The sequence below is a fragment of the Chenopodium album genome, chromosome 15, assembly GCF_948465745.1.
Source record: "Chenopodium album chromosome 15, dcCheAlbu1.1, whole genome shotgun sequence".
In the NCBI taxonomy this organism is placed as follows: domain Eukaryota; kingdom Viridiplantae; phylum Streptophyta; class Magnoliopsida; order Caryophyllales; family Amaranthaceae; genus Chenopodium; species Chenopodium album.
Genome location: NC_137848.1, coordinates 50089761 through 50211656, shown reverse-complemented (window position 1 = coordinate 50211656; position 121896 = coordinate 50089761). Strand labels below are relative to the sequence as shown.

General features: G+C 35.4%; 4 protein-coding genes and 2 long non-coding RNA genes across 6 annotated transcripts; 1 reads left to right on the top strand and 5 right to left on the bottom strand.

Moving 5' to 3' along the window:
• Positions 1-2146: 2146 nt before the first annotated feature.
• Positions 2147-3447, bottom strand: LOC145581366 (uncharacterized). Its single transcript, XM_081638385.1, has 2 exons — positions 3408-3447; positions 2147-2523 (listed from the first exon to the last, which is right to left on the bottom strand). The coding sequence occupies exons 1-2, from the start codon at positions 3445-3447 to the stop codon at positions 2147-2149; spliced, it is 417 nt and encodes a 138-aa protein (XP_081494511.1).
• Positions 3448-7377: 3930 nt separating this feature from the next.
• Positions 7378-19846, bottom strand: LOC145583284 (DNA gyrase subunit B, chloroplastic/mitochondrial-like). The gene is made up of 21 exons (XM_081640498.1): positions 19561-19846; positions 19089-19233; positions 18285-18365; positions 18033-18146; positions 16180-16236; positions 15065-15166; positions 14331-14481; positions 14115-14191; positions 13735-13845; positions 13576-13646; positions 13319-13460; positions 13050-13148; positions 12809-12937; positions 12590-12704; positions 11021-11088; positions 9412-9525; positions 9217-9333; positions 9069-9122; positions 8851-8956; positions 8212-8342; positions 7378-7931 (listed from the first exon to the last, which is right to left on the bottom strand). The coding sequence occupies exons 1-21, from the start codon at positions 19710-19712 to the stop codon at positions 7863-7865; spliced, it is 2205 nt and encodes a 734-aa protein (XP_081496624.1). The 5' UTR covers positions 19713-19846; the 3' UTR covers positions 7378-7862.
• A 142-nt stretch (positions 19847-19988) lies between these two features.
• LOC145582483 (uncharacterized) lies at positions 19989-21205 on the top strand. Its single transcript, XR_014099887.1, has 2 exons — positions 19989-20464; positions 20835-21205. It is a non-coding gene; the product is annotated as an uncharacterized LOC145582483 (long non-coding RNA).
• A 3082-nt stretch (positions 21206-24287) lies between these two features.
• Positions 24288-31519, bottom strand: LOC145583283 (microtubule-associated protein 70-1-like). Its single transcript, XM_081640497.1, has 11 exons — positions 31004-31519; positions 29238-29323; positions 27562-27627; positions 27284-27454; positions 26919-27089; positions 26672-26827; positions 26405-26551; positions 25702-25773; positions 25102-25623; positions 24825-25012; positions 24288-24728 (listed from the first exon to the last, which is right to left on the bottom strand). Exons 1-11 carry the CDS (start codon positions 31179-31181, stop codon positions 24710-24712), a joined length of 1776 nt encoding a protein of 591 aa, XP_081496623.1. The 5' UTR covers positions 31182-31519; the 3' UTR covers positions 24288-24709.
• Positions 31520-48283: 16764 nt separating this feature from the next.
• LOC145582482 (uncharacterized) lies at positions 48284-53698 on the bottom strand. Its single transcript, XR_014099886.1, has 2 exons — positions 53559-53698; positions 48284-48665 (listed from the first exon to the last, which is right to left on the bottom strand). It is a non-coding gene; the product is annotated as an uncharacterized LOC145582482 (long non-coding RNA).
• Positions 53699-56163: 2465 nt separating this feature from the next.
• On the bottom strand, positions 56164-64160 carry LOC145583282 (transcription factor TGA2.3-like). The gene is made up of 11 exons (XM_081640496.1): positions 63398-64160; positions 60893-60993; positions 59983-60056; positions 59749-59892; positions 59475-59552; positions 59317-59376; positions 59030-59107; positions 58877-58928; positions 58454-58725; positions 57550-57798; positions 56164-56695 (listed from the first exon to the last, which is right to left on the bottom strand). Exons 1-11 carry the CDS (start codon positions 63493-63495, stop codon positions 56549-56551), a joined length of 1353 nt encoding a protein of 450 aa, XP_081496622.1. The 5' UTR covers positions 63496-64160; the 3' UTR covers positions 56164-56548.
• Positions 64161-121896: the final 57736 nt, after the last annotated feature.

The following is a 121896-nucleotide window of genomic DNA, read 5'->3' as shown; positions in this document are numbered from 1 at the left end:
TCCAGTCTTGATTCTCATCCTCCTTCATTTCTTCTTCTCTTTCAGTTGAAGCAGTGTAGAAGATATGATATGGGAAGATATTCTCATAACATTTCACATCTCTTGACACAAAAGCATGCCCATCTATCAAGCTAATCAATTTTTACCCTTTTTGTGGCATTGGATATCCCATGAATATACATGGTTTGCATCAAGTTTATCATGGCTTAAACTTGGGTTTCTTGCCATAGTAAGACTGCCAAAAGTTCTCAGTTCTTCATATGCAGGTCTCTTATTATTAAGGACCTCATATGGACTTTTATCCTTCAAAACAACATATGGCAATCTGTTAGTGATGTGCACAACAGTATGAATACAATCACCCCAGTACTTTACTAGAAGCCCTGCCTGAAACCTTAGAGCTCTTCTCATTTCCAGAATATTTTTGTGCTTTCTTTCTGCTCTGCCATTCTGCTGAGGCCTCCATACACATGAAGTCTGATGCACAATCCCAAGCTTCTCATACAGGGGTATGCATTTCTGGTCTTCAAATTTAGGAGCATTGTCTGACCTAAGTATTTTCACCTTTTTGTCATACTGAGTCTCCACCATTTTTACAAAGTTTTCAAGAACTTTGTATGCATCAGATTTCTGAACCATGAGATTCACCCAAGTCATCCTTGAGTAATCATCAACAATGGTGAGAAAGTATTTATACTTTCCTTTTGTGCACACTCTATGTGGTCCCCAAGTATCAATGTGTATCAGTTCAAATGCTTCTTTCGCCCTTGACTCACTTACACCATAAGGAAGTTTAGTGAATTTTGCTAAGGGACATGTCAAGCATACTTCTCCACTCGCTTCATTCACACCCTTCAACTCATGAATTTTCTCAATTCTTTTCATTGGAGCATGTCCTAATTTGTGATGCCAAAGTGTCCTGTTACTTAACTTTGGAACATTTGTCACCACAGTTGGGACACTTCTATAGTTATTCACAGTCATAGCCAACTTCCCTACGCTCAAATCTTTTTTGTAAATTTGAGTTTTTAGTTGACTGACAAATACGTCAAGTGGTCTATTTTCCAGATAGTACAGACCAAATTTCATTCTTCCTATCCCTTTAACAATATTTGACTCCAAGTCTTGTATGATACAGTACTTAGGATAGAAAAGGACTTTACTGTGAGAATCACACATCAACTTGTTCACAAAAATCAAATTATGTTTGAAACTAGGAACATACAATACATGCTTCAATGTAAGTTTATTTCCTAGGTTCACACTCCCAAAATGAGATATAGTAGCAGTTTGTCCAGTTGGAAGATTGATTTAAGGGCTATTTTTACTTTTTACAACATCATGCATAGTATTCAAATAGCTAGTCATATGATCAGATGCACCTGAATCAATAATCCACTCATTTCCAATGGATTCAGCAAAGTGACATGACACCATACCTACATAGCTGTTCTCTGCTTCATCATCAGCATCACCATATGTCTATCTAAGGAGCATTCTGAGCAATGCCTCAATCTGTTGGGTTGTGAACTGATTCGATGAGCTTGTGATTGATCCACCAGACTCACTCTGATTACTGGTTACATTTGCTACAGATCTATTGCTCATATTTCTATTTTTTTCTCCCCATTTGCTGTTTCCTGGAGCAAACTTTCCTTTCCCTTTCTGAGGTACAGAACAGAGGGTTTGTAGATATTTAGGGTGCCAGCTTGGGTAACCAACAAGTGACCAGCATTGTTCACCCATGTGATTTGGTTTTCCACAAGCTGTGCATGCTGCTCCCGAAGATGTTGCAAAACCTCTTCCAAAACCACCTCCTCCTGGAAGTGCTCCCCCTGAGGTGATCTAGATCCTTTGCTAAACATCACTAAGGACTCTGATTCCTCTTTGATGTTGTTAAATAAAGACCTCTGAGATTCTTCTTGCTTCAAATGACAGCATGTTGTCTCTACAGAGGGCAAGGTAGTCATCATGAGAAGCTGACTCCTTTGAGGTCCATATTCTTCATCAAGACCATTCAAGAAATGAAACAGCTTATGTTCTTTTATCTGCCTGCTCAGAGAGGTCAAGAAAGCATTCACTTCAGAGGTGATGTTAGTGATTACAGGGAGTGCATGAAGTGACTCAAGCTCTTCCCATATTGCTTTCATTCTTTTATAATACTCACTGATCCTTTCCCATGTTGTTTGGTCTCATACAAATCTTTATTAATTTCGTATTTCCTACACCCATTTGTGAGAGAGAATCTCCTCTCCAATTTTATCCAGATTTGGTAAGAACTGTTGACAAATATAATAGATTGCTTGATCGAGTCTGAAACTGATCCAAGTATCCATGAAATGACCATACTATTACAAGTATCCCATGCTTCTGATTTACCTTCATCATCAAGATCTTTCTTTAGAGTTCCAGTTACAAACCCATACTTTCTCTTTGCAGAAAGAGCAATCTCCATGGATCTTTTCCATGACCTGAAGTTGGAAGATCCATGAAGTTTCTCAATCCCAACAAATGCCTGACCATCTGAAGGGTGAAGATAAGTGGACTAACAGGATCAATAGTTGTGGTTGGCATGATGAACAAGAAAAATGTTTATGAAAAATTCAAACTTTATAAGAAGAAATGCAAGAAAAACAAAGTATTTATAAGTTTTGGCGGAAAACAGAACTATTTTAGGCAAGATCTGAGCCTACGGCTCTGATACCATGAAGACAAAGTTACACTGAAATAGAGAGAGAGCAATAAAACATTGATTTCTAGGTTTGCTCATTCTGCCGTTTTCATTCTGAGCCAAAAACAGCCCACAACATTACATATATATTTGAGGTTCTACCCACTTACAGAGTGACACCACACTACTAGGAACTTTCCTAGGAAAATTACAAAATAACGGCTGTAAATACAACCAAAAACAAACAAAGAAAAGGACAGCAGCAGATGTTCTTCGTTAGCAGAATTGAGCAACATTCTTGATCATATGTGATCATCATCCTTTAACATTGGGCTCAGGCGGCACAGGGTAAGGGCCGGCCATGGTTGGCAAGCAAATGATGGGATTGAAAAAGTGTTGTTGTCGGTATACTTAGTAACGAAATTTCTGGTTATGCTCTTAATCACATTGACATTGGAGGGTATTGTGCAGTAAACTTACCTCTAATCAAGTATCATAGATTCATAGAAGCGAGGAACTACTTTTCAAATAGATGGAATTCAGTGCTTTCACCACAGTATTCCAGACAAATGAAATACGTTTGTTCTTCCAATCTTAACCTTTTCTTAGAAGTAATTAGGCAGGAAGTATGAATATTAATCACAGTCAAATGAACACAAATATATGCTATTTTCGACTGACATAATTCCCAACAAATTTCAATCATGTTACATTCGTCTCATACAGGGAAACAAACCATCCTGCAACTCACAAATTCTACTCCAATCACAAAACATTATCACATTTCGCCCGCCTTGCAAAAGTCTACAAGGCTTTATCCAACTTGTTAAGGTAAATACCTATATTAGCCAAAGACCATATACTTTTAATCACCTACATATCATGTCGTTCTCTAAACTGTAATTTGTTAAAACAGGAATTTTCAGAGAAGGGACTCTCTGCGTGCCGACATCTATTTCGACACTACCCGGAAGACAATACATGCAGATATAGGTGTCAATTCGGATAACCAGATGGAGTTTGGGTCGAGTCTATTCGGGTCGGATTTGTTCGGGTCGGGTATATTCGGCTCAAACTTACCCTTTTTACCCGCCACGGTTCGGATCAAATTCGGCTCAAGATCTATCAAGTCCAGATCGGGTTTGAGTCAGGTCAACTTCAGATCGGTTCATATTCGGTTCAGAAAAATTCGGATCTGGTTCAAAACAGGTTTGACCTGGTTTATTTCAGGTTGATGACTTTAAACCGCATGGTTCTAATTTGGTTGAATTTGGTTCTGTTTTGATTTAATATTAAGGTTGATTCAGTATTCGATCAATTGTGATTCAGATACTTTTCATGTTTGGCCTAATTTTGGTTTGGTTGACCAAATGTAATATTCAAATAAGTACATTTTTTAAACTAGAGTAATTATTGAGTTTTTTTTTTCTTGTTATTATGTCAATATCAAGTCATTTACAGGTATTTTTCTATATCATGTCATTAATATATGTTTAAGTAAAAAAATAAAGGTAAATAATAGGTTGTGTTTAAAATTATGATTGGTTTGAAATCACGTCAAGTCAAAATCAGGTCGGATTAAAATCGGGTTGGGTTAATATCAGTTCGAATAAAAATTAGTTTGGATTGAATCGGATATTTGTCGGGTCAATTTCGGTTCTAATTGAGTTCAAGTCGGGTCAAATCGGTTCGGTTTGACTTCAAGTCGGGTCAAATCGATTTCGGGTCGAGTTCGAGTTGGGTCAAATTGGTGCCAGGTTAAGTTTAAAGTCGAGTCAAATTCGAATTCGGGTTAATTTCAGTTCGGTTACAGATCGGGTTTGGGTCTTAAATTACTAGGATCAAATCGAATCGGTTACAGTTCGAAACATATGGGTTTTTTTTTTGGGTCGGTTCGGTTTTGACACCTTTACGTGCAGACACTAACATACCAACAATTCCTAGTTAGATCAGAGATTCTGGTGGCACTTGTACTAGACATAGGCCTAACACTTGTATTAGAATAGACAAAAAAGAAGCAAAGGTGTATTTTCTATTAGAAAATAAAGAAAGTTGTTCTTGGAATCATATTTGGACAGGAAAGGTGTATAACTGCTTAGGTACTAAATTTTAAGAGAAACTAACATATACGAGCACCCATGCACGCACACAAAAACTAAACAGAATTTAAATCTTTTTGACAGTTTTGAGCTACAAAGTCTATAAGATTCAAAATGAAGAAAAACTAAGGAACCAAACCAAATCAAATTGTCAAACAAATTTTCTATCTTAATGATTTCAAATTCTTGGCACATTCGTCCAGGTAGCTTCTCATGGCCTCGCTAATATATGAAGTTGTGTCCAAAATGAAATTGAAATAATAACAACATATGACATCTCAACTTAATTAAATATGTTATGCAAAATTACTTACATCATCAATGGGAGTAGTCTCAAGTTCATGCAATACGACATCGCAGGCCTCCAAATCATTTGATAAATAGCAAAATACAAAACAAAATTACATGAATTCATTTTTTTTTTTAAAAAAAATGGTCTTACAAATCTGAAATTGAATTTAGGATCAGTCTTCAAATGTTCTTGTTTCAAAGCCTTCATGAAAATGCTCGTAGCCTTCCTTATCTCATATATCCATGTCAAAATCCTTGTCTCTCCTTGATCTTACTGATTTCCTACTTCCTCTCTCATGCCAGACATTGTTTGCCACAGAATTCCTAAATCAAAATACATGTATTGAAAGAAATCATAGCATGTATATTGAAAGAAAAATCAATATTGAGAGTCTCAAATTCATTCCACCCGGCATAGTAGGCCTCCAAATTCTTTGATAAATAGCAAAATACGAAACAAAATTACACTGAATTTATTTAAAAAAAAGAATTTGATGCTGAAAGCTGAAAAAATTGTGTAGCAAAAAAAAAAAAAAAAAAAAAAAGAGATCTTACAAATCCGAAACTGAAATTAGGATCATTTATTAAATGTGTTTCATGATAAATGCATTTTTTTTTAGCAATCTATCAATAAACATAATTATTAATATGTGCAATGTAATATTCACATATTTATACGTAATTTTTTAATTTATAAATAACTTTACGTAATTTGTTAAATGCATTATATAGAATATTATAATACTGTATTAATCATATGAACATACAATAGTAATGAATGATTTGTAAAACAAAACATATTCATAATGCAGTTTTTGTTAATAAATTATACTTGTTTTGTAAGTCATTAGTAAAATATATTAATATATTTTTTAATAATTTAAATTAATAAATTTATAAAAGATACTAGATTTGTCATTACCTACATAGATTAGTCGGGAGAACGCTCTAATAGTGAAAGAAAAATAAAGATGTATTTTTTCTAAATTGATTAATAAAGAAAGAAAAGTGTACAGCTAATTCTATGAGTGTATAATTCTGAAAAATTAATGGATTGAATCGAATGTAAATCGCTTAAGTGATCTTGAATTTAGTCCCTCAACCAATACTCATTTAAAGGTAGATCTCAGTTTTCTATGTACGCCATTAAAGAACATAAGCGTAAACTACCCAAGGATGGTTCGACGCACTAGAAATTGATGACAAGTTTAGGATTGGAATGAAATGAAAGGTTTGTATTTATTTTAAATTCTGAATTTCAAATTTCAAAATGAAATCAAAAACAAGTAAACTTCCCAAAACTAATTCAAGCCCACAAATTCCAATAATAATACGAGTAATATTTTCTTAACGATCAGTATTAATCATTGTCAAATGAACATATATTAGATTGACATAATTCTGGAAGTTGTACAGGATCCAACTTGTTAAGGTAACTACCTAAAATTAAACTAATCATACCATATCATATACCTAAAAAAAACACGAAACAGTCCCGGTGTACCGACATTTAATTATTGACTATCCGGAGGATGAATACACGTAGACACTAACATACCAACAGGTCCTAGTTGAAAATTTATGCACACTAATCATCGAAACGACTATACCTTGAGAGTTTTTGGAGTATACTTAAAAAAGGTAGGTTCGAAAATCAATTGGTGGATTAAAGTGTTTGAAGTAGCTTCATTGAGTATAGTTTTGTGTTTTCTATACTATGCTACGCGCCTACGCTACCAATAGATAAAACTTCCTCTGTTTTCTTTTAGTTGACACTTTTCTATTATCACGTTTACCAATGCATGTTTTTAACGATGAATATCTCTAATTATGAACATTATAAAATTATAAAAAGTGTATATTAATAAAATATACATTGAAGCGATTCAAACAAGATCGCACGTGAATATGTTTTATTGTATATATAAACCACAAAAGCGAGTCACAGCGTGTTGTGTGAATAGAGTAAAAGTCAAACGGTGTCAAATAAAAAAAAAGGAGGAAGTATAATTTGTGCCTCTTTTGAAAAATAAAATAAATAAAATAAAATAAAAAGATAATATAAACTTGGATTTTCTCTTAATATAATAGATTTTATAAAAAAAAATATACGTAAATCAATAAATGAGGTAAAAGACAATTTATAAATCAATATAGAATTTAGCAGTGACTACCATGATTAAAAGCTGAACAAGATATTAAGGTGATGATTACCTCAGTCCAGAAATTGTCCCATAACATTTTGTTTCTTCATTGTTGATCAAACTTAAATATTTGGTGATTAATTCTCATTAACCTATCTACAAAATACAGATATAGAAATATCAATGATTTAAATGTATTTAAAAATTCTATCAAAAATTAAACTCATAATTTGGTACACACAGATCTGCGCTGGAATTAAAAGAGCTCCATTAAATATCTAGATTACAAATTGTATAAATGTGATTGCTACAAAACTATACATATGAAATGAATGTGACAAATCTAATGGAACACTAGCCAAAACCATTCATTTCTACGCTAATTGGGAGGGACTATAATCATATGCTTGAACAAAATATGACACCTACAAAAATTAGCAAAATCCTGAGACATGAATAACTTCTAGCACTTGAAACCTGCCTGAAAAGACAAGAAATGTGGAAAATGCTTCCACTATTCTGCAGAAGAGCATTAGTTTCGGGATTGATCTTTGAATACTCATAAGCTAGAAGAGGACATCCTATGCGACACCTTCAGGCTATATGGCAATGTCTCGGGTAAAAAGCTGTAATCAGTGCATATCCACAGCATATTTCTTATATATCTAACTGCTCAAGGTCGATAATGTTAGCCGCATTTCGTATAAGCTCCTTGCGTCCATCAACCTGGAAAATTGCAGCAAAAGCGTCATGCTAACTCATTTATTTTGACATACAAGAAAGAGCAAAAAACAGAGAAATCTTAGTCCAGTTCAAGCATCCCAGATTTACTACATCCAAGACATTCATATCAACTTGCCATTGTGAATTATTGAATGCTACTTTATAACATAGGAAGAAATTATATCCATATTAAATCCCATAGCGGAAAGAAATAACACTGGCTCGAAATCCCCCACAGGTAATGGAAAATAATGAAAAGAACAAGCACACTGAAAGGACTAACCCGGGCTCCCATGAGTGAGGCAAAAACAAGATTTGCTTGAGCCGCATCTTCTACCGTCAACTGTTTCAGCAATCGACTTTCTGGATCCATTGTTGTTTCCCAAAGTTGAGCAGGCATCATCTCACCCAACCCTACGATATACTTAAATCAGACAATAGAGCAAAAAAAAAAAAAACACTGTTCTATTAAGAACATACTACATCGAATAAGATCTGCAAACAAATCACATGTATGATCACATAGATGAAGGAGAAGCCCTGTTCCTTCTAACATACGAATTAGGACTCAGGGTTACCAGCAGGAACATGTTTGATAGTGCTTTAGTCATTAAGTCACCATTAGTAATAACTGTAACCAATCTTTTCATATAGCAAAGGGCCAAAAATTTTTGTTTCTTCAAGATATGTTCAGAACCCAAATAATTTACATGCTAAAGATGCAAATACAGAATTACTTGTCGGAGCTCGTATTTACATATTTATGATGCCATTTAACTAGGGAAAGCAATTAAAGAATTTCGGAAAGAGCAATCCTAAAACCAAGATGAATAAATCACTGGTTCAGTAAAGAAGACATGAAAACCCATATGCATTTGAATAAATGATAGCATATCATGAATGAAAGCGATTCTTATTAAACCTTTAAATCTCTGAATGTTGTATGATGCATTTGAAGGAAAGGTACTCTGGAGTTTTTTAAGTTCAGCTTCACTGTAACAATAATAAAATTGTTTCCCTCTTTCAACCTGAAGGCAAAGGTACAAAATAAATAATAGGAACCCATGAGCAAGGAGGTGTGTATGAGCTTAAAGTCCTCAACTCCTCCAGATTGACCACAGGCCAGAAGAATAACGATACCTTGTATAGGGGAGGAACTCCCACATAAATGCAACCTGCATCAAATAAAGCTTTCTGCAAGAAAGAAGCCTCGTACACATTAGACTTACTGGTATACAAAGCTTTAGATGCATAACTTACAGTTTTTCCACCAAAGTCCAGCACGTACCTGATATCTATAGAAAAATGTTAGCAATAAAGTTCTAATATGAGCACCATCAACATCAGCATCAGTTAAAATAATAATCTTGTGATAGCGAAGATCTTCCATCTTGAAATCTTCACCCTGGTAAAAGATAACTAGTCAATAAAGATAAGTTAAAAATCATAACAGATTTTATATTAAAATAAGATCCACTGGTACCTTCACTCCAAGTCCCAAAGCAAGAATTAGGTTTTGAATCTCTTCATTCTTGTACATAGCTGCATCATCCCTCCTCTCAACATTTAAAATTTTACCTCGCAAGGGCAGGATAGCCTGCAAGGAAATATTTTCAGGGAAAGCATTATGTAATAGATTAAACTTTTCAACCAAAGATCATGTGCATACACAAAACTGTAGCCTCTTTCACCTCAAGACAACAAGGTAAGTCCTATCTTACACTTTTAATGCTAAATCTGTGAACAAAGCCCTCAATAGCATAAATCTTGATCGTACTGGAGCACCAGTGATGTTCAAAGACAACAAGTAATACATGCAAGTTAAATAGTGATTTACATCTAAGCTCACCAAGTAAGTGATGAAGTCAAGAGGATGGAAACACAGATTTATTTATTTTGCCACATTGCCAAAGGGGAAATAAAAGGCGGTAGATGAAGGAGCTTCAAGAAATATCATAGCAAGCATATTACTGATAGCGTCAGTCAAAAGGAAAGTTGAAGAATTTAATAAAAAAATTCACTTCTGTGTTATGCATAAAGGATGTATTACAGCATCACTTTCTTCTCCCTCTACCCTTTAAAGGTTGCCCCATCCATCTCTTTTCACTTGATTAAAAGTTGTATAAATGGTTAGGTGGTTTTGTTGTTTAGGATGTGAGGTAAGAAATTGAGGATTTGTTGGAACCATGTCAGTCAAAAAGAAATTGAGGCACTTTTTAGGGACAGACCAAAATTAAAAAGGGGCAATTCTTTAGATACAGAGAGAGTATTCTACAAATTTTCTCAAATTTGTCAATCATCCTAGAATAAATGGAAGATACTAACCTAAATCTGATATCCATCACAGAAAAACTAAAATATACTCCCTCTGTTTTTTATTTAATGAAACACTTCCAATAATCAGCCTTTTTTAAAATGCAACACTTCCTTAAACAGAAACATTCTACACTATTTTATTACATCTCTCTCCTCACATGGTCCCCACTTCTACCCCACTCACACTTTCTTAATATTTGTCTTCAATCACGTCACTTACTTTTACATAAACTACATACCCATTATCACGTTTATTTTTATCATTTTTAATTCCCCAACAAACCCCACTTACACATATATAATAACTTCAACTCAACCGCATGAAAATCCGCATGGTCAAAGTGTTGCATTTAAGAAAAAACAGAGGTCGTAACAATTTATTTCAGTACATTGAAAAAAATATATATCAAAAAGGAAAATATAAGCTCCCTTGGATGAAACATGTTTTCAAGACAGCACATAAAAAACACCAACAATTCCTTAACTATGGTTTGTGACATCCTTTATCTATTAACTGTCTACCTTCCTCCCCTTACAAGGAAAAAGCTGTTTTATGGAAAGAAAGTTGAACTCCTATCATTGATATTCTAACTCCAGATCAAACAATGATATTCTTTTCTCACAAATCAACAGAAAAACTAGCCTGAGAAATAAGGTGGAAAAAAAAAAAAAAAAAAAAAGCACATTTTACATAAACGATTCAATGCAATGGCACACGAACCACCTTTAGCACACAGATTTAACAGTTGCCTCAAGTACAAGGTGTAATAACTCACTTGAAAGCGTCTATCTCGGCCTTGTTTTGCACTTCCACCAGCTGAATCTCCTTCAACAATAAATATTTCTGCAGGCATAATTCAATACCAAGATAATTTAGTAAAGCAATGGACAGAAAATTAAAACAATATGGACCTCCAAGAGTCCACATTGTTTTTGAGGTTTGATTTCTTTAAAAATCTTCCAATTCTTTAACACATAACACAATGATACTAGCAGATCTAGCACCAGGGATAGCTATGAAATCCCTCAACTTTTTGGGAACAAATAGATTTAGAAGTAGCAAAGAATTCATCCTATGTGTTATTCCTATTTACCTTTTTGCATGAGAGAGTGGGGGGGGGGGGGGGGGGGTAGGGGGAATTTCACCCAGATACTTTAAGGTTGATCGTTGGCATTGCTTTCCAATACAACTATAGATATTGCATGTATTTCAGGAATACCCACCACTTACCGAAATATCTACCTTCTGTTCATCAGGAATAAACATATCACTAAGATTTTAAGAACACAAATCTCATAAAAATTTGAACATTTGGGGAGGGGACCTAGTATTATAAACCTACACATCAAGATTCTAGACTTTCTAGTGCAACTTTCTCATATAATTTTCTTCAGCAAATGTTCTATTCTAAGCATTCAACTGGCAGTTTGACTTCCTTCGCTAAAAAGCTATCCCAGAATCTAGTCTTACTACCAAACATAAAGATTCTTAGGATATGTCATCCAACAATAGATAAGTAGTCTCACTCTAAAATCACATTGTTACTTACAATAAGAGACAGATAGTAAACGGTAAAAGAAAGCAACGAAGATATACTTGTTAAATATTAATCAACAGGAAAAAGGATATTTATTGGCACACAAAAGCCAAATTAAAAATAGCATAAATTTCCCACTAAAGATGGATACTGACCCTAGGACAAATCAACATTCACCAAAAAAGAACGCCCAGGTGGTGATTGTAAAAAGATCAATATTTAATAGATCAAACATCAAAGAGATAAGATGGAAAGGACCCATTGATCATGCTTAAAGTTGAGCACTTGAGTTTTACATTTAGGCAATTTAGCATATAAAGTTAATCTCTTTGATGATTCCGCCACATAGAATGTTCATTGCAATATGCATGTGCATATGCAATAGATAGTGGAACTGCGGAAACCACTGATGAATTGGTGCTAGCCCCATAAAACATGATGTAATTTGACTAGTCTCATCTAGTTTTTTGAGTTTACAGTAAATATCAACTAGTAATAGGTTTTGAGAGCTTGTATCTGATTTTGAATTTTTAATGCCCAATTTCAAGCCTTTAGGTTCAAATTTCAATGCAGGTCAGTCAGAACTCAAAAGGCCTGATCTAGTTTCTTATTGCAAAATAGAAGAATAAAGTTCAGAAAAAAAATATATATATATTGCCGAATTGGAAATGTAGAGGATAATTACTTGCAGCAAAGAACGCATTTGAAGATCAGACGACAATAATTAAATGAGAAAAGTCACTATCCATTTCCTTAGTCTTGCAACTCAGCTCTTCAAACCTAAATGAGAAAAGTCACTATAATTACCTGCTTCCTCAGGGTTTGTGGCAGAGCAATCAGCAAGTTTTCCAGGAAGCGAAGATGACTTCAGGACACTCTTTTGCCTCACTAGCTCCCTTGCCCTTTTGGCAGCCAGAGCAGCCTGAAACAAAAATTAATAGGAGATCCTTGCAGTTTAGTAATAAGGTCAGCTACACAATGTCTACTGAACATAAATTCATAAATCAAGATTTATCACAAACTTACCTTGAGAGCATTCAAAGCCTTTGAAACAATCGAATCTAAAACATCAGGATGCAACTCTAAATACTCCACGAGATAATCTTGCACACATTGATCCACCACCTTCCGAACTTCTGGATTTCCTAACCTTGTCTATCAACCATGGACATCATAGCATCAGTCTTCAACTTTCAAGAATGTAATTGCAAACATCTTTAGGTTATTGAGCCACAAAAGAGGAGAAAAGGAGTAATAAAAAAAAAACCTTTGTCTGTCCTTCAAACTCTGGATTTGGCACTTTGACAGAAATTACACAAGTTAATCCTTCCCTTACATGTTCGCCACTTAAAGTAAGATCTTTGTCCTGAAAGTAAAATTAAGCTCTTATATTATACAAACAAAAACAATACAAAGAAGAGATGATATGGGAATTCATCATAGTTTGTAAGTGCTTCCTGTTTCGTAAAACAATTATCATAGAATACTAGTACATTGGATCCAAGGAAAGATCAAAAGTGAAGAAAATCAATGCACCTTGTTAGCTTTTGATTTCTTTGCCAAACTGTTCAGAGTTCTTGTCAATGAAATCTTGAAGCCATCAATGTGAGTACCGCCATCAACAGTGCGTATGCTATTGGCATATCCCAAGATTGTATCTGAATATGCATCCGAACACCTACAAAAATTTAGCAGTTTAATCCAACCGGGTAGAAGGATTTCGTCTCATATACAGCTTACCACTGTAAAGCTGCATCAATAGTTACTAACGTAATGCAGATATAAAAGCCTACCACTGTAAAGCTGCATCAATAGTTACACCATCTATTTCTCTATGAAACCCAACGACATCATGAATTGGTCTCTGGATGCACATTCCAGCATTAGCAAGCAAAATAATGTGAAAATGTGGAGCAAAATTCAGAAATGGAATGTCATCGTGGAAAACATACCTTATCAACGTTTAGCCATTTCACATATTCAACCAACCCACCAGCATAGTAATATTCATTATACCGACTCTTCTCTGGATCTTCACTCTCCTTGCTAAAAGCAATGGTAAGCTGCAAACAGGAAGTAAAAGCAGAAAGGAGATGCTTTCAGTCAATAGCCCCAACTAGAGAATAGAAATTATACATATCCTCTCCTGCAATTCCAATAAATTAAAAAGCAAAAGAAGAAAAACAAAGGCGCAATGATCAATTACCAATATAATTCATACAACCAATTAGCAAAAGAATTAGCCTCATAATCTATCAACACCAAGCACCACTGCATATAAAAACATCTTACTCAAAATTTAGAGTATCCAGATACATTGTCAATACTTTACCTTGGGATTTAAAAACGCAAGCTCCCTAATACGCCCAGCTATTGTGTCATAGTCGAACTCAATTTCAGTGGTAAATACTGCAATGAAATTGTCATTATAAAAGTAGAATTAGCAGCCAAATCCAAAAGGAAAATTGTAATACAAAGAAACAGCATTTGCCAAGTAACAAAGTCAATACAGAGAAAACATAGCAAAGATACACTGGTCGTCAGTTACCTTCTTTATCAGGCCAAAACCTGACAGATGTTCCTTGGCGATCCTCAGAATCTGGTGGAAGCACATGACATGACAGATTTGTCACAGGCTTTCCACGGGCATATTTCTGCTTGTACTCCATTCCATCTCGCCAAACTGTGATTTCCAGAGCCTACATAATACTAGTAGAGCATCAGAGACCGAAACACCTTTGCATGGTAGTTGCATCTTTCCATTTAACCGAAACACCTTTGCATGGTAGTTGCATCTTTCAATTTGATAGTATTAAGAGAGATTCTTTTCTTATTTTTTAACCTCCATCCAGAAGAAACATAAGACAAGAATATGAATATAAATGTGATGCAAAAGCATATGCAGTGGCAACTGAATGAAAACCCAGGGTCTTAAGCCAATGTCAATAAGCATACTGCAATATCCGATGACAAAGCGCAAAAAAGGCTATAGGCCTAGAGCAATTTTATTGCTCCTAGATCATGGGATGCCTAAGGCCGAATTACCCAATATATTTGTGTACCCAGAAAATGTCTGTTGTGTGTTTGAAAGTAGAATTTTTGATGTGTCAAAGGTCAACCATTAAAGTCTTCTCCAAGGAGGAGCAATATTGCAACTAGCATAATTGAAATAACTTCGAAATTTTTTCTCAATCTTGCGACAGACTACACATTAAGACAAAACATAAGAATCACACACAAAAAAAGAAGTAAATACTTCTGAATCATAAACGAAGTACCTACCGCTGATAATGCATTGACAACTGATAGACCTACACCATGCAATCCTCCTGATACACTGTACCCACTACTCGAACCACCAAATTTCCCACCTGCATGTAAGACCTGCATAAATTAGCAGCCATCATTCAATACTGTTAGAATTTACTATAGGAAGCACATGTTATGCAGCGAAAAGTTCAATAAACAGAATACATTTTCACCATGAGCAATGAATTCTAACAGACAATTACAGCTTCCCATGTTCTATACTCATATGGCCACCACTGCCAACCAGATAAATTCTTTAATATTAATAAGAATAATAACCATATCTTCTTTTCAATTAAACGCAGCAGCTCACTTTCTGCAATTACTATCTGTTAAAGCAAAGCATAATAACTGTATATGTATAGATTACTACTCTTGCTACTCAATTACAAATCCCATTTGCAACACTCATCCTAAATTTTTGACAGCCATATGTTCTTCAACCCATCACCTACTCGCCGGTTCACCCAATCACACTAAATCAACAAGGGGCAGAATACCACTGTAACTTTGCACATAAACCAACCATTCACAAAGCAACCACAAGTGCAATAAACAGAGGAGCACAAAGACGATAGATTAAACCAAGCTTCATTAGTAGACTCAAGATGTGATACCTCTGCATGAACTAGGCAAGCATCAGTGTTTCTTAATCAGGAATGCCAAATTGATCATTAAGCTTCCTACTCACCTTTCAGTACCACAAAAGCCGTGAAAGCTATTAAACACAGCTAAAGAAAAAAAATGGGGAATATGCAATACAGACATAACAAGCCAAAATAATTCAAATCATATGAAGGGTTAAAGACATCTTATTTAGTGAAGCCCCTACGGCAAAAAACCTAATACACAAAGCTGAACAATGCTACAAAGTGGCTGTCACACAAACAACGTGTATGTAATAACACAAACTCACAAGTTCTGATACCATAAGTCAATTTATCAGAACCTAATTAGGGATTTTCAAAAGCAGACCAAGAGGGTAGGGAGGGGGGGGGGGGATATATTGCAATTGTAACGTAAAAATTGGAATGAAAGAAATTTAATCCCATTGCAACTTCTATCCTGATTTTCTTCTAAGGTTTTACCGTTAAGACAGTTTCCAAAGAAGATTTCTTCGTTACTGGATGAACATCAGTTGGGATCTGCAACATACAGACGAGAAAAAATAATTAGGATAGAAACAACAATATGAAAAGAAAAAAAAAAAAAAAAAAAGTCAAAATCTGCAATAAAGTGATATGTTACTCCTTATATGACTAAATATATTAAGGAAGATGTCTACAATATGCAGTTTACACATGAATTATCGTGGACACTAGCTTGATGCCTCTAGGTAAATAATTATAAATATCACAACACTTAAAATATATTTATCAATGAGAGTGAGGGATAGCTCAAGTGGTTAGAGCTCCCCTCCCGGTTCCAAGTGATCTTGGGATCGAATCTCATCACCCGCTTTTGTGGCTCTCTAAACACCAAAAAAAATATATTTATCAATCACCGGCAAGCTTAATGATTTAGCCAGTAATAAATATTAATGATTGTAGTATCATTTACCAGAGCTACTATAATGCTGAAGCAGAACCTAGATAAGTAGTTAGTGATAACATGCAATACATTCACACAGAAAAACACAGAGTGGGAGTGGGAGGTAAAAAGGTATGAAGGGACTGAAGTACTCAGGCCACCTTTAAGATATGCATTATCTATAAATAGATATGACGAAATTATAGGTCATGAATCTCATGATAAAAATCAGTTCAGTTCCACAAAGAAACAGCTAAAGGTAGAAGCAGGATTCAAGAAAAACCCCATCATAGACAAATACGCTAATCATCGTCTAAAGTAATACTTCCTCTGTTTTACTTTACTAGAACCAGAGCCTTTGGCACAATATTTGAGGAGGGGGGGGGGGGGAGTGTAATTGGTGCACATGGTCTACTTTATTATCCTTTGAAAGAACATGAAATGTTAACCCCCATGCACTTTATAAGGGTAGTTTAGTGAATCTGACAACCAAAATCATACCTAATATAGAATGGGTCATGTAATATGGCATTTCCATTTTAGGAATGTTAGTCAAGTAAACGAAGGAAGTATTTCGTAATTATTTGGTCATGATGCTTGTGGATAAAATATAGCCCCAAAATTACACCAACTACCTTTTTTTGTATGTTTCATAGGAAGTATATTTGTACATGTATCTGCAGTCATTTTTGCTTAGCCACATACTCATCTACTCAAGCACACAAAGATATAAAAATCATTGTTGGAAATGTAAATGTAAGCATCAATGCACCTCATAAGAGAGTATGAATTGCAAACATGTCTTAAGTTGGAATGGAAGACTTATCCTAATATCCTATTACTATTGTTTGGTTCAAACTTATCTATGTATATTGTTATATCTTCTTCAAATTTTTTTTTAAGTCCACCTCATATATAAGTCAGCATTTTCTATGTTGGGGCCCACACTCACTCATTTTTTCTCTCAACCTTTTCATTATCCTTAGTCTCCCTGCAAAAATAAAAGATACTAGGTATTAACTTAAATAGGGATTAGAAAGAATAGAATTATTTCAGTGTATTTATTTTATTCACTTTTTTTCACAGGAAATTTTATCCACCAAAGAGGGTGGAAAAAGAAAAAAGAAAAGGAGGACTATATGAACGAAGTTCGGCATCTAAGGCAAATGAAAAGTGGGCAGAAACCAAACTTATCACCAATCGATGATAATGAAAAATCAGGGGAAGCCAAGCAGTCAACTGCTGTCTCAAGGCACTGTTTGATGTTTATTCAGCAATGCCTTTGGGTAAAGTGGTTGGGATGGTCTATCACAATTAACAGAAAACTTTGTGTGAAATATAGCACTAAGTTACCCTCAAACATAATCAAACTATCAAAGAAGTGCAAATATTGGAATTTGATGTTCCATACCCCACGCCCGTTGTCAGTAATGCTCACAGAGTTGTCAGCATACAAGATAACATCAATCTTTGAGGCATATCCTGCTTGTGCCTCGTCAACAGCATTATCAAGGATTTCATAAACCTGAAAGATCCCATATTAGAGTCAATTTAAATTCACAAGTTCATAATCCTCTAATTTCTAACCATAATATTATAATAAGACAGCATTTGGACCTCAAAGGCTCAAATAGCTAAAAAAAAAATTCAGAAAGGTAGGTACCAAGTGATGCAAACCCCGAGAACCTGTACTTCCGATATACATCCCTGGTCTTTTTCTAACAGGATCCAAGCCCTGTAAGACCTGTGCCAAGCAATTATCACAACATATAAGCCATGCATATATCATACCGTATAAATTAAACCTCAAGCTGCGAACACAATTGCGCAGTAAATCAGAGAAAGATGACACACATTCATCTAATCTATAATGAAGTCACATCAATCATTAAGAAAAACAAGACCAGATGAAAGAACAACATCTTCACCAAGGATCTACTCTAGTCCTCTCTTAAGTCAATGATTAGAAAGATGCTAAAGCTGCCCACGCATTGCATATTAACAACCGACACTCATAAGGGTTGCTCAAAAAAGGTCAGGGAAACACAGAGATATTCCACATGATGAACATATACAATAAAATTATCCTCCTTTCTTGGTGTGTTTGGCTAAGTTGGCCCCTAAAGCAAGGTAAATTGTCAATGCATCATATAAAACACCCTTAGTAATGATTTTAAGTAGAAAAACGGCACTCTACAAGTCTACAATACCTCAAACGCTACCACATGATGATAAACATCTCATAATTTACTCCAATTGGAAAGTCCAATTACAGGTAAAAAAATATATGCAATTAGCACATATCACAATCAATACCATATTAACTCCTTGATTATCAACATCAAGTAGATGGATAGCACAACACAGAACAACACAATGGAGAAGCAAAAACTCATTGGCATACAATATCATGATGAAGCTAAGATTAGTAATACTGGCCGCGAACACGATGAAGCTAGTAGTATACCTGAATTTGGTCAGACCCATATGATTTAGAAGCCATATTTTCCCGAGAAGACTCAGTGGCAGTACTAGAAGATATATATGCTCTGGGAAATGCCACATTTCTGACCACTGCACCATTAGAAACCCTCTTCAATCTGAAATTAACCCTATACCCACAAATTCCCAACAAAATTAACAACACAAAAAATCATCAAATCAATTAAACAAAGCATAAAGCCTCAAAATATAGACAGTAATAATCAACTAAACAAAGCAAAATACAGCATAATTTATATAAACCCAGAAAAGACTAATTCTAAACAACACCAAAACATTGCTCATAGAAAAAATTGAGAAAACCCAACAAAATGCCCAGAATTTTTTGTAGCAAAGATGAAATTTTCAAAAAAGGGTCGACAAGAAAAGCCCAATTATACAATACCCAGATAAAAAAAAAGTTAAAGTAAGAAGTAGAAAATGAGGGAGAAAGAGACCTGAGAGTATGGGGAAAAGAGGAGGTGAGAGAAGGAGGAGGACATGAGTGAAGATAAGAGGAAGAAGAAAGGAAACGTGAAGAAGAAGAAGAAGCAGTAGCCATGAGAAGGCGAAGAGAGAAATGGCGAGGTCTGACAACAAGAAGCGCCATTCAGTTCAAATTCATTCAGAATCCTCTGTTGTTTGGGGGGTTGCCTATTACACTCACTGGTGTTTTCTGCGGCGTAAAAGAAGGATAATAGAGTAAGGGAGAAGGTGAAGGTTAAAAAAGGAAGGTATAAATGGTTTTGGGGCACTACCGCACTAGGAGAGTAGGAGCCCAGGAGGGCTAGGCAAGAGTTGATCTTTGATCGAGCAGTAGTTAGGGGTGTTCAAAAAAACCCGACCCGATTGTCCCGACCCGATTTCCCGATGACCCGAATAAAAACCCGATGGGAAATTTGGGGAAAAAAATTATATTTTCGGGTCGGGTACCCGACCCGGGAAACCTACCTGTTTTCGGGTCATGTCATGGGCCGTATTTTTTTATTTTCGGGTACCCGATTACCCGAAAATAAATTAATATGAAAAAAAAAACACCCACATAACTCAAAATATTGCCCATTATGTAAATAAGCCCACTGCCCACTTGCCCAGTGCCCACCCACTGACCCAAATTACTCACTCACTCACTCACCCAAATTAGGGCTCACTCTCTCTCTTCCTCTCATTCACTCACCGCCGTCCTCTCTCTCTTCCTCTCTCTCTCTCTCTTCCTCTCTGGGATCTCTCTCTCTTCCTCTCTTCCTGCCATTCACAGTTTCACACTACTACACGAATTCAAGACTTCAAGCCTTCACGGATTTGCCTTCATTCAAGCCTTTGACGAGTTAAATCCTCAATTTTGACGAGTTCTAATCTCAGGTACTTTCTATTCTCACGCGATTTTTTAGGGTATTTTAATTTCGTTGTAAGTTGTGGTATATTGTTCAATGTTCATGGAATTTGTGGTATATTGGTTGTATACTTGTATGTTTATGGAATTCGTGGGTATATTGGATTATTGGTTGTGTATCTGAATTTTTTTAGGGGTATTTTCGTTGTAATTTCGTTGTAATTTTCGTATTATTTTCGTTGTAATTTTCGTTGTAATTTTCGTGGTATTTTGTGGTATATTCTGCATTTATAATTGAAGAAATGAATTATGTTGAAATATGTCTTGAATTTGTAATTTTGTATGTCTGAATTTTCGTTGTTTCGTTGTATTTCATCAGTTTACCCTTTAATTATATAGTTGATTAGTTGCTGTCTTGCTGAATTGCTGAGAATGCTGACTTGCTGCCTTGCTGAGTTGCTGGTGATACTTGCTGAGACGATTGAAATTTCGGATCTCACAAGTGAATGAAGCACGACCTCCCATCTTATTTAATTTGCATTGTGACTTTGTTATATTATTGTACTTTGTAATTTGTATGTTTTTAATTATGTAACTAATGACTTCCCCTAATTTTTAGCTTTTACTAGTACTTTAATATGTTAGAACATGTACTTTAAGTCTTTAATATGTTAAAATAGGTACTTTAATAGTTTAATATGTACTTTAATTTTTAGTAGGTATATTTTTATTAAATTACAGCATGTATAAATTTACAGATTTACAGATTTACAGCAGGTCAGCAGGTATAAAACATAAAATTAAGTAAATTACAGATTTACAGCAGGTATAAAACATAAAATTAAGTAAAAAATTATTTAAAAAAAAAAATAAAAACAGATTCGGGTACCCTATGTCCCGACCCGAATTATTCGGGTACCCGAAACCCGGGTACCCGAGATATTCGGGTCGGGACATGGGACAACTTAACAACTACCCGAAAATCCGGGTACCCGTATTTTCGGGTACCCGAAAACCCGGGTACCCGGATTTGAACACCCCTAGCAGTAGTACATTGTGTCGGGGTTAATAAAGTAAATTTATTTTCAAATCTAGTATTGATAATAAAGCGATACGTGATAATGCTTTATTTAATTAAAAAAGTTGATAAACATTATAAGCTAAATGCTCAAAATTGCTTGCATTTTGAGATAAAGTGACCATAATGCCCTTAATAACTTTGGCTCCCCCTCTTACCACCTTCCCCCCCCCCCCCCCAACAACTTGCCACCACCATAACTTGTACCACTTATATCCTCCACTTCCCACCCACTAGCAGCAGCGTAGAGAAAGAGGTGTCCCTTATTGGCGGCGGCATCAACAACCCTACCATCTGCTCATCAATAGATGATTAGGGACAGAGGAAGGGTAATGGCTAACCAATGTTATAAACCAATAGGGTCACACAATTAAGTCTGTTGTGTAAAGAGAGCTGCAATGAACAGTGATGCAGACGAGATTTGATCTCATGTCTTGGACACCACCTCCTAAAATATCAACCAAAACTTAGTTGGTATCTCATCCCATAATATAGTGCAAACATTTCTTTTTAATAAGTGTCCCAAAAATATTGTGTTTATTTTAATATTTTATATATTTTTATCATGATACATGTAACCTTTTTTTTTTACTTTTCTCATATAATAAATACTCCTACATTTCCCCAAGTTTCATTCATAATTTACTTTTTTAGGCTTTCCTTATAAAATTCTCCCATTTCTAAATTTCATTAGATGTCACTCATTATTTTTTTTTTAACTTTCTCATATAAAATACTTTTACTTAGAATTCTACTGTCCTAAATTCCTGATTAAAAAAATGAGCACTATAACATAAGATGGAGGAGTATGATTTTCAAGGTAATATGTTTTGAGAGTTAAGTATAAATTTAGGGACTAACCTTTTCATTTTTTCACCTTTTGGGACCTCTCACTTTTTTTTTCCACCTTTTAAGACCTCTAGTTAAGTTTCCAGCCATTTAACCCAACTTAAACTCACCTGAGCAAAAGTCAATCCCCTATTTCAATTTTTATCCAACTAAAGTTAGTCCCCTCATTGGAATTTGTACGAAATAAGTGCGTGCCTTCATTAATTTAAGCATGCATATCCAAAACATGAGTATATTATCCAAATATTAAACAGAAAATTAATTCCCAAAAATAAAAGCTGTAGCATTAACTAGCCGTTTAAATTCAAAAAAATTAAAATCCATAACAGCAGCAGCTAGCCTTCAGCCCTTCAAATCTCTTCTCCAATCTAAATTAATGTACACAACTACGAACACATCCAACATCTAAATTCAACACAAATTTGCATAATTGAAGCAATCAGGAAAAAAAAATTCAAAATCCTAAACCCTATTTCAACCCAAATAAAAAAACATACATTTTCGCCAAAAAAAAAATGCACAATAGTAGTTTACTTCACTATCCTTGCGAAATGCTTCGAGAATTACCAGATTTGGGAGCCACCAAAGACGAAGAATATTCAGAAGAAGAGGGAATTTGCAGAGCTTTAGCAGGGGAGTAAATGAGAAAAATGGCGCCTAAAATGAGTAAATACCCACAAGATTCCAAACGCTACGTTTGGGTTTTTTTTTTTTTTATTCAGTTTTTAATTTGGACCACTCATTTACAAACCTTGCAGTAGAAGTTTTGTCTTCCCCGTGCACACGTGTCTGTCATTTACACGCCCCCGTCCAATCATTCTCAAAAGCATTAAATAGGGGACTAACTTATTTGAGGGGATTTTATTTCGTTTGTCACTTTTTAAGGGACTCACTTATTTAACCCAAGGGACTCACTTTTTGGCCGGATTCTACCCATGAGGTCCCAAACGGTGAAAAAAGTAGAAGGTCCCAAAAGGTGAAAAAATGAAAAGGTTAGTCCCCAATCTTATACTTAACTCTATGTTTTGAACTTTTGAAACCATAATTAAACTCTATAATGGTTGGATGCAACACATTGTATCATTACCACGAAGTTATTACAGAGTAAACGATACCAATGTTCTTTTTTTAATTTTATACAAGTATAATATTATCAAATTCTGCTAACAGTGTAGCTTGTATGAGCAGGTTGCTTATGCTACTACAAGTAAAATCCCCACTCCAATAGTCATGGTAAGCTCTAGCAAAAATTTATGGAGAATGTACAAGAAATTCCTTATGTATGCCATATGTAATTGAAATATACAAAAACTAGTTTAATAGGCAACGAGAGTTTTGAGTCTATAATAATAGGCAACGAGAGTCTGAGTCTATAATAATAGGCAATGAGAGTTTAACAGTGTGTTTGGATAGATTAGGGGGAAGGAAAAGAAGGGGAGGGAGGAGATGGGGAGGGGAGGAAAGAATGAAGAGTTTTCCTTCCAAATCTTTCCATTGTTGGAGAGATCAATTTCTTGCTATTCTATCCCTCTATTTCTTTCCCCTCCAATTCTCTTCCTTCCTCATTTGCTATCCAAATGAGAGATTTTTAATCCCTCAATTTCTCTTCCCTTCCTTTCCCTCTATTTTCTTCAATCCAAACAAAATGTAAGTCAAAAATATGTTATTTGACTACCAATTGTCTATCGAAATTAAGAATGTCAGTGGGGCAAAGATGGATCCCCGTAACTAACCCTACACTTCCCCAGCCCCCAAAGGGTGCAGCTTACAAACTTGAGCACTAGTCAGGGTTTTTGCGCGGTAGGCAAATTCTTATTACATTGCAACTCAAGTTTCTGGTTAGCCTTGTTTAACTCTATAATGGAACTGAAGTTAGTTTCATTTCCGAATACAATCAATTATGACAAACATAGAAATTGGAGGCGTTTCAGAAAAGATCTATAATCCATAACTAGTTATGAAAGTCAAAGTAGCTTTCACCCGTACTTCAAGAGTAGCAACTGGGGCATGCAACCATGCCCTTTTACAGAATATCAGCAATCCTTCAAAATCAAATATAATTGAAAGATGACCACAAAAACCTAATACACACCACTACTTTCACATAGATTCACACTCATGTTGTTAATACAAAAATATACACGATTGATGTAATTCTTCGTGGACCAATCTAGAAGTCAGCTCTTTACAAATGAATAGCAGACTGGGGAAGCCTCTTGAATAGGAAGCGGGAATGTCAGAAGAAAGCGAGTTGTGGAGGGAGAAATCTGTAAAATAAAGCCCTATCATCCTAGAGTTCAAGGACTGAATCCTTACGAGTGTAATTTTACCTTGCAAGGATCATTTCCTACATATGCCGAATGTTCCTGAATGATAGAAAAGACAACCTGGTTATAAACCAAACTCCCATATAAAGAAAAGAATCAAATTAAAATAACCTTCAGTATGCCCCAATACTTTACCTTGCAGAATGTGGCTGAGAACCATTGACAACCCCTCTAGCCATACTCATTCTCCGGTTCCTTTGATCATTTTCCTTGTTAGTACGCATGGAAGCAACTTCCTTTTCCATCGCTGCTACTTCTCTTCTCATTTTCTTCGCTTCAACTTCCATCGCCTTGTTCAGAGTCTCAACCTTCTTTGATAACATCTGTGGAATTCATACTACTACGGTAAGAATGTAACCATCAATGGAATAAAACAAAGATAGCGAGTTTCGGAGTTGCAGCAATTTTTAACCTCAATAGCGTCATCCTTGTCCTTGAGGCTCTGAGCTTTCTCATTACAAGATTTCCTGAGAGTAACAACTTCCTTTTGTAACATATCATACAATGCCCCAGAGACATAGTCATCACAATCTGTTTTTGTTTTTTCAACTAGATTCTTGTGATCATCTTCTTTTTGGGAGCCATTGTGAGTCTTGTCAATACCATTAGAAGTTGTGCTTGGCATTATTGGACATGGCTTAGCTGCTTCTAGAGATTTATCACTGCCATCAAATGATTGTGATGGATTCTTGGCATTCTTTAGCAATGCAATTACACTATTAGATCGTAGAGTCCCGGATGGTGAATTTGTTGTTCTTTTTGATAAATATCCATTAGAAGCCACCCTTGAAAAATTCTCTACTCCTCCGAGAGATTGGCGTCGTGTTCGGCCACTGCTTATGCTTCTTCTTTCTGGGGTGACACGAGAAGAGTTGGCACTTGCAGATCCTCTCAATCTTTCTTCTAAAACCTTAAATCTTAATTGGTATTTCTCCTAATGGAAAGTAATACAAGTATTAGACAACCATAGAGAATGCTCTAGTACACCAAAAGGAGAAAATTAAAGTCTCACTTTTAATTGTGCTTCTGCTTTTGCTGTACGCTCGGCAACAGCAAGCTTATCCTTAAGTTGTTGCATTTCTCCCTGCAATGATACAGATATAGCATTGAAATCATTTGAATAATATATATGTTTTTGATAAACTTTAGGGAAAAATATGTCAATTGACTTGTATTACTTTGCGAAAGCTGTACAGTATATATAAATCTGAGAATACAAGCTCTACCAGACCCTAAATATACACAAATTAAGAAGCCGACTTAACTAATATTAGGAAACAAACACTTGTTTCCTAAACACAAAACACATACAACCTGCCTAAAATATATCCACAATAGTTTTCAACAATAACATTCATTAAAAAGAACACAGACCAATCGAAGATAAAAAAGAGTAATCTAGACCCACTAAATAAAAGAATTGAGAAACCAAGGTGCATGTCATCTACTACAGGCACTATTGTAGGTTCCTGTTTCTTAGATGGCTTTCACAGTATCACCCACTCGAGGTCATCCTTATAAGTCAAAGTTTAAGAGAAGCAAACAGCCATATAGTAAACATTTCCAGAACACTAAACAGTCAGATGAGTGACTAAGGTGAAAGCTTGATACATAGTTTAGGCCGTTGTCATCCTTATCTTAATTAAGGTCATCAAGATAGTCAACTGAAAAACAGATAACATTAATAAAAATAAATAAATAAATAAATTACATGCCTGATAATATTTTCTCTCTTCAAGCCATTGCTTTACAGGCATTACTTTGTCATTGCCATCTTTCCATTCATTTGCCACAACAGTAGCAACCCTATTAGCATTTACTTTTGCACGAGCAAGCTCCCTGTCTAGGGTTTTTTTCTCCTCCTATAGAGGGAAAAAAAAAAAAAAAGAGTTCAGTATCAGCATAAAGCACAAGCCATACCGATCAAGTTGTTTTTTTTCTTGAAAGTTGAAACAACATCCGTTACAAGAACATAAAATTACATTCATCTCCTGCACTTTACGTTGGTAATCACGCACAGCATTGGCAGCTGCTCCACCAGCCAACACTGCTTCCTCAAGCTCCCTAACTGTTTGTGTTAATTTTTCAACTTCTGCTACCTTTTGACGATGCATTTTGTCCAGAATTTTGTTCTCCTCCTAATAGAATCCATAATATTTAATAAGCAGCTGAAAAGTGCATATTTGAGTACTCTGACTAGAAAAAATTAGAAACAGCAAATCAGTATACCTGACAGATTTCAATCTGCTTCATCAACTCCTGGTTTTTGTTCTGCAAATCATCAACCATGGACGCTTTTGCCATAGCCATCTGAACAGTTTTCTCTGCCTCCAACAATGCAGCTTCCTTGGATTTTGTAAGACGGTCCAATGCCCTGTTGTCATCCTGCAATTTTGCAATCTAGAAAAGAAATAGACCAGTGAATCAGAACATGTCTCCAACTCCACAAGATCTGGTTTTTTATCCAAATAAGGGAATGGGCAAAGATGAGATATGCAACATTCATGCAAACTACCTTAACAAATTGACTTTCGAGTAGAAAAATAACAATGGGTTAATGCAGCACTAAATGAAGAAAAGAGGACAAGATGTACCTCCTGCTTTGACAGCTTTAGCTCCGCCTCTAGCGGAGCAATAATGGCCTCTATTGGTGGCATGTCATCATCCTTTTGAGCAGCATGTACGCGTCTAAGTGTGGCTTCTGCAGCAAATTGTGCAGCAAGAGCTGCTTTCTTCTCTTCATTTATCTTTTTAATTTCAAGATTCTGCAATATTAAGTTGACACTTCACTATAGCATCCATAAGCCATCTTCTATGCTTAAAATTTTGAAGATAGAGTTTCATTTGGACTAAAAGTATCAATGCTTGGTACCTTGCTTTCCAGATTAGCCTCAGTAGTTTTTAATTTCCCATCCACCTTTTGAAGCTCTTCACTAAGCTGGAATAGAGCCAAACAACGTGTGATCAGCATCAGCAAACAGCCTTGTTCATTTGTACAAAACTGAACATGTATCTCAATGAACTACGTGCAAAGTATACCCTTAAGAGGTGAAAGAAGGCGGTGTTCAGCACAAAATTAGCCAAAAGCAAAAAAAAAAATTGTCCTCTGACTTCTCTCATATACCAATAAACGCAAATGGTATGGTAGACCGTCAATGGAGGACTCCATGCCAAAAATGATGGAACTTGCAAACATGATGTTATTTAGTACAAGAGCATAAATATTTGAGACAAGAAAAGACATTAAAAGTCTTTGCAGAAAAAGCATTGTTTTACGGCCCAACCTAGATTCTATTTCATAATTTTAATTTATTAGTGTATCTTTAAAAGATTTGTCCATAGAACTTATTCAAGTCACATGAAGTTCTTCAGAAAAGAAAAAAAAAAAATCTAGGAAACTATTAAATTCACTGTGTACTGTCCTCGATTTCATTTATCAAACAAAAACACTGAGTATGGTTCACTTACTATTTCTAATCCTTTCATGGCCATTGGTTTTTGATTAAATTGATCCATGAAAGAACGACACTTTGTCTATTATTAAGCATTAAGCAAGAAGAAGCCATCATATTTGCCTGTCAATAATATTAGCAATTTAGCACAGCTGAGATAGATGTGCAATCTGCAGTGAAAGTATTGAGTAGCAATATGGAAGCCACAAAGAATATTCACTTGTAGGTTCCCAGGGCCTAAGCATAAAACGGGAGGCCGAGGTGTAAACCTAAGCAAAGGTACATGTGTTCCATGGGAAACTATGATCATTCACCTAAACAATATTATAAATTCTTGACAAAAGACAAAATTAGCTACAGACATTTAAACTTTTATAACAATGCACTTCAATTACTCTGACTCCCATCCCTGAATTTTCCTCAAATTTTCTCTTGATTGAATCAATTACTCCCATGTGTTTATATGATTTAATTTAGTTCGCAAGAACTAACAAAATAATACTTTATTGGGAAGAGTTCATAATAGTTTCATTACAACAGATCAACAATATAATTATAAAAAAAAAAGGTAAAAAAATATCTTATTTGTACCCTTGCTTGATATTGGTTAGCCATTGAGTCAAAGTTTCATCAGCATCCAAAATTTAGAAATGCAATTAATCCATATTTAACTAATCCATACTTTAGTTAGTAGTTGCATTTGAGGCAATCCTTCGTGATAGCCCCCTTTAGATTTTATTTAATGACTCTTCAAATCTAAGTGAATTTAAAAAAAAAATTAAAATCTTCGCCAAGTGGATGCAGTTACATGGGGTTACAGCTAGTTAGATATTAAAGCTTAAAACCAGCAACAATTTAATAAAACACACGTATACATGACTAATGTTTTTCCATCACCTACAATGCACCAATTACACCTCGCTGAGATCACCATGCCTAACGCTCTCAAATCACAGCACACAGAGTGCCTTTTAATACACTGGCCTCAAAACTCCAAATCCTATTGCATTTCAAGTATTGGGTAGATGGGAAGAGTGGGAAATATGCAATACTTGATAGAGCAAGAATAAGGGGAGGCAGAATAATGTCAAAATACCTCTTCGACTGCCTTTTCTTTAAGGCGTTCTGAATGTTTTAATCCCTTGATTTCTGCATGAGCTTCTCCTAATTCTCTATCCTTCTCTGCAGCATGAACAAAAAAAGTATACATGAATTAGATGCAATGATACATTTACAAGGTGTCCATCTGATCATGCACCAGCTTATTTAAGTAAAAAAAGCTACTCCATATCCTACATTTGAAGGACAATCAACTACAGTTAGAATTATCAGTTCCAATGTAGGTGTAACTACTGAAATTTGCTTTCCTATTCACAAGACATCACAGCAATACTAGGAGGCCTATCACTATGCTAATTTACCCTAATATGCAAGGACAAATCCAAATACTATTTTCAACAGCTTAGGTTAAACCACTATCTAAACCAGGTGGGTTGACAGCCATTGAACCTAATACAAAACTTTGTCTGTCTCGGAGTAAATATGCAGACAAGCTAAAACACCTAAACTGCCTACGTTGCTCCACACAGTCATCATGACAGACAGCCACATAAAGCTAACCAGAAAGAGGGTCTGTATAATGATGTTCTACTCCGTATTCGCACAATATAGAAAAAATAAGTCCTCCCATACAGTAACATTATTCTCTTCACTTTCATAATCATATTCTAACATAGCGAACAAAAATCAATTCACTCTCATCAAAAGTTAATACTTTTTTTTCTGTAAATATCAACCATTTTTTTTACTAAACATCTTAACCTTTTGTTCATATCCATAATTAACCATTGATTTCGTCATCAATCACAAAAAAGCAAATATAAACAGATGTTGCAGCCATCTAATAGATCACATTTGACAAATTGTTCTTGTTTTAGAAAAGAGTATGCATTACAATTCAAAGTTTCCAAATTTTATCCATAACATTATTAAGTTATAGGGAAAACATAATTCCTGAGGTAGCGTAATAATCTAACTTACCTCTTCAGTCAATAGATGCTGTGTTACTTTTTGATGCTATAAAATAGAAATATACATTTTTGCAATTCAATGACAATAACCCAATAAAATTAATCATTTCCATCTAAGGAAATTAATCTTAAATTTGTCATAAAATACAACATAATCTACCTAAAATCCAAAATTAATAATCCATATTCACTCTTAATTTAATTATAGCAAGGAGACAAACAATTTCATACTTCGTATTTATTCAATTAAAAAATTAGAACACTAAAAGTCATTCAACTACCTAAAATACAAAATTCGATTAATAAAGCAAAAAAAACAACCTTTTACTTAATTAAGAATTGATCAAAAAAAGTGACAGAACTCAGCAGTCACAACTCAAAACGGAACATCCTCTACCTAAATTTACAAACCCATTTTAAATTATTTTTTTTTTTTTAAAGACAAATCGCGTAAATCAATCAAAAGAAAAAAAAATATATCATTCCTTATATTTTCAGCAACAATTTGAAAATGCCAATCAATATAGATTTTTTAAAAACAAAATCAAAAATTGCCTCTCAAAATATCCATCAAAAAATTAAACCACATAACAATCAAAAACACCCTTAAATCACTCTGCAAATTTCCATGTTAACACAATAGCAAATCAACTATATTCATAATCTTTAAACTATATGTTTGTAATCTTTGAACTAAATATTTGTAATCTTTGAATTATATGTTCATTCGGGACCACAATATATTCGATACGAATACCAAAAAAAATTCAAATTTTCAAAAATGCCAACAATAAAATAATTAATTCATCCAACAATAAAAAATAAAAAAAACCTCGAACTTCATTCTCAAGGCGAGTGAGCTCAACGCGAACAGGATCAGAACCGTGCAACAAATTAACATCTTCAACACCCGAATTTACTCTCGAATGTCCGCCGCTCTTTTTCCGGTACTTAAACGACGCCGACGTCGTTAACTTCGCCGGCGCCGCCGTCGCTTCACCGTTCGCCATTGATTTTTCCGGCGAGATCTGCTCAGATTTCGATTCTCACTCCCAAATTCAACAAACCAAAATAAAAAAAATAAACCCTAAAATAAAAATCAAATCTTTCTTCACAATTACTACTTAGTACTTTGTACTAGTAATAATAATAACAAGTAGCTCAAAAAAAATATTGATTGAATGAATTTCAAAAAAAAGAGGAGAGAGAAATTAAGTGTGAAGAGAGAGAAAATGAAGGGGAGGGAAGAGTGAATATGGGGAATGATTTTTTAAAAAATTAATTTATGATTTTATGGAATGTGCTTTTTGCCTTTTTGGCTGGAATTTAATTTATTTTTTTGAATTTTTTTTTTAATTTGGTGGATTTTGATTTTGAAAGGTATATAAAGGATTTAGGCGGGGATTTAATAAGGAGGATTAAATTAAGGGGGTTAATTATTGATTAATTAATTAAATAGAATAATTAATTGATTGGTTAATAATTTGAAGGGTATTTGTATAAAGTTGGTCCACGTTTGAAAGAATGAATAGCAGGATCTGAATTATGTGATTGTGAACACGTGATGGATGTTCTGTTCTCATTCCCCTGCTTTCTTCCTTCCCTTGTATTCCAGGTGTTTGCCAGGGTCCTTTGGATCAGATTCACTGTTCATTATTAACAACTTCGTCGCTAAGGGTATGTTCGGCAAAATTAGTTTTGACTTATTTAGTAAGGGTCTGTTCTCATTGACTGAACCGAACTTATTAGAGCTGAACTAAACTGAACTGAATACTTTATGAGAGAAGAAAATTAGGAGCTGAACTGAACTTATTAGAGCTAAATTAAACTGAACTGAAAATAATCTGATGAGAACAAGGCCTAAGACTTTTACCTTCGATCCTAGAATACTTGGGGGAAGGGAGTTTCTAACTTTTTAAAAAATGTTCGACAAAACAATTATGGTAATTTTGTTATATTTTAAATTGACTTGTTTCAATTTTATGAATGTATTAACATGACAATTATATAGTGGATTAGCTGAACATTTAAGGGTCTAATCTGATTTACTGAATTGAGCTGAACTAAATTGTTTATGAGAGAAGGAAATTAGAAACTGAACTGAAATTAAGTTGAAGAGAACATGTCCTTATAGTTAATACCCCAAAATGTATAAGATATAGTGTCATTTCTGCATACGCGTGATATGAAACCGGTTTTTCTAATGATGTATTCATTTCTTTGTATGTGAGGGAGTAGTAAAGGGGAAAATTATCTGAATCAAAAGTGTAAGGGAGGTAAAGACTTGTGCACCACATCTAAAAATGCAATTTTTCTTCGGCAATTTAAGTACACCCTTTTATGAACTTGTATTGTGGAATTATGTGACGAATGAAAGAAATCAGCCAGTGTTTTATGATCACTAATTTTGTAGTACATCATTTACATGCAATGCTTGAGCTTGGACTTGAGCTATACTCAAACTACATAGCTAAATTCAAAGGCTGGATCTAGATAATGAGTTTGAGTTGTACTTGGTTAAATATACAATAAATCAATCATAATAGTATCAGATAGATCAACCATAATTCTAATGATGTTAAGTTTTAAGGATAACGGGATATATTCCCAAGTTTACAAATGTACAAGGCAACTACAACTAAAACTAAATTTCAAATGTAAAATACTTGACCAATAATGAGCTTGTCTAAATGGAGTGTTGAGATGCATTAGCAAATGCATCTTCAGGGGTAAGCTAGTAAATTCTCATGATTGAGTGGAAATCCACATCACCTTCCGTTATGCTTTTTGTCAGCCCGTTTTTATAGTATATCGTATTTTGTAAATGTATTTGGTATAGTACTCCTTATTTTGTATTTGCTTGAGGGTATGTTTTCTCTCTCTTCCATTTACCCCTCCTTCGATCTGTCTTCTCACTCTCTCTCCCCGCTGAAATTCGGACCCTTATTTTCTCCTCCTAACCAATTTTGAATTTGAATTTCGAACCCTTCTTCTCTGTATTCCTTATCCCTCCATCTCCATCATTCGTGATTTGCGTTGGGGTTTTGTTGAAGAATTCTTTCCGGGATTGCTGCGGGGCGAACTGAAGGGTTTTACGCATCAGTCGTGGAACAATTTGACCCAAGTAAGCGACTTAGTTATAAATTCATTAGTTTTTCCCAAATTTGTAATGGTTGTTGTTTTTATTTTAGTAATTTGTCTAAGTTAATGTCATTGTATTCGTTTAACCTAAAAGATTGGGTTTTTAAAATGGGTATTTTCTGGGTTTTAGGGGGGATGTGGTGTTGTTCATATTTGAAATCATTCACAGGGTTGAAGAATTACATAAATCCCAATTACAATTGTCCTCGAAAATTTGTTTTTTTTAGGGTTGAAGAATTACATAAAATCCCAATTACAATTCACAGCATGAATTGTTCCACGAATTTGTAATTTTCTTGTGCGCGTGATTTATTTTTATGGGTATTTCTTGCTATTTAATTGGTTTCATGGTGTTGGTTGTATATGTTTGATTAGATTGTATGTTTTGAGATTAAAGTATGTTGTAATTATGTTTTAGTTGTAATTAGGTGAATAAACAAACAAAATTGATTGACAACCATGTGTGTTGTTGGGTGGGATAGTGCTATAAATCTGTTGTTGTGAGTTTGATTGGTTTCATGTCGAAATTGTAACCTTAAATCTCAACATGTTAGAGATCTTCAACAATGTTGCTGTGAGATTTATCTGTGTCATAAAGTGCATGCTTGCGTTACTCAAGCATTGTGTGTGGAGCCATTCATGTACACATAGCCATTAATATTTATGAACATAAAGTGCATGCTCGCGTTCAGAGATTGTTGTAGAGATTGTTGTGTCGCCTGTCAGCTGGAGTACTGGAGTATTACTGTTGTACATATCTTGTGGGCTGTCTAGTTGGGTGCTAATGTCATTGGAGTTTGTGGGTTATCTAGTCTGGTGATTCTTTTGATTTATACTGATGTGCATAATCATCTTACTATGGTGGTTATTAGGTTTTGGCATTTTAGCCTTTGTATTTGATGGGGGATTTTGCAGCCAGTGTCATCATGTTGTTTAGTATCCTGTGTGGTTTATAAGTACTTGTCCTCTTGGTCTGCTGGATATTAGTTATTTATATGCTATTGTGGTATATTGGTGCTTTTGTGACCTGAATTCAAGGGGCTACCTTGTTCATAATCAAATTATAATTTTGCGTTTTATTGGTTATTCCTTTGATGAATTTGTGCAAATAGATGTTTTGTGGCAAATGATGAGAGTGAGTCTGTAGATAAGCAGCTATATGTGTTATTGATAGAAGATGACACCTTTTTCCTGTATTACTCTTGAGAGTGAATTAAGTGCCACTGTGAAATGATTTATTTTCCTGTTCTATATGCTGGGACTAGAACCCCTCCAAAGACTTGTTCTGTCTCTGATGACCTACTTTTATCAAATGAGTGGTATCACTATTGACACCTTTAATGAATTACAAACTTTACATCTTAGTTATACCTTTTTGTAACTGTGATAGTACTTGTAGAATGCTGATGCCTTTTGTATAATTATGACAGTCCAATTGGGTATTATTATGACATTCCTTTACTAGGCCCTTTTTTAGGTTTGTTTATGCATTTTCTGATTTGTATTGATTATTTAGGGTGTGTTGAAGCATTTATCCATGATATGTCTCTATTGGTTGTTGTGTATAAGCTAAGTGCAGCTGTTGTGATTTTTTTTGCAGTAGTAGGTTTGTATTATTCCCTGCAAAAATTATGAGATCGAAGACAATTGTGCGATCGAAGAACTGGAAACATGTGATGGTGAGTGTTCTATGTATGTATTAATATATTAGTTGAATGTGATTGGTGAAAGACTGAAATTTTCTCTGTCATTTCTGGCATTTAGGATCCATCAACTTCTAAGGCCCCTGGTAAGGCCCTTGTGAAAGGGGGGTCTGAAGTGAAGGGGATGCACAAAACTCACATGAGGGCAAAGCTACCGAAGAAGTCTAAAAATGTTGTTGTTGAAGATACTGAAGAAGACAATGGGTCTGATGAGCAGACTGATGAAGACATTGAAGAGGACTCCTGCTCACCCTCTGAGTTCATGAAGATGATGATGCAGTTCATGAAGAGTAAGAGTAGTCGGAAGAGGAAAAGGGCAAAGGTATAGTGAATATGTAATTTACCAAGACAGAGGATATTTGTACCAAATTAATATTCTAAGAATTAGATATAACATTGGTTTTTGATTTGTATGTGTCTAGGGTGAAATAACCGAAGGCCAAAAAATATAACCACTGTAGATAGTTTCAACAAGTTAAGTAGTAAAAATGTTCTACTTGTACAAGGTTTAATATACCAGTTGGACTAGTTTGGTGTTCAATCGGAGCATAATGCCTTTTACTATATAAACACTGTATGTAGTACAACAAATTGGGTAGTACAACAAAATAAGTATGAAACATGTTCTACTTGTATATACAGTTGGACTTCTTTGATGTTCAGTGGGAGCGTTATGCCTTTTATTAGGGGTGTCCATTATTCGGATAAAAACCGAAATCCAATCCAATCCAAACCGAATTATTAATTCGGATCGGATCCAAACTTTAAATCGGATCGGATCGGATTGAAATTTTTTGAAAATTCGGATTTTCGGATCGGATCGGATTGACCTTGTTCGGATCCAAAAAACCGAATTAACCGAAATATAAAACCACACTTTTACAAATAAGGATACATTATATTAATCATGTAAATTTTTTTTGATAATTACATTAATATAAACTATGAAAAATTATGTTTTTAATATTTGTATTAATCATGAGGAACTATGTATTTAAAACTAGGCTTTTCATAATTGAATTTTTATTTTTATAATCACTTAAGTCCCTAAAAAATTTGCAATGTATTTTAATTCGGATTTTCGGATCGGATCCAAATAACCGAATTTTATTTCGGATTGGATCGGATTGGATTCATAAGAAATTCGGATTGGATTGGATTGAAAAATCAAAAACCGAATTTTATTTCGGATCGGATTGGATTTGGCCTAAATCCAAACCGAAAACCGAATAGACACCCCTACCTTTTATTATTGCTAGATGATTGTGATAAATGTAAATTAATTATAAAAAGAACCACTGGATACAAAATCCGCACAACTGAGAACTGAAAATGATCCATTTCCACGGAGTTGTGATTAATTTTAAATCTAAGTCGAAGACCTTTTTTTGTATGAGTTGTACTATTCCAAATTCAGATGGAACCATTTTATATCGTAGAGGTACCTGTTCATATTTCTGTGCAGGTCCTTAAAATTTTGAACTTGTTATTGTTCGTACATTTGCTAGTTGCTATATGGTAGTTGGTAAGGAATACAATTTCCAACCGTGTGGTAATATGTTTCTATTTAACGCCTATTTGATCCGACCCTTTTCAATATATTTAAACAAACAAAATATAAATCGGGAGACATTTAAGCAACAAGATAAAAGTTTAAACATTACTTGACTGGGATTGAACAAAACATAACACCTATTAAAAATATGGCGAGGGTACAAAATTTAGTTACAAAAGTACTAAATATAAACCCACTATGTCAAATCAACTACAAATCTTCAGCTGCAGAACCTACTGAGATAGGAAAACCTATGACTGACATATGAGTACTACGATGGGACAATACATAAAAAATAAAAAGAGAGTAAGATGAAAAGACAAAATGGAAGATAAACCGCATACAACCGCATTAAGAGTTAACAATTGTACGAATTGAAACGGATGGATCCACCAAAGTATCATAGGGTACGACTAAAACATTGTAGGGTACCACTTTAATTAAGTTTTGTTCAACTCCCATTCAAGCATAGTTTAGTTCTACTGATGTGTTGCAAGGTACCAATTACAATGACAAGGATATCACTACATGAAATGTACCACTACTGAAGACAGTAGATGGCAATCCCTTCAGTAAGGGTACCATTCATATACTCTAGGGTACCACCGGACCTATTCATTTAACCAAAGCCATTGAACGAAAGCTTTTTGCATTACTCGTGAATATAGCATGGAATGTGAGAATGCTTTGATGATTGTTAAAATATAGCAATAACAATTTACAATACCATCTCCAATGGTGGCAAAGAACTATGTTTTGAAATACAATAATGTGTTGTTTTTTGTCAATTGAGAATCAATGTTGAGTTTGTAAAGATTGTGAACTTAACCATTTTAATTTGGAGTTGGTAGGTTTAGATAACAACATATTGGTAAATTGTATTGAATTTGAGCTCAAATATTTGATCACAAGCGAAAACCGAATGGAACCTCTACGTATATTTAATATCAATTGGAATAGTAGTAGTGAGTTTATTCTTCTTGTGATAAGACAGGGAAAATATTTTGAAACATGTAAATGTGTAATTGTCAAATATTCATTGGTCTTAAGCATGGTATATAACCTCTTTAGTATATTATTTTATTTTTGTGTTGAAGGAAATTAATTATAACCTCAATGTCATGCTTACAATCTCAATGTAATGCTTACAATTACAGTCAACTAACAGCAGTGATATCTTACTTTTTGTCAGTAAGAACAGTCCTAAGTAAAATACTGGGTGGATTGTTCCACCAACCTATAAAAGGGTACCACTAAACTATCCTAGGGTCCCACTAACGACACTAGGGTACCACTGTACATAAGTTTTTTTTTTTATCATATAACTAATATATTGATTACTTCGACTGACATGTTGAAAGATACCATGGATAATGAGTAAAATAACATTAGACGGAATGTACCACTTCAGTATGGCAATCCCTTCATAGGGTACCATTCTTATACCCTAGGGTACCACTAGATTATTTATGCATTTAACTAAAGCCCTTTACCAAAGTCCAAACCCTTTTTGTATTATTCATGTTTGTAGCATGGAATGTATTAATTCGAATATAATAATGTTTTGTTAGTTATAGCAATTAACGCAACTTTTTTGTATGCAACAGTCAATCCAAAATTAAATTTTGTACCGGCACAAAAACCAAAATTCAATCCAATAAGCCAAAACCGACTTGTTTAAACCAAAATTCATATTAATCACATCTTTATTTAAACCAATGTTACAAATAAGTATTTCGATATCGAATATTATTTGACGACAAAAAACAAGTACAGATTAGATTGGGGTTCAATTACATCATTAGCGAAAACCCTTTGTATTGTTAATCTTCATTTGGGTACGTGGTGTGTTTATCTTATTCTGGATCAGCGGTGTGTTTAACTTATTTTGGATTAGTCTTTGATACTCTAGGGAAAATATAGGTTTGAAAGATGTTATCCATCAAATAAACTTTGGTCTTTAAATTAAAGTAACAACTTATTCGTATCAATTATTTACAAAAAAGGGGTGTACACACAACTGACGTACAACTAGAACTACAATAACAACCACTGGTAAAGTACAACAACCACTGGTTATATAAAAAGTACCTTTGACTCAACCCGCCTTCCGATCATTAAACACTTGTCGAAGTATATGCGGGTTGTCCGTCAAGAACTTCTTCCTAAACTTGGTGATGTTCTTGGACTTCCCCGGTGTAGGTGCGTGACCTTTATGCTCTAGCTCGGCTTTATCAATTAACCAATCACCACCCTCGTTCACCTTTGCATATAATTTCACCGGGCATTGAACTTTTTTACTCTTCCTTTTTACACAAAGTTCCTCACCTATTTGTGAATCCAAGACAAAGGCGGGACCGGTTTTCTTGCTCTTCCTACCGGGCATACCAAAACACTCACATGTCCATGTGACACTCTTCTTCTCCTTCGCATTAACACCTTTTCCTACAAAGGTTCCACTAGATCGAACAACCCCAAAACCTTCTTGCTTCCCGTAATTCCGAAAGTATTCATCTATTTTTTTTCCAACTATCAAAGACCATTCCAACTTTAGGAGGGGGGAGAGAAACCTCTACATTTGCAAACTCCTCGATCTCAAAACTAATAGCCACCGTACTCTTCCCTTTCGTAGGAGTCTTGTAGGACTCTTCTCCAACATTTACCTATTCCACCAAATCAATAATCTATACATTAACACCAAGTATAGTATAATTCTACTTTTAACAGAAAAACTGTTCAATAAATAAATAATCCCTGCTGCAAAAATTGGTATGCTACATACTTAAAACAATAACACACTTTAAACAAGCATTGCATCCAGTATAAATCAAATATATGGAACAATTACAGGTTCTACTTATTAATTTCTTTTTTCAGAGTAATAAATAATTCAATTCTATCTTGTGTTAATATATTAAAATATTATTGTCATTGTTTTGTATTCAATGCAAGCCTTTCCTTTCAACATGAATGTTAAATAACAGAAGAAAGCCCCTAAAGATCCAACTTTTTGGTAATTAGAGAATGGAGTTTGTTCTACTAATATAAGTATCTGCCAACACTTGACAACACTCGTATGTCCTAGTTGGGTTGAGAAAGCTACAATTAATTCAGCTACAATTAATTCTATATATACACAATTGTCATTTATTCGTGCTTCAAAATAGCTCCTCACTCACTCCCCTGTTCAAAATAGCTCCTCACTCTCCCCTGTTCAAAATAGCTCCTCACTCACTCCCCTGTTACTCTTATTTTTTGATTAAAGCCTATAAAGAAAGTCCCTTAATTTATTCCTCTTATTTTAATTATGTTGTTATAATTTAGGTTTTCATAAATTTTCAGTAAACCCTAAGCTAAGCTACGAATTAATGTGTTAACAATTACCTCCTTTAGCAATGCGTCTAAAGCAAACTCCAATTCATCTTCCTCGCCTCTATCGTTCTCCACTTGGTCTTCAATGGTAGCGTTGTTGTCGACATCGTCACCAAAAATGCAGCCGCTACCACCACCGAAGAGCTCATCACAGTCCTCCGTACGGTCTGTTAAGATCGGATCCTCCATCACCAGCATCTTCCTTGCCATTTTCAATCATGAAGTCTTGCCCGCCCTCTCTGAACTTACCTCCTCAAGAAACAAAAAATGGAGTAAAAATGGTAAACCATGAAAATTGGGTTGACTGTCAAAAGTAAAAAAGAAAATGAAGACATTGGAGTCAAACAACTAATTCAAGGGTCAAAAATAACAAAAAGTAAAAAGAAATTTAGTATTACAATGTTGTATTATACCATATACCCGTATACAACCTTTTCCTTTTTTTTTTTTTTAAGGCTACATCACTTTACACTGACAATTGGGTCCTACTCCGTTTTCCCCATACCCACGTTCTGTTGAAGATGCATTTGCTAATGCATCTCAAGACTTCATTTCTACTTCCACGACCAATAATATGATTTCGATCTTACAGGGCATAAACAAACCAATCAAGACGATCCACACTTTTTTTTTTTTTTAATTTTATTTTTTATTATCGTTAGAATCCAAAATATCCACAGAACATGCCCCTTATTACAATGTTAACTTTGTTAGTATTGTCAAGTTGTTTGGTTACACAAATACAGCTCCCATGATATGTAAAGTTCAAGGAATAAATCCCATTTTCATGTCAGAAGGAAAATTGAAAGACACACACATTAAAAGCTTTGTGGTAAGGTGGAAGGTACAAGCTAAGATATCATGTGGATATAAGGTGGTTAGTGCTACAAAACGTCCCACTAATTTAAGTACAAATTTGACAACTTTAATTGAGATTTGCACTTTCCTTGAACCAAGAATAATCAATGCTCAGAATTTATCTTTAAGTTGTTATTAATGCATGGTTTATCCACTCTGTTTATCACATTACTTTGTCTTCCAAGTGCAATCACCCTCTTAAGAAATCTTTATAAATAAAAATCTATAAATAAAATAAAAAATGATTTTTTTTTTTTTTTTTTTTTTTGAAAAAAAATGGAGTACTGTAATAATGTGGGCCATAATTTGATGGTGGAGGTCTACCTAAGGCCTTAGCATACGTTGTGGGCCACTTTTTTGGTGTCCATGATTCAACGGCTACTACCAATTCTGTTAAGGTATCTCAACCGTCATTAATCTCACCTTAATTACTCGACCATATCCAAATTTGTAAGATACCCGAAATTAGATGATCTGAAACTGACTCAAACTCAAATTATAATCGAAAAGAGGATGACTTGAATCGAATTGAGTCTACAACAATTATCAATAGACCTGAAATTTACTCAACTCGATTCAGCTCATACTCAACCTGAAAGTATCCACGGCCAATATGTCATATTTTGTCACACTCATCTAACCAAATCTTAAATATAAAAGAAAAAAAGAAATTTATGTGAGAAAAAAACAGAGAGAAAGACTATACTTTAACTTTTGGGTTTGTTGATAGATTAGATCACTTCTTAGGGCCGCAAAAACAGCAAAGATAGCAACCCCAATTCTTGCCCACTTTTGGCATTTGCATATGTGACCATGTAATTAATATGAGCATATATATTGTGATATTGATGTGGGATTTCCTCTTGTTTGTCACAAAATATCTTATACAATGTTGTCTTAAACAAAAAAATGATTGAAACTAAATAAAATTGTATGGAAAATTTGTAAATTACAGCTATTTAAAGTTCGTATTTTACAAATTACAGCTATTTAAAAAAAATTGCAAATTGCAGCCCAAAAGTTCGTATAAATTGTAAATTGCAACCCGATTCAACTATTTCATCGATTTACATGTCGAAAAATCTTCAATTAAAGTTTTAGGGGCCATTTTAGCCCTTAAGGATTCGAATTGAGCTCGGAATTAGCAAAAAAAAAACGCAAGTGCCTCGTTTTGTGTAACAAAAATGTATCGATTTGTGGAAAATTGTAAAAACGAGGCACTTGCGTTATTTTTCCACAAATCGATACATTTTTTTACACAAAACGAGGCACTTGCGTTATTTTTTTGCTAATTCCGAGCTCAATTCGGGCCCTTAAGAGCTAAAATGGCCCCTAACACCTCAATCAAAGATTTTTCGACTTGTAAACCGATGAAAAAGTTGAATCGGGCTGCAATTTATAATTTATACGAACTTTTAGGCTATAATTTACAATTTCTTTTAAATGGCTTCAATTTACAAAATACAAACTTTAAATGGCTGTAATTTGCAAATTTTTCAAATTGTGATACATTTCGAACGCATAACAAGTTATGATATGCACCTAAGTGACGAGCATAAAATTGTGACGTTATGATTTTTACTTTAGTAATAAATAACTAAATACACAATTCTAAACGTCATTAAAATGATAAAAAGTTGACACAAATTCAATAGCAACTCTAATCATATAAAATTGACACAAATTCAACAGTATTTTGTTAAGTAACACGATATAAAATCAAATAATCGTAATTTTAACCGTGATCAGTGTCACAGCTTGATTGGAAAGACAAGATAAATGAAATTAAAAAAAATAAAATTAGTTGAGGCTATTTACATAGTTATCGTCTTTTAGGGTGGTAGTGTGGTACGGAGTAAGGCTTTGTTTAGTTCACCTTATTTTTACTTATTTCAGAAAAAATAAGTTCAGATCAGATCAGATCATTGTTTTATGTGCAGTTTTTTGTCGCAAAATATCTTTAATTTCGTAATAAAAAAATTATGAAAATTACATATTAATGAAATACACATTATTGCGAATCTAACAACACCCCACTTGATATATTTTTTCCGTATACATTATCGTATATTGAAGGTCAAAGTTTAGTCAAATTTAACATTCAGATCAGATTAGATCGGATCAGATCAGATAAGTTCAGATAAGCAAAAATAAGGTAAGCCAAAAAGGCCTAAGTTGTTAGGAAAATAAAACCTTACATCACGCATAATTCACTTTGGTAAATTGCGGAAATTGAAAAGCAACTTTTACGAAATTGGTTTATTATTATCATGAACCAAAATGTCAATCTTCAAACACGTTACCTAACGAATGAAATTATGACTTCGTATTAGCATATTTCTCGATAAGACAAAACATCAAATTCGTTAATCACCCTCACTAATCACTTGGCTTATCATCAATCAATCAAAGAGCTAATCTAATCTTATAATTCATTTTTTATTTTTTATTATGAAATAAGCTACTCTTGTAATTCGAACACTCGAAAAAGTAATCATTTAATTTTAAAATTTGGTATGTACTTGTATTTAAAAATACTCATCATACTCCCTTTATTTTTAAATACAAATGACTGGTCTTTAAAAAAAAAAGATCTTGTTAACGAACGCCCTGGGGCGTTGGATAAACATTTAAAATATTACTTAAAATAGTATTAATTTGGGAAAACATGACAAAATCACGCGTCGATTAGTGTAATTAATGTTACTTTTAGCTAGCTTATCTAACGCCCCCGGGACGTTCATTAGCTTTTGCCTAAAAATAATAGTATGAATTATATAACACTTAAAACACAAACAGTTTTTATCGAAAATGGAAGTCAAAGTCATATAGTTTAAATAAAACAACCAGTCAAACAGATTATTAATACGAATCAGAGAAAGAACAGGATTGTAATACGAAACAGATCAACTACTTTTAATATGCAAACACTAACTATACTATAATACTCCAAAGTAGAGGGGAAAAAACTACTTAATTCAATGAGAAAGTAGAATGGTTAAATATAGACTACTTGTGTAAAACAATCACAATAAAAAACACAAATAAACAAGAATCTTCAAGTAACAAGTAACAAATAACAATGACCTAAATCAAGGAGACAAATAAAACAATACAACAAATCATAATTTGTGATGAGAAAGTAAGAAAACTAAAAAGTTGTAAAAAGATAATGAAAATATGTTTGATTAATTAAAAAAAGAAAAGAAAGAAGAAAAGGCAGAGAGAAACGATAACAATAACATGGGACAAGTGCACATGTGAGTGTGAGAGGGAAGGCAAAGGTTAAGCACATGGGGTTGCGTACTGAGAGAGACAAAGCGTGCGCACACTCTTCTTGGCTCCGTTTGGCCCCATTTTTTTTTTCTTCATACAGTATTCTACATAACCAAGCATAATTAGACCCGGAGCAAAGCAGATTTTAGCGCAACAAAATAGATATCAACGGATTTCAACAGAACAGAGTAGAATAAATTTAGCAGATTTTAAATTAGGTTCAGGTCGGATTAAATCAGGTTTCGGGTTAAATTAGGATTAGGTTATGTCGGGTCAATCTAGCCTCAGATCAAGTTTAGGTTCAGGTCGGGTCAATTTCAGTATAGATTATTCCGAGTCGTTATCCTTTTCGGGTATAGGTCGGGTTCGATTCTAGTCAAATTCAGATTGGGTTCAATTTCAGGTTTGGGTTGTGTTGAGTCGGGTTTGGGCGGGTTAATAGATGGTACATTCAGGTTCGGGTTAGGGTTGGGTTAGATAATTACTTGGTCGGATAATCTTAAAGTTAGATCATTCTTGGTTTTGGTTCAAGTTCAATGCGAATAAATATCGATGTGGTGAAGCTGAACCTATATAATTACGTCTTTTATAATTTGATCAAACATTATCAAGATTTTATTGAGGCTATATGCAAAGTAATAGAGAACAAAAGGTATATAAGCTGAACAAATTGCACTAATATTTTGTTAAGGATTGAGGGTTTACAGAACTGTACCAACTGAACGAAAGGTGTATAAAATTTTATTAAACCTTTCATGACTCGGGTCAATAACAGATTGTGTTGGGTTAAAATCATTTTCAAGTTCTAATCGGGTTGGGTACTAATTCGGGTTCGGATTGTTGTCGGGTCAGATTAAATCGGTTGACGGTTACTATCAGATCAAGTGTAGGTTCGGGTTTGGGTTATAAAGTATTGGATCAAATCGGTTGTCGGTTAACATCAGGTCAATTCAGGTCGGGTTACATGTCACTAGTTTCACCCCATTGTTCGGGTACAGATCAGGTTCAGATCATTGTCGGTTTAGGTCGGATTCTCAAATCGGATCAATTTTTAACAGCTCTAGTTGTTATAGTGACAAAAAATAAGGATTACGATGATTATTAAATAAGGTTGTTATTGTGACAAAAAATAAGGATTACTCATTTACTCATATAAATAAATAAAGTTTTTACGGAGTAATAAATTAATGTTACTTGTAAAATGAATTGGGTTAGAGTGTTGTTACTTCTTATAATTATAAACCATATAATAGGGATTTTGGGGTCCAAAACAAACACATACGGAGCACTTTATTCAACTACTCCTATTATTTGGAAATGACAAAAGTCTCTTTTAGTCCCTCCCAAAAATATTGTTTCCTATGACGAAAAGTTCATCATTTAATATATAATACTCCCACCGTTTCCTTTTAATAGTTTTTTATTGATATTTTTTACGGGAATTAATAAACACAAATAAGAATAGTAAAAGTACATTGAAAAAGTAAATTGGATATGCAAAAAAATTAGAGAGAGAAAGTAATAAAAGTACGTGGGAAAACAAAATTTACATAGAAAAGTTAAATTTACACAAATATTGTTGCAAATTGTAGAAAATTTTAGTAAAAATTTAATATTTATAGTTATTGGAAAAAATAAATGGAGTGAATATTTTGGGATTAAAATTTACCCATAAGGGATTAAGGGACTATTATTTGGGGACGGAGGGAGTATATGATCTGAACTACCCTTTTTGTTCTAAAAACTCTAAACTACTCAAATTATGTAATCTCCCTCGTATAATTCACAAAAACCAAGAAAATGATTGGAAGTAGTGGATTATTATACTCCAAAAGATTAAATTAATGAATAAATAAAGTACGTAATACAAGATTTAGAATGTTATATTGTAGTGTACAACAATGAAATTTTATAAGTGGGGAAACACTGGAGTAGAAAAAGTGACAAATAATGTAGGCTACTCATTTCGTGTTTTAATAAGTATTACACTTATTAAATTCGGTTGTATTTTTATAAGTGTTACACTTTTTTTTAGGCAAAACACTACATTTAAATATTATATCTCTCTCCTCTCATGACCCCCACCTAATCTCACTACTACTTTTTTATTATATCTTTTCTCTCACATTTATAACTTTTCAATAAATTATTAACCTCACTATCTCACTTTTATAATTTTTTAATACTCCAACCACCCCACATACCTCTTATTTTATTCAAGTCTAAAATTATGTGCCGGTCAAACTATAACACTTATTAAAACACGGAGGGAGTATTAATTATAGGGTAATGATATATATAGCCCTAGCCCGTTTATCATTTTCCTTAATTATAACAATCTTTGTGAAATGGCTTAATAAAAAGAAATGTGTGATTTTCTTTGGAAACGAGGTAGTATTAATAAAAGAAAGAATGATGGTAAGAGATGTCCAGTTCTTAATTGCAGCAGCAATATAGAAGCATAGATGCCAATTCCATCATAAGCATAAAGTATGTTTCTCAAAATATAAGAAGTAATCCATGTTATCTGTTTTTCTACATTAAACGAATTAAAAATAAATAAAAAAGCGAATAATTAAAATTCAGGCTTACAGCTCGACATGTCACGGGACATTCAGCCCCCCTAAGATATACGAGTAGTACAAAGTACTTCCTAATTTGCATATAGGTTAAATCGATCATTAGAAGAAGAAGTGTTAGACCAAATAAAACTTAAATAAAATTAGTAATGGTATTTAGGTTTAGGAACAGAGAGAGTACAACTTTTAACAAAAACTGAAACGATGCACATAACGATTGATTCCAAACAGGAGTTGTTTTCCTCGCGCTAGACATAGCTAAGCTCAAAGCTTCCACGAAGCTCACATTGACTTAAAATCTCTACAATCACAATTAGGGATGTACAAAAACTGGCCCGGACCTGAAAACCGGCCTGAACCGGACCTGTTGGGACCGGACCTGATCCGGACCTGTAGATTCAGGTCCAGTCCCGGTCCTTGAAATTCAATGATTCCGGGTTTCAGGTCCGGTCCGGGTAAAACCCGGAAATTTCAGGTCCGGACCTGAAACCGATAAAACTACTTTTTTTATTTAATAAGTCTAAATAGGTCCATAAACAAGTCCAAACAGGTCCATAACAGGTCCAAACAGGTCTAAACAGGTCCAAACAGGTCCATAATAGGTCCAAACAGGTCCATAACAAGTCAGAACTTTCATATTATTTAAAAAAAAAATCAAAAAAAATAATAATCAGGTCTATTCAGGTCCAAACCCGGACCGGACCTGATTTTTCAGGTCTGGACCGGAACCAGACCTGTTTATTCAGGTCCGGTCTTCGGTCCTTAAAAATCAAGGATTCAGGTCCCGGTCCATTCAGGTCCGGGTCAGGTCCGGTCCGGTTTTGGACCGGTGTACAGCCCTAATCACAATCATTGTGAATCTAGCTCAATTATCAGCTCACAAATGCTCATGTCCCCAACCCAGACGATTATTGTTCGTATGTTCAAAACTCACATGCTCAATTATTGATACTACGTTATACTTCCTCTGTTTTTTTATACTTACAACACACCTTTTATCACGTTTATTGATGAGGTGATTAAACTAGGTAAACGAATGAATTAAGCTATGAAATTTATACCGTAGAAACTTATCCCTTTCTTCTTATAGGTGTTAAAATTTGGTAAATTAATTTATCCGTTTACCTAGTCTAATATCTTCCTTAACATGCGTGTCAAAGGGGTGTATTGCAACTAAATAAAAACGGAGGAATTATATATTTTGTGCATACTACAAATCCATTTTCCCGTCAGCTATTTCCTTAACTCACTCGAAAACAAAAGCCCTGAAGTTTTCTTTGTTTTCAATCAAATTCAGGATAAAAGTAATAAAAGTTCCAAAAACAACCAAATTGTCTCTCACCTCTTTCAGTTTGGAACTTTCCAGTTCTTATGCAAAGAATTTACATTTGCCTACATAAAAACAATCTGCACTTTTTTTTATACTGACCGAGCTTCTACTCAAAGTTTTTTCATACATGTCAGTATCAATACATTAGCTTCCACTTCAATTATCACATGTCATCCAATAATTGGAACACTTTATAGCAGATAAATTTATTTCTAAGACACAAGAATATAATCTGAAGTATTACTCAAAAAAAGTGAATTGATTAATTAAAAAAAGTGGATTGCTTCAAGCATGAGGATCAAGAAAAATTAATCTATACAATCATCAAAAGTATTTACAAGAGTAATAAGAAAGCCAAAGTCAGTTGAAACTTGAAAGACAGACCGTCAGAAATTAAGGACTCAAGTTTAGGAATCTGGGATTATACTCACCAGAAAGGCAACAAGCAATAATTTTTTTGAACGTAAGCTGTTATGAAGAACAGAAAACTTTGTTTCATGCTCCTTTGTTTGCGCGGATGTATCTCATTTGTACCTTAAAATGCAGCAGATCCCCCCGACACATGGTGCTCTGGAGACAATTCTTCTGCAATAAGAAGTAGCTTAACGTTGAAGCTGAAATTAAGCTGACATAGAGCCTCTTTCCATGGAAGCTTCACGTTCCATACGACGCCTTTCTCTCTGCAATCAATCCAAAATCAACAACCAAAGTACAAGGAAAAGACAAGCTGATACCATATTCAGTGTTAAGCGATACTCCGTATATTCAAGGTTAACAATAACTTATATTGAATTTCTTTGTGACCCTAGAAAAGGGCATAAATGATCATTTCTACAGTCCTCAAACTTATAGGCACATCCCCTAAAATGGTCTATAAAAATGCTAGTGCAAAATCTACTACATTGCAAGGAGCACCAGCTTTTTTGCTCAAGTGAGAAACTTGTCTTGCTATGGTAAAAAACTAAAAATTGATTGCAATGAAATATAATGGAAAATGGAAAGCACCATCTGACCTTGATAATCAACACTAAATTACAGCTACTTGTCTAAAACAGATTCTCTAGTCATTCTCAAAATTTCAATTACAGAGCTTTTCTGTTATGGGTGCCAAAAATAGACAAAACACAGAAAGATTAAGAGAATCATCTTTCTTAAGAGTTTTCTCCCCTCTTCGCCACTGTACAAAGGGCAATTTATTTTAGAAAGGATTTATCACCCTGGAAGCCATGAAAGACAACTAATTACTATCTTATGTAGCGATTGGGTCACATCCTACCTTTATTTGGTTTACAAAGAAAATAAGAGATATTCAACATCGACAATTCAACAATGACATTATTGTAATGGCTATAAAGATAATACTTCACTGATTGTGAGATGTTAAATGTACGAAGTGATGCAATTCAGAGTCAAGGTCTAAGAGATGGACTAGATCTGCATCTGTACACAAAGAAAGCTAAAGAATAAAATATTTTGAAAGGACAAAGAGATGGATTCACCTCAAAAAATGCTAAAAAAAAAGCTTCAAAATAAGACTAATTCTCTCTCACACAAAGCACAAACACTAATCCAAGTTTACAAGAATTAAAGCCAAGTAAATTTTTTCAAATAGCTGAAAGTCATGAATCAAAGTTAGTCTAAATTTGAACTCACAAAGAGAATTGTAGAGATTAAATTGAACTCACAAAGAATATTAATCCAAAATCTTAAACTCAAAACAAACAACCAATTATACATTGAATTGGCCTCAATATATAAAAGGCTAAACTTGGAATAGTTCAAATTAATTAGGAAAGGACAAGTAAAAATTAAATTATTTTTAATCAATATTGTCCAAAAATTATATGCCTAGATAAGGAAAATATTCTAGAAAGTAACCCAGACATTTCAGCTTAGATAGGATTTTATCTTTAGGAAACTTCCTGAATTATACGCAACTTTGATAGGGTACACTATGCATGTCAAATCCTCAAAAGGAGGCTGGAACTTCAAGGAAGTTAGGCAAAGTTGTATCTCCATGAGTGCTAGCAGCCTGATCAAACTTACTGCAGTGAACTAGGATCTTGAGAAGGATAATCAATGAAACAACTCCTTAATCACAGAACAGGTCAATGTATAGTTATCCGAAACTGCAGATGTATTCCAAAAGCTAATTCGCATTTTATGTTCCCATAGGACTCCGGATTTTTAGGTTGTTCCAGTAGGTGTTGACATATTGGGTTAAGTCAGGAAAAGCGTGATTGTGTTGCTAGCTAGTATGCATCACATGTTTGATCTTGCATTCTATAGCTGTTACTTTGTTTCAAACACAAACAGCCCATATCTTTGATTTATATGCGATATATCCTATGCCTAGGGCCATATATGTGTTGTACCATTCCTTTTGTTATGCAGTTCCCTTTCTAACTTGTTCACAAATTGGCATTATCTCCTTAAACCTAATTATCCATCTAAAACCAATGACGTGAATATATGAAACTCAATATATTACCTTGAGTTGAAATATGGGAGTAAAGAGAAGCTAGTTATGTTACGGCTAATTATTATGTTATTATTATGTGCAAGTTCAAGACTTACACAGGTAGAGAGCGTTGATTTCTTTCAGTTTCTTTTGAGGTAAGTCATGATGATCTCCCTCCACACACCTTACATTTCACAAGTCCTTTTGAACCCCTTATAATGTTCTCTTATTTTGTAATATTACTGTTCATTTTATATGTCTTGCATTATATTACCTGTCGCTCTTAGGATTTAGGGGATTCAATATCCCTACACAAAGAGAGAAGCTTTATAAAGATTACTATAACAATAGAGGAATTAATGAAGATAAATAGGAAAACTTTTGCATGCTGCAATTGCACAAGTAATTTAAAAAGCTCAAGGCACACTAAGGTAATCAGGGGTCCGAAGCCTAGGGGTGTACAATACACGAGTAAGGTGCATTTCCCAATATTAAAGATGATCAGTGTAAAGAGAAGAGATAAGAGCAGCCAGTTTACTTCATCGAAAGTGCCTTGTCCCATGTCCAGGCCTAGATAAACACTTGGGCAGCAACGCCTAGTAGACAAGGTGGCCTCAAGCACACTTTTATAAACACTATTTTGCACCAAGCTTATGATGCGAGTTTGATATAAAAATAAAAATAAAAATAATTATAAAAGGAAACAAACTTTACTAAGGAACTTGTCTTCCTTTGTAAGGTCTGTCAAGTGCCCAAAACGTCCTGATACTCAACACTTCACTTGAAGTTTTAGACTACCATAGTTTCTCTAGATTTCATTGATTTATTACTTTTCTGCCCAGCAGCCCCAAAGCAAAGAAATGACAAAGGAAGAAAACGAAAAGCAAAGGTGATAAGGTTATGAGATTTTCTTTCTAATTTCACCAAGATGCTTCAACTCTACTTCCTACTCTCTTTGCGCGGTGTATGGTGTGTAAGAATGGGAATTGGGGACGATGGGAAATGTATTGGAAATTTCATGTTGAGAATTGATACAGATATTAACAATACCTTGTTTGGTATGTTGACAGGAATATGTCTGGTACCACACATAAGTAATATGACAACGGGCCGTGCGACGCTCTTGCCAGTCTGGCAGTAGTGGCGCTAATCTAGTGAAGAAAGCGCCTGTGAGAACATAGCAGCACTGGGTGTCTGATTAACGAAGGGAACTCTTGTCTATTAGCGACAAGAGCGTGGGTGTTATTGTGACGGCCAAGTGGGTTAAGGAAGGGAACAACTGCACAAGCAGGACAGAATCACTGAGTTTTTGGGGTGTCAACGAATTTAGGTGCTAAAATATATGCAAGACAGCAATATCAATAAAGGTCTAACAACAACACAAATATTAAATCAAGGCAGATTTGGGTTTGGGTAGGCAGTTTGAATCTCTTATTAATCTCTGATCCTTAGAGAGTTTTACATTGGAATCACATTGTTGATTCCCATTGAATTGAAAGCAATATAGTAATTTCTTCCATGGTCTAGAAAACTTAAAGAAAGGCCTAGAAAGCATTAAAGGAAAACACAAGGCAAGGAAGGCCAGATATGTACATAGAGCCACCATTACAGTAACAAAAAGGTGTTTCATAAACAAAGTTTCCCATAACAATAGAGCAATCAATATGATAAAAGAAGAAATTTACACATACTGTTGTGAGTTCTGCAAAACGAGACCATTAAAATAATTTAATAAAGCAGTTGATACTGTTGATAGGATTGTTATCAATCAATCAATCAATCAATCAAAGCCTTAATCCCAAAAGTGGGGTCGGCTAACATGAACCAAATTTGATTATTCCGTGTAGTCATCAACATAAATCTTTCTCCTCCATCCCTTACGATCCAAAACTTCATCCTCACGTAAATCCATGCACTTCATATCCTTCCTCACTCCTTCCAACCAAGTCATCTTTGGTCTCCCTCTTCCTCGTTTAATCCCTCCATGGTCCCACTCTTCCACTCTTCGCACCGGTGCACCCTCGGGTCTCCGTCTTACATGTCCAAACCAACGCAGACGATTTTCCCTTAATTTATCTACAATGCCCGCCACACCTACTTTCTTGCGAATAACCTCATTTCTGATTCTATCTCTTAAAGTGTTTCCACACATCCACCTTAACATGCGCATTTCCGTAACCTCCATCTTTTTAATATGCTCTTTCTTAGAAGCCCAACATTCTGTACCATAGAGCAACACTGGTCTTATGGCAGTCCTGTAGAATTTTCCCTTCAACTTTAAGGGAATGCTGCGGTCGCATAGCACTCCCGTGGCCGCTCTCCATTTAAGCCACCCTGACTTAATCCTGTGGGTCACGTCTTGATCAATGTCACCATTCTTCTGGATGATCGACCCTAGGTACTTAAAACATTCACTCATGGTCAAATCCTTTTCATCCAAACTCACCACTTCATTGCTTGTCCCCCTCTGAGTGCCAAAACGACATACCAAATATTCAGTCTTACTCCGACTTATCTTAAACCCTCTAGATTCCAACCTTTGCCTCCATTGCTCCAACTTGACATTAACCCCATCCTTAGTCTCATCCACCAAAACGATATCATCTGCGAACAGCATACACCATGGAACCTCATCTTGAATTGGTCTAGTTAATTCGTCTAGAACCGTTGCAAAAAGAAAAGGGCTTAATGCAGACCCTTGATGCAATCCGATTGTAATAGGGAAATCTTTTGTCAACCCTCCGCATGTCCTCACATTTGTTGACACATCCCGATACATATCCTTAACTAGGTCTACATACCTTCGTGGGATACCTTTCTTCAACATTGCCCACCAAAGTATCTCTCTTGGCACCTTGTCATATGCCTTCTCTAAATCAATAAAGACCATATGAAGATCTTTCTTCTTTACCCTATAAAACTCCATCATTTGTCTTATCAAATGGATTGCCTCCATAGTAGATCTCCCAGGCATAAAACCAAATTGGTTATCTGAAATGCTTGTGCATGCCCTCAACCTTTGTTGATAGGATTGTTATACGAAGCAAAAAGTTTCCCATGCTACACTTATCCAACAAAAGAGGTAAAGACAACTTATGATGCAAGATCATACCCTTCTTTCCCAATAAGGATGAAAGCACACATAATCATAGACAGGTGAGATTGATGACACCAAAACCACATTCAGGCCAGTAAACAAAAGAAGTGCTGCCATAGGCCGTGTCCTATGAGGCATTGGTCAAGATTAAGCTTTTATGCTGCAAGAATAGATATAATCACCATCAGGAGTTTATAAAATGAAAGCTGTAACAATTGCTAATAATGAGATGGCACCCAAAAGCACTTGAGAAAAAATATATACCATATATTTTAAAACAATATACAAGTGTTGTGCCACTGTGGTAAGTTATATTGGCTACTAGAACCCAAAGAGTGTTACAGTCTACAAAAAAGTGAGCATACATGACAAACAAAGCCTCGAGGTCATATAAAGATAAGTTATAAGTTATATGCACCATTAAACCTAGAAGGACTAAAACAAATTTGAAATACTCGGCATTAATACTGTAACGAACAGAAAATCCAGAGATATGACTCACAATGATATCTAGAACCACTGAACCAGAACATAACCAAAAATTTGGTATCATAATAGACAACAAATCCCTTTAATTCTTATATTTTAAAATTAGTTTCATTGATGACGAATTACATAATTATTGTTCTACTTACTTTATAATGTTAACCAAAGAAATGCACAAACAAATCCAGAAGACTAAAAATATCCTATACCCAATAAAAATAACCAAACATACTTTCCTCAAAAAAAAAAAAAAAACGACTACATTCCATCCAAGGTAGGATAGACAAGATGACTTCAATGCATCATCAGCCTTATAATAACCTAAACTACATGTTACTAACAATATGTTGCCAGGGTGAGATAGACAGTTAAGGCATTGCTAAAATTGCGAGGACGGTTTTAGGGTTAAAAGAAAGTTTAAAGCAGCATACACCATGAGCGTAATTGGTATAGGGTTTTTAAGAATTGAAATGGAATCAGTTAGCTGTTATGCATCACCTATTGTTTGGTATGGGAGGTAGGACATCACACTCTATTTACTAATAGTAACCATTACCACCCATATATCACCCTTCCCAATCCTACGGTAACATAACCGTTATTCTCAATCCCCAATAAAATACAAGGTAAACCTTTTCCTTACTAGAACCAAACCACTAATAATGGTATCAGACTAACTTTTAACATTATCCTTTCTCTTTCTTATTTGCTCCCATTCCATATCCTTTCTTAAATTCAGACCAACACAAACTCAATCATTCTAATTGTAATTATGTTCTTCGTGTGTAATAAAAACGCAACGATCAAGATGTTGCACATTTGGCTTTGGTTTCCTGCACTAAGGTTCATCACTCATCAATTTGCAATTGAATTTGAAATCATTACATACTCTGAGCACATAAATACACACCTTGCTAACCAAGCTCGCGGAAAAGGGTCCAATTACATAGTTCCGTCCTAACTCCTAACATTAAAGGTTATAAACTGAACAGTGCAATACATTAGCAACCAAAAATAACTCAATCTCAAATTAGGCTTGAAAAATCACAAAAGTTTCTTCTTGCTTAAGAATATCAATGTAAATGTAAATTGCACATAAAAAAATTCTAGCAATAACTAACATTTCATAAATTCAGTAACTATAACCAATAGATAAAGAAGAACCCTAAATTGAATATAACGGTAGAGAAAAACTAAACCCTAGATTGTGAAATTGATATTCATTGATTGAAAAGATGAAACAAAATGTTACCTGAGAAGCTGCTTCAATGGAGGAGAGAGAAAGCTGAGAAGCTGCTTCAATGGAGAGGGTGGCGCAGAGTAAAATTGGAAATCTCCGTTTGGAAAAGAAAAATTTATGTGGGAGGAAAATTAATGACATGTGTCAGATATAAAGAACACTTCCTCGGAGTTCCTCCTTCCGTACACGACTATACGTTCCTTATCAATGTTAAAAAAAAAAAAAAAAAAAAGTGTAATTCTCAATGGTCATCTTAAGTGTCGTTTTTTTGGAATGAAATTTTCTAAACTGAATCGAATTGAACAGAACTAAAATGATAACTGAATCATTTCTTGTCAGGCCTTCCGTCATATGCGATTGTAGTACCGTTCTCGGACACATTGCGTGGCTGACTTTCTATGCAAGTCCCTCTAGCTAAGGGCACTCACACTAGAGTCACTGGTAGCGTATGATCATCTCCTTTCCTCAAGAAACATAGAGGATCCATTTATAAAGTTTGAAGTGATATTTTTAGACTTAGACGGTGATGATGGTTAAGCAAAGCAATGCTAATGTCATGGCTGGTGTGCCCTTTCGACCCTCAACATGTTGCTTTTATTAAAAACACATTACTTAAGGGTAGACTTTCCGTCATGGCTGCATTTGGTAAAGATGGTAAGATTTAACATTGAATGCACAAGACGTGCTCGAGTCATACGAGCCTGATGATTTTTCTTCCTATGGCAGCCAACAGTCCCTACGCAATCAAATTATCATGACAATTGAGTTTAATAGCATCACTGAGATAAAAATGAGTGATTTAGTGTGAGTGAATACTTATTATTGATGCTTTTAATATAAACACAATAACATTGTTTAGATAGCTGCTTACTTGCTTAGTACAAGTAGTAACCATAACACCAAGAAGACTTGCCCTTTTCTTTATTGAGAAGTTAATTTCTTACTTAAGGGTTTTATAGTAATAGAAGGAAAAAAAATGACATCCTAAATACTACTAATACTAAGAGAAATTCTACACTGTAATGTGGTTACTTTCAATGGCACCACTGTCTATATACTACAAAAGAAACTTCCCTAAATACTATAACATCAACCTAACAATACCTTAAATTACATCAGCCAGAACAACAGTAATCATACAACACAGAAAGAAAACATGAAAATATGTTTTCATTGTCAGGGGCCAGGATCAAATTACGCTGCTGCCTCAAAAACTGCCAAGGGAACAAGGTAAGTCAGAAGACCCAATTACTTCAATTGATGCGATACATAAAGCTGCTCAATCACGCGGTCTAGCAAGCCACAACGAACTGAGCGCCCTAAGCCTTGAGAAATAGTCATGTATAGATAGAAGGGCACGTGCAGATTGTCGAGTTGTTAATATGTGGTGCATCTGTTGCAGCGTTTGTTGACGGAGATTATCAGCCTGCATGAAGCATCATTGTCCATGAACAGATCAAGACATTACGAGACTATAATTGAGACAGATCAGCAAGTGTTATATACTTCAAAGAAGTGTCGTGATATGAAAAAACAAATTTTTACAATTAAATGCAGCTAAGCCAGCAAGTGAGAAAGCCCAGAATGTAAATTTAGCAAGCACCTCATTCAGTCCAAAATGTCTTAACCTTCAAACAGGAGGACATGAATTGAATTTGAGCACTTAAAATTAAATGAAAACAGTGGAAACTCCTATCCATAAGTTAACCCCCCAAAAATCACACCTCAAAAAAATCTGGCATTTTCAAGACAACCCATACACTAAGTTACTCGGACTCGGGTACCCATGTCCGACACGGGTATGTGTCCAAGTGTCCGACTCGGCTATTTTGTGAAAAAATTCTGTGTCCAAGTGTCCGACTCGGCTATTTTGTGAAAAAATTCTATGATTTTGAACTAAAATGAAGTGTCCGAGTGTCATACCCATGTCCGAGGGTCGAGGGGTCCGACATGGGTTCTTGAGGTAAAACGAAGAGTCTCAGTAACATAGCCCATACATGATTATATTATCTCCTCAAGGATCTTTTCCATTTATAAAAAAAAAAAAAATAAAAAAATAAAAAAAATCCCAATAACATCTATATAGTACCAAACTGCCCGTAGTTACAAACTAGATCTGTCTGAAAACATGATACTGTCAATTCTCTACTGTCAATTCTCCAGTAAACAAACTGCAAGCGGGACATGCTATTATAAATCCCGAAGTATCAGAAACTTGTGAGTTAATATTCCACATACATCAACTAAGAAACATCTCAAACAAATTTGTCAAGAAAATACCTGGCGCAGGAATCCTTCAAGAGTTCCTAATTTCCCCATGGCCATGGCCATCTGACCCATATAGTTTGCCACATTGCCAGATGAACCAGAAGAGCCTGGTGTACCATTGGCTAATGTCTCAGATAGAGACTGCTGCAGCGCCTCCATTCCTTGTGACAAGGCTTCTTCGGCTTGTTGAGATGACTGCTGCAAGTTGTAGATGCCCACTAGCTGCTGCTCTGTCAAGGGCTCCAATTGATTCACCAGAAGCTGCATTTGAATGCAAATAAAGTTGGATATGCAGAAGGTACAACAACAAACCAACAATCATATATTGAAGCAAAAAATGCAATAGGAAACACCAGTTATTTACATATTTGGACTGTTAATTTGACTGCCAATGGTTTCTTGCATAACCAGAAAACTTTATATGGCCCAAAAATATTAACAAAACAAATCCAAAAAAGCAGGGCAACACAGAATTATATCAAAATTAGCCTGAACTAGACCCAATATCGGCTACTAGGTCTTCAAAAGGTAGATCTAACATGTAAAAAGGCCTGAAGGCTGTAGCCAACTAGGTGTTTCAGATTTTCATCACAGCTTTAAGGTAACCCAAACACAAGAAATCTCTTGAAAAATACTTGTGTTTTCGATTTTCCAGGTCCACACCACAGCAATTCCTAGACAAAAGCACGGGACAATGCTGTAAGCTGTAAATTATGATTACCACATCATGAAGGGTCCTCAGAAGGTCACCAGAGGCCAGCTAGAGACTTAGTAGGTAGATAAAAGATCACAAATAGCCAAAGGTGGGCTTTTATTTGGTCAATGCTTTAAGGCTCAATGTAGAGTTTGAGTATGTTTTCATGTTTCTGCTCAAATTTAAAAATGCAACAGATACAAAGGAAAGGATGGGCCTCACCTTCAAGAGTTCTGATGGGCGAAAGCCACCAATCCACATAAAGCAACGCTCTGCAGGAGTTTTCCACATTCCAGACAAGATGTGAAAGACATCAGCCTTTGCAGCAACACCTTTAAGCCTGAAAATATCATTGAAGTGTGTAGCTACATTGTCAACAACTGTATGCAGTTCAGTATCACTAGCATGTGAATTGACTGCAGTCCTCAGTTCATTTATCATTTTGTTTTGTTCTTCCAGCCATCGAGAGTACTCCGCATCGAAAGCCAAGGCACCTACAAGGTCACCAAACAAGAAATTATAACCAGTGACTAAAAGATCAACGTTTACTTGACGAGTAATATTAATCTTGGATTCTTGGTAAAAGTAAACAAGGAAGAGTAAACATGCACCACAAATAGACAACAGAGAAACAAAGGAAAATACCATTTCCACCTATTGTATGTGATTGATCACTAGCACTTGAAATGAAAATTCCCTACAATGCAAAAGATGAAGACCAGCAAGCATTAATTTTTTCATTAGTAATAGCATCTAACGAATAGATCAGAATAACAGCAGCAGCAGCAGGAAGAACACCTGCTGGCGGGCTCGTTGGAGCTCTTGCTCAAGCTGGGTCAACTTCAATCGGCTATTTTCCAGCTGTTGTACGTACGCCTGAAAAAATTGGAAGATCATTATCACCGCAAAACAAACACTACTGGATCATCCATATATATGTATCACAAATAAAGTATAGAAAGAAAAGTCTGTTAATCAAACACAAGTTCTAGAATTTTTATATAGTATGTAATCAATATGAATAAAATTGCACTGCCCAAAGGATCACCATAAGATACATTGCATAATAAATGACGATGACTAACCTTTTTCCGCAAGCGGCTTTTTCTAGCTGCTTCACGATTTTGAGCTAGCCGTCGCAGTGACTGAAAAATTACAGAGAGTAAGTGTTTGACTAGCAGGTTGTAAAATATTCCAAGCCACACAGCAAGAGTGCAACAGGAACTAAGTAATGCTGAATTACCTTTTGATCGAGAGCTTTTTCTTTGGATCTCTCACTGGAGTCAGAAGCTGTCTTATTGTTTGTTTGACCTGGTTCAAACTGCAAACATGTTTAGATTATTAATCTATTGAAAGCATCAGAGAAACAGCACAGTCCAAGAGAGAGAGAGAGAGAGGGGGGGGGGGGGGGGGGAGAGAGACTATTAATGAGAGACCAAAACTACACAATCTGCACCCTTCCTAAAAGAAGTGCACACATTAGCTGATCACAGAAAATAATTCTTTGAAAAAACTACCTGTAGATTCTTATCCTCAGTATCATCTGATGAAGAATCAGATCTAGGACTAGCATCAGCCATATTGGACTCTGCCCAATTTTCACGATGACCCCCGCTTACGGAAGCCAAGTTAGGTTGTGATTCTCTTTCCAACGACAATAGCTGAGATGTATTTTTAAGCACATGTCAGACTTTATAATGGGCAGGAAATATTCACAAGCTTAACATTCATAGTCAATGATGTAGAATTACCTTATTGAAAGATCCAAATGGTGGATCAGGGCCTACAGCCAGACTAGAAGACTTCAACGAACTGAATAGAGGATCTAAAACACAAGATCAATAACAAGTCAAGCTAAACTTTCTCCAGCATGTTCAAGTGAACCGCAGAAAATTACAAGACCAAGCCTGAACCCACTAGGTAAGAATAGGAATTTGCTTCTAAACACAAAAGATAAAAATTAAAAAGAAAGGACACAGAGAGCAGCACAATACATTTATTTGAGTTTTTAATTTAAGTAAATTCTCGTCAACATCCTGTTTTTTAATGTGTTAAACACCCATAGTCTCATACACAAGATCTAAATCAGCTCTAAAAGATAACCCTCCAATACAGGCATGAAAACCAAACTTTTCAACCTATTAAGATTGTGCTTCTCTATGCATTCAGTATATCTAAATGAAAACAGTAATTCTGCTATTTCTTCATAGGATTAAAGCTTATCCTACATTCCTAAAATATATCTTGAAAATTCTTAGTATGCTACTAAAAAGTGCAGCTTCATAATACAAGAATTGAGAATCAGTTTGTGAGTAGTCAGGCTTTCCAAATATAATTGTACGTCTCAAGAATTATTATAATTCCCAAACAGCCAGTCTTTTTTGCTGCAAAAGAACCTAGGAAATCAGCAATATATGATGACATTATAGCTGTTAATGATCCCAGTCCTCTCGAGAAATAATTGGGACTAAGCTCCTCAACAATATTTTTAAAGACGGCCCCAAACCTTCAAAACTTTATGTCTCACATTTTGTAGAGTGTATAGTTCTCATTGGCATCCCATAAAGCTTACTACAGTCAAAGACCTATGAAACAATGAACAATACTTAAAGTAGAAGAATTATAACACGTTAATAACAGTTATAATCTAGTAAGACTCACTCCTGAGATCGACAGCATCTTCAATACGAAAATCAAGTGATTGCTCAAAAGCACCAAGTTCAGAAATCCGAGATGAACTTGTGTTGTTATCCTCTGTTACACTGAGAAAATCAAATATCAGCATTAGAAGGCCTCATACAAAGGTATGAAAAAATTCAGGAAGAACAAAAATAATGAATTTTGGCATCAACCACAAAATTCACCAATTATTGAAAACACAAGAAGATGACTGCTTGCATGTATCAAACAATATCTATCATGATTTATAAGAAAGTTTTGATGTCCTCAAAGCAGGGAGGGGCATGGACAAGTAGCCCAAATGAGCTTTTCGGATGAAGTTTATGTGGATAGGACAAAATAGGGGTTCTTAGGATGAAGTTTATGTGGATTAGACATTTGCCTCAAACATATAAATAGGATGTATTGATAGTGCAACTTCAGAAAAATATCGGGATATAAAGATTCTGGTCATAAAGCAAATTTGCTATTATTCGCTTGCGAGTGATCTAATCCAAACCAGGATTCATCAATCCACAATATGATCCACATTCCGGATCATCACTTATACAAATTGGTATTAGGAGTGACTTTAGACAATTTAAGCCTGCGGACCATGTTCACAATGTCATATAAAGTGATATTGGGATAACATTTCCACATATGATCATCGTACATGCGACTCAAACAAAATAATTAATATCAGCAATCCAAAGAATTCAATAGTACATATATTTAATTAGTATATTTAAGAACTTATTGGGTCTAATAAACTCACATTTGAAGCGTATTGCAAACTCACATTTGAAGCTTAATGTACCTATAGCAATATCTTACATATCTGCTTTTCCAAAAGGCAATCGCCTAATTCTACCAAACACTTAACAAGGAATCAGCAAGTCAAACAAGCCAATACAACCAGATGTTCAAGTCAGCTCTCACATTCAGCTCCAGCTCTAACAACTCTTTTCCAAACCAGGTTTATAATATTTAGGAGTTAAGATAAGCTATATTTTCTGTCGTATGTTTGTATAGTTTCCAAGTAACAGAAACTTCCACATTCCGAGCAATAATATTGATATGTTGTCTATTGTCTACAGAACAGTATCTGACAATGTATAACATGCCCCCAACAATGGGGCATTCCCTCTCATAAAACTGAGCTCAGCTATAAAAAGTTGAATTAGGGAATGCCTCTGATGTTTCTTAAAAGTGGCAAGGGCTCATACTCCTGTCGGAGTGTAATCTATCTTACATGGGTACTTGTTGTAAACTAGAGACATGAGTATTCCCCCCCCCCCCCCCCCACCATCCATGTAACTCCCAAAAAACATATCATCAAATTTCAGAAACTTACTAAGTTGTAATCATGTTAAGAGGCGTAAACAAAAAGTGTCCTGCCCTAAACAAAGAAGTACTAGAACAGCATCTTCGCTACTCATTATGCTTAGGAGGGAAGCCAGAGGAAAATCTAGGATGCATACCCAGCTATGGTCCCGAAATTGATATAGCAAAATGTGGATATGCTCAAAAAATTTGAGCCATGTTTATTCATAGTCTTATACATGGCTGGAAGTGAACCCTTTTTTCTTGTGGCCAATATGGCCATAAAAGGAATTTAAGCTAATGATTCCACCATCTCTAGGAAAATATTCACTTCTATATTGCACAACATCCACTCATAAATCATAATAACATGATACTTCAGATAGTGATAGGCCAAGCTATTTCCCCCAAGAACTAGTAGCCGTGTTCTTGCTCATTTGAGAGCTCAGAGAAACAGAAACTTAAGTAGTGGCAGAGAATGCTTCTTGGCTCTTATTCAAATAAAGTTCCCAGGGTTACGACGTACAGCAAAATCTGGATCGATAAGAATCTCTACTCAAGAAACAGCCACATATTTCTTAATCAGTACTCACTACTCAGCTATCTACAGATTTTTTTACAAAAAAAGACTCAGCTGAGCATCAAGTCATTACAATCATACTTAATCCAAACCCATATAGTACCACCATTCTTCAAAAGCAGCAGATTCCCTACCCACCACCCTCTATGATAATTGCTAAGAATATTCTTCAACGAACTTTCCTCCTTAAAACATGTAACTCAACACTATACTGAGATTAATTGTTTCTATGGGAAAAAACACAAACTCAACACATAAAATTATAATCTAAATGTTGTTACTCCAACTCTATATTTTACAGAAGCAACCACGCCCCACGCGACAATCCAACATGTGTATGGACACTTCAACGCTTTAATAGCCGAGTTGGAGACTTGAACACATACCCTTTCTAACACGAGTTCTCGACTTTGAGTAACATAAGAGCCTAACACGTTGAATACATTACAATAGTACACAATTATAACTTTTCAACAACAAACAGAACAATTTACACAGGTCTGGCGGTCTGCTACATAGTACATACTACAAGTATTGCTATGGAGAATTAAGAAAAGCTGGAAAAGTGACAAAATTGGTAAAGGAAAAAGGAGAAAGCTTACATGGAATTAGAGATAGGGATAGTAGGAATAAAGCTAGGCATCCCTGATGTTAAGCTTGCACCATTTTTTGCTCCAAAATTCACTTTTCTGCTACCCATATAACTTTCATAATCACCTCAATTTCTCCCAACCAAGAGCTGGAAAATTATAAATCCTTGAAAATCCCAACTCAATTTTAATTCACTTTAAATCAAAAGAAACACCCTTTTTGACTCCGAAAACCAAAAAAAATCTTTCAATAACCAAATATTGACAACAACTCAAAACCTTCAAAACCCAGATAGAAAACCCAAATATATTACAACAAACTAAAAGCTTCACAAAAAAATATTCCAGAAAACCCAGAAAAATTGTAGAAGATGAAATTTTTTAATGATACAACAACGGGAAAAAAAAAATTAAATTAATCCTACAATTTTACAAATGATAACAATAAACTGGGTATGTACCTAAAACCCTGATTATACAACAAGCAACCTTTATGCAAAAATTGAATTCCCAGAAACCATCAAATTTGACAAAAAAAAGTCAACAGCAGTTATATTTGAGACCTCAAAAAAGAATATGGAGATTACCCAGAAGCTTACTTTGACAGAAATTTAAATAAAAAGGACCCTGAATTAATAATAGTATAAATAAAACATACAAATTTTTTTTCAAAAGATCCAAAATTTTGATCACTTTGACTTGGTGGGTATCTTTTTATTGTTGTTGTTGTTTTGTATTTTTTTTTTAATTTTCGGGGTGGGAGACTTCGGGTGAAATTCAACAAGACCCACCTCAAATTTTGGACCTTCTTAAAGAATTAGAGAGCAAATAAATGAATAATGATGAGAGAGAAAGAGAGAGATCATTCTCCTTAAAAACGTCCTTTTCTTTCTGATTAACTAGGCTTATGGCCCGTGCAATGCACGGGTTATTCATATAAAATTGTATTGAGAGATAAGTGAGGAAATATCAGTAAATCATTATAGGGTATAATATATAATCGGAAACATGATTTACAAATAATTAAAATTTTGGAACTTTAATCGAAAAAGAGGCTTAAATAGAAGGTGGGAGGGCTAAAATTAAAGAGAGAATAGGAAAAGGTTGAATTAAAGGGGAGAGATGAAGTGTGTATGAAATAATTAAAAAAAAAATGGTGTAACAAAAAATTAATAATGTAAGATGACATGTGGCACTATGGTTAGAGAAGTGTAATAACATGGATGAGGACATGTGTCTTTCTTAGTTTTTTGGTTATAGTTTTTAAATACTAAGTATAGATTTTTCCCATTTTTCAAAGTCGCCAATTTTAAATTCTTGATTGTACTAGCAGTAGCATAACTAGCATCCAATATAGTTTTTTTTTTTTTTCAATTATATATAACACTCTTAACCAATTCCATTATACTAAAATCCAAACTTAATTAAAAATATTCCTTCAAAAAATAACTTAATTAAAAATAATATTCATTCAAAGTAATACCTTAATTAAAAATATTATTCTCATCATTTCTAAACAATTGAGACAAGTTGCTCACTAAACATATAATGACAATTGAGACAAAAAACAAAATTGCTTCTAACATTATTTACATACAAAGTACTGACTTTGACTTAAAAAAATAGCACTTTGTACTTAGTAGAGGTAATTAGGGATGGGTCGGATTCGGATGATGATACATCCAATCCATCATCAAATCCATCACCCGACCAATCAATCCACCCGTTCTCATTTGACTCCAAATATATGATATATATATATATATATATATATATATATATATATATATATATCATATATTTGGAGTCAAATGAGAAGTTCCTTAAAATGAAAGGATTTTATGTGCATAATCTTTGTACTGTTTGTGCATATTTTTTGAACTGGATGTGCAATTTTTTTTTTTTTTTTTTTAATGATTTTTAATGTGCATATTATTTATGCATAATGTGTATTGAGTTTCATTTTTCCAGAAACTTAGAAGTTGCCGGTCGAATATTTATGCATAACGTATTGAATGTGCATAGTTATTGAGTCAAGTATGCAAATCATCAGTGCTAAAGCTGCATATTTTTTTAATTAAATGTGCATATTGTTGAATCTTCTCCAAATGAGCTAAGTATGTCTATTTAAAATTTATACTTTGGGCGATTGATTGATGACTTTTACAATCCATCGTTGTTAAGTTATAAGATGGATCATTCATAGGGTAAGAAATCCTTATACATTGCGAATAGTATACATAAAATATTTGACGCTATGATTTGGAAATGCAATTTGATATAAAACGCTTGTGAGTATTGAAGTCTAGAGATACCTAACATCGAATTCGTTGTTTGCAAGTCATTCACGGCCACTAGTACTTTATCATCTTTGATTAATAATTTAAAGCAAGAACTTTGAACAAGCTTCAATGGAGAAGACAGAATTAATCGTGTAAAACAGGAAAAATAGTGGGGAAAATAGATGAAAATTGAATATGCATAATTTGTGAGTTAAATGTGCAAATATTAATACTAAAGATGCATTTCGCATAGGTGCAATATGAATCGTTGGATTTTATTTGGACCCTCAAGATTCCTTCTCATTGTAAGATCATTCTCATTGGATCACAACCCTATATATATATATATATATATATATATATATATATATATATATATATATATATATATATATATATATATATATATATATATATATATATATAATCTTTCTTAATAATATAATATCCATTTGCAAAGTTTCGGAAGTAACATATGCTTTTAAGTTAGTAAAAAGGAGCAAGTACATTAAGATGTATCAAAGTTTTAATTAATTAATCACTTTTTCAAATCTTTATCTTAATTATGAAAGTGCAAAATTTTATTTATATATTTTATTTCACCCGAATTATCACTCGATCCACCCGATTCATCCATGGATGATGGATGTGGATGAAGGTAAATTAGGTGGACGAATGGATCATTAGTGGATGGAGGCGAATGAAGCATCACCCGACCCACCTCTGATCCATTGTCATCTGATACTTAGTTAAAGCTCTGTGCTATTACGAAATTATATAGCCAAGTACAACATTAATTTAGCAATTATATAATTAAAAAGAATCACATTTATAAACTATAAACAAAATAAGTTAATTTTTTTTTCTACATATACTTATATAAAATCAAATTTTTAAATAGGAGTGAGTAGTAGGTTTTTTTTATTATAATTTAGAAGTAAGGTGAGGAAAATAATAATAATAATAATAATAATAATAATAATAATAATAATAATAGCAACAACATGTTAATAATAATATATTAACATGAGAATACTATAGAAATTTTGGATAATAATAGTATCCTAATAAACTACTTATTTTCGCTTTTTTTTTGTTTTTTTGTTTTTTTTTTACACCATTTATGCTCATTTTTATAACAAAAATTACTTGATATAAAATATATACATATAAAAATATTCTATTTAAATGTGTATGTAAAAAACTAAAAACATATATAATCGTCAAAATGGAAGGAGAATATTATAGGCTATGGCTTTGTTTGGTAAAGCTAGCGGTAATGGGTAGTTGTTAAGGTAGCGATTAACTGACAAAGTAACGGTCGATACTATGGGTATTTGGCAAAAGTAACGGTTGCATTACTAAAATATATTAATAATAATATAAATTATTAAAAAAAGGTAACCAAAAATGAACAACTGCTACCCGCTACTCTTAAACGCTACTATTTTTAACATTTGAGAAAAGCTACCTAAATGCTACCTCTACCGCTAATTGGTACTCACACTGCTACCTTGCCAAACACTTTTTTTTTTTTTTCTAGTAGTGTTTTGACAGGTCAAAATGCTAATCGCTACCTCAAACGCTACCAGCAAACGTTACCAAAAAAAAAAAAAACACAAAATGTAAGGAAAATTTTCAATCAGTTGATGACATTTGTCATCGCTATTTTCGCTTTTAGTATTAAGTTATTGATCTAATAAGTTCAGTTTGAGAAAATAAATTCTGATAGAGGTTACTAAATTCAAATTACAACGTAAATGAGTTTTTTCTCATCTCTTCCTCGGCCTCCCAAGTAGCCTCTTCGTACTCTTGGTTCGACCAAAGGACTTTCACTATCTTCACATCTTTGGTTCTAGTACTACGCACCTTGTGATCTAGTATCTTGACTGGTCTTTCTTCATAAGTTAGAGACTCATCTAGTTGAATAGTCTTTGGTTGCAACACATGGGTTTCACTAGGCACATACTTCTTCAATTGGGAAATGTGGAACACATCATGCATTTTCTCGAAGTCCATTGGCAAATCCAACTTGTAAGCCACTTTCCCCACACGTTGGAGAATTTCATACAGTCCCACATACTTAACACTAAGCTTCCCTTTCTTGCCAAATCGCATCATGCCTTTTGTTGGAGAAACCTTTAGAAAGACCTTGTCCCCAACACTAAACTCATCATCCCTTCTCTTCAAGTCGGCATAACTCTTCTGTCTATCTTGTACTGCTTTGATTCGTGACTGAATCAGTCTCACCTTGCTCACCATATCTTTAATAAACTCTGTTCCCAAAGTAACCCGTTCACTGTAATCATTCCAGCACACTGGGCTTCTGCACTTCCTTCCATACAATGCTTCAAAAGGTGCCATCTTGATGCTTGTATGGTAACTGTTATTGTAGGAGAATTCGATCAAAGGTAGGTGATCCTCCCAATTCCCTTGGAAATCTAAAGCACAGGCTCGCAGCATATCCTCCATGGTTTGGTTTGTTCTCTCGATTTAACCATCCGTTGCAGGATGAAAGGCAGTACTCATCTTCAATGCAGTTCCAAGGTTTTCTTGCACTTTTTGCCAAAACTTTGATAGAAACCTCAAATCTCTATCCGACACTATGTCCTTGGGGACTCCATGCAAACGAACTACATTCTTCACATATACACTTGCTAGCTGCTTCTTTTTCTAGGTCTCTTTGATAGGAATGAATATCCCTGACTTAGTAAGTCTGTCTACAATCACCCAAATCGTGTCATTCCCACTACGAGTCTTTGGTAAGCCTGTCACAAAGTCCATGGATATAGAATCCCATTTCCAACCTAGTATTTCCAATGGTTGCACCTTTCCCATGGGTCTTTTGTGGTCTATCTTCACCTTCTGGCACGTCAGACACTTTGATACAAACTCAACAACCTCTCTCTTCATATTCGTCCACCAATAGAACTCTTTCAAGTCCTTATACAACTTATCTCCCCCAGGGTGAACTGAATATGGTGCATTATGGCACTCCTCCATGATTTTTCTTTTTATATCCTCACACTTCTATGGTATGCACCATCTGTCCTTGTATCTCAGACTCCCATCTTCATGAATCTTGAATTCAGTCTCTGCACCACTAGTTACTCGATCTCTGATTTTCTGCAACGACTCATCTTCCAACTGCTTCACTTTAATCTCCTCAAATATGGATGGTTGGATTGTCAGGGCACTCAGCAATCCCTCTAACTCTCCTTGATTAACAACCTCAAGGTTTAATCTCCTCATATCCTCACACAACTCATTGGCCACAATCAAAGCATTGACATTATGACTTGACTTTCTGCTAAGGGCATCTGCAACAACATTCGCCTTTCCCTCGTGATACTGGATGTGGACATGGTAGTCTATGAGAAACACTAGCCATCGACGTTGCCGCATCTTCAAGTGGTCTTGGGTGAAGATGCACTTCAGACTCTTATGGTCTGTGAAGATTTTACAAGAGACGTCATAAAGGTAGTGTCTCCAAATCTTCAAGGCAAACACAATAGCTGCAAGGTCCAAGTCGTGCGTAGGGTAATTGACCTCATGTGGCTTCAGTTGTCTCGATGCATACGCGATCACCCTTCCATTCTATTGCAGGACACATCCCAAACCATGCTTCGAGGCATCACTATATACTTCGAATCCATCTCTCCCATCGGGTAATACTAACACTGGTTAGTGGTCAATCGCTCTTTGAGGGTTTGAAAAGCTGATTCACAACTCTCGTTCCACTCAAACTTGCTCTGCTTCTTCATGAGGGTAGTCATGGGTCTGGCTATCCTCGAAAAATCTTTAACAAACCTTCTATAATACCCAGCTAATCCCAAGAAACTAGGAACATCAGTCACATTCTTAGGTGTAGGCCACTCACTGACCGCTTTGATCTTCGCAGGATCCACAGATACACCCTCCTTCGAAATGTAATGCCCCAGAAATGTAACTTTCTCCAACCAGAAGTCACACTTAGAAAACTTAGCATACAACTTGTTCTTCCTAAGAGTTTCAAGGGTAGTTCTCAAGTGTTGAGCATGTTCTCCCATTTCCAGACTTATAAACTCCTGAGCCTTCTGTTTCTTCAGGAATGGAGGGTAAAACTTGTCCCTTAAGGAGGTCTTAAATACTTCCCATCCAAAGTTGGGTTTGGCTCTAACAGTCACAGCATTGTCCCTCCACCAGATATCAGCTTTGTCCTTAAGATACATAGCGGCCTGATCCACTTTCATACCCTCAAGACAGTTGAGTGCCACAAACAGTTTGTCAAACTCTCGAATCCAGCTTTCTAGGAAAGTAGGGTCAGCACCTCCCTTAAAAACTGGTGGCCTAACTTGGGCCAGCTTCTTAAATATCTCAGCTTGGGGGTCAACTTGGTTTCCCCGCTTTTGGTTTAGATTTTCAGTCAACAAACGAATAGCATCAGCTAAGGCAGCATTTTCATCCATTCTAGTTCTACGCCTAAAAGAGAATAAATATGCACTCCATTTTAAATGAAATTCAAATACCATTCACACATATTCATACAATCACAATATTACATTTTAGCACATAAATTGGTTCAAAAGGGTACCTTGAGATTGCACCCCTTGTCCCAAGCAAAATCACACAATATAACACGATTCATACGTAGGATTAAATGAAGTTAAGAAAATAATTTCCCATCCCGCGCCACTCTTACTAAAATTAATCATAGACGAAGAAATTCTTCCCAAAATTAAATGATCACAAAAAATTAAACTTGTTCTTACTCACGAATAAAAGTAAAATGAAGCTCTTAAAATAAGATAACAACTCTTAGTATAACCTAAATAAAGGTATCAATCCCAAATAATAACTCTGTAGCTCTGGCTACTTATTAAAATTTAATAATCTAAATCAAACTATGATGAGGTTCTAATAACCATTATTAATGGCAATGCCTTATTCATACTAACTCCACCCTAACAAATATAATCCTCAAGGAATCACATTGCCGTTTTCGTCTTTCTCCTCACTATAAGTATTAACATCAAAATCAGGATCATTTTCATCATCTGAGTCCTCAATAATTATTGTCTTGTAAAGCGGATTCGGGTTTCTAGTAGCTCTCCTCCCAGCATTTGGATCTTCAAGTGGTGGTTGTAGCCATTCAAGATCATCCTCATCTGGAAATTCAATAAGAGTATACTCGTGGAAAATTCTATTGTAGGTTTTAATCTTATGCTTTTTATTCTTTGCTGTCTTAAACTCATATAAGCTCTGGTAATCTTCCTCATTAGGTTGAGGTATTGCTGGTATAAGAATCCTTTCCATAGTTTCCAAAGTATCTTCACTTCGAGTATCATTCTCATCCTCAAGCATGACCACTGGGTCGCTCATAGTATCATTCTTGCTTTCAGATGTGATTACTGAGTCGCTCATCTCTACGTCAACCCAACGCATCGAACATTCAAAAAGCATAACACAAGCACATCACAAAAATAAATCAATTAGAACACCAATTGCAACATCAAGTAAATAAAAATAAACACTTTATGTGATACTTAAATGGGATGAAATATGCATGCATTCCCTTCTTAAGTCTACCCAAATCTCACCAAGTAGACAAAACAACTTCAAAATCATTTTAGATAAAACGTTTCAAAATATACTAAGTTTCAAAAAAAAAAATCACTTTAGCTTTTGAATTCAAAATCCTCAACTGTTAGTTAGGCGCCTAAGACATACTAAGCTAATTGGCTTTAGTGGTAATTAAATCTAACCTAAGCTCCCAGATACTACTTTGTAACACCCCAATAATTCTCTCTTTAAACCTGTGAGTAACCTGAACAATATTCAAGAGAATTACTGGCGTGCTACCGCCACGTGTTCAAACGTTAAGACTATATCAGAAATTAGCAGCGGAAAAACTAAAACAGTTATAAATAAGTTTCAAATCCGATAACCAAAACCAAATTAAATCTTACAACTTGGAACCATTAAGGCCCTTATTCAAAACTCGAATCAATAGAAGTAGTATGAAAGAAAAATTGAGTTTAGATAACTTCAAAAGTAAATAACATTAAAAATAGAAAAAACAACCAACACTCCACTCAAGATCCCACCACCTAGATACGGATGCACATGTGTAAGAATCTGTGGTTAATCTGCTCCCCAATATTACAAGTGTAAAAATTGGATCGTCACAGGGTCATTGAAAGGCGAAGGCCATGACCAAAGAAAAACACACAAAGCACACAATCAGCAAAGTTGAGTACATACAAGCTGCGAAACATAATAAGAAATCCCTAGCATGCTACTAATAATCAATCATCACACATCATTAATTTGTAGACTCGACACATGACTCAACTATCAATTTGCTAAGACTTCACTAGTTAAAAGTAGTTAACTCATCATGATTATTCATTGGATTAAGCAATAGACAAGGTTGTCCAACCCATGCTCCATTTGGAACATCAATAAAAGAAAACTCCATGCCTCCTTTCGAAAACATCAATAAAACATCCAATGAACACGGGCGCGACTCCGTAACCGTAGCTAGTATGAGATCTCATCTAACTCCTAGTTTTGAAACTTATTTGAAATAAGAGACTCGTAGATCAGACGGCCTCGAGAAAAGTGCACGGCTAATACCCCGTGTACCCCAACCCCTGATTGTCATTACTCTAGATGTGCACACATCTAGAGTTTTATTGCTCATCCATCTTGCACTTTACGTGATTTACAAGTTTAGACTTGGTGATGACTCATATGCAAAACAATACATTCAAATCCAATATCAATTTGATCAAGCAAATCAAGTTTCCAATTTCAATTCTTGATTTATTCGTGACAAGCAATATTTATTATTGATTCCATTAACTACCTCGGTGTATAAACACCTTGAGTGCATAAGGCACCCCACAAACTTAACTTTGTCATATAAGACTTAAATTCTTCCTTAATCATTCTATTTCAATAATCATGAATGAGTAATAAATGAATCATTTCACCAATCACATACCTTTGCCTCTAAGCGCACCTTGCATAATTAGAGCATAGACAATACTTGCAATATATAGTAGTGCACATCATACGGAAATCACAATGTATAACCAGACAATTTAACCCAGTCATCCCTATACATGATACTAAGTTCTCGATCAATCCTTAAACATGCACCTAAAAGCAAGGTTTCGTAACTCGTACGTACCTTGTGTAAACAACTTGGTTGGCCATTTTAGAAACTAGAAGTCGCCTTCTACAAAGTCCTCTCCTAAACCAAACACCGAGAAATAAATCAATACCCAAGAAAATAAATTTATAGCAATACGAAACTACTTTAAAACCTCTTAAACCATCAAAATAAAGCTTTTAAATTGTTCCCATTAGTCAATATAATAATATAACATCCCAATTATAAGTTTATATGTTAAAATTATGAAAATATAGTGTATAACATGAAATTCCAGCAGCTTTAAAGTAAGTAAATAAATCTGAAATTTTAGTTTAAAGTTGTAAAATAATCCCATAAACAAGGATACTTGAAATAATTCTTATATAGTAAGTTAGTATGTTTAAAACCCAAAAATACATCAATTTAACGAAATTAGAGGCTTCAAAATAATAACTTTAAAATCTGAAAATTTATTCTTGATATTAGACTTTAAAGTTCAAAGCTTTTTAATCATAAAATACCCACAAACATTATTTTATGAGATTAGAAGCATAAAAATATGAAATTAACACAATTTATACATAAAAATTGGAACTTTTATAATCTGAAAATTTATATATAATCAAAATAATTATACTTTAATATAATTTAAACATAATATGATTAGGTAACTTAATTAGCATGTTTTCAAGCCCTAAAAAACCCTTAATTATACACAATATAAAATCTGAAATTTTATATGACAATCTAAACATATCAAAACTCATAAATTCATAACCTTTTGTAATTTATATGTATAATCAAACCATAGTAATAATAATTAAGAACAAAATTTAATCAAAGGTTAAAACTTTAATCAAATTAATTAAAATAAAAGAGGAAAAAGAAAGGGAAAGAGAAGGAGGAAGAAGCGGACTGCACTGGTCGGGGACAGCAGGTAGACGTCGGTCAGTAGGGTGGTGGTCGGCGAGGTGGTGGTCGCGGCGTACGTCGGGCTGGGTGGCAGAACACCTCGGGAAGAATTTTTTTTTCTCTTGTTGTGTATGTGAAACAGGGAGGAGGAAAAGAGTTGAGGGCTTTTTTTTTTTTACGTGAGAGAGAGGAGAGTGTGAGGGTTTTATTTGGGTTTTACTTTCCTAATTTTATTAGGAGAAGGATTTGGGTAATTTGGGCTTGAATAGGAATTAAGTATTTGGGCCACTAGGTTAAGAAAGACTTAAAATTTAAATAAAAAACTTAGTAGTTTTAACTTACTAATAACGAAAATTTTATTATTTTTACATCAAAATAAATCATACTTATAAAATCGAAGTAAAAGTATTAGTAAAAATAATAAATAAATATATTAAAATACGGGGGATTACAATAGATATAAAGGTTGAGTGAATAATCTTGAGGCGGGATGGTACTCAAGACCTAAGATCAAATTCTATCTACATCATTTGTTCTTCAACTACTCATCTAATGTGCCATTTACTTTATGACTTTTATTTACAACTTCAATTATATTCACAACTTTGCAATCTGATGGGCCTTAAAACAATTAAGCCCTATTGTCACGATTTGAGAGATCTGACATCGGATCGTGCGACGCGCTCTTGTCTTTTGGCGACAAAGACGCAAGCCTAGAATAGATGAGGTTCGTGAGCACACAGCAACACGGACCCAAGGTATCTTAAGGAAGCACTCGTCAACAACGGGTGCGGAGTCGGGGCTTGTGACGGCCGACATTTCGAAGCGGGCACAAGCGGAACCGACAAGATGAGGGCGTCTTTTGAGGGTCTCTTGGTTGGGTGGGGGATGCTTTAAAACAAGGCAAGAACAATATCTATAAAGGATTAAAACAACACACAAGTCTTAAAGCAATGGCAACGAGGTAAGGAGCTTTGATTCATTAACCATTCGCTCCTTAAAGAGCTTTATATTGAATACATAGAGAATTACTAGTGAACACTATAACGACAGTAACACAATAATTCTACTTAGAGCCTAGAAAGCAAAAGGAAAGACTTAATAGACATTACATAATGAAAATACAAGTAAAAAGGGAGAAGAATACATAAGAAAGGAGTTGGATTCTAACATCCTCCCCCACTTAAGCCGTCGATGTACTCATCAACTTACAAAACATACTCTAAAAGATCCTAGCAGCTTCAATTCTGTTGCAGGAGTGGCTCTTGTACTTGTTCTGATGTTGGCGCGGTAGCTGACGTTACGGTTACTGTCTTCGAGGTCTGGATGGTAGGGTTTGAGACGACTAACGTGGAAGACGGGGTGAATCCGCATCCACGCCGGTGGCTCAACCTTGTACGTGTTCCTCTCAATCCGTTTAGTGATGCGGATGGGGCCTTCGTATTTTCGTATCAAGTGACGATCTCTGCCTCTGAGGAATTTCAGCTGTTCTGCTAGGACCTTCACCATCACCATGTCCCCAACTGCAAAATCCACTGGCCTTCTGTTCTAATCAGCCCATTTCTTCATCCTACGAGACGCTCGCTCGAGGTAGGCTTTAGCAATGTCAGTGTTTTGCTTCTACTTGTAAAATCTCAAGCTTGAGCACTTCTTCCACCCTCCCAGTCTGCCATCGTGTACGGGAGAAGAGGTTGTTGACCCATAATCAGCTTAAAGGGCCTTTTGTTAGAGGAGGAGCTCCTTTAAGCGTTGAAGCAAAGTTGTGCTACGTCCAAAAGTCTCACCCAATCTTTCTGGTTAGCACTTATGAAGTGGTGTAAGTATTCCTCAAGCAGACCATTGAATCTCTTCGTCTGTTCATTGGATTGTGAATGGTGGCTTGAAGACATGTTAAGGTCGGACCCCATCACCTGGAATAGCTCAGACCAAAATATGCTCGTGAACCTAGTATCCCTGTCGCTCACTATGCTCTTCGGCAATCCCCAATACTTCAAAATGTGTTTGAAGAAGAGCGATGCCATTTCTTCTGCTCCACAAGCCTTTTGCATGGGAACGAATGTGGCATATTTAGAGAACCTGTCTATCACCACCATGATAGAGGAGAACTGATCCACCTTCGGGAGACCGTTAATGAAGTCCATTGAAACACTCTCCCACGGTCGAGTGGGTACTGGAAGTGTATCTAGGACGCCCCCGGGCTTATGTCTGTCGACCTTGTCCTGTTGGCACACAAGGCAAGTTTAGGTGTAGCTCATCACATCCTCCTTCATTCCTGGCCAGTAGTACCCCATCGCAAGTAAACTGAGGGTTCTTTGCCACCTTGGATGTCCCTCCCATAGCATGTCGTGGCATTTATTCAACAACATTTTCCTTAATCGCCCTACTTTAGGGATGAAAAGCTTCGTACCTTTGGTGAAGATGAGGCTATCCTCCATCCAGAAGTGTCTGGTCTTTCCTTCTTCAATCATCTTCATTATTGTTTTTGTCATCAGATCATCTGGTAGGTAAGCTCGTACTTGATCCCTAACAGATGTGACAATACTGCTTGTGGTTATTGGTTCTAGCTTGTACATTACGGTAAGATCGGCACGCCTACTCAAGGCATCAACAACTCTGTTGCTTGCTCCTGGTCTATAAGTGAACTCCACATCAAAGTCCGCAAGTGCCTCCTGCCAACGATCCTACTTCCCCGTTAACTTTGGTTGGGTGAGGAAGTAACTAGCTAATGTGTTATCGGTGCGAACAATAAACTTCGCCCCCAACAAGTACTGTTTCCACCCCTTCAAGCAGTAAACAATTGCTAAAAGCTCTTTTTCTTGTGCTGCATATCTCCTTTCTGCATCACTCAACTTCCGTCTTTCGTAAGCGATTGGGTGTCCTTCTTAGAGTAAGACCCCACCCAAAGCATAATCGGATGCGTCCGTCTCCACTTCAAACGGTTTGTTGATGTTAGGGAGCGCTAAAACCGGCTCCTTCGTTACTGCTTCTTTGAGCTTGAGGAAATCCCCTTGTTGTTTCTCTAACCAATCCCATTTGTTGTCTTTCTTCAACAACTCCGTGAGGGGGCTTGTTATCTCTGAGTACCCTTGAATGAAGCGGCGATAGTAATTAGCTAACCCCAAGAACGATCTTAACTCCGAGACGTTTTTCGGAGCTTGTCAATCACTAATGGCTTGGATTTTCTTAGGATCCATTATTATGCGTCCTCCTCCTACAAAATGTCCAAGGAAGCTTACTTCTTTCTTCGCAAAAGCATATTTCTCTCGCTTTACGAACAAATGATGCTGTCTCAATTTTTCGAACACCTTCCTCAGGTGTTCTAAGTGATCTTCGAGGGTGTTGCTGAAGATTACAATGTCGTATAATTAAACAACCACAAACTTGTCAAGGTAGTCGTGGAAGACTTGATTCATCAAGGTACAAAATGTTGCAGGAGCATTTGTTAGCCCATATGGCGTGGCCAACCACTCGAACGCTCCGTATCTGGTGACGCACGCCGTCTTTGGTTCATCTCCTTGAGCAATTCAAACCTGATGGTAGCCGGACCTTAGATCAAGCTTAGTGAAGTATACAACATCTCCTAGCTGGTCGAACAAGTCTGCCACCAAGGGAATCGGATAGTGGTTTCTCACCGTTAGCTTGTTCAAGGTCTTATAGTCGATACACAATCTCAAACTCCCATCCTGCTTCTTCTGGAAAAGGACCGGTGCACCATAGGGAGCTCTGGAAGGTCGGATAAATCCGGCTTCCAACAACCCATCCAGTTGTTTGTGCAACTCTGCGAGCTCCGGAAGGGCCATCCGATAGGGACTTCTTACGGATGGTCTAGCACCAGGCACCAGCTCAATGCTGTGATCTATGGCCCTTCGAGGAGGAAGAGATTTTAGGAGCTCCTTGGGAAGGATATCTGCGTATTCCCCAAGTAACTCTCTTATGACCTCAGGGATGTCCCCCCCATCCTCCTTATCCTTCATCGAGAGAGTAGCGACGAACGTAAGCTCATTTCTCCTCATCCCCTTTTTGAGTTGCATCGCCGAGAGGAGGGGACCTTTCAGCTTTTTTCCTTGTTCAGCTCGAGCGTGTGTCCTTAAGAGGCATGGTTGGTGACTTGTCACAAGTAAGGACCCTAGGTGGGGCATCGGGACAGCCTTACTAGTGTGTAGGAAGTCCATCCCAAGGACCAGTTCAAAATCATCCATTGTTGCCACCGTGAAGACTCCCACTCCACTCCCCAATCTTAGTGTTCACATTCCTTGCCACACCGCAAGTCGGTTGTGCTTCAGAGTTCACGGTCTTCATTCGACCTCCACTATGCACGACTTTCAGGCCTAATCTGTTCGCCTCACGCTTTGTGACAAAATTATGAGTGGCTTCCGTATCAACCATCGCCTGGGCTTTCTTCCCATTGATCAAGACATCAATGTACATCAGGCTAGTGGCTCGACTCTTATCTCCTGATGTCTCTTTTCCCATTGCACAAATAGTACACTGCCCCTAACTTAGAGGGTTCTTCTTCGCTAACTACCTCCTCCTCTTTGTCATCCCCCTTGGTGGGTTCTGAGGACATTGAGGAAAGTTTCTTCTGGAGGTTGTCTATTTTCGACTTGTACTGGCACTCAAACCATTTATGCGGTCCACGACAGAGTATGCAAGTGAAGGGTTTGTTCCATGATGATGAGCTGGAATACCCACCTCTATTTGTGGACGCAGCGACTCTGCTCTTCCGCGAGTCCTCTCCCCCATTCGGGCCATTCCTATATCTGTTCCCTACACTGGTCGAGCTAACCTGAGAATTACCACTAGTGCTTTTTGGGGTACTTGAAGCTGATCCAATGTTTCTCTTCTTCTGGCTAGACATCCTCTCTGATGAGTAATTCATCCACCTTTCAACTGCAGCTATAACACCTGACAAGGTATCAATTTTCTAGCGCCATATCTCCCTTTGGGCCCAATCTTTTAGACCTTACACGAAGTTGAATAGACGGTCTTTCTCCGACATGTCATGAATCTCCAACATGCACGCCTGTAGACACCCATTTGTGTCTCCTCAAAACCAAGCCCAGTGATGAATGCCTTTCACGTCAAACCATTATCGAATTAGGTGAAAGTGGTTGAAAGTCAAGTGTTGCGGTTTAGTTTTAATTAAAATTCTCTTCTCCCTGTTTTTGAAAATAACTCTATTTATTTGAAAATAGCCAAACCAGTTTATTTTGGTCCATGATAAGGGTCTAATAATAGTATAGTTGGATGGGGTTCGAAAAGACCTTTCCAACGATATATTATAAGCCCAATTCCGATGAATATTGAGGAAGTTATGGCCAATATACTAAACTGGGCCCGGTTAATTATTTAAATACGGCCCAATGATCTAGAGGAGGGCCCAATGTTAATTATTATTCCTAAAATTATTAGGGTTAATTATAATTTCCTAGAAGTTTCTAGAAGATTCTTTTTTATTCTAATATTATTAGATTTAATAATTAATTATTTTAAAATAGACTTTTATTTGGAGTAAAATATTATTTTATTATCTTAAAAATACGTATTTTATCTTCTGTACGGATTCCGTAGATCAAGTTGATTAAAGATCGGATTCCGCGTGAAGAAAACGCACTAATACAGGTTGTCGCCAAACGACAAGTCTGTCGCCACGCGACAGAGTCGATTCATGGCGACAGCATGTAGTTTTATTCCTTATCAAATTCTATGTTTTTCCGGACTGTTTTCCTTATAAATAGGGTCCGAATCCTTGTTTTCAGAATAATCAATTCTCTCAATCAATTATCATCAATTCTTCCTTAATTCTCTCTATTCTCTCTCTAAGCAATATAGCTTATTCTTTCCCTCTCTTTCTAAACTAGTTTTTTTTCACAATATTCCGCATTCACAAGACTTAGAGTCTCTTAGCCAAGTTCGAAGTTGCCTTCGCCCTAGACGTGCAAGGTTGATAATTTCTGAGGGTTTGGTCCAAAACTAGTCAAAACTTTATTTAATTTGATTTCAATTTAATTCTTTAATTCTTTAATTATTGTTTATTATTTTCATTGAAGTTTACTAACTTGTGTATTTTGTTATTAGAAAGAGGTACGAGGCTTCAAAGTATGTAATCTTATTACTCTCTTTCAATGTAGAAAGCATGTTTAGATTTGTTTATTACCGTCTTATAATTCCTAGTATCATGTTAGGATGTTTAATATTCCTAGTATCATGTTAGGATGTTATTATTGCTTTCTAGTATCATGTTTAGGGTGCCTTTATTATATCATGTTATCATGTTAGTGCCATGTTAGGTTTAAAGCTTTGATCTTTATTGCTTAGTGACATGCTAGGATTTGTTATTAATCTTGTTAGTATCATGCCTAGGATCTTGCTATTATATTTAAGCTTTATTATATCATGTTATTATCATCATTATGATTGTTATTGATTTATTATTATGTTGCTTGATATATTTTATCGTTATTGCTTGATCACACTTTTTATGCTTGTTAAAGGGAATTTGTACTTGAAATCACGCTTAATAAGATATTTATTAATTTGGTTTAGGCTAATGTGATTTTAATTCAAGTGATCGCCAATAATAGTATTATTCGTGCATTAATATTCAACCAACACAGATAAACAGGGTAGGTTTAATATGATGTTTGTATGTTATTCGAAAAGCGCATATGAATACGAGCAGAACAAAGTAGATGCCTATTTTATAGGGCGGGTCCTTTCTTTTGTAGATTGGATTCGTACCCTCATCCCCGGACCCTGTTTGGTTCAAGACCTTATGGAGTAGTTGACGGTCCTTTTGGATTGTCTTTTGGGTTTACAAGTTCCTAAAACTTGTTGGCGACTCTTTTGCTCTCTTTTCTTTCCCTTTGGAACGCCACCGTACTTTAGTGTATGATCACAGTGGGGTTCAAGTTTGGGGTCATAGTGCTTGAAATATTCCCTACAGTTTTTGGCGACTCCACTGGGGAGGATTTCTATTTATATTCCTGAAATTTATTTAATTTTGGCAATTATTTAGAATGAGCGGATGAGACTTGAAAAATTCTAAGTATTTCATGTGCGTGATTTGATTAACATTATTGTCATATGCATTAAAAGGTTCTCATGGGAGCACCCCATGAGTCAATCCATAGGAATTTTACACGTAGGAAATTTGAGAAATATTTTTCATGACTAGAATCGAAAAGATGATGCGAAATCTGGAAAATTCGAAGAACACAGAAACTTGCCAAGGCATGTAGGAACCAGCGTCTAGAAAACAGGGCTTGTCGCCCGTAAAAAGTTTCTGTCGCCTGGCGAGCGACAGAAGCTTTTTTGCGGCGACAGTCCCTGTAGTCTGGCGCCAAGTTCTTCCAAGCCAGGGGTCTGCCTTCTTGCTTTGACCATTTCTAGCATTGTTGGCTTGATTTTGCTTATTGATTGAGTCCTTTTCTCACTTTTCTGAACCCATATGTGTTCTACATATGGAAATAACCCTCTGGGGGTTCCTGCTTCACCTGCCCAATGGAATATCCCACTATCATGTGCAAAGTTCAGATTTGGGTACGTGCAAAGTTTGTGAATCCACCAAACCATGGAGGCGAGTTCGATTTCATCACGAACTCGCGGAATCCTGTCCATTCGCTCCAACCCTCCCGGTAGGCTTGTGTGCAATGTATATGGATTCATAACCATGGACCTTTTTGACTTAGCCCATACCCTCGAACTTTAGAGAACTAGAGCCATGGTTAGGTTGCAAACTCATCATATTGTGACTATGTGAACTACTTGTGCACCCTTGTTTGTATATATTATATGTGTGTTAACCGTTTGTTTGACTTGTGTTAAAGACTAAATAAATTGACTAATGACTAAAAGGACTTTGTCTAATTAATTAATTTTGAATTAATTAAAGGCTAATAAATTAATCAATTCGACTTAGTACGACTTTAGGCATGTCCATTTAGAGTAAAATTACTGGAAACAGTCCAGATTAATGTTCCAGCAATGGCACAGAAATTTGGACTGTGGCGCTGCAGTTTAGTGTCTGTCGCCTGCCGACAATTTTGTCGTCTGGCGACAGGCTCTAAACAGTGGCGACAGTCCTGTTGTTTTAGCGACAGTTCAGTTTTCTTGCTCGAGTCATCACGACGAGTCTAATTCACAGTCTACTAATCGGTTTATCAATTTATTAATGGTTCAAACCATGTTTAAGTCTTTAATTGAGTTTAGGCACTTAAAGTCTAATGGTCATACACTAAGAGTCAAAACATGCCACTCACACACACATAAAGCACACATATAACATGTCTGTCACATTATGACCATGTCTAGAGAGTCTTGAATGCGTGTTTTCCGTCATTTTTTTAGGGGGGTAAGTCGGATATTAATCCTCCAATTTTAAAACTTCATTAAAATTTCCCTTAAAATATATACCCCATTTTTCCCTATTAACTTAATATATACCCCATTTTTGCCTATTTTTAAACCATAAAGTCAAGTCAATTAGAGTCGAGCATTAAAACAAATATGGTTTAACCTACAGCGCGTGGACAAGAAAGGAAGGGCGTTTAATCAAGGACAACACTTTTGTTCAAGTCTTACTTTTTGACAAAACAATCGGTAGGAAAAGGAAAGCTAAGAAGACAATGGCTAGTCAAGAAGAACTTAATGAGGTCAAGGGACAGGTAGCCAACTTGGCTGAGATGTTACAAAACCTATCGTTGCAAATAAGTAATCCTGAAAAACAGAAACAAATGGACCTTATCCAAGAAAGCTTGGGCAAGCTGTCCAGCGACTTTAGATTCCAAGAGATTAGCTCCCAAGGGGTCTCGGTGGATAAGGACCTTCTCCCACAGAAGTTCAATCCCAATGACATCCCTAAATTTAAGGCTATGGATAACCCTTATTTTCATTTAAGAGCTTTTGAAACTGTAATGAACATTAAGGGGATAGATAGAAAAGCATTTCACTCTGTATTTTCATTAGAAGTTGTATGTCAACAGTGGTACTTTTCACTTGATAAAGAAAAGACCTCTAGTTGGGAATCTATTGTAAGTGCTTTCATTGAAAGGTATAAATGCAATATACAAATTGAAACCGATCATAGAGAGCTAGAAATGCTAAAGCAAAAAGAAAATGAAGGTTTCACCTCTTTCTTTAATAAATGGAGGGAAACTACTGCAAAAATGGTTGAAGTACCTAGTGAGAAAGAATCTGTCAGGATGTTCATTAAGAATCTCCAAGAAAAATATTCTAAACACCTTAGGTACCAAAGCAATCTAAACACCTTTAAGGCTGTCTATGATATTGGAATTAATATTGAAGATGACCTCGCTAAACAAAAAGCTGCTAATAATAACTCAAATAGTGGCTAGAAAAATAAGAAGAACGACAATCCTTCTTCATCCAAATCCATCCACTCAAACAATGTTAGCACCCTTAATCTAAATGAAGTTTTGGAAATGAATAACAATCAAGGACAAAAGAAACCATTTAGGAAGAATTATACTCCTATTGGTATGAGTTATGACACCGCATTTGACCGCTTACATGCAAAAGGTCTTATAACTCCCATTGGACCATTTGGGGACCCACCTGTCGAAAGGAGAACGGCTAGCTGGAACCCAAATGCACATTGCAAATATCACCAAGGTAGGGGTCATCCTACGGAAAATTGTTGGAGGCTAAAAGAAGCTATTCAAGACTTGATCGATAGTAACAAGCTCCCATTGCCCCCTGCAAGCAAGAAGCCAAGCATCAACACCGCACCGCTGTCGGATTCTTTGGCTATTTCTGACGAAGAAAATCAAGTGGACCCATCTAGCCTCATAAAGCCTATCGAGACCATTGAAGAAGAAATCTTCGAAGATGCTCTCGAATTCCATGGCCAAGAACCTGCAACTAAGCAAGAAGTTTTGGCGTTGACATCAATATTGTCAGAAATGTACAAGTTGCTATCACAAACCTTTGAGGTTATAAGAGAGAAAAATGAGTTACTTAAAAGTAGACCTCCACCCAAGCAAAAGAAACCTTTTTCTCTCCAAGTGATTGACACTCCCAGGAAAAATAATAAAAGTTATACTCCAATTGGGACGTCGTACGCTAATATGTTCAAAATGCTCTCCGAGAATGGCAAAATTCACCTCTCGAACCGAGACCATTTGAGTCATTAAAAAGGATGGACAAATACTATTGTTCATATCATCAATCAGGGGGACATACAATAGAGCACTGCTTCAAGTTCAAAGACTTGGTTCAACGTTTGATTGATGAAAAGAAACTGGTTCAACTTCCACAAGATGCTACAATTAATGGAGTATGGCACAGTGATGATGAGGACGTTTACCTTAAGGATATTGAAGAGACTCCTCTATCAACAATATACCCAGTAAGTGACATTTGGGACGAGGAAGATTCGCCCATAGATGTCCTCACCAGGTCCGGGAGAATACAACCTCTCATTTCAACACAACCTATACCTACTATCCAGCAAATTCCCGTGCCTATTATAGAAGACAACGATGTTGTCAAACAACTGAAAAAGACTAAGGTTGAAATGAATGTATGGAAGCTCTTAGCTACATCCCGGGAGCATAGGGTTGCAGTCATGGATGCTTTGGCTAAAGTAGGCATAGATTCGGACACTACTCCTGAGGGACTTGCTAACTTCCTCACGAGTGATCTCCCAAGTCCAATCAACTTGGTCACCTTTTCGGATGAGGATTTACCACCGGAAGGTGACAAACACAATAAAGCTCTAAATCTCACAGTGATATGCAAGAGGATGAACGTTCCTATGACTCTTGTGGATAATGGTCCAGCCATTAATGTATGCCCACTTAGAACCGCAAGAATGTTAGGAATAAGAGATGAGGATTTATCCCCATCAACTCAAGGCATAAGAGCTTATGATAACTCACGCCGTCAAGCACTAGGGACAATTACCATGAATATAACGGCGGGTGCAATTGAACATGCCACCATATTCCAAGTAGTGGATATTAAGGCATCTTTTAACTTGCTATTGGGACGCCCTTGGCTTCATGATCTAAAGGCCGTCCCTTCATCTCTTCATCAACAAGTAAAGGCCATAGTTGGAGGAATTCCAATTACCATTGATGCTTCATCCATGAGGATCAAAACGATGGAAAATCCACTAATTAATGTAGAACATGATGAAAATGATGAAGATTTGTGGGGCTTTAGCGAAGAGGTCTCCTTAATAGAGGAAGACGAAAGGACCCCTCTTCATTACGACCTCCACTCAAATATGACAAATAATGCTATTTTGAGAAAACAAGGACATTTTCCTGGAATGACTCTAGGAAAGAAGAAAGGAATAGCTAAACATATGGGACTACCTGGCCTCCCTAAATTGGATACTTTCGGACTTGGTTTTGAACCAACTCGTGAAGACCTTAAGTGGGCCCAGGAAAAATTAAGAGCACGAAGGAATGCTCGTGCACAAAAGAGGGAGATACCCATGGATCAATATCCTCTCACCTTAAATGGACAATTTATAAGAGAAGGGGAGGATTATCCTTGTCATGAATTTCCTGAACCTTTCGTTGTAAATGGCATAAGACAACCCGGGTTCGAGATCTTTTTGGATTGTTGCTTCCTAGACGAGATCCCAACTCCAATTTATAAGGAGAAGACACCTCCTTGCTTTGACTTTAATGTCATGGGACTCCTCTTTGGAAGAGAAAGGAATGAGCCAAGATACGCGGAAGATGATTCTTTACTCATCCAAACGGTTCTCCAAAGTGAAGGCTTTGATCCTTCGGAATTTATCACTCCAATAGAAGATCAAGAGCGTGGATGGCGCAAGACGGTGAAGATAACCATTACAAATGGAAGGAAGATTTCAGTTACTACAGGACAATGACCAATGTTCGAAGAATCGTCTGAGTCAGAGTCTGAGTTAGAGTCTTCCCCTATCGAGTCTTCCAAACCTTTAGTTGTAGCACCCTCGCCTTCTATTTCTACTCCTAGAATAGTTAACAATCAAGTCCCAACGGACATTTCCTTATTTGATGTAATGATTTCTGAATTCAATAATATGTCTTCTTCCCCGTATTCTTCTTGTTTTTCTTTATATAAAGATGATGAGCATTGCTTAACTAATGATGAAAATGACAAAGAAATAATTAAAGCAATGGAAACACTTGAAAACAAGACACCAATAATTGAGGATAGAGAAACGGTTGATATCTCAAAAGATCCAACCATTAAAAGAGAAGTTAAAATCGGACTAACACTAAGTAAAGACGAAAGAACCGATTTAATTAATCTACTTAAAGAATTTATTGATGTATTCGCTTGGTCATACGAAGATATGCCAGGCATTAATAGAGAGATAGCTCAACACACAATACCATTAATTCGAGGAATGAAACCTGTAAAACAAAAGTTACGTCGAATGAAACCCGACGTAGCTCTTAAAATAAAAGAAGAAGTGCAAAAACAAATAACTGCAGGTTTTATCAGGGTATCTAAATACCCCGAATGGGTCGCCAATGTCGTCCCGGTTCCGAAAAAAGATGGTAGAGTTCGAATGTGTGTCGACTATCGAGATCTAAATAAGGCAAGTCCAAAGGACGACTTCCCTTTACCGCACATCGATATTTTGGTAGATAATACAGCAAATCATGCGCTTCTCTCGTTTATGGATGGGTACGCAGGATACAATCAAATCCTCATGGCCGAAGAAGACATGGAAAAGACAACGTTCATAACACTTTGGGGTACTTATTGCTACACGGTAATGCCATTCGGGTTGAAAAACGCGGGTGCTACTTACCAACGAGCAGCAACTGCCCTACTCCATGACATGATGCATAAAGAAGTGGAGGTTTATGTGGATGACATGATCGTAAAATCAAAAGACCGCCAAGGACACCCAATAGCCTTAAAAAAAGTTCTTTGAAAGGCTAAGAAAATACAACATGAGATTGAACCCCTCCAAATGTGCTTTCGGAGTTACCTCAGGAAAACTCTTGGGATATTTCATAAGCTCTAGAGGAATAGAGATAGACCCCACCAAAATCAAAGCAATCATGTCCATGCCACCGCCCAAAACCGAAAAGCAAATTCGAGGATTCATTGGCCGGTTGCAATACATAAGTAGGTTCATATCCAAGCTAACCACAATATGCGAACCAATATTCAAGAAGCTTAAGAAGAATGTACCAATTATATGGGACGATGAGTGTCAAAAAGCCTTTGAAAAGATCAAAGCCTATCTCTCGAATCCTCTCGTATTAGCTCCAGCACTCCCTGGAATACCCCTAAGGTTATACTTAACCGTCACAAAGGAAACAATGGGAGCCATGCTTGCACAAGAGGTAGAAAGTAAAGAAAATGCTATTTACTACCTAAGTAAGAAAATGCTCGAGTATGAGACACGCTATACACCATTGGAAAAGTTATGCCTCGCGTTGGTGTGGGCCACAACTAAGTTAAGACATTACATGCTCGTGCATACCGTTTACGTAGTCTCATGAATGGACCCCCTTAAATACCTATTCGAAAGATCTACACTTAACGGGCGTATCTCAAGGTGGATAGTGAATTTGGCCCAATTCGATATAAGGTTTATGCCTCAAAAGGCAATTAAAGGATCAGTGGTCTAGGATTTTCTAGCAGATTTCCCAATAGAAGATTCGACACCCTTGGAAGAGAATGAATTCCCAGATGAAAGTTTAATGATGACAGAGGATGATACATGGACTCTATATTTCGATGGAGCCTCAAACCAAAAGGGATGCGGCGTAGGAGTCTTACTAGTATCACCTAAAGAAGAACATGTTCCTATATCCATTAAATTAGATTTCGACGTCACCAACAACGCAGCCGAATATGAAGCATGCGTGGTAGGCCTCGAAACTGCTTTAGCCTTAGGTGTAAAGAAACTCCGGATATTTGGGGATTCTTCTTTAATCATTAATCAAATCTCAAAGAGATGGAAGGTTAGGAGTAAAAGCTTAGCTCCCTACCAAACATATTTGGAAACTCTCACTGATCAGTTGGAAAAAGTGGAATACACTTACCTACCTAGAGAGGAAAACCAATTCGTCGATGCCTTGGCAAGACTAGCCTCAATGGTTAGAATTCCTAAGGAAATTGAGCAAATGCCTTTAACCATAGAAAAAAGGCATAAACCAGCATATATTCAAGCTATAGAAGACGATGAAGTGATCCAAGAAGAAAAACATGAAGAAGAACCATGGTTCATAGATATACTAAACTATGTCACCAAAGGAGAATATCCTCCTCATGCTGACAAAAGAGCGAAAAGAGCACTAAGACTTTTAGCTTCCCAGTTTGTACTCATAGGAAATGAACTACACAAAAGGGTACCTAAAGGTCGAGCTCTATTATGTGTAGGCAAAAAGGATGCTCAAAGAGCTATGAGAGTAGTCCACGAAGGTATATGTGGAACACATGTTAATGGCAAAATGCTAGTCCAAAAGATAATGCGAGAAGGATATTATTGGACTACCATGAATAAAGATTGTCATCAACATGTAAAGAGATGCCCCAAATGTCAAATTTATGCAAATTTGCAACATATCCCACCTTCTCTCCTCTACACCTACACTTCACCATGGCCTTTCTCTACATGGGGAATAGACATAATCAGAAAGATCACACCTCCCGGAACAGGAGGTCATGAATACATCTTAGTCGCAATAGATTACTTCACAAAGTGGGTGGAAGCACAATCATATGCTAAACTCACTGCCAAACATGTAGCACTCTTTATCTAAAGAAACATAATTTGTCGATACGGAGTCCCACATGAAATGATAAGTGACAATGGAACTCACTTTCAAGCCGAATGTGAAGAATTGCTACAAAAGTATGGTATTCAACATCACCATTCTTCTCCTTATAGACCTCAAGCAAATGGAGCAGTTGAGGCCGCTAATAAAAATTTAAAGACAATCATTGAGAAAATGACTGAAAATTATAAGGATTGGCCTGACAAACTTCACTTCGCACTGTGGGGTTATCGCACGTCAATCCGAACATCAACAGGAAATACACCATTCAACTTAGTATATGGAATGGATGTCGTGCAACCTGTAGAATTAGAAATACCTTCGCTACGCATTGCGTTAGAAAGTAAACTTGATGAAGTCGAATGGACTAGAGCACGGTATGAAGAGCTAATTCTACTCGATGAAAAACGACTAGAGGCTCTACATCACACCCAATGTTATCAAACCCGCATGGCTAGACATTTCAATAAGAAGGTCAAGACTAGAAATATCAAGGTTGGGGACTTGGTATTGAAAGCATTAAGGAAAAATGTTTTGGACCCAAGAGGCAAATTTAGGCCTAATTGGTCAGGACCATATATTGTCAAAACAATCCTGTCAGGAGGCGCGGCTAAGTTAACTGACATGGATGGTAACGAATTTTCGAACATGACAAACCTTGACCAACTTAAGAAATACTACCCATAAGTACTTGAGTAAAATACTCAAGAGAGTTACGTTTGGCCTGATTCCTAAAACAAAGGATACGTAGGCAACCCAGACAGGGTGCGACCACATTAATTTTTTCAAATTCTGTATCCCCGAGGTAAAAAATACATGTCTGCAAAATTTCAAGACTGGCGCCAGAAGATAGCCTCTGTCGCCAGGCGACAGAGCCAAATCGACAACGACAGTAAATTAGATACCAGCGCCAGGTTTCTGCGAGTGTCTGGGCAAGTTTCGTATATTCTGGAAATTTATTCGACTTCCGTGCTCGAATTAAGTCTCCGAAAAATAGATATTGTAATTGTTTTCATTGCTTTAATTGAAAAGTTAATTGAAATAAAAGCTGAAATTTTATTAGTTAAAAAAGAAATTACATTATTGGATGAAATAAAAGCTGAAAAATTAACTAAAACAAATTAACTTTGTCTAATAAATCAAAGGAAAAGCAATGCTCTATTCTTTTTTCTCTTTCTTGATTCTCTTCCAATTTTTGTCTTCATTCTCTTCCTCTTGATCCATAACCTTTGCTAGGAGACATCCATTAGAAGATCTACACTCTATTTTAGTATAGATAGTTTCCCCCTCCGCTAAAACCCCATGTTTCTTCTCTACCCAAACTTTCCTTTTCGTAGAGTCAACCTTCCTTTTTCCTTTGTCTTAATAGGAGTTTTGAATTCACTCCTTTCCCCTAGGCGTTCCTTAGCAGGGACCTTTTTGTCACCTAGACGATTCTTCACATCGGTCTTCTCAATCTTGACTTGAGATTTCTGGAATCTTCCATCAAGCCATTGTTTCACTTTGTTTGACAAACAAGGTGGATCCTTGTGGGTGACCACCTCCCATAAGGGCCTACCACTCCAATATTTGTCAAAGCGCTCAACATCTTGTGATACAGGAAATTCATAAGGACGGCGGAGATCTCCTGTAGGGATGGTTTGTGCGAGACCATATTGTCTCATAGCTCTATAAGGAAAATAGAAGGTTAATCTTGACAAGCTCGGGAGACGACAGTATGCTTGGTTATTACAACCAACCATCGCCTCAATCTTCCACCAAGGGACGATCCAGCTTATGGTAAAATCACCGGCAGCAAACACCTTGCTCCATTCACGGCGACCTATCTTCAAAAATCGTTTCTTTCGCCGAACTATGCAATTTAGAACATATGTGTGTATATCGTCAGGAGGATTAATAAGTTTTAACCTCTCCATGAGCCATATTTGTAAAAGTGTTTGATTAGTATTACAGTGTAGAAATATTTTTAGTTCTTTGTAATTAAGAATAGTATTATACCTGTAATAAAAGTGAGTCTGTCGCCAAGCGACAAAGCTGTCGCGTGGCGACAAAGGCTGTCGCGTGGCGACAGGTTTAATTACGTGGCGCCAGTATATTTCTTCGCAGCGACACCTACTACGCGTGGGAAACCGTGTTTTTACTTGCTTGAATTCGACTTTGACTTGACTTTTTATTATTTTCCTTTCTTATCCATACACCCTTATTATTATTATTATTATTATTATTATTATTATTATTATTATTATTTTATTAAGCTTAATTAATTTTAGGCTTATTTCTGGTAATTATACTTTTTTCCTTCTTTTTTTCATTTCTTTTTTTGGGGGAGAGAGTCGGTACCCTCCACTAATATTAAAAATGACGGAAATTTTGCGCAAAAATTACACTTTCTCACACACTCACATGCACAATACAAACTAATAAAAATAAGTCATGTAAATAAAATGTTAATAAATAATAAGTGCATATATATACAAGTGTCTAGTACATAAATCATGTGAATAAAATAGACAAAGTCCTACAAAAGTCAAAATAAATAAAACACAGGTACAACTACGGTGCCGGAGGTCGCAAGTCGCGAGGGACGCCAAATGTATCAAAGAATGTCCTACTCCGTGGAGTATGTCCATCATCGTCCCCTGAACCACCAGGCGGCGCAAACTGCAACTCAGGGCCAGGCCACCTAACCTCACCCTGAAACCCGACAGAAAGAGGCTGGGGCTGCAAAGGCTGCTGCGACGACGAGGCAAACTCGTACGTCCCACCACCCATCCCACCTCGAACGGTCGGCCCGGTCGGAGCATCCTCAGGTGATGACGCCGAGTTCTCTACAGCGGCGGCCTTAGAAAACAACCACCCCGACCACCGGAAGTAGTCCGGCGACGTCTCGAGTCGGACCTAGTAGTCTCTCTCCAAGGGTCGGGTCTCGACCGAGTGCGTGGAGAAGGAATAGGCTGCCCCTGCAAAAGTAAATCAAAGCTAGCAAGTGCAAATGAAAAAAGAGGTCAAAAATGATAAATGCAAAAGTAATACCTCCTCAGCATCGTTGCTACGACAGGTAGCACGGTTCCGCAACCTCACAAGCTGGCTGCGAAAGGCATCTATGCACCTAGCCATAGCTGTCACCACCTCGCGAGAAAACTGCCAAAGTAAGCAAGTTAGTAACAAATATGAAGCAAACATAAAAATGATATGTGAGAAGTTACTTACTCGAGTCTGGTGACGAGGAATAGATCGCTCCACAAACTGCTCTCCCTCTGGAGCCGGCGGAATAAGCTCCTCGATCGGCCCATACATGCCCTGGTAGCGTATGGACATCCTCGGAGGAATGAACTCCATAGGGCCAGCCTGTTGAGAATAAAAGTTAGAAAAATACTTGGGGGCTACCTAAAGAAAGATAAACAAAAAAATAAAAGCATACCGCTGCCTCCTCTGAAAGGACAGGAGCCGGCGCTAGCAACGGTAGCAGGTCCTCCTCATAGCTCTGCTCGAGAAGAATGTAGGACCTCCAAGGAGTACCCCGAGTAGGTCCGCCAGCACGATCCCGCTGCAAGGCATCGTGGAACATATGCCGGGGTGGAGGAGCAGGAACGACAAAAGTATCTGAGGAGTGCTGGATGGCTACCCTCTCCCCTAGGTAGACCACCGCGTCGTACGTCCCCAGAAAGTAACGACGCTCAGCTGTGTACTGCGCCGCCAGCGCAGAAATAGGAAAGGTAGCCCAAGGTCGATAGACCGGGCTAGGCTCCTGCAAAAATCACTAAATAAGGCACTAATACTAAAAGATGACAAAAGCAAAAATGAGTTATGGAAACCTACCGAGAGGATCATCTCTCGAAGGCGCAGCACCTCCGGTGGACCTCTACGGCCTCCCCAACTGGCAGCAACGGGGAGCACGCGAGGAGAAGGCCTCGCAGGCGCAAGAGAAGGAAAGTACTCGTAGAACCAAATCTATATGAAAAGACAAAAATCAGTAAAGATTATGCTTCTAAATCTAGAGTTAAAACCTCAAAAAGGAAAGGAGATGTACCTCTACGACCCTCCTAAAGCTGGAAAGGGCTACCTCTCCAGACAAGGCCTTGTGACGACAGGAACGCTGCAAGCCCAATAGAAAGTCCGCGTAGGCCATACTGGCCCAGTCATATGTCCCGACCAAGTGAAGATCGCAAACAGCGGACAGGTAGTAAAGAAGTACTCTACTACCTCGATCAGGGGAAAATGTCCCTGGTAGCAGAATTAGCACAAAGATGCGCACCCGCTGCTCTCGGGTGGTAGCATCATCCTCAAAAGCTGCAGCCAGCGTGCAGCTACGGATACATCGGGAACTCAGCTGTCCCGACTGAGCCTCAGCCTGGGCCCGAACAACGATCGGCCCCAACAACTCCTGAACCTCCGGCGAATAGACGGTGACACCGGCGTCAAAAGGAAGAGGAGTAGACTGGAACTCTAGCCCCGTAATGAGGATGAAGTCAGCTGGAGTGACTGTCATCTCACCCCAGGGAAAATGAAAGGTGTTGGTGGTGTCCCAAAAGAACTCCACCAAAGCTCGAACGACGAGGTTACCCCCATCGTATGAAAACATGGCCCGGGTGGCCTGCAGGAGAGGAGTCAACCCACATGACTCCCAAAGACGACGAAGCCCCTCGTCGCGACTGATGAAGTTGTCGTACAAAGAAATGATGGTAGAATTACCCGAGCCGTGGCTACGGGTCCTCCCACTCGCAAGGCCTCGTCGGATTCGCTCCGACAAATGATGAACCAGCGCGTGAAACAGGGTGCGCTCGTCCCAATCCGGCATGAGACCCAGCCTGGAAGTAGAAGGCACGTCCTCGCCCTCACTGGTGGGCTCGTCCTCTCGACGCGTGTCTCTCGACCGAGAACCAGAACCACGTCGTCTAGCCATGCTAAAGTATATAAAAGTAATTAAATTTAAGGCTCTACAGTATCTAAGGTTCGCCTAGGCAGCATGATACTATGTTCGCAAAACAGAGTACATAATACTAAAACAGAGCAAAATTTCAATCAAGCATGGAAGCATTTTTTAAGCAAATAAACAATTTCTTGCAAACATATGATGAATATTGTGACAAATTGTACAAGCAAAAGCAGTAAAAATGCAAAAAACGACCCACATTGTTCTTCGCGACCTTAAGAGGTCCAACAATGGTGAATCGTTTGTTTCTTCACCAAATTGAGTCAAACAAGTCTCAAAATACTCCCAAGGTAATGTACAAGCATAATTAAACAAATTCAAGGCATAAAATTCAACGAACAAAGCAAATTCAGCAAAAACACTTTCGAAATTTTCGAAAATTCGTGAGCAAGAACGTGCAATTCATCAAAAACCGAGTAGAGTTTGAGAAAAACTTACATAGATCGGGAAAATAGATGAGAAAAGCTTCGATTTGCAACAAGTTTGAGCGAATTTGGTTGAGAAATGAGCAAGAACGAGTGAATCGAATTTTTTTGCGAAAGAATGAGAAGCAGAGCAGCAGCGGAAATGAAGAAGAAGACGGGTTTTAAAACCCCGATTCTGTCGCCAAACGACAGAATTGTGTCTCCCCAAAAGCAAGCCCAGTGATGAATGCCTTTCACGTCAAACCATTATCGAATTAGGTGAAAGTGGTTGAAAGTCAAGTGTTGCGATTTAGTTTTAATTAAAATTCTCTTCTCCCTGTTTTTGAAAATAACTCTATTTATTTGAAAATAGACAAACCAGTTTATTTTGGTCCATGATAAGGGTCTAATAATAGTATAGTTGGATGGGGCTCGAAAAGACCTTTCCAACGATATATTATAAGCCCAATTCCGATGAATATTGAGGAAGTTATGGCCAATATACTAAACTGGGCCCGGTTAATTATTTAAATACGGCCCAATGATCTAGAGGAGGGCCCGATGTTAATTATTATTCCTAAAATTATTAGGGTTAATTATAATTTCCTAGAAGTTTCTAGAAGATTCTTTTTGATTCTAATATTATTAGATTTAATAATTAATTATTTTAAAATAGACTTTTATTTGGAGTAAAATATTATTTTATTATCTTAAAAATACGTATTTTATCTTCTATACGGATCCGTAGATCAAGTTGATTAAAGATCGGATTCCGCGTGAAGAAAACGCGCTAATACAGGTTGTCGCCAAACGACAAGTCTGTCGCCACGCGACAGACCCTGTCGCGTCGCGACAGAGTCGATTCCTGGCGACAGCGTGTAGTTTTATTCCTTATCAAATTCTATGTTTTTCCGGACTGTTTTCCTTATAAATAGGGTCCGAATCCCTGTTTTCAGAATAATCAATTCTCTCAATCAATTACCATCAATTCTTCCTTAATTCTCTCTATTCTCTCTCTAAGCAATATAGCTTATTCTTTCCCTCTCTTTCTAAACTAGTTTTTTTTCACAATATTCCGCATTCACAAGACTTAGAGTCTCTTAGCCAAGTTCGAAGTTGCCTTCGCCCTAGACGTGCAAGGTTGATAATTTCTGAGGGTTTGGTCCAAAACTAGTCAAAACTTTATTTAATTTGATTTCAATTTAATTCTTTAATTCTTTAATTATTGTTTATTATTTTCATTGAAGTTTACTAACTTGTGTATTTTGTTATTAGAAAGAGGTACGAGGCTTCAAAGTATGTAATCTTATTACTCTCTTTCAATGTAGAAAGCATGTTTAGATTTGTTTACTACTGTCTTATAATTCCTAGTATCATGTTAGGATGTTTAATATTCCTAGTATCATGTTAGGATGTTATTATTGCTTTCTAGTATCATGTTTAGGGTGCCTTTATTATATCATGTTATCATGTTAGTGCCATGTTAGGTTTAAAGCTTTGATCTTTATTGCTTAGCGACATGCTAGGATTTGTTATTAATCTTGTTAGTATCATGTCTAGGATCTTGCTATTATATTTAAGCTTTATTATATCATGTTATTATCATCATTATGATTGTTATTGATTTATTATTATGTTGCTTGATATATTTTATCGTTATTGCTTGATCACACTTTTTATGCTTGTTAAAGGGAATTTGTACTTGAAATCACGCTTAATAAGATATTTATTAATTTGGTTTAGGCTAATGTGATTTTAATTCAAGTGATCGCCAATAATAGTATTATTCGTGCATTAATATTCAACCAACACAGATAAACAGGGTAGGTTAAATATGATGTTTGTATGTTATTCGAAAAGCGCATATGAATACGAGCAGAACAAAGTAGAGGCCTATTTTATAGGGCGGGTCCTTTCTTTTGTAGATTGGATTCGTACCCTCATCCCCGGACCCTGTTTGGTTCAAGACCTTATGGAGTAGTTGACGGTTCTTTTGGATTATCTTTTGGGTTTACAAGTTCCTAAAACTTGTTGGCGACTCTTTTGCTCTCTTTTCTTTCCCTTTGGAACGCCACCGTACTTTAGTGTATGATCACAGTGGGGTTCAAGTTTGGGGTCATAGTGCTTGAAATATTCCCTACAACGCCGAATATTCTTTTACATTCTCTCGAATGGAGGTCTTGTGTTGCAAGGTTGCAAGCTTGGTGCGAGCAACAAACTCAGTGTTCTCAGGGTAGAATTGAACCATCAGTTCTTTCTTTAGGTCCTCCCAAGTGTCTACCGACGTCCTCTTAGCTTGGATGTCGGCGTACTTAGTGCGCCACCGAAGTTTAGCGTCGTCCACTAAATACATCGTGGCAGTATCTACTTTTAGTCCGTCCTCCAACTGACATATGCAGAAGTATTGCTTCATGTCAAAGTTGAAGTTATCAACTTCCTTTGAATCTCTCGTGCCACTAAAGGTCCGAGGTTTGGGAGGTTTTATTCTAGCACCTCCACCTCCCCCGAACCCTATTTGGGCATGCATCAAGGTTGCACATTTATCTTGTGCCTCATCAGCTACGCCTTGCACAAAGTTAAGCTGCTCCGTCAACCCATCTACCGTCGAAGCAAGCCTCTCTATTTGCTCGGCTTGCTTTATCACAATATCTTTGAGCTTGGGTAACCTTTCTCCCAACATAGCCCACTCTTCCGACTTGCCTTCAAGCCAAGCAAGTCGTTCTTCCCACGTATATTCCGGCGTCTCGTCGTGCACCATTTCTTGAGCAACCTGGCTTTGATACTAACTGTCACGGTCCGAGAGATCTGACACCGGATCGTGCGGCGCGCTCTTGTCTTTTGGCGACAAGGACGCAAGCCTAGAATGGATGAGGTTCGTGAGCACACAACAACACGGACCTAAGGTATCTTAAGGAAGCACTCATCAACAATGGGTGCGGAGTCGGGGCTTGTGACGGCCGATACTTCGAAGGGGACACAAGCGGAACCGACAAGATGAGGGCGTCTTTTGAGGGTCTCTTGGTTTGGTAGGGGATGCTTTAAAACAAGGCAAACACAATATCTATAAAGGCTTAAAACAACACACAAGTCTTAAAGCAATAGCAACGGGGTAAGAAGCTTTGATTCATTAACCATTCGCTCCTTAAAGAGCTTTATATTGAATACATAGAGAATTACTAGTGAACACTATAACGACAGTAACACAATAATTCTACCTAGAGCCTAGAAAGTAAAAGGAAAGACTTAAATGACATTACGTAATGAAAATATAAGTAAAAAGGGTGATTATTGGGCTGTATTCGGGCTGAGCCAAGGCAAAAGCTAGCCCATTCCTCGGGCCGGACCAAAAAGTTCATGCCCAAACACCCCCCCCAAATGGTCGGCCATGTGGGCTTTTCGGGTCGGGAAAAAAATCAACTAAAATTCGCTTAAAAACGTTTTCCCAAATTCGCCCAAATTTTTTGAAAAATCGGAAAAATGCCAGAATCCTGCCCAAAATCGAGTTGAGCCACCTTTGATCAGCTCTTAGTTTTTCCCTCCTCATCAACTCACTCCAAAAATCCCAAAGAACCTGCATGCGAAATCGAATTGGAACAAGGAATCACTTTGAAAGTCTGGATTTGATTTCTTAGAGCTTACAACTTTGCCGAGCTGCGTTCTACGAGTGACAGGAACGCATGCTTAGTCCTACCTCATTTTCAAGAAACAGCCCCAACTTCGCTATTTCCTCCCCTGAACGGAATGGAGAGGAACTTTATGTGAAAGTTACCATAAAAGCTAATAGGATACCCTCTCCTTACCTTAAAATAAATAATACTCCCTCTGTTTTTTTATTTGCATCATTTTCCTTTTTGGGGTGTTTTTTTTAAATGCATCACTTCTATTTTTGGTAACTTTATACTATATTTTATCATTTCTCTCTCTTACTTTAAACCCCACTCAACTTATTTTATCATTTCTCTCTCTTCCATGGTCCCCATTAAAATAATAAAAATATTTATCCTCTCTCATATACTTTATCTTTTATGGTCTCCATCATACTTTTACTATAATAACTAGTTTTGTGCCCTGTGCGATGCCGAGTTGTTTATTGAATTTTAAGATAAATTTTTAATTTATATATCAAATTTTAAAATATATCATTGATACAAAATTAGTTAGGAATTGATGTGCTTTTGTGACGATTTGTTATTTAATAGGCATGTAATAACTAATAATAATGTTGGTGAAAATGTTCGATTTAATACATTAAAAAAATAAAATATTAGAAAATAAAAATAATAATAATAATATAAGTGTTCAAAGCCCGTTGGGTTGACCCGAACTCAAAACTTTAGGCAATGGTTGAAAATTTCTTGACTCGTAACCTGAAGTGACCCAATCTGAGATAACCCATGACTCGACCCTAATTGACAAGTATACATAGTAATAAAATTGTATTAGGTTGTGAAATATATCAATTTAACCTATTAGTATATATAATGAATGTTTTACGCTTTGAACTACTTCCTTCGCTCCAAAAAATATTATGATCTAAAAAATAAATTTATATAAATTTATATGATAATTTTTTAGAATTATAATTCAATTTGTACATCTGATATTGGTATTTTATCGAAAATAAAACTCTAAACTAACAATTTTATCCTAAAATTCTATCCAAATAGAATTCTAAACTAACTTTTTTACTTATGAAGTCTATTTAAATCTATCCAACATGGCGCGACACTTGGCGAAAAGTTGGAACGCCAAGTGTTGCTGTCTCGTGACCTGGCTAAAAGTTTAGCTTTATATATTAGTTATATGATAATTTATTCACTCACTCACAATATTATATTACTCTCTTAAAACTTTGTGCAAAGTGATGCAAATAAAAAAAATTAAAAAAAAAAAACGGAGGGAATATTTCGTAAATAAATAAAGTAAAGCTTGAAGATGGGTTTAGTTTTTAATTGGGCTCAACTTTGGGTTAATATTTTTTCAGGACATTTAAGTCAGTTGGGCCTAACAAGACGGAATTTGAAGCTTTGTTTATCAATGGCGATGCATGAAGCAAGGATGATTTTCATCACTGCCACTGAAGAAACAAGGTGTTCATGCTTCACTCATTATGTATGTAATCAGTATCGTCAACATTATAATCCTAATCTCCATTAGAAATTTCACTTTGGTCAATTTATTTCTGTATTTGCTTCTTTTTTGCCTCTATTTTGTTTGTTTGTTATAAATTTGATTCAATTATAATTTTTTGCTTGAATGGACTGATACCCATTTTAATTAAATCATGAATTTTTTGTTCTTGCATCAATAAAATTGAAATCTTGATGCAAATGTGTCTTAAGGAATTGAGGCTAATAGAGATTATGCTACAAAGTCTAATCAATAATACTATGGCTAATAGAGATTATGCTACAAAGTCTAATCAATACTCCTCTGATTTTAGATCATAAATCATAATTCAATTGTATCTTAGTAAAGAGGCTCTTCCATGTTTGACATTTTGGAATGTACATACAAATATAGTGTATCTATGCAATTTGGAGCTAATTGTTGGGTATCTATAGCTCTTTTCAATCAAGTACATACAAATTCTTTAATGGCCGAGAAATGGCATGTTTATGTCTTGAAGTTGCAGATCAAAACATTAAGATTGTAATTATCTGTTATATTCGGGTGAAAGTTGTGTCAAGGGCAAACAAGCGGTTTACTGTTGAAAGTTCAAAGCCTCAAAGGAGGCACATTCCATCCGTTTAATCATTGTTGGTTATTGGTGCAATTCTCCGGCGATTTCTCTCAATTCTCTAGCAAAGCCATTATAGAGCTACATGGGTTTCAAGCCTGTAAGTACACTATCCTCTAAAAGTCTAAATTGAGGTGAGGAAATTCTGTACATATATTTTTCTAAAGAAAAATGTACCTTTCTATGTGAGTTGAGAATTTTTACTTCATTTGTGTTGAGGAATACTGTAAGGTTTAGTCCATGGGGGTGATTGTTAGAACCTTGTTGTGTTTAATCATTGTCTTTGTCTGGCATGCACAGAAAGGCGCTTGGTGTATTCCAATCCTGAATGCATTGAGAGGAGCACAATGCTTTCCTTGTCTAAGGACCATCTTTTTTGGGGATTACATGTTAGAACCTATGAACTGAGATGAGAAAGTTCCACTGTACCAGTCAAGTCTTATTCAGGCTGTGTTTCTAACTTTGTTCTTTTTTTGTGTGTGTGCTATATATCCCATTAAACCCGGTGATTTGGACCCTTTGCAGGGGCTGGTCTAGGGAACATTGGTTTCTTCAACCTCTTGATGCTAATCTAACTAGGAAGAATGCTCATGACAAAGGTTCGTTATTGCAAGAATTAGCTATGTTGAGCTCGGAACTGTGATTACTTCAAGGATTGTTGACCTGGATCAAATCAGCATAGTAATTGCAAGTCACCTTTTTGTCCATGTCCTCACCAAAAAGAAACATGGTGACTCGAGTAACATAAATTTTATTAAGACCATGTCATTCTTGGTTCTGTGTCTCCTTGTAAGCAAAAGACTACTACTCCTATAAACATCCATATATTAGCCACCATTTATTTATGAGCTTGAGTTTCTTTTACGCTCAGCTCAGGTTAGATGGCAAAGATAGTATTATTTAGATTTCTAATTGGACCTTATTTATTTTGTAAAGAAAGAAGAATTAGCCTTATCAATTAATCTGTAATTGGATGAAATAAATTGCATTCCATATCCTAGCCCAATGTTCCATCATTGGAATATTTTTTGGAACAAATATCCAACTTAATTCTGTGATAATATAAATAGCTTGTATGGCAATAAGTACTGGCCATTTAAGTGTAGATTTGTTTGTGAGGTTATTTGGCTTCATTTGATGTGTGTCCTACAATGCTCTTTAGAGCCCCCGCCGGGAAAATGAGTAGGTGTAAGGGGAAGAAGGAAGTCATATTTATACAGAACCACCCGCAAGGAACTATTGTAGTCTTCTCCAATGCACTGCAGATTGTTATGAAGCCAAGCTAAGCTCCCTGATGTATATAAACTCCAGTGAAAGCTCAAGGAGATTTATTTTTCTTACATTTAGGTATGCTCATGTTTCATACTATACTGATTTGCTGCTTTTTTAAGATGTATGGATCATTTTAATTTGATTAACGGTTAGTAATGTAAATGTACAAGTCTCAGACCCTAAATATTAACTACGGAGTATAAAAATTCTGGTTATTTCCTTTTTCTTTTTTTGTTCCTTCTCTAGTTGGTTTCTTCAAAAGGTAAGGTTGAAATGGCATTGTCTTTTGGGTGGCTTCAGAAAACCATTTAGTTCGAGAATCAAGAGGTTCCTTGATACACATCCTGATATCCTCCTGCTCTTTACTATTGAAGCTCTTTTGATTACTGTATAACATCTTCAACTTTGAAATGAGCATTTGTTTTACCATATCAGTATTCATTATTTTAAAGTGCTATAATGCTTTCAGGTTATAAGTTACTCCTTCTCTCAGGAAATGGCAGCATAACAATCACTTTCAGTTAGTATATGTACTTGCTGCTTTTACTATAAGATACGAGGTATAATTGGCTTTTGACCAATTTAACTACTTTAATGTTGTATTTGTAATTTAAAAACTTTCGATTGCATTCCTGTAATTACTGAAATTCTTGTCTGCATTGTAGCTGTGCAGAAAGTTTGACTTGTTAAGTCCCAAGTCCTAAGATTTAATATAACCGTAGTTGTCGTCTATCAAAGGAGAGAACAGTAATTATTGCTGCTCACCTGGATGTGCATTATGCAGAACTAAGTCCTGTATTGTGATCGTTAATCCCACTTATGGGATTAAGGCTTTGATTGATTGATTGATATTCTTCGTCATGCCATATTAGTTGCCACCAATATTAGTCCCTGGCCTTCTGCTCAAAAAGTAAATTAAGAGCCTACTCTTAGTTGCTTGTTCAAATGTTTTACTTCATTGTGAATTGGCTAGCTATCTTTGGAAAAGTCTCTTTAAGGATGTTACCATATGCTATGGGATAGAGTTACTTTATTTGCTTGCTTCTTTATGGGCTAAGGTAGCTTGAGCCTTTTCAGATTATTCTCAAGGGGAGATACAAAGGGATTTCACGAGGCTGTCTTTAAGGATGTTACTATATGCTATGTTTGCATAAACTGAAACATAATTTGATTTGTTGCTCTGTGCTCTGCAGTTGCTTTATACAAAACCTGAGCATATTGTTTGTATAAGCATATTTGCATGGTATTGTATCTAACATGCGTCATGTTAAATTGATTCACTAGGTTCTCTTTTGTGAAATCTACATGGGGTACGTGACTTACTGTAAGTTCATGCTCCAGATAACAACAATGTGCAAAATTTGTACTGAATTTTGTTGGTTTTTTTAGCAGGATTATGATACAAGGACCAAGGTAAAGTGATTAATTGCTCTCAGATGATTGCATTCAGGGGTGTGTCCTACTGTCCTGTGTCCAATGTGGGTGTTCGCTTCAGGAGTGATGCGGTGGTTGGACAAATCAGAGTGCGTGCGCTAATGAATGCGTATATATGCTGATTTGTGTCCATGTTTCAGCTAATGTTACTGTTCTAAGTGTATGATGACTGTGGTTGATCATTGTTTTGTTCAGCAGATATGTAGTACTGAGTAGTATTTTTGTATTGAATCTTAAAAGTCAGTAGCCACTTTTGGGGTTCTAAGAAAGGTTTTGATTAAAGATGTAGAGTGTTAGTTAGGGATGGCATTTCAGTCCAGATCCGACCCTACTCCCCCCGATCCGAGGGAAAAAATCCGCTTCGAGTCCGAGAAAAAAGTAATTCGAACCTGACTCCTTTAAAATAATCCTACTTCGAGTCAGAGGAGAGTCCAACTAATGTCTGACTCCAACAGATTATCTGACTCCAACTCTGATGGATCGTGGATTTAGGTGTGGGTCATGGTGACAATGGGTGTGGGTTGCGAATGCCCAAATAGCCAATTTCTCGAAGTATATTGAATAACTGGAAAAAAAGACTCGGAGTCGGGTCGGATCGGAGTCAGAGTCAAAGGCCAAATATTGAAGTCGGATCGGAGTGGAATATTGAAGTCAGACTTAACCTCCGAATTCCAGTAGGTTCGGAGACTGATTTAATTTGCTCCAAGTCCGATTTGTTGCCATACCCAGTATTAATGCATTTTTTTTTTCTTTTTGAAAAAAAAGTTGGCTATTTATTAAATTTTGTCTGCTACATTAATTTTTTTTTTAAAATGAAAATGCAATGTTATGCCATGCACATATTAAATGAGTGCATCTAGGCGCATAGGGCTTATGTATTTAGCATGTACATAGGAGAGTAATCTAGGGTTCGATGGTACATTTCCACTCTCTTAATGGTACAGCGGTACATTTTGTGTACTACTATTATGCATGTAAATGTACCATCAAAATACAAGTTGTTTGAATAGAAATTTTTGTGTAATATTATGCATGTAGGGCCAAGGTTTGATCCTCCAACCTTTTGCTCAAAAATAACAATATTTAACCATTGTGCCATAATTTTTTAATTGTAACTATTAGATATTATATTACTTTTAACCAATAACTTAGAAAAATTAAGGAGGGGCAGGCCCCAACCCGCCGCAATAAAGGTTCACCCCTGGGCCTATGTGCTAAGAGTTTCCTATTATTGTGTATATTGATTAAAGAAAAACATGGAGTACCATTTTTAATTGTTAGTAGTAAGGCCTTGTTTTTTATTACTGAAATATGCTCCGTTCCGCTCTACTTTGTAAGTTGGTAATAATAATAATAATAATAATAAATACTAAAATTAATAATTAATCAAATTAATTATAAAATAAAAATTCAATAAAATTAATAAATAATAAATAAATACTAATTAATTAATAATTAATAGATTATGCCTGCGATGATAGGCGGAATTGGGAATTGGTATGTTCCAATTCTGATACGTAATTAACAATAACAATCACAAAAGAACAGGGCCCAAGATGAAAAGGAAAGCCGTATAAATAAATAAAATTAAAAATTAAAAAAAAAAAAAAAAAAAAAAAAAGTGGATCCATGCTATTAATGGATAAAAAGAAATTGTTTCCAAGAAATAAATACGAATTTATAAGAAAAGTTTGTTAACTAAATAAAGAGAGAGGGAGTATATTAGCGATAAGAGGTATAATTCAAGTGTTTGCGGTCAGGTTTTAGGCTTTGTTTCGTAAAGAACTTTTTAGAAAGCTTTTAGCTTATTAAGCACTATTAGAGGTTTGACCATTAAAAAAAAAAAAAAAAACCTCATTATAAGAGCTTTTTTAAACAACTAGGTTATTAAATACACTGAAACAGCTACCAATAAACAATTATTTACCAAATAATTTTACACAATCAGCTATTTACAACTTATAACCAACTAATCAAATTATTTAATATTACTAGCTTGTCAAACCAGTTAATACAATTAATTATATGCCTATGTCAAGATTTTCAACTAACTTTTAGCAAATAACCAAAAAGAGCCTCAATGAAGCCGGATCAGGTTAATTCTATTTTAAATTTAAGTCATGCTACAATACTTTGTCCATACAAATATAATCCAATATTTTTTTTATTTTTTTTTGTTTTTTAGGGGGTTAGTATTGGAGTAACTATAGCCCACTACCAGGTATGGGCTATAGTTGTCCATACCACAATATAAAATTATTTTTTTTTGCCTTTTTTTCCCTTTCCTCTTCATCTTCTTCGGCCCCATTCTTTAGAGCTGCTCTGCTTAAATCAAATCTGCTCTGCTCTGCTCAAAATAAATTTGCTCTGCTCTACTCTACTCTATTTTCAAATAATAATTAATAATAACAATAATGATAATTAATATTCAATAATAATAATAATTAATATTGTATTGATGATAATAATTTATTATTTTGAATAATTATAATATTTATTAATATAATAATTATTAATAAAATAATTATAATAATTATTAATATTAATGATAATTAATATTTATTAATCATAATAATAATTAATAATAATAGTTATCGTTATTAATATTTAATAATTCAAACTATTAAGAATTAATATTTAATAATATTATTAATTGATAATTTCTAATAATTATAACAATTCTTTCAAAAAAATAAATAATAATAATAACAATTAATAATAATTTCTTTTATAAACATTTGATATTAGAATCACAATGTGTAGAAACATTATATGTATGTGGGTATTGATTGTTAGTTCATTGAGTTGAATTATTTTTCAAATCTTTCCATACAATTTAAGAATTAAAAAAAGAGGTTGTTTTCAAGTAGTACTTTGTATATCATTATTATATTTAGGGTATAAATATATGATTAAGACAAATTTATAAGTAAAATCATTATTACTCATTAAATCATTTTATTTTAAAATTTTTGTGAAAATAAATATAAGTAAACCGTTGTCTTTTATTTTTCTACTATTAACATATGTTAAATATGGTATACAAATATTTATGTTTTCACTCACCTAAATCAATGGTATATGCACTTAGTAATAGTAATAGTAATAATATTAACAACAACATTAATAATAATAACATTAATAATAGTATGACTTTATTGTAGATAGAGGAGTGGGGGCCCAGATTGTATCTCGGCTTCCCACTAATTTATTGTAGATTGTATGACTTTTGTTTTTGAGATAATAATAATAATAATAATAATAATAATAATAATAATAATAATAATAATAATAATAATAATAGTATTAATAATAATAGTTATAATAATAATAACAACATTAATAATAATAACATTAATAATAGTATTAATAATAATAGTAATAATAATAATAATATTAATAATAGTATTAATAATAATGTTGAAATCTGCTCTGCTCGACTCGGCTCGGCTCTGCTCTGCTTTGCTCTGTTATCCTGAAATCTGCTCTGCTTTGCTCTATTCTGCTGACCCCTGCTCTGTTCTGCTGATCCCTGCTCTGCTCTGCCCGGAAGCTCAAAATAATAGGGCCTTCCTCCCTTAAACCTTTTCTACACCTCCATGGATAGCTTTCATTGCCGGCTAAAAATCAACTATTGGAGTAAAATCAGTAGAATTCAGCAAACACCCAAAAAAATTAACCAAAAAGCAAGGAACCCAACTCAAAAAATTTAACATAAAAGCAAAGCAAGCAACAAAGTTCATAGCACAAATTCAGTATAAAGTTTAAATATTTTTCTTCAAATTTTTACAGGCAGAGTAGAAGATCGAGAAACCTGGAAGATTCTGGAGAGAGAAAGCAGAAAAGTGAATATAAATTGAATGAGAGAGAAAGAGGGGTCGGTGCTTAGTTATTATTAATTTGTACTTCCTCCGTTCTAGTAATATTGCAACAATGGACTTTTTGCACTATTCATCACTCTTGTTTGACCATATAATATAATTTATACGTTAAATAAAATATAGTCATGTGAGATCTTGTTAAATTCGTCTCATAAAATACTTTCACAATATCAATTTTTTTATAATTTTTACTCTTACACAATTATAGATATTTAACATATAAAATGTGCTTTGGGATGCGTAATTTCTTCCTTGTTGCAATATTAACAGAACGGAGGAAGTATATTGTTATTATTGGTTTGTATGCTGTTATTCTTGATTTGTATACTGTTATTAAGCGGAGAGAGACTACTTTTTTACAATCATGGTAAGTAATACGCGAAATTACATTTTTATTCCCGATATGGGCCCAACGAGCTCATACCTGATAGTGGTCTATCACTACTCGTTAGTATTGAGTGTTGACACGTGTGGTGGATATAATACGCAGTAGATATTTTAAAGGGAAGTATTTGTGGACACCCAAAATTCCAGCTGAGGCGGCTGCATGAGGTCACTTGGTACTTGCCATATTACGTCATCAAGTATCTCATTACAAATCTGAGGATTACAAGTGGCATTTATTACTGGTATGTTTATTTTAATATTTAAATTAAATTTAGGGTGGAGAAGATAATCAAGTGGGCAGTATAGTAGCTTTGATATGTGACGGGGCAAGTGTATTGGAATATTGATCAAAGTAGTTGAAAATGACCCCTCTTTTTATGTTTCACTTCTTCTTTCTCGTACACTCTTACTCTATTGCGCGTCCACTTCACATGCTTCTTTTCCGTCTCGTGCTAAGGTAAAATCGCTAACATGTTAGACTACGTGCTCTTGAGGTTTATTTTTGCTCTGTTTATTTTAGTTAGGTGTGATTATAAATATTACACAAACTTTTAAATAAGTCCAGTATACAATAAATATAGTACGTTCATTGTAGAGTTACTATTAAAATGATCTAAAATTACCCTCGTTGATAAGGTTACTCTATTTAGAGATAAAAAAAATAAACCTCAACGTATGATAAATAGGAATATTAAAAAAAAAAAAAACGAAGAAAGTATCTTTCAAAAAAAAAAAAAATGGTAAATGATACAAATACTTGAAAAAAATAAACAATAAAATTAAGGAAAATGTTTTAGATAGCCCTGAGAGCTACATATAATAAACTAAAAATGGAAAAAAAAAAAACAAATAAAATATAACCTTACTAATTAATACCAAATTAGAAAACAAATTTGCACGTGATTTTGTCTACATTCCTACTTTAATACCAAATTAGAAAAGATATCAAATATTTATTTGTAGGTCTAAGGGCTATATATAACATTACTAAAAAATGAAAGAAAAGGCGAAACAAAATTTTCATTTATTTTGAGGAAGTTTACCATCATCAATTACTTTTTTTTTCTTTGAAAGGAACCATCATCAATTACCTAATTTTATTTTAATTTGAATTAAATTCCTACATGTCAAAACTCAAAAGTACACACTTATTATAGATTTTTGGGATAAGATTTGATAATCTACATCCATCATAATCAAGCCTACTTTCATTTAATTTTCTAAGCCCACATAAATAAGTTCATTCTGCTTCATGAATTTCATCATATAAGAGGCTTTGTGCATTACTAGCTCCGATTAACTAAAATTATGACGATTCATATAATTTATTAATCACAATGATTCAATTAATGCAAATGAGCTTACAACTGAACATAAATAATTATGAGTACAATACAAAGAATAAATAGGAGTATTGAAACTCACAAAGTATTGGGGGCGAAGCCGTACCCAATATATCGTCAGTCGAGAAGTATCATCGTCATCTTCTTGCGACGATAAATAACAAGTTTCCACCCGATAAGAAGTTGGTGGTGCTTACGGTGAAGGAGAGGAGCGAGGTCATCCATGGCGGAGTTAAGTATAAATTTGGGGACTAACCTTTTTTTTTTTCACCTTTTGGTACCTCTCACTTTTTTTTTCACCTTTTGGGGCCTCAAGTTAGTTTCCGGCCATTTAACTCAACTTAAACTCACCTGAGCAAAAGTCAGTCCCCAATTTCAGTTTTTATCCAAAAAAATTAGTCCCCTTATTGGAATTTGTACGAAATAAGTGAGTTCCTTCATTAATTTAAGCATGCATATCCAAAACATGAGTATATTATCCAAATATTCAACAGAAAATTAATTTCTAAATTAAAGCTGCAGCATTCAACTAGCCGTTTAAATTCAAAAAAATTAAAATCCATAACAGCAGCAGCAACTAGCCTTCAGTCCTTCAAATCTCTTCTCCAATCTCTGCAAGAAAATAGCAATGGCTAGTGTCACAAATTTCTGCAGATGTTCCAGAAGGATTGCTCGGAGAATTTCAAGAACAACCAGAAATCCTTTTAGGAGATTTCATACATGCCAAAATTACATGAAACCTAATGGATGTGATTTTTGGTAATGGATTGATGATGATTATGAATGGGAGGTGAAAAATGAAATGATCAAACTGATACAAAGCAATGACAGGCTGCATGAAATGGAAGAAATCAGGAAGAATCAGGTTTCATTTTATTGGATTGTAATCTTAACTCTACTTATGGTGATTGTTGTAATGTATATGTACAAGTGAATTAGGGTTTATGAAGATAAATACCCTGTTAGTACATCCGAACTATTGTAGTAGTTGATCCGAGGTTGGATTGTGGTTGACTTGTGTATGATGTATGAATTAGCTGTAAAAATTATCAATAAAAGCATAATAATTCACAAGTTTCTTGTTGTTTGAATTTACAGTGAGTACAAATAGGATGTTTTTGCTTACCATTACAGGTTTGATGTACCCATTTGGGTAAGTATAGACACCTACACCCCTCTGATGCATAGGCAGGTTCACCTGACTTTGCTGGGTGCTTGGAATGGCCTGATCAGGCTGCTGTGGTCTGTGTTCTCTTCTTTGCCCCTGCAGCTAATGACTCTCCTGTCTGTGATGCATTCTTGGCAGACTTTGGATGGGCAGGCTGTTTGAGTGGAAGTGGGCATTTGGTTCTGTTATGCCCTGGCTCCCTGCAGTTGCTGCACTTGTGAGCTTCCCCCTTGTTGGACAACTTAATACCTTCAACCTCACCAAGTGATGGCTTCCTTTTAGTAGTTGGCCTGTGCTGAACCTTTTTCATTTGTGTATAAGGTGATTCAGGCCACTGTTGAGCACCATTCAAAGGCTCTAAAGGATACTCATATGCCTTTAGATAGGTTTCTTTACTGAACCACTCAGAGACATAGTGCTCAGGATGCTCAACTGCCCTCTATATAGCTGCCACAACATGATGGCATGGCACACCACTTATTTGTCATGCATTGCAGCTACATGTCTTGTCTAGTAAGCATACAACATATCTAGTTTGTGTAGCTCCTTCTTCACTCCATAGCAATAGTGGTCATCCCAAAATGCAGACCACCCCTTAGCATTTATTTTTGATTTCTCTAACCTTGTTTGGATTCTAGGACATATATTGATCTTTTTTTTGGCAATGAAGTCCCTTTTCTTGTGCAGCCTCTCCATCCAGCTTTCCCTTTTGTCCATTGTCAACGAGTTCATCAGCTTCCCAGCCCCTGTGGGAGTTGAAGTTGTTAAAATGACGGTAAGCCACAATCCTACGCTTATGGACCATACTGTGCCAGTCCATACAAACCCTCCCAGCCTCAAGTTGCTCTCCCCAAGTTAGTTTGGGGAATACAAGGAGCACCATTATCTGCTCCATCCCAAGTTAGTTTGGGGAATACAAGGAGCACCATTATCTACTTCATCCCAAGTACAGGGTTTGCCTCCTCCATGCCATACCGTATCATCTCCCTCCACCTCCTACATGTGTTCGAGACCGCGGCCGTTGAAATTGGGTCGAGCCTTGTGAATACATGAAAACGAAGGACATAGAGGTGTAGCAAAGGGTGAGCATACTCAAGTTCGTCCATTTAACTCCTACAATCACCAAACACAACAATTTTTTAAAGATCTAACAGTACTAAAACTTTGTTTTCAACTAAACCCTAACCACAACTCATAATATCGACTAATGACGCCTTAATCAAACGATCACCAAACACATAAACTAAATGTACACAACTACGAACACATCCAACATCTAAATTCAACACAAATTTGCATAATTGAAGCAATCAGAAAAAAAAATTTCAAAACCCTAAACCCTATTTCAACCCAGATAAAAAAACACATACATTTTCACCAAAAAAACATGCACAGTAGTAGTTTAGGATGTTTACCTCACTATCCTTGCGAAATGCTTCGAGAATTACCAGATTTGGGAGCCACCAAAGACGATAATATTCAGAAGAAGAGGGAATTTGTAGAGCTTTAGCAGGGGAGTAAATGAGAAAAATGGCGCCTAAAATGAGTAAATACCCACAAGATTCCAAACGCCGTGTTTGGGGTTTTTTTTTTTAATAAAAGAAAACGAACGGTTTTAATTTTGAACCACTCATTTACAAACCTTGCAACAGAAGTTTTGCCTTCCTCGTGCACACGTGTCCGTCAATTACACGTCCCCATCCAATCATTCTCAGAAGCATTAAATAGGGGACTAACTTATTTAAGGGGATTTTATTTCTTTTGTCACTTTTTAAGGGACTAGCTTTTTTAACCCAAGGGACTCACTTATTTAACCCAAGGGATTCACTTTTTGGCCAAATTCTACCCATGAGGTCCCAAACGGTGAAAAAAAAGTGGGAGGTCTCAAAAGGTGAAAAAATGAAAAGGTTAGTCCCCAAATTTATACTTAACTCTCCATGGCAGAAGAGAGAGAAAGTTTAATTGCTTGAGATTCTCGGATTTTTCGAAAAATGCCCAAGAATCGAATAGGGGCTTTCTTATGTGATGTATAATTGTTGAAATTGATCGTCCCATATGATTGTATGTTGAATTGTGAGCATTTTGATAACATATGCATGTATTTTGGTTGAGAAATGAGCAAGTTATGTTATACCCATGACCTTGAGTATGAGATCTTCAATGGAGGTTCTGCCATTGTTATACATATCATCAAACAAATTATACATATTCTCAAACAAGTTATACATATCCTCTATTGGCTATATGATATCATCCAACCAATAAGGGATCCAACCATGATACCATATAGCCAATAGAGGATATCATTCAATCAATAGAGGATACCATTATATCCTTTAATTTTTTTGAAAATAAAAAACCAAAAACAAGAAACAAGAAAAAGGTGTTCCCACTTTTCTATTGTTAGATTTCAAATTTATCATGATCTTTATAAGTTTGACTAATTTTTTATTTATTATATAACATATATCATATGATTTTGAAAAACAAAAAATTAGAGCGATGCCAAACGAAAACTTAATCATAATTTCATTAAACATCTTATAAACAACAAAACTCTAATCAAATACACTACGTATGCTTATATACAATACATTTTGTAAACGGAGGCTAGATTTTTGTTGATTTTAATAAAAGAAGGTCAATAGATTTGAGGTAAATTTTAACAATTTTTATGGTAATTTTAATCAATATAAATGTTTTTTTTTTTAAATTAACTTTTTTAGTTTGTGTTGAGTATGATTGTATTTTAATGTGTATTCTCTAACGGATACATGTTACAAATGCTAATATGATGATTACTTTAATACTTTATGAGTGTTTTTTAAGTGTAGGATTATTTATGTAAAATATAGTACTCGGTAACTTTAATTTTATTGTATATAAGGGTATTCTTTAAGGGGTAACTTTATTCTGTCTTATAATGAGCTCATTAAAATCCAATTTATTCATGAATTTGTGTCTTTGTGATGCCTATGAACATACTGTATTTAATTGAGATAAGTATTTCTTGTAAGAGATATAATTATTTACATCCAATTGTATTTTTCTCCTAGCTATTCGTACACATTAGAAAATCATTAAAGGCCAAAGGTTTAATATTATTGATGATAACAGATAATGCATGTCCTGCAGTAATCCACACCAAAGATTGCGTTGACTCCTGTTTATTGAATTATGACTTTTGCTAATTATATACTGTATATTTTTTGAACCATTTTGCCAATTATATTTAATTTTACCAACCTACAAAGTCAATATTTAATTAAGACTTCTACGGAGTACTCGTACTATATATGTTCATTCATCATCATTAATTAGCTAGCACTACTTAAAATTAAACAATATTGGTGAATGGTGACAACACTCTTACGTACACTCCTGTTTCAAGAACTAAAGGAAGGGTAAGGAGTCAATATTAGGTTAATTATTAATATTTAAAAGTGATTACACAAATTTAACCATTATTATTCATCAATATATTTAAGAAACGAATGAACATACTTATATATATATAGGATAAAATTAGTTTTGTTTCAATATACAAGTATAATTTTAATGCGAATTATTTTCAATAATATACCCAAAGACATGTTTGTATTGAAAATCACAAAACAAATTAACATGCAAGGGGAAAAAAAACAAATTAACACGCAACAATATGGGGGGGGGGGGGGGGGGGGGGGAGATGAATTGAATGTAGTAGTAACAAATTAAACACACACTATTTGTAACAATGTATGCAAGAAATTGTCTACGATAACTACTACAAGTGTAATAACTATCAACACACAATTACACAGGCGTGCAATCAAATCAAAACCAATAATGTAGGATCAAAGTGTCAACTTGTAAACGAATTAAACTTTGAAAAGTGATACTTGTATATAATAATAGTGAATCTAGCCTACCAAGGTCACATAAAATAATTAAATTTAGAAAAGTGATATATAATTAATTATTTATTTTCAAGTGATTTATGGTGACATTTTTCTAAATATCGAAGGTGATATTCTTTTGTCCTTATTCATATTTCGAAATAACAATGGATTGAAATTAAAGACTCTTTCATGGAAAGCCGTATCAAATAGTATGTATATGAAAGAGGGTAATCATAAATGTAAGATATCATCCACAATGATATGATCGTGGTTTTGCTTAATTAGAATATTATCTAATCTAATACTTGTATATTGTTTGTATTTACTAGTTTTGATATTTATTGAAGACACCGTATGCCTCTTCTATCAATGAATTTATTTTACTTTTAAAAATGCACCTGTTATTACAAAATACATTGATTACATACAATATCTAAAAGTTTGCATAATACTCGTAAAACTCCTTTCCTTTTGATTAATTTGTTTCTTTAAGTGCCCTACATAAATGGTGACAAAGGTTAGTATTGCAATGAGCAAATGATGTTACTTGTTGGGTGTGGAGTTACTCCAATGGAATAATAGGGTTACTTTATAAGTAAGTGAAGTTTTATCGGCTTTTTCACCATATATCACCGAGTTTTCACTTAATTCACTATATACCATGAAAAACTTTCAAATTCACCATATACCACTGAATTTAAGAAAACTGCCACCAAAAACCCAAATGAGGATGTTAACTCCGTTAGTCATTAAGGTTAATTATGCCACGTGGCAACATATGATTGATGATTGTTTAAATTATTTTTTTTTTTAAAAAAATTAATTATTTATAAAAAAAAAACAACCATCACATCGCAACCCAGCCACCCACCATGCCCCCAACCCCCAGCCTCCCCACGTCGGCACTTCCCGCCCTAAATCCCGCGCTGGCGCCACCATAACCTCGAACCTCCCGTCGACGTCTTCCTCTTCCCCTAAACCACCATGTATCATCTTAATCAAAATCCCCCTCCCTCATTCGAAAAGCCTCCCTCCCGACCGCCGGTCGTCCAAACCCCTTTCCAAACGCTGGCAAACCTAATCTGCCCCTACCCCTGCCATCTCCACCTTCCTTGCCCCCTGAATCACCACCTCAAAACCTTAAAACCAAAATCTAGGGTTTCGATTTTGGGGTGGTTATTTTCAACTAAACAGGGATCGAGGAGGCAACAGAGGGAGGGGAATTTGGGTTCGCCGACACGGGGGAAAGGGGGTTTGGGCGCCGGCCGATGGTTAGGGGAGGGTTTTTCAAGGGAGATAAAGGTTTTTAGGGTTCAGGAACACTGGTTCAAGGGAAGGGAAGAGCGCCGACGAGGGTTCTGGTCGGATTCCACGTCGACGCAGGGGTTCTGGTTGGTTTTCGCGCCGGCGCCGGGATTCTGGTCGGATTCCGTGCTGGCGGGGGTTGTTGGGCAGGGAAAGGGTGGTGGTTGGCTGTCACGCCTTTGGGTGGTTGTTTTTTTTTTTTTTTAATTTTATGATAATTAATTAAATAATTATTTATAAATTAAATAATTATTTAAAAAGGGAACTAGTTAAATGTTGCCACGTGGCATTATTAGCCTTAATGACTTACGGTGTTAACGTTCGTTAATCAATTATGGCATGTTGTGAAATTTTTCTAAAACTGAATGGTATATGGTGAATTCGAAAGTTTTCGACGGTATACGGTGAATTAAGTGAAAACTCAGTGGTATTTGGTGAAAAAGATGAAATTTTATTTTAATTAGTAATCAAAGGACATAAAACAAAAGATTACTCGAATATAATAAACAAACGGAGTTACTTTTTACTTTAATTTTTTTATTAATTGATATTACTCGTGTAGTGTACGTGGGTTAGGGGTGTCCGTTCATTTTTCGGTTTGGATTTAGGCCAAATCTGATTCAATTCAAAATATAAATCGGAATTCATCAATTTTTCAACCGGATCCGATCCAAATTACTCTCCTAATCCAATTCGATCCAATCCAATTTAAAGTTCGGTTATTTGGATCCGATCAGAAAATCCTAATTAAAATACGTTAATTTATACCGTCTAATAGATCGACTAGCTAGTACGATAATATAAAAATGAAAATGCAATCATAAAGATAACATTTTATCCAAACCTTAAGATTAATACAAATCTTGAAAATAGTTATGATTAACATAAATTGTTTAACACCAAGTCAAAATAAATTGTTTAAAATAATTAGTACAATTAAAAGGCAACACCATTAATTCATTACAACAATTACTCATGCACTATATATCGATAACAAGCAGCAACTTTCATCCGTTTAAGACTTAAGACAACAACAACTTCCATATTATACGTGCTTAATTCTAAAAATTCAGTTTTCGATTTTGTTTGGATTCGATTAGGGTCAATCCAATCCAATTCAAAAATCCGAATTTTTAAAAATCTCAATCCGATCTGATTTAAAGTTTGAATTCGATCCGAATTAATTAATAATTCGGTTTGGATTGGATCTCAATTTTAATTCGAATTATGAACATCCCTAACGGGGGTTACTTTTAAGGATACAATGAGATCACAATTATGAATAAATAATATTGCACATACGAATGAATACAAATTACTCTTATAAATTAATATGGTCACACCGTATTGATTTATACATAAGGTTAAACATAGAGTATCACTACGCGCTAGGTATAGTGAGTGGACGTAAGTTGTTTGAAAGATAGAGTTAAGAGTAGAACAGAGAGAGTGATGATGGATGGGGCTCAATATATCTCACTCTCGTAAGGCCACTTCAATTCCTTCATTTATTTTTTCTACTTGTCTTTATATCCTTTCTTATCTTTAATTTCCTCATCCAATCCAAAAAGCCTTGTTATTATTACAACCCCACCGACACCCTATAAATATCATCTCTTTTTTTCCTACCACATTTTTTTTTTATTATTATATATAATAATCTCCTCATTCTTCAAATCTCTCCCAAAATTTTTTATTTTTTATTTCCTCAAAAAAAAAAAAATGTCTGATGTTAGCCAAAACCCTAGTTTTCACCTCTCCAAACCACCCCACAAACTTAGCAACAAACATGTTGTGCTAAAAAATAAACCCACCAAAAAATCATCAACAAAATCTAGAAACAAGAACAACATCATCAACAACAACAACAACAACAACAACAACCTTATGATGTTGAACAACAACAACAACAACAACAATAGGCCACTCAAAGTGGTTCATATTTCTAACCCTATGAAGTTTCAAGTTGCGGCAGCCGAGTTTCGAGCCCTTGTACAAGGGCTCACCGGCCGCGACGCTGTGGTGGAATGGCCTATAGACCATGAAAGTGAAGTGGTGGGTCCGGCTACTAATGATGATTCTACTGATGGTGGTAATAATAGTACGGATGATCAAAGTAATGAGGTCAATTGTAATCAACAAGATGATCATCAAGAGGATGAGGTTGTTAATAATTTCTCTGCTTGTTTCGGACCGTCCGATCATCATCTTATGAGCTTTGATTACTTTGGGAATCACTTCAATGTTGATGATGTTGAACTGTATGGTTGTTATGGAGGATCGGATCTTCGAGCTTTTATGGGTGATGATGGTCAATAATCTATCATTGCTTCATTATTGCTTGGATATTGGAGGGAGAATTGTGGACTTGTTAGATTCATTCTTGATAATATGGATTGGATGCATGGTTTTCAGAGTTGTAAATTTGGTAAGTGCACGCGCTGATGGGTGAAAGGTTTTTTCGAAGCAATAATTGATGTTAGTTTCTAAGAAATTTGTAGATTTGTAGTATAGTAAGTGATGTATTGGAAATTTTTTTACCCAAAATCTTATATAAATGAAAAAAACCATGGTTCAATTGTTGTATTTGATTGTCTAATTAACTAGCTAACTAAGCCTTTTAGTTTAGGTTATCTTAATTTGTTTGTTTAATTGTTACTCCGTATTAAAATATTATAATCAATCTACGAAATTATTATTTATTTTATGTGGATTATTGCAATTTAATTAGAAATTACAATGGAGAATAATTGTCATCTTAATTTTACAAATTTACAATAATCACTTAAAAATTAATGATGTGTTGCCTAAGATTTATAAAACTTGAATGTATAAACAAATTTTATTTTTTTGATGGCAAGTATAAACAATTTAACATTATTGTATGTTTTAATTTCATTTATGACAACCCTTGATGGTTTTATTTGGCATGAGGAAGTATTGATGAATTTTATATTCATAAAATAAGGGAATTTAAAGGCAATTTTCTAGGTGTCGTTTTGATTGTATTAAAATTTTCATTATAATTCTCATTTGAGTTGCCAATTACTCCGTATTAGAATTCCTAATCTTAGCTAGTAATGTTCGTTCATACTTTGGGTAGAGAAATGATTAATGAGATGCTCTAAGAATTACGGAGTATTATCTATAAATTTTATTGACTTCTACTAAATATAAGGCTGACAATTATTTAAGTTCTAATTGTTAAATCGATCATTTAAACTTTATTATTCGTATAAAAATGACACAATTATTATATACCAAGTATAACAAAGCTATTTTTGAAATATGAAATCATATCATGTATGTCCCTCATCATCAGTTGAATTGACAATTGGACAACTGTGAAGAATCACGGAGTTTTCTTATGCTCATGGTAATTAATATACGACCGTCTTTATATTTAGTCCAAAAGAGTTAAACAAGTATTTAAAAAGTAATCTACAAAAAGAAGTCAAATTAATCTGCTTTAGAAGTCTCAATATTCAACGCACGTGCAAGAAATATCATGCATAGTTCATCAAAATATCAATGGAGTACGTATGTATCACTAAGTTTAGTTCACACATATTTTTCATGGTGTAATGTATTTGAAATTTCATTTTGATCACTAAGTTCACGCCATTATTATGCCTTTATTACATCAGCTCAACATCTTTGAAGTCGTGCTAGTTCTTACTAACAACTCTTTGTCTTTTCACGATCTCTAAGACATGATTTTTGTTCGTACAATTATTGATCTTATTTTCTTTTCTTATACTATGAATTTATATTGTGAAATTTTAGGATTAATTAATTAATTACTATGAAGTAATCATTAGTTTAGAACTCATAGACAATGTATGTTGTTCAAAAGGATATATCAAATAGACCACTAAGCCTTAAATATAGGTCGAGTATTTGAGTGTTAGCTTGTGTCTTCTTCAAAACTATGAAAATACCCTAAAATGTTGTCTTGAATTTTATTTTGTGAGCTTATATATTGTTCGAAAGAAATTTATGTATGAAATTAACTGCGATAAAAAAAAATAAAAAATATAACAAGGAAAACCAAGTAGATATATATAGCCCTAATCTTTAATTTATAACCCGAGTTTTCTTTTAGTTAATTGAGTAGGTACAAAATTTCCTCAAAACAAAAAATCACGGTGTCTAGCACGTTTCATAATAATTTGATTTTTTATTTTAATATATTCCGATCCATATGTTTAATTTATTATCACGATCATGCTGAATAAGAATTAAGTTAGATTAGACACGAAGTAGATACATTGTCATAACGAATCTCGACTAGTGTTCGTTCTAATAATCGAACCTAACCCATGAAGAACGAAATGAATCCTTAGAATGTCCATAATTATAGAGAGTTGTCGATCTATACTTGTGTACCAGCCGGCAAAGAGTCGAAAAGATGTAACCCTAAAGATGAGTTTAAATCATTTGTTTGGTATATGGACAAATGGTGGGATCAATTTCAACGCCTACACTACGCTACTTATTTTTCTTTTGTTTCCCTAAATACTGTACACATTTTCATTATGACCTAATTAATAAGCACATACTTAAGTGGGTTCAATTGACATATGTTCTTAGAGATTATAAATTATAGATTATGCTCAAACTGTTCGCTCCAGGCTATAATTTATTCTAATTAATTATTCTTAAAGCTGGCATGTATGCGAATGAGCGAGTTATAATTATGTAATAAAAGGTTATTTTAATATATATGATCTGCACAAGTTAGGGTCTGTTCAGGAGGGGCTTCCATCGATTTTTATTGGTGGAAAGCCCCAATCGTTTGTTTTTGTGTGCTTTTTCTATTGTTTTAGGTTTATAATAACTATTCTTCTTCTAGGAGGGATATTTCTTCCTCGAAAAACAGAGTTTTTCTTCTTCTTAGGAGGATTTGGCTCCTTCGAAAGATCGGGTTTTTCTTCTCTCTTTTAAGGGAGGATTTGCTTTTTTATTTCATAGATTGCTATAGAGTTGTTTCATGGGTAAAATTTTGTGCGGGATCAAAAAAGAGGTTAATATTTCGATTACAATTTAGCGAATCAGACGGAAATTTTCTGCACAGCTGCAACAGATCGAGACCCCCTCACCAATGAAGGCTGTAAATCACAGCGATATAAAAGAGGGTATGAAGAATGTACGATTTGCAACAATGATCGTAGCTTTGCTTACGGAGTGTTTTTATTTGATTCAATTATTATTATGTATTTATTAGATCTAAATCTCTTTGTAGATGTCGTATAACTTTATTTATGAATCAATTTTATTTCAAAAAGAAGTTAGCGCATGTTCATATTTACTAAACCGAGTTGAACTGATTGGAGCTGAACTGAACTGAACTGAATAAAGTTGAAATGAATATTTTATGAGAGAAGGAAACTAGTAGCTGAACTGAACTGAACTGAATTGAACTTAATTGATTGGAACTAAGTCGAACTGAACTGAACTTAAACTGAATAGTGATATGATCTCACTTAATTATATACTCCCTCCGTTCATAAAAGTTCAACCCACTTTGCATTTGCGCGGTCTCTAATGAACATCTTTGATCATGAATATCTTTGGCTATGTATAAGTGAAAATTATAAAAAGTTGATATTTGAAAATTTTATAATAAGGGGAATCTAATAAGACCCCTCATGTTAATTTATTTGTATTATATAAATCATAACATGTGGTCAAAGTTATTTTATTTTGACCACATGAATAGTAAGTGAGTCGAACTTTCAGGAACGGAGGTAGTATATCGATTAAATAACATCAGTACAATTAAACTTTTATATTAACAACGCACAACTTTGATCATTACTCATTACTTCATTAGTTAAACAATACTTTAGTTATCTAATAGAAAATTAAAATTGACATTTTGAATATACTCATTATAACATTTTTTTTTTTTTTTTGAGGAAATATACTCTTTATAACATTATATAGAAATAATTTAACAATAGTTAAAATAATGACATACGAATTGTAATAAAAGGTAATAATCAAATTAGTAATTAGATAATAATCAAAATGATGTAATTGAAAAATAGAGAAAGTATATAATTCATATTTATTTCTTTTGTTTCTTGTTGATTGTAGCAAAGTGTTCGTACAAAAAGTTTCCTTTCTACATACTCTATTATTTATTTGTATTTTAGTACAATAATATGAGTAGCAGCTTTTTCATTGGGATTGTTTAGATGCATGAATGTTGTCTCAAACTACTCTCAACTAGCTCGAGCTTGAGATTAAGATTGATCATCATCTAGCTAGCTAGATTGTCATAAAAATAGACTCCAAACAAAAAAAATAGCTAGCTAATGTAACGATAATATTGTGAAAGGTAGGTCTTCTAGATTACATTTCTCTTGTCTTATCTCAATTTAGATAGAATTGAACTTCCATGTCACCCCGATCCTTGCGATATTCTTCTATCCGTAAATCTCTAGTTAGGACTGGGTAATATGTTAGTACTCCCCTCGTTTTTTAATTTTGTACTCTATTTGTTTGGAGTCAAAAAACAATTTTATATATATTAAAAAAATAATAATCATATAAAATTCTGTTATATTCTTTTAACACACATTTTCAAAATATTTATATTTGAGTGTTTATTGACAAATGTTTAGATATTTAATAAAATTTACTCATATGTACATTATGTAAAAAAAAAAAGAAGTATATATTACGATGAATATGACAAGCGGCTACTTGGGATTTTCTCTTATATATCTTCGTACAAATATGAACAAAAGTTCAATCAAATTAGGACATAAGTTAAACTAATTGCACTAAGCTAGATCAATTGATCATATTTTTAAAATTAAACCGGCCGATCATAACACCTTATTTTAGATGAAGAGAACAAAACTTTAGAATAAAATTGAAAATGTATATTTCGTACGAGTATCAAATAACTCGATACCATTATTTAAGTTCCCATTATTACTACTCAGTATTATAAATGCTGATGAAACTTGACAGCCAAAGTTATAGTTATCCTATCATCAAAATTAAATACAAATTCAATGCCATTTTCATGAGTATTAATTATTTGCACCCTTAGCTTCGATTTCAACTTGCTTATTTTTAAACAAGATCCGTACAATTAACTAGTGAGCAAATAAAGCTCAATTGGCTTCAAGTTGATGTACTAAAAGTGAGCTAGTTGGGAAAGTAGGGTAGGTCCTTTAAGCTTGGCACTACATCACTTAATCTTGTCCCTCTCAATATAGTTAAAAGCTCTTTCCTTGGATTTTAGTACTTTTTTTTCTTTTTTTTTTTCCTTTGGGCACATATTATTGTTGTCTACTTGGGTTAGGTAACCCACATTCAAGGGCATTGATTGTGTATCCCCCACTTCTTTCTTTTCATTATGGAGTACAATTTTTATATTATTGGGACCTTTGACGGTAAGGCGCTGCATAATACAGGGTTTCTTGTTAATTATCGTTGTGAGTTTTGCTTGATTGATTAGAATTTGTTATACAATATTCAATGGAACTTTTTAAAATTATAAATTAATATTGACAATTAATTTCAATTATTCTTAATGAACTCTAGGAGTAGAGGCATGCCCTATAGGAGGGTAAAGAAACAAGCTCTAACTTAGTATAACCACACCTCCTAACCAAGACCTCCGAGTCCAATCTAATAG

Coding starts and splice junctions, on each gene's coding strand:
- LOC145583284 (XM_081640498.1), bottom strand. CDS start 19,712: ATGGCGCTTCTTGTTGTCAGACCTCGCCATTTCTCTCTTCGCCTTCTC. Junction 19,234..19,560: donor TCTTTTCCCCATACTCTCAG/GTCTCTTTCTCC, acceptor TTGTGGGTATAG/GGTTAATTTCAGATTGAAGA. Junction 14,482..15,064: donor TTGTCAATGCATTATCAGCG/GTAGGTACTTCG, acceptor AGTATTATGTAG/GCTCTGGAAATCACAGTTTG.
- LOC145583283 (XM_081640497.1), bottom strand. CDS start 31,181: ATGGCGAACGGTGAAGCGACGGCGGCGCCGGCGAAGTTAACGACGTCG. Junction 27,628..29,237: donor AAGAAAAGGCAGTCGAAGAG/GTATTTTGACAT, acceptor GCTCTATTCCAG/CTTAGTGAAGAGCTTCAAAA. Junction 26,828..26,918: donor AGCAGATTGAAATCTGTCAG/GTATACTGATTT, acceptor GGATTCTATTAG/GAGGAGAACAAAATTCTGGA.
- LOC145581366 (XM_081638385.1), bottom strand. CDS start 3,447: ATGTTTTGTGATTGGAGTAGAATTTGTGAGTTGCAGGATG. Junction 2,524..3,407: donor AATTTGTGAGTTGCAGGATG/GTTTGTTTCCCT, acceptor TTCACCCTTCAG/ATGGTCAGGCATTTGTTGGG.
- LOC145583282 (XM_081640496.1), bottom strand. CDS start 63,495: ATGGGTAGCAGAAAAGTGAATTTTGGAGCAAAAAATGGTGCAAGCTTA. Junction 60,057..60,892: donor AGATGCTGTCGATCTCAGGA/GTGAGTCTTACT, acceptor CTTGTGTTTTAG/ATCCTCTATTCAGTTCGTTG. Junction 59,553..59,748: donor CTGAGGATAAGAATCTACAG/GTAGTTTTTTCA, acceptor ACATGTTTGCAG/TTTGAACCAGGTCAAACAAA.